The following is a 144,179-nucleotide window of genomic DNA, read 5'->3' on the forward strand; positions in this document are numbered from 1 at the left end:
ATATTAAGAATATCATGTAGATGGTAAAACGCTAACCAAAATTTGTCTAATCATCCCCACCACTAATGCGATGACGTCACTTCAAAATTGTACATAGTAAATGGGTTTTCAATTGTATAAAATAACATAGTCCTACACATGTAGTTTACAACTCTGAATCGACTTTTCACCCGAAACGTCCAGATTTTTGAAAAAAAAATCAAAATTATAAAACAACATTTTGAAATTTAATTTTTAATCTGCTAACCAGAATGCTTTGAAATGTTGCAGATGTTTTAAGGCTATAAAGAGCATCATAAATCTTTAGTCAAAAAATATTTGCTTATCCCCTCCAAAAACTTGATGACGTCAGCTCAAAAGTTTGTGGAATAAATCATATCTAAAATGTACAAAATATGATGAGTCTGTACTTGTGATCTATCACTCCATTCATATTTTTTGGATTTGCATATACAGGGTGACTCAAAAAAATTAATGAATGCGTAAATATATTTTATTGATTTAATCAGGAACTACAAAACCGAATGCTCTGAAATCTTGCAGATGTTTTAAGGTCATAAAGAGCATCATAAATCTTTAGTCAAAAAATATTTGCTTATCCCCTCCAAAAACTTGATGACGTCAGCTCGAAAGTTTGCCGAATAAATCATATCTAAAATGTACAAAATATGATGGGGCTGTACTTGTCATTTATCACTCCATTCATATTTTTTGGATTTGCATATACAGAGTGACTCAAAAAAATTAATGAATGCGTAAATATATTTTATTGATTTAATCAGGAACTACAAAACGGAATGCTCTGACATCTTGCAGATGTTTTAAGGTTATAAAGAGCATAATAAATGTTTAGTCAAAATATATTTGCTTATCCCCTCCAAAAACTTGATGACGTCAGCTCGAAAATTTGCCGAATAAATCATATCTAAAATGTACAAAATATGATCAGTCTGTACTTGTGATCTATCACTCCATTCATATTTTTTGGATTTGCATATACAGGGTGATTCAAGAAAATAAATGAAAGCGTAAATTTACTTTACTCACACACACAATAGGCATGCAGTCGTCAAGTTTCCGACAGCGAGGGAAGTACTGTCTAAACTCTTTAGACCAATTTTTTTCCACACAATTCAGATTTGACATTTGAATTAGAAAATTAGACAGTTGATGCCAATCTTAAATTTCTAGTGATCTTAAGATTGCAACTTAACCACAGAAAAGTTTCTGTCAGTTACTTCTACCGAACGTGAATGCTTATTATATGAAAACATATAGGGACTCAATGGAACTAAGTTGTGTGCTCTACCCCAAAAAGAAAACACTGTGTATAGTCTAAAATAATTTTAATATATGTCACTCAAGGAAGAATACAACTTTAATCTCTGACTCTTTATTCTATTACGGTCTAGATTCAATCAAAAACGACTCTTAAAGTTATACCAGTTGGGCAGAAGTCCATAGTCACTTCAAAAAACTAGATGTTCTGTTAGTTGTCAGTGTTATTCCGCTGTCTAATTTTACAAAAAACTGCTTGACGAAATGGCTGCACAGCTCCTATTTTTTTAAACCGCTGTAGTATAAATCAACTTGGTCATTCCATACGAAAACACAAGTTTGAATAAAAACGTGTGCTGCATGATTTTTGATATTGAAGAAAAAAATTGAGGATGATCTTTTTGGTAATATGAAAAACCGTCGTCAATTATTATTTTTTTGGATGCTTCACTTCCGATCGGCCCTTATTAGTAGAAGTTTGAACTTGTGGGGTTCACGCAAGTACTCGAATAGTAAAAGATTAGGGTCGAATTGTCTGCCAGTACGCGTAGGTAACCATAAAGAGAGGATAAAGTGGGCACTTATAAACTGCAGCCCATGTTGTAAATTTTTATAACACGTAAACTGCAGCGGATAATAAAATCAGGATGAGCCCTAGGTAGGGTGTACTCATTTACCCGCATCAATGACTGGGAATTTTACGAAACTCATTTCTTCTTCGTCTTGGCAAATCTAGGTCTGTGATGGTTCTTCTGCAAAATAGCATCTACTAAATCAGTAAGAATGATATTTTCACTAAGTAATAATAAATATTCTGTTTCGGGGACATTCATACTAAGATTTTTTCATATGGGTTTTCGTATTCGTTACCTAAAAGATCTTTCTCAATTTTTTTCGTCAAAATCAAAAATCATACGGCAGATCTCATTTGGTGTTTTCAGATGGAATGACCTATATGTGAAAATTAATATAATATAATGTACTTGCTTTTGGATAAACAATATATACTTTGACGTATATAAAAACTTTATCACTAATAAATTATTATTATTATTATTATTATTAAAATAATCATTAAAAAACCCAAAATAATCTAACAAGTGTCATGTCGATGCCCAAAATTTTAAGTTGACCCGTTCCGAAGTTACCAGTTCCAGATCTATTAGCTGCGTTTCAAGTCAGACAAATCGACCTTCATCAGGCCGATTCTCCCGAGACTTGTCGTCATTGTTTATCCATGATGTGCGAGAAAAACCAACTACATTCTTGATTACATTATAACAATTGTAGTCACTCTGGTCATATAATTAAAGGTAAGACTTTCAAACACTGTCACTGACTGTGTGTTCCACGACTGCACTAGCTTATGGTAAACTAAAACTACTGTGTTGTTACATGAACACTGTCGTTTGGGTTAAGTCTAAATAGATTTAAAACAATAAATAAATACACAATGTAGAACAATATTAATTTCAAGAGAAAATTTATCCTTCCTGGGGGTGAAATGACCTGATTGTTAAACGACGTATACTTCCGGCTGATTTCCGTACAGGAAATAGTTATTTTTTCAATGATAATTCTAGATCGTTCTCTACATGTTATAATTTCAAGATGCCAAATGAATAATTATTTTACACAACCACTAAGGGGAAACACCCGGTACATTATCAGATTATTCCGTCTCTTGAATTCCTGATGTTGAAAAAACACCCCTCCGAGACGCAAGTGTATGAGGTTACCACCCTCGACTCTACACATGGCCAATCTCGGAATCGTGGGAACCCGAACATGTGCAGCAGGCATACCAACAAATAAATACATTGGATCCCATGTTAGCACATGTGCTCTTCTCGTTGAACACATGCTGAGCTTCTAACGTGATACGTTTTCTCTCTTAAGACCTAACCCCTGGTCCAACTCGAGTGAGATTTGCGAGGGGACCCTAAATTCTTGTTTTGTTTGTCTTTTCAATACACACCCTCCGAGACACCTGCAGAGTGATGGTAAAAGGGAAAAAAAGATGACGGGAGTAAGGGTGGGTTTAGTATACCAACAGGTGTTACACATACGTAATACCGGATTTTGGGAATGGCTTACGTAACGGCGATTTAGTGCTGGAGAGAAGGGGCGCGAACGAGTATTTTGATGTGATTAAGGACACCATGATTTTCTTGACTTAGCGTCAGATGCTTAATTATATTTGTTTGTTGATAAGAGTGTGTGCGTTGAAAATTTATCTCTCAGATGAATGTGTCGCTGAAATTTTTTAATAAAACATCGTAGCTGATAAGTTTTTTGTCGCTGTGTCAATAAATAAGCTGAAGAAATTTTCTGTTTACGACTCCAAACCTGAGCGTGTAGGCTAGTGTTTGTAGTTTACCGGTACGTGCAGATGAAAGGATAATAAGATGTTACATAAAATTGTGTTAGATAATTATCATGTAATGTATAGCAAGTTGGCTATTAAAGTTCATAGAGATTCATAACTACCAGTAATTTGGTAATTGGGTATTTATCTCTAGCACTTGATACGCAAACTTGGTAACTAATATCAACAAGCGAGCGGAAAATGTATACATTTTGCGTCACTGACAAAATTATCAAAAACAAATGAAAACGTCTGATGTCATTTCGTATTAATAGGAATCAGTTGGTTGCTGAATTTTTTATAGGTGAAATTTGCCGATACCCTTTTATGACGGTGACCGGAAGAATAAATTTTATTTATTGACGCAAAATATTACCATGACGACTTCTGGTGAAATCATCTAAAAGCATTAAATGCATCTATTATGAACGTTTAATAACACTGATTTTGATGTAACTAGTTCTGTGCATTGATGTGAAAGTTGCAGAAGTAAAAAAAAACTAATCTAGGAATAGTACACACCGTATTTTTTAACAGATATGAACTTGGTTCGAATTAAATTAGTTATCTCGGAGATTTGCTAAGACCTTTGATTTATAAAACCTTGTTATTTCATCAACAATGACATCTCATATAAAGCTGAGAGGTTGAACTAAAATTCACAAAAACAAATAAATTGCAAAAAGTGTTGATTAATGGTCCAAAGTGAAGGCGATAAACTACTTCTTAATGTTGTTGAGAGTCCATACTGGAGCAAAGTTACTTAGGCACTTGTATTTTTCGTTATTTGTGTCGTATCTTACAACATAATCATTTTCAGTAACGTTCTGTTCCAGCATTCGCAAATCTGTTTTCTTTTTTCTTTCTCTTAATGTGTTTAGTTTCATCGAGTTCTGTTGATTCGTACAGAAAACAAAATATCGATTTACATAGATTATAAAAAAAAGTGAAAAAGTAGTTACCGTTGTCAGATTCATTATGAACAATTTTTAAGTTTTTTGTAATATTATAAAATTGGATAAAAACATGATACATCCAAAATTATTTTGAATAATGAATGTCCAATCGATTTCATCCACCCAATACAAAGTGGTAAAAAAATTTGGAGACCTCTGGCTTCTAGATTTGGACCCAAGGATATTTCAACTATTTTTTCATCACTCTGTAATACGTGTCATAAAGTTAGTATGTCATTTTTGGATTAGTCTATATAAAATTTCACAACAATCATTCTACTAGTTTCAGAAATTATCTGTCTAATACAATTGTCAACAGACGACAGATAATGGAAATAGAAGACTTACGTTTTCATACTCTTGGAGTTTTTAACATTTTTACACATAGTGTGTTTTAGCACCACGTTACGCTATTATTTTAAGGTTTTCACGTCATTATCAATTTTTGACGACAACAAAAAAAATACTATAAAACGACATGATGAGGTTTATGCGTTTCAAAATTTTGATAATGCAGTGAAAATTTTGAAGTTTTTGCGTAGGTTGCAAAAAATATATGTTTCTTTTAGCAAAGACATCATTTAACCTAGTTTCTTATCTTCCTTTAAATTTAAAACATTAATTAAAAAACACCGTTACCACTAAAAATCCAGATGATTTATTGCATTAATCGCTTAATTTCAATTTTGCGTTTAAAATGTAGCCTATGGCTAAAATCAATTTACGTCTCCCTGTTTTTGCTAAATTAATTCCTCAATTTTATACTAAATTTGTTTCATAAGAGGTGAAAACGCCATACAGACTAATTAACGACAGCTAAATATAGTTGATATAGTATTTGAGTGTGGAATTATTTACTGGATTAAGAAATTTATTAAACATTTAAAATTAAAGAACATTTTTTTTTCAAAAAGAAGTTCAAAATTAAATACTCAATTTAAATTAAAACTGTCAAAATTCTGAGGTACTTTTGAATGTGATTTTTATTACTCCTATTATTTTTCATTTATATATTTATAATTTTTGTCAATCAATCAGCACTTTATTTTTAATAACAATACCTAATTTTTTACCAGTCTTGATGGATTTTGTAAATGTTTAAAGTTATGTTTTTTGTGTAGTGTATTAGAAGATTCTGGACATTAAAAAAATATTGATAATAAACACTAGTATCTCTCAAGATGTTAAAACACTGCACTAGTGTAAAAAAAAATGATGATGACGTGATTATTCAAAAAACAATAACGTGATCAAATGTTTATTAAATAATAATTAAACTGATGCGTTTGATGTTTTTTTTTTTAGGAAAATTAATCTTTCTAATTTAAGTGAATTTATTTGAAAACTTGAAAGTTCGCTACAACCATATAACTTATGGGTTCAATTCAACTACAATACTAAAATATTTCGTTAATTTCAGAAGGTTGTCCACTACCTACTCATCAAATTAAAATGACGAAAAATGAGTAAACTGTTTATAATGGTTCTTATGTAACATTTAAAAAGTATTCGGACAATGCATGCTTTGATCACCTTCTTTTTATCTCGATTTAAAATGTACTTACGTGTAAGGGGATCAAGTATGCGTGTCCGTCCACCTGTTATCAAACGACGATTAATTACTATATCAGCCGATCTGTTAAGAAATATGTGTCATGATATGACTTTGTAAAATTTGTTATTATTTACGATTCTAGAACAATTAATTAACCAATGCTTTGAAAGCTGATAGCTCTATTAGACAGTATATTATTGTTACGATGATTGATAATTACAATTGGCGTGGTAAAACTCAACAGTTTATTTCTTAATAAATCGAATTTACACAACTGATTATACAGCGATTATATACAAAATAATTCCAGCGCAATTTAGCTGGACTCTGTCTTCGCTCAACTCGATTCGTCAACAATTCCGAGTTGCCCATCGCGATGATGAGTCATCACATAAACACATACATACTACAAGATCCATAGATGTCGTACCGGGGCGGCGTATGGGTTTCTTGCGTAACATTATTTTTAATAAAGTTCTGAATACATTTTTCAGTCAAATCTTACTCCTATTTATTTTTTCGAAATAAATCAACACTTATCTTTTTTTTACCTGAACTTTCATTCAGAGCATAATTTGTCTTTGTTGTTACCATTCTCCGGTTGAAAAATTTTAATACGGAAAACTGAGTTACTGTGTCACTTTCAGTTGTGTTTAGAATATATTCACTGAAGGTAAAAATTGTTACACACAGTTGAGAGAAACTGAGACATGTTTAAATAGAAAAAGCAAAAGTGAATGAAGCCGTAGATGAAAATAATTTTTATATTCTCATCAAAGTATAGAAGTCCAAACTGCGGCTTTTTGTCACACGGCGTCCTTTATATGACACTATTTTTGACGTTGCAATTCCGTTTTTCAGATAGAGAGTGCAACAAAAAATAAAACGTAATTATATCAATTAATGAAATTTAATTGTTTTCCGTGGAGACTTCTTCCGGTGAAGCAAAATCTCGAACTGTCATCAGTGTGAACACTCAAATTTGATGTAAATTTTCGATTCATCTTGATACATTCATTCTGAAGTGACTTAATGTCGTGGGATACCTACAAAAATAAAAAAGTTGGTGTGACTGAACGCTGACTAAGTTTGTTTTTATTTCTACTGATGCTATTTTAAATTGGATTGCGTTAGCGTTTTAGTATAAATCGTTTGAAAATTGTATACACATAAAATTCTTGTTAATCGTATGCAAAAACAAAAATCATAAAATGGTGACGAGGACGCTTTAAGTCATAAAATCGATCTAGTTCAAATGTCGTTTTCTTCATCAGCTTCCTAAGCATACACCTTTTATCTTACACAAATAAAACGATGTAGTAAGTTACACATCGTATCTTATCGTTGTGTCCATATTTATCTACTTTCTATTCCTCTATTACTACACGGCTAAATTTCACGTAGCGGGCTATATGCAATACACCCCTCTGAGTAATGACCCTGCCGAAACCTTTTCCATGTCGTTAACTTGGGTAAAAATATCATTGGACGAGAGGATGACAAGTTCTTCGCCCATGTGTCTCGATCTCCCGCTGCGAAAAAGAAAAAGGAACGGCAGAAAAACAAGTGCAGCTTATTTTAAAAGGAGGGAGTCACCAGCAGAGAGAAAACTGCATCCTCGTTATTGTCGAATTTGTGTGTACGGCAGAAAAAATGAGCCTTTCCAACCATATCTAAACGACAACGTCTGTTCAGACCGTATCATTGGTTTTTTGCGTTTGATGCTCAGCTGTCTGTGACTGTATGGCTGTTTGTTGGATCCCGAGGGACGCTTCAAATGAGAGCTCTAATTAAAGACAGACAAGTGTAAATATCACACACATTAACCACATGTCCCATTATGACATGTATGAACAACGACTCTGTGTAACTTTTTCTACAATTGGAGGCATGACGTCACTAACTTAACACATGTTGATTAGTTTACTCGAGAGCAGCGTATTCTCCTCAATTATTCATTAAAAAAATTATACCGCATTACGCAGCTTGTAGTTGACAACGCCGCAAAAATGTCGTTATCGCACTTAAATTGTTTGTTTTTTTGGTGCGGGTACTTCCTAAAATCTTTTTGAACGACGGTTCCGGGACCAACCATCGGTGGCAACCTTCAAACTTAAAATAACTAATAATCATTTCCTATAATCACGTTGAACGGCGTCATGTTCAAGTTAGCCTTGGAAGTGCTGACCATAAAACTATCGCAGTATGCCGTGGAACTACTACCTGTAGCTATAAACTACGACCACGTGATTGGAATTATTTTGACTTTTGTTGAAGAATCGAATAAACCGGTCATTCTTTGATATTAATAGCGTTTTATCAATAAGTACAGATAAACTGATAACGACAACGTTGTTTTTAAGGTGTACACATTTTTCCAGATTTATGGAGCTATAAGTAAAATAAGCATGCGTCGCACTTCGTGGAGAAGTCACGTATAATACGATTTAATTGACTTTCGAAGAACTGAGCACGCATAACCTATTCAAATAAACGACTAGCTGTAAAAATGTTTTATTTCTTTTTTAATTTTATGTGGACGAAATCATTCGTGGTCCACTGCACTACGTTTGTCCCAGTTTAACGTCGATTTTTTCGTTTATTTCTATGTAAATAAAAAATAAACACTGAATAGTCCGGCGTTTATTAAGAGATAACGTAATTAAATGAATTGCGTAATTGTTTTTTTCGCCTCATAAAAGCTTTTATATATGAGGTTATGTTTTGTTGAAAGCACGAATTCGTGTTGGTACATTAATGGATTTAGCTGGTTAATTGCTTGATTAGCCTGCACTCCTGCTGTACCAATATTGAGATTTTGTACGTCAAAACTATAAATTAATTTTAGTACAACATTGAAAGCTTCCTCTTTTAAATTAACGAATGAAAACAAAGAATTTACATTCGGATGATGTCTTGCGACGTCACAATGAACCTTACAGCTGTTTACTTTCATGAATCACTTCCGAATCACAACGGAATCCGTTTTAAAATTATGAAATGTCAACACCACCGTCATTTAGCGAAAATTAAACCGGAATTCTAATGTAAAACCCTGGTAAATCAAGGAACTTCTACGTTTGAATTTTCCACAACATTCGACAAAGCGTTTTTTATGGTCGGGTTTGTTTCTATAAATAAAAATGAGCGGTGGGTTTTTCGCGAGACTTTTCTCATACCTGTACTTTTTACAAAAAATCCGAGATAGTCAAAAATTTTTAAATCCGGTATAATTTTTCGTTCATAAGATCGAAATTTTCCACAAAAAAAGTAAGGCTGCATATTCGAAATAAAAAAAAAACATAAAAATTGAGTCAACGCAGTACTCTTGCGCGCTTTGGATATTTCCCTTTTTCAATATTTTGACAAAAAAGGTTGTTTTGGTGTGTTTTAAGAGAATTTAGTTGAAGACATACCTAAGTTAAAAAATAAGTTCGTCATATGAAAGAAGGTATTGATTTTTGCAGTCGTGAATATTCTTGGTATCAGAAATGGGTAATTACATATTTATCACTTTCTGCGACAATGTATGTTTTTTGTTCCAGTTTGCGTTTTAAGCAATTAAAAGTGGGGGAAAATTTAAATAAATTCAAATATGCAATTCAAATTTGTTTTGATAATAATTATTTATAGTCATTCTGTATCGGTGTAAAAATTGGCAAAAGTTAGGTACGTTTTATGATTTATGTGTGATTGGTGATAGGACATTTATCTCAAATGTATCATCACTAAGTAGACAAATACAGATGTGTGATCCCAATTTCCACACGTCAACCCAATTAATACTTATGAAACTTATTTTTTTTATTTTAGTGACCGACTGAATCTATAGATAACAGCTAAATAACAGAAGAGTGTTAATTTTATAATAGTACAGCGTTATTCAGGCTAATTAGAATTTCATTTATCGAAAAAAGTAATTGGAATTATAAAATTTATTTTGTAAAATTTTATTTATTTTATGATAATCTCTATAAGTAAAAAATATGTTTAGATAACATAAGTGGTATTCGAAGGCAAACGAGGGATATTTTCGAAAAGTTCTTCAGTAAAAATACGCATGTAAAAAATCAAACTTAATAGAAATATGTTAGTTTTTTTTTGTGGTATAAATGGGTTTTCATTTGTACTTATATACACTGAGTCATGGGACGTACACGATCATTTTCATTTTTACTCATACATATAAACGGTGAGTGTAATTCGATCTATCTGTTAGCAAAGTGAGGCATAAAATTTATTAACAACCGAGAAACGATTCATTCAGAGCTTGAATAGACCAAGAAACACCTGGAGAATCTACTCAGAAGGGTAGAGAAGAAAAAGTTGAGCACGAATCAATCGATGAAAAAGTTTAAAAAGTTAAGTTCGAATGTGAAATTTTGTTGTTAAACTAAGGTTTTCGATTTTAACCTCGAAAACCCCATTGACACGGTTTAACCCCAAACCTGTAAACTTTGAACTTGTTGTCCGCTATTTTGGATGCCATTTTGAATTTTTGAAACTGGTATCAGATACGAAATCAGCGACCTCGAAAACCCCCAAGGCGGCCATACTTCCAGATTTATTTAATTGTTTTGATTTTTGGCCAACAAGAATCGCCTTTGATCCCAATGTCACATATCTGTGACAAACTCATTAATAATCAAAACTGAGTATTGATGAAAATGTTAAAATTAACAGTGACCCTATCAACGTAAATAAAATTTAAATTGTATCTTAATGAGAATGACTAATCAGTTTAAAAATGCTATCAGAATTTGTTCCATATGGTACACCTTATTTTTTAATGTTGATTGAAAATGATTTTGATAACACTTAATGTTTTGATGAATAAGGCATGCACGTGATCATGCAGCGTGTTTCATCCTGACACGATTAATTTACTTCCAAACTATTACGAGCATGTTCCAAGTCAAGCATAAAACGCTTTTTTTAATTAACACTGTCTGTTTCTGTTTTTATATTTTTTGTTTTTCAGTATATATGTATTTTTTTAACAATATGTTAATTACTTCGTCTTTGGTCAGTACTTAAAAAAATCAAGACTAAATTATTCTTAATGAAAATGGGATAAAATCAACAGTTTGTATATAATTTTTGTCATCTGTTAGTACTCAAATTTTGACGATTTAGGGATTTCTGAGCTCAGTGACACAAACCAACAAACGTTGTGTGTTATACATAGTCGCTACGAACCGCATTCATAAAACATACACGTCAACACGAAAACCAGTCACTGCTTGTACAATGAAAATTTCTTGGGTATTTATATGCAAGTACATATGTATATTATCATTGCAGGCATATTAACTCTACTCATTTTTAATGTATAGTTCTGTTGTATGAATTAATAATTTAGGAAAATATAAATCTATTAATAATTGCCACTTTTTGTTTTATCTTTGTAAAATAAATCACTGCTGTCAAGTGAAAGTAATGTGGAAAAACATAATAATGGCATACTTAGTTTCACATACGACAGAAAAATTTGTTTGACGTGGAATAAAAAGATCAATTCGCCGTCAACGAAATGTAAGATTGATGGTTTGCAGTAGCAGCAATTTTCTTAACAATCTGTTTAAAAAGTAGCAGTCGTGACAAAACAGGATCTTTGCATACATTGTTGTATCTCTTTGATATTCATTTTTCCTTTGTCACTTTAAATATGTACCATTGTAATTAATGGTATCTTATGAACCAACTTTAGTCATGTGGGCAAACACAAGTCGCAGTGGCAAGAATTCCAATACTCGGAATCGTAACCGATAACTTGTTCTTATTCGTTTATATGTATAAATATATCGTTTCCGACACATTAATTAAACAAGTATCTCAAAATTTAAGGTCAGAAGTGTTACGCAGACATGAAGTAACAACAAGAAATGTGACTAGTGTTAATAAATTGTAAACATAATTTTAGTAAAAACGAAAAGATAGGATGGAATTCATTAACTTTATCGGCAGCTGCGTCAGGACTTGTATATCAGTTTAATTACCTTTAGTATTGATTAGTTATAAATAACCGATAAAATTATACTTTCCAATCAAAAATTTTGCTGCCTGCAGTTAACAAGTCGCCAGCTTCAATAATTTTGTACCAGCACTAATAAATCCATAAAATTTGAAATAAATTTAGTAATAAAATTTCTCGTGTTGCTCATCCTTTTCAAAGATGACTCCACACAAAAACGAGGTTCTAATCTAATTTAGCAGAACGTGACGGAAAAGCAAATTAGTCCAACTGTGCCTATGCCGCAGGAAAAAACATGTAAGAAAACAGGGCGAATTTATGCCGCAGTAACTCAATCCCGAGAGGAAGAAATAAAATTTACGACCTTCTTCCATTAGTGCCCTAAAATCCCATCTATTCAACAGGTCAGTCTGGTGCCCAGATGTCCGCGACCGAAGAAAGAAAGCCCCGAGAAACCGAATGCAATTACTTCAATTAAAGTGAAAGTGAACAATATAGGAAGATGAGCTAGCGCTCGGTGAATTGACCATTTAATTTCGAAAGAACTGTACTTAGCAGCGAGTCCGATAAGATTCACTTTCTTCGGTTCAAAACCAAACACTACAAATGATAATGTGGTCGCGCGTAAGAGCGAGAATCGCCTACACCCGCCGTTTTGTTCTCGTTAAGTCGAGTACGGTTTTTCGGGAGGTAGTGGGGCGATTCTCGACTTAAGACACATTGACGAGTGACGTCACTCGAGGATTGGCTTCCTCCCCACTCCTCCGAACGCTGTAGTGGGAGTTCTCTACTACTTTGGCAGGGAGAGAATTGCCACAAAATTCAGTCACCACGAGACCTATCCGAAGAGTGAACACGCGATCGCTGCGTGCGGAATAGCGCGAAATACGTCACTATTTATTGGTTTTATTGTTGCGAGTCTTCCAGTTTTGCAGGATCGCAGTGTTTTTGTATTATAGTGTTCTAGTGCTAAATCAGGAATATGTCTACCGCAATAATGTCACGTTACGATTTCGGGGATAATTTGATGAAGGTGAGGCTCTGCTCTTTACTATAAAAAATAAAAACAAAAAACTTCGTAACTTTCCTGCTTGACCAGTGCTCGACCGTCCTCTCCTACCTGCTCGTTGCAATCGCTTCACTTCTTGTGGCAGGTAGACGGGTCAGGTCGGTTTTAGCTGGCATTCAAGGACTACAGGCAAAACCGGCTATTCGAACGTTTCCACAAATGTTTATTATGATTCCTTCTGGGTACTGTTAAAAAGTTATCGCGTTATGGGCGACTTTTTACGCATGTTTTTAAGAAACCGAACCGTAGAAAGTGCGCATGGGGAAAATCGCGCCGCACAGTGGCGGAACCGGGGGTTGGGCGTTGCAAATTCACACACGTTTGCCGTTAAATATGACTCAAATCAAAAGAATCGGATTTATTCATCCAGTTGGCTGAATTGCAAGAATTATAATTATTCAATAACGTTAAAGTTTCTAATTCAGATTCAGGTTTCGCAAAAAGCGTGGGAAGTAAATTTTCTGGTATTGTTGGCGGCTTTTTTGTTTTTTTGGTGTGCACCCACCGAAGGATATTTGTTTTTTGAATTCAAGTAAATCGGCATCGCCACCACGTGTTGCAAGGATAACACGTCATACATTTCGCAAAACACAAAAAAACTCGAATTTCTTTTTCCTAGTTCTGAGTAACGTGTCTCGACACCACGTGTTGGAAAGATACACGTCATCCGGACGATAGATTTCACAAAATAAAAAAAAGTCAACCAACCTAGTGTTTGTGTGTAAATTAGTTTCAGAAAACCGCGTTATTAAATGGCTCTTAAATTATATCGTGAAATGTTGGGTTAGGTACATTCAAAATGAGTTCTAAATGTTATTCGGTAGCCGAGTTTACAAGGTTGCCCAATATACTTACATAATTTACGATCTTTCACAAAATTAGAAGCATTTGATTTTTTTGGTGTTGACTTTTTCCTCGTTAATTTGGAACAGTTGCAGCAAATCTTCGAAAGAAATTGAGAACAGCACTTTTAGTTGGAACAAAATTTGCTCTACATTTAATTGTCAAATACCACTTCATATTATAACGTTTTATAGCGGAGACATTCATATGATATATTACATTCATTTCTTCACAATTACCATTAGTAATAAATCTTTTAAATATGTAATAGTTTTTCGGTGCTGATTTATTAAATTGACCTTCACTAAACAATAAACTCAATATGACACATCGCTATAAAAGTCATTAGTAGTTATTCGTATGTTTAGGACAGTGCAAATTGAACATTTTTAGACATTCGCTACTCACTATTCCGTGTTTAAATAGTGAAATCTTGCTAAACCTCGCAAAAATGCAGCCAGCCAACACAAAAATAACTTCTTTAATTGTATGACGAATCAAAATTTTTATTATAATCGTGGCTAAATGTGCGCCAAATTGTACAATTAATGAGTCAATTGTTGAAAATAATATCCCAAATCGCGAAAATGCTGTTGGTCACTGTAATTGTTACACATTCTCGAATTAATCACAGTTAATTGTTCGGAGAGATTTATTGCGTGACCCTGCGCTTGGTTACGCCACTGGCGCCCGCCTCTTGTAAAAATCGAAAACGTTCGTTGTTTTGGTGGCGCGAGAAAAGAGAAATGCTTCTTGACTCCCACTGGTCGTAGCTTTCACACACATGCACCGCGTTTGTCACTGCGAGAAAGTAGGCTTGTAGAACGAACTTTTACCGATTGTGTCTTAAGAGATGAAAGTGTGGATGCCTAAAATCAACCCCCTGTTCGCAAGAATGGTGGTCACAACACCGGCCAGCCCGTTTCGGGACGAACACGTGGTTTTAAAATTCGCCTTTGTTAGAAAACTGGTCGTGTTGTCCGCAACGCTGCTTTTTTTTGTAACTTTTAATTTGGTGTTCCCACCAGTGTTCCGCTGAATAAGTTCGGTTCAATATGCGTTTCGTGATAAAAATTAATGTGTATTAAAATATAAATGTGATTCAGGATAAGCAGTGGCGTTGCGGACAATGTGATAAGTTTTTGGCATATTCTTAATGCTGCAAAAAATTACATACCTATCACTTAATGATTTGGCATTTTGCCTACAACTTGCCAAGCTAGACCGCATTCCTGTACCAGTTATTGTTTCTCTTACTCTGTCGACTCGGTCCTGAATGAAAGTTACATTTTTTTTTGTTTTAATAAAGTTTGTAGATTTCCCCCGATAATTGAGAAGTGGAATCCGTTTATTTTATTTGTAACGTGGTTTTAGTTTCTCCAGGTAGACTTGAAGGTGTTTTATTTTTTAAGCTCGTAAAGCGAACACTAAATTTGTAAAGAAATAAATCACAGGCATAACAAACAGTACAGAAAGTGTAAATTTAAATGTAAATTGAGTAAATGAGTAATATAACAAAACATTTGCGTGTTTTAATTGCGCTGTATAGTGTACAAAAATAATAAAATTGACGGTTGTAATTTCAACTCTGGTGGGCGTACAAATTTTTCCACTGTTAAAATATCATGTAAATCAAATATATAACTATCCAAAATTTCCAGCAATGGAACTAAAAATATATTTATTTAATCTTTTAACAATAGGCTAATTTAGATTTTTCACGTACAATGTAAATGTTTAGACCGACTGTATAATCGGTCGATGGATCCATTGCTGCTGATTTTATTTATTATCGGTCGATGTAAATCGTTTCCGAGAGAAAATTTTGCGAAATTTTAAATCAATTTTTTGATGGATTAAAATTTCTTTTAGTCAATATCACAAACCCGGTATGGCTGGTTTAGTATTACAATCATGGTTAGATTACAAATATACACAATTTTGTATCCTACTAATTATAAACAAAAAATAAGTCATTTCATAATAATCCTATTTTCGTTTGTTATTGATTTTTTAGAATTTTGTTGATTTTATTTATCATTTCTGTTAAAAGCAAAGCAGATTTTATTTTGAATACCAACGGCAGATTTTACAATGTAAAACAATTGGAGTTGGCCTTTTAAATTAAAAAAAGAAGCTCCTCTTAAATGTTTCTGTTGTTATTTGTTTTAATTCATTGTTTACTGTTTTAAAAAACGTGAACACCGTAGCACCCCTTATTTAAAATTGACGCTAATAAAGCCTTGCCAGCTTTGTAACATTTAACGAAAATTGAAGCTATAAGATATTATACTAAAGAATTTTGTAGAGATAGTAACAGTTAAACAGTGAGTGAACTACGTTTATTGGCTTCGGCAATGTTTAAAAAATAAACAATTCAAAAGAGCATATATATTATCAACGAGAAACTGTGAATGAAGAATGTTATTTTTGAAGTGATCATTATTATTTCAGTGATTATGCAAAAATAAAACAGTTAACTGTTGTTTATTTTCTATTCCAGTGAAAACAAAAAACAAATTGCGAGAAAACTAAAGTAAAAACAAAATAAACATACATGTACTTGCAAAAAGTATAAACATGTACGTATGCATATCAACAATTTAAATCTTGAGATTTTCTAAATTGTGTTTAACTATGTGTTGGTTGAGAAGTTTCTATAATTCTGATTCAGGAATATCTTTAATAAATTTAAATTTTAAACTTTCGCTTCTCGAGCTTCATAGTAATTCAAAACTACTTTTAAAAGAATGTTATTTGTTAGTTTATGTTAAAGAAATGTAGCTGTAATATGATAACTTGTGAATTTATTTTAGTGTTCAATTTCTTCTAATTTTGTTGCAAAAAATGTTCCATTAGGAGGAGAGTAACATTTTGACCGCAAATGTAAAACTTTAAACGGGTTAATGTATTGAATCGGTTTTTAAATTAAATTTTTTCTACCGTTGCAATTATTTGAAATAGAAAGAAAATACACGTGGAATTCCAATCGAAATGTATTGTTAATTGTTGGTAGTGCGGAGAAGTTTAGTTGCACCTCTTAAGTCGGAAGTGCCAACGCACCAGTTACGGAAAATTCGAGTTAATTAGTGTAATAATTAATTAATCATATATATTTATACACATACCTAAAATATAAAAACAATATATTTTGTGTACAACTAGAAAATGGGTCAATCGTTACCTACATATTTTAATGCTAAAGATATATGAGCATAACTTTTATGTCTTTTCAAAATAATCTAATAATTACTTAGCTGCTTTTTGCTTTTAGGTGACACAGCGAAAATCTTTAGTAATATTCCTTTTCATTGTTGGATTAAACTGAAATTAACGTACAAAATTCAATGTATTTTTGGTGGTTTTAGAGATTCCATATTTGACATAAAATTTGACTTAACAGTTATTATTGTGGCTTGTTGCTCTAACAAAATTATTCAACTAATCCAGATTTTTTATATCGAGAACTAATCGAGGTTTTCTACTTCCGAGGTTCGAGTTAGGAGGTTCGACTGTATATGTAATTTTAGACTATGAAAAGAAATGCGTGGAATTGGCAAATTAAGCCCACTAATGATTTTATTTGTAGCACAAAAATTGACGAAGAAATCTTTCCAAAGGCAGCGTTAAGACCAAATATATTGTTGGGCGCCCGAGCCCAAGGCGTTCGTGAGGTCGGCGCCTATAGCTAGCATAATTACAGAGTACAATATTTTTAATTTAGCTTCAGCGTTTTTTAATTTAAAAGTTAATGCAGGGTGGCACAAAAGTCTTTGGGGATATTTTCTACCACTGCTATTTTTTTTAACCATTTTAACGTTGTTTCAAGTTTACATTGGACCTTTAAGTTCATCGCAGTCTTGTGACTGCATATACAATTTTGTTGACCTATGCCAATCTTGTACCAGATTGTAGGCAGAGTTTCCAGTGCTCATATGTTGTTAATTCGAAGGTTTAGCGTAGGCATGACGTTGAATCGATGGAAATTTTTCATCATTAAATTACATTCATATTAAGTACAAAATGTCAAGATATTAAATTAAATTGAAGAAATACTTCTGGGTGCCACTAAAACGAGAGCTACGTTTTCTAGAAAGCTAAGTTGTTCATACGAAAACACCATTCGGTTTCACTTGGAGAATAGGCGGACGGTTGCTCAAATCGTTTTAGAAATGAAGTTGTCAGCTTCCAATTTACAAAGTTAAATTTTGTAGAGGTCAGAATGAAATTGTAAACTGGAAAATTTGTAACGGGGAAAATTTCGAATGTGTAATTCACGTTTTATATTTTAGATATCGGTTGTACTTGGGTAGTGCGTTTTCGGTGTCCCAGAACTTTTGCCCACATTTCGCACATATTTATTACATTGAGTAAATCGAAAGTTTCAAGTACATAAGATCGAAAAGAGATATCCGTAACACCCTCCCGGGCTCGGTATCCAAATTTTCCACACTCTCCTTGAAAGCGAGTCGGTTGTCTCGTTTAGTTCATATCCGGGTTTCACTTTGCATTTTTTGGTGTATGCCACGTACTAACGCGTCTTGTTGTTTTGTTGCAGACTGCAGTTCCAAACCGGGACACTGCCCCCGGCGCCCACCTGGACCTGGGATCGCCTGGGATGCGATTCACCTTGACCCGGATGGCGTCGACCCCCGCCGCCGGAGCCACGACCGCCTCCAACCTCACCCTCCTGCTGGGCAACCTGACGCAGCACCGCCGTCTCGAGCGCGCCCAGTCGGCCCCGGCGCCAGCCCAGACAGCCGCCAGCGTCGCGTCCGCCGTCAACACCTCCAGGTACAAGACCGAGCTGTGCAGGCCGTACGAGGAGTTCGGCGTGTGCAAGTACGGGGACAAGTGCCAGTTCGCCCACGGGGGCGGCGAGTTGCGAAGTCTCGCGCGCCACCCCAAGTACAAGACGGAGTTGTGCCGCACTTACCACACCGTGGGCTTCTGCCCGTACGGGCCCCGGTGCCACTTCGTGCACAACCAGGACGAGGTGGTGATGCAGAAGCAGGCGCTGGCGCGGCGACCGCGGCCGGCGGCGCTCAGCCCCACGTTGTCACTGGACTCAAGCCCGCCGTGCAGTCTCAGCCAGTCGCCGACGTCCTCCATGGGCTCGTTCTTCAGCAGCGAGCCCGAGCTCAGCTCGCCCTCGACGGACGACCGCCTGCCGGTCTTCAACAGGCTGGCGGAGGCGCCCAGGCTGCACGTCTTCAACATAAACGACATGGTGATGTAGTTGTGCGGCGTGCGCCACTCAGACTTATTAAAGTGTCTTATTTATATTAAGTAGGTCCGCCTCGGCGGCGTGATTTTGATATTGTGTGATTACTAAATATTAAAATTATATTATAGAGGCGTGTTTTATACGAATGTTGATTGTGTACGTGCAACTAGGTTAGCTTCTTCAGTCGTCGGTCTCGATTTCTGTAACATTCCGTGATCGAAGTTATTTATTATTTTATTACTACTTTCTCGTTGTGTTTTTCTTTTGATGTGTGACTTGTGACCGATGAAAGAATACGTTTTTTTGTTATTTAAATCATTATTTAATTTTATGTTTCTCATTCGACATGTTATGTTATTTTATTATTATAATTTATATGTAACTTATTTATACCTTCTTGTCGCAATATTGTATAGTGGACGACTGTGCGTCAGCACACAAAGTTGGCTGCCCCCAACTACAGAGTGTCCACCTCTGTATATTATTATTTATATTTGTATTTCTGTATCATTATCAATAAATTATATTTTGTTCTTTAACTATCTTTTATCACGCTTCACTGCAGCCTCACCCGAGGCGCCCACAGAGATTTCATCTTGGGTTGCTACTTCACCTTGCGCAACTTTCCAACACGTTTTGCACACGTTTGCTAACCGTTCAGTTATTAATTCGCGGAAATATCGACTGTGTTTACTTGTCGTAATTGCCACTATTTTTAGTACAACGACGACCAACTACAAATTGCATTCGGCCATACCTTCTAAAATGTAAATTATGCAAATTAAAAGTTTTCGACTGGTTGTACAATGATAATCTTTACGTAAGTGAATGACGAACGTTTAAGTTTGACTAATACAGGAAGTTATAGGCGATCAAACATGAATTACTGCTTCACACGTGTACAATGAACGTACAACGACACCTGCGGGTGTATACCATAACTACACTATCAAATTTGTAACACGATAGGTGACTGTAGTAATCGTATTAGTTACCTACAGAACACGGCAATGTTTGAAATTAATGAAAACATTGTAGGTTTTGTATGCATAGTAGCGCCTTCACAAGTGAGTAATGACGTTTTATCGCACTGCAAAAAAATTCACACCAATGACGCTAGTAGGAAGCCCAACTTTCAAGAGAAACTTGTTGAACCGTGTTTATAGAAGTAGGCACGTTTTTTCAATATTCCCACACTCATTACAATTACATGGTGCCACTGCTTTAGACTGATCATAAATTAGTGAAGATTTTATATTAATTTTTCTAAATATAATCGATGGTTTTTATTTTCGTCAAACACTTACCATAGAATTTCAGACCGTACATACAAACATCACTGACTGATATCACTATGCATGAAGAATTTATTGTATGCGAAGTATTTTTGTCACTTTGCCAAACCAGTGTTATAAAATTTCGTGTAAGATATTTTTTACCCTTCTGTGATCTTATTACTGCCAAATATATTTTGAAACCTTTATCAAAAAAACAAACAAGGTGTGTTTCGACTCGCAGTTGTTGTTTTTCAGAATCAGTTTTCTTGGTATTTCTCGATTACAAGGTAAGTGCTATATAAAATATAGGAAATCCCATTACGTCGCGTCCTTTGTTTTAATCTAGTGATGGCAAAAAGGACGCAATATGTGTTGTTAACGGCAAAACACAATAATTATTTACTATACTCGTATGCAGGGTTACTCCAGTTTTGATTATTTATTTACTGGATCAATAGATTCAAATATTTTTGCTTTGAGACTGGAGACAAAAGTGACGATTTCACATGATTTCATAAATTCAGTGAGTTTGACAAAGATATCGCAGACATCTCTTCAACGATGGGCACATTTTTATTAGTAGAGTAAATCGTTCGAACCATTACGGAAAAATAAAGGAAGTGGTAACGGCTTCATTACACGTACATTACAGATGACCACAGTTCCATGTATACATACACATACTACCATTTGGAGGATTGTCAAGCGGTGAATAAAACCAAGAAAAAAGTTTTGCCTATATGGCGAAGATATAACTATTTATGACACATATAACGTAGCACTTACTCTGGACAAGGCGCAAGAAACGGCTTGCTAGCAACCAACTCCGCGAAGTTTTCTAAAGCCAACTGGCCTTTCTATGAACCCAACTACTCGACGTGTTTTGTTTATGGAATCCACACGTATACGCATATGGAGTTTACGAATGTCTTAAATTTTTATATTACAATATCCACTAGGTACATTGTAAAGAAATGGATGGCAAGATACTTTCAAAAATGTTTTCGATATACTGTAGTTCGAGGGGTAATTAATTAATCAAATGCAGGATTAGACAATGATTAGGTACGGAATATTTAAGGTGACCAAAATGGATTACTGCCATGGGAAGGAACATGACACGAGGCGCAAATAATGGTTTACAAAATATGTTATGCGGCGGATTCAAATTCGCGCACAGGTAGATTTTTACGATTGCTGAGCGGCCGGTGGAGTTTGCGACCGAAGGATTAAGGATTATTTTGTTTAAAAAGTGTTTCCTGGTCGCAATTAACGACTGGACTTTCTTTAACTACCTTATTCTTATTCTTCGTCCAACGAATGCATGTGAATCGTGTTACTTTTTTTCAATTTCGTTACTTTTCTATAAATGGCTTAAAAATTGTCACATAGACATCAGTTACATCATGCAAGAGTTGTAAAAACGTTAAACTCATTTATGATAAAAAAGTTCTACAAAAATGCAGTTTACTGACAGAAAAATCTACAAAATTTAGTCAAATATAACTTCTAGGCATGAATTTGTGAAATGTGTTTCCTATCAATTCAAATATAAATAAACTTTTAAAAATCGTGCTGTTTACTTATTTTTACCTCAAAATAAGAAGCAATATCTAATTCTGTTTGGTCGTTGCATTCTTTAGCTAAACCAGGTCGATGCGCGTTTATCAGTCCTTAGGAACTGTAAGATGTAGATGTAGATAACTAACATAATCCTAATCCAATAACTACTTTTTTGGGAACGAATTTGGTACGACCCACATTACCATAGCTTTTTTTTGACAAACTTGGTTCACCTAATGGTATTATGAATTCACCGTCCACTTCCAAGAAGTCATAATAATGTAAATGTAAAATTATTTAAAAATTAACAGTGTCAACTGAATGGTATACAAATATTGTCCAAGACTACTTTACATGTTTTGTATGTCTAAAGTATAGTGTAAAATAAGTTTCGATTTTTTTTTGTCCTCCACCCAAAGTGAAGAGAGTAGTTAGAACATCTATTTAAATGCGAATTTTGCATTTCTTAATTTTTTGTCAGTTTCTCACCTTAATAAGTTGAATCTTGGCAAACATAATTAAACTTCGCAATTAAATTATTAATTAATATAGCGCGCTAAATGTCATATAACTTATTGCCTACTTATAATTTCCGTTAGTTGTTCTTCCAAAAAGCCATTGAACATTGAAATGTTCCACCAAACGGTGGAGTACCATTTTACTAGTTGTTATTTAATGACAGGAAGTGATATTCATATGGAATGTAAGATAAACTGAGAAAGTAGACGGTACCGTAATCAGAACCTTATACTGGGTGAGGTTATACTTTTTCCATATTCACGACTTTACGGTTTGTTATTTACGTGTTTAGAGGAAAATTGTCTTCGACGATTTACCCATTCCACTTTACGCAACTTTTTACTGATAAAAATTTGAAATGAAGTACAGTTACTTTTGAGGTAACATTATATTGGGACAGAGGGATGAGTTTACATTCTCTAACCTGTAACCTTTCTACTTAAGTCACTTTTAATTAATACGATTGTCTTAAATCATAATTACGACTTTTGAGATTTTTGTCTATTGCGATCTCATATGGCATATCAAGACCTTGATTTTAGTTTACAGTACAACATAATTTTTGTAGAAAGCTGAAAGGGAAGAAGGCATACACGAGTGTGGAATTCCACCTCGACAGTCGAAAGTTACTATGACAAGTTTGGTGTACATTTTTGAATTTTGTTTAAATGAATTTCATTTGAAGAGGATTTTATCAATTTCAACTTTGTTCAAAAATTGTATGATGTGCCAGTTTGAACCTTTGTTTTAATGTAACACAAGTGTTTAGGAGGCAAGTGTATTCACATTTTACATTTAATAATGTTTATTAATTCTACTTCATGATGTTTGTTCCAGTTTTATTGCAGAATTTACCAAAACCATCTGACCACCTAAGCAGTCTGCACCAGCATCTGGATTACTTCATCCTACGTTAAATACATGGGGAAATCGTGATTTTAGCCGTTTCATAAAAAAAAACATTCCAATAATGAGGCTTTTAGTCATTTTGTTTTACTAGTCAATATTTTTTCTGAAATGCTTTAGAAGCATTTTGGTGTACACGGTTATTACAAGATAAATATCTAAATACAGTCTTGTGTAGTTTAATTATTTAAAAACATACTACATGTATTACAAACCAGGTTATTCATTTCTATCCTTTCCGTATTTAAAAAATTGCGGATTCTGTATAAATAGTATCACAATACTACTTCACGAAAAAATAAACAAACCACTTTAGATGGTACTCAGTGTTCTCTTGTCAAAAATGAGCACTAATTTTAGGTACCTTTGGACCATGATCTTGCTCCGCAGCTACTGATAGTGTTGATGCGAGGCAATCTCGAAATGCAGATTCTGGTGTTGCTGACATATATTAGCGAATTCATTGTGGTTCTATATAGAGAATGACTAGCGACTTTAGTTTTATGTTATGACGGCTTATCGAGAACCTATTTATTCTGTTGCATTTATATAATTTAATTTGTTTTAAACCATACAATTTTAAAATTAAGGTAATATAAGTCTATAAATATATATTTTTTGTTTTATATAATATAGTTCAAAAATGTAGTAATGTAGAATGGGCATTAGGGGTGCCATGCTACTGGAAAGTGAACGAATACGTTTGACTGCAAAAAAAACACTATCTCTTTTTTAATTTTTATATATTTTTCTCTGTTCTGCTATTGGGTCTTTGACATCATATGGTACATGCGGAGGAATGAAGAAATCATCTTGGTATTTCTAGTATTACCCGACCTGTGCAAAATTCGCCAGTGGTCTTAATTAACTTGATAGGTTGTTACAATGTTTTATACGCTGGTAAAATGTGCTGGTTGTTAGTTTAATTTTGTTGAAAAATACACTCTTCAATCTCGGCATTTATTAAAAAGATCGATCTAAACGTAAATCAGAGTTAAGTACTGACGAATTAAACAAATTACAGGTTAAATTTAAAAATTAATTTCGTAATTCTTATAGAGTATAGACCAAAGAGTGACATCTTATGCGAAGTTTAATACTGATAGTGTTTTGGCTATACATAAATATATTTATTTATTAAATCATTTCTAAAATAATCTGTTTCATAACATTTTGATTATACTATATAAAATCAACATCATGTTAACATCACACAGTCTATGTAAAAAGATTTTATAGTAAGGCAATGGTGGAAAACTATAAAAGTGTTAAATTACTTAAAAGTGTACAAAATAAGCGACTAAACAAACGCGAGATGTTCAATCGTTGCCTTTTAGAAATACACACTGTAGAGTTAGCACCTTAGAATACTAAAAATAGAGTTTCACAGTCATGGATATTTAAAAAAATCGCATCAAAAAATAACTAAATTACATTAAAGATTGTGCTATGAACTCATTTGGCAAGTTAAAAAAATATATCAGGAACATACATTTGTATAACAAAGAAACAAAAAAGAATTCTACTAAAGGTTTGGTAACTGCAAGTATTGTAGCTCACCTAATAAAATGTAAGTACATAAATAGTTGTAATCAAATTAAAAGAAAACAATGGCACAAAAACATTGCTTCACTTATACTTTACAAATGGTAAAACAGGTTGTACGTAGACATAACGAAAACTGAAGAATTAAATAACTTAATTGGTCCCTTATTTATACGCATCACAGCCTGTAAAATGCAAGTTTATCTCGATTAACACTGTAAATTTCTCAGTTAAGGCCACGTTGTCGTTATCCCACAGCTGTTATAGCGTTATTCTTAGGCCTTGTATCTGTGGTTCTGAAACAAATTAAAAAAAATTATCATTTTATGGTCGACAATACGTGAGAAGCGGTGAAGTGTTGAGCCTGCATGCAACTTACCTTGTTGGAATGGTATCATAGAGATAAATTATTTTGTTAGTGCATTAGTTACAAGCGACCCTCAACCCTTACAATACCTGTATATGGAAGATGTAGATGTAGACCTTGACCAAGATACGAGAAAGCCCTCACCTCTTCTACTAGCTCGGCGATACGAAATTATAGCTCTCGTCACGTCATCGGGCGCCATCAGTGTCTGCATTACTCGGAAAACGTACCTGTAAATGATTTTTGTCGTTTTTGAGGACACTTAATTTAATTAAGTACAACTCACCTCGGCAACAATGCGACGACACAAGAGAGTAAAGTAACCAACCAATAAGTCGGTCGACTCGTCGATCTTTGTATTATCCAATATGTGCTAGGTAATCCGAAACAATTAACACATAGTGAGTTGTATAGGAACGAGTAGACATAAAATGCACCGATGGAGAAGACGATTGCACCCAGATGGATTATTGTCTAAAAACAAAATTTGCAACTTTCTGTCTTTTAAATGGGGAAACTACACGTACCCATGATCGTATTTCGATTGCTACGTGTAGTAACATGACAAACATGCAGGCAGTTGTTGCAGTGGTCCCAAATTCGAATAGGTCTATGTCTGAGTCCGCGTACGTTCCTTGACAGATGAAAAAGACGCAAAGACTTTGATAAACTGCGTCTGCCATTGTTAGCCAGAAGGAATATGTTTTGTAGACTTTCGATAGGCGACCTTGACGATACAAATAAGGTTTGTCTCGTAACAATTCTTCAGGCGCATCTTGATCATACACACCTACAACGGACAGTCAGAATATTTACGAGTGTGTTATGCAACATTTGAGGATTTAATTACGGGACCAAGGTTTCAAGAAGCACATTTTATTGTTTTTATACTACTTTGTTGCTACGTGTTAGAAAAATATTCTTATTTTAGGAATTATATTTGGAGAATGAGTGAAATTCAAGTAAATTTATTAGCTGTGCCATTGTTAATTTTGTTTTTTGTTATTTGCGCCAGTTATGCTGAGAACAACGTCACTGATAGATAAGGATGCTCGTCGATCTGTAAATTCCAGAGTTATATTCACGGAAACGGTGGTTCTAAGAAATTCACTAGCTCAATGTCGAGATGAGGTAAAATACATTTATAAAGTGATAGTTACGCATACATAAAAAATAAAATTAATATTCTAGCACAGTCAAATTCTTTATCGAATTGAGACATTCTTGATTGGACCAACTGGGGCTTGGGACGTAAAATTTGATTAGTATATAAGAATAGTGTTCTTACGATAAATATGTTGGTTTTACCACCACATTCAATTCAACAATTGTAAATGAAGATTTAAAAAAAAATATCCACTTGTGGTATTACTGAATCAGAATTCAGTAAAATCCGTAATGTAAAAAAATCATTATGTGCTTCTAAATAATTGTATCTTAATAGCTTTTCACACCTCTGAAAATTCTTATTGCGAACTATTTAGTTATTCAACAGTAAATTCTAAACACAAACATTCTTTGGTCAAGAGTTTTCAACATTTAGTAGAATTCATTTAATTTTGGCAGACATTTTCTCATATCTTCCAGTAGAACATCTTTTTATTTTATACAATTTTCGCGTTCATCTCTAAGTAAACTTTCTTTTAATACCAAATTTGGAGCTATATTCAAAGTTTTTTTTTACATTATGTCTAGGATAAACCCCAACAACACTCAATCAACTGAAAGCTTACAGTTCGAAAATGTTAGAAAATCAATTGAAATACATGAAAAAACTGATTTGTGACTTTTTAAATGTGACATTTTTTCCAGATCTCTTGAAAAACACGTGTTTCATTCATATTGTTTTCCTGTTCTTTTACAAAGATCCTTAAACTGGAGATATATATGTTCACAAAAAAATAAAAATAAATAATAATAATTTCTTAATCACTTCTATGAGTCTAAAACTTCAAATAAGAACGCCTCGAATATAAGGGCAATGAAAATATGCAGGTGTTATTAAAAATAATTCACTGTTGCCTCTGAGAATCTAACTTATATAAAAAAAAAATGTATTCATCGTATATAAAACAGTGAATCTTAAAATCTTAAAAACAATTGTGTTTATTAAAGATGTGGGGACCTGAACGTGCTCGTTGTGCTTGTATTCCGAGTTTCTGTTTTACAAAATCTAGAGATTTATTATTACAATTGAATCGAAACAACTTCGCGAAGACTCTGTCTTGGATACTTCTAAAAGTGCTCATTTACAATGGGCATAAAGCATAAGGATATCATAAGCATTAATTCATAAGAATTTATGTTTATTGCTCTATGCTTGTATTCGTTCACAATGAGCATAATGCTTAGGACATCCTTATGCTTTATGCCCATTGTGAATGAGCACTTACGCTCATTGGGAACGAATACAAGCATAGAGCACTAAACATAAATTCTTATGCATTAATGCTTATTATATCCTTATGCTTTATGCCCATTGTGCATGAGTACTTAGACTAAACTTAAAAAAAAGAACGTTTAGAATGCGAACACCGCGTTCAGGTTTTATTAAAAAAAAATGAAGTTATGTAATTTTCAGAAAAATGAGGTGAGTCGCTCTTGATTTGATCAGTAAAATAGATCAGCTCATTTATTAATTAATTCTTGTTATTCTGTATATGAAATTATGAAAACTATATAAATAAACCACAAATATGGAGTCATAATTTTTCCTTATTTTATAAAGGATGTACTCGGCAAAATTTTGAGAGGACGTCATACATTTTTTGGAAGGGAGCAAACGGTTAAATTTTGATCAATAACGATCTATCATGCTTACGATTGCAAGACTCCAGAGTTTTCTGTTGCACAGTTTGAAAGTTAAATTGCAAAATGTTCTACAATTTTGATTGTTTTTTCCAAAAATCTGGATGTTTATATTAAATAAAAACTCAACACGGATTTATAAACCGTAAGTTCAACAGTTTCTTATTTTATAAAATTGAAATATTTATCAACGTAAATTTGGGACATGACGTCACCCTATTATTGGTGGAGATGCTTGGCCAAATTTTTGCTACCATTTTACCATCTACATGATATTCCTGATATAAGTGCAAAATTTGACAACAATCGACCCAGTACTTTCGGAGAGTATTTGTCTAATAAAAATCCGGGACGGCAGACAGACAGAAACGGGAGATCTATTTCTTCGTACTGTAGGGGTCATGAAAGGTCGAGAAAACGTAAAAGTAGAGTCGGTTGACTTTAAAACATATGCAAAAGTCCAGAGCTTTCCGTTATGCAGTTTCAAAGTTAAATTGCAAAATGTTGTTCTCAATTTTTTTTTTTTTCAAAAATCTGGGTGTCTAGGTTAAAACTCAACACGGATTCATAAACCACAAGCTCAAGAATTCCTTACTTTATGAAATTTAAAAAACATTTACCAACATAAATTTGGGACATGACGTTCGTTGTCCTATCATTATTATTGGTGATGTTTAGCCAAATTTTGGTTTTACCATCTGTATGACATGCCTAATACACATCAAATTTGACAATAATCGGTCCAGCAGTTTCTGAAATTATTTATCCAATAAAAATCCGGACAGCCGGCCGACAAACATATTTTTTCGTACTCGAGGGGTTATGAATCGTCGAGAAAACATGAAAATCGGCAGTCTTCCGTGGGACTCAATTACAATACTTTCTAGTACGCTCAGGAAATAAAAAGCAATGTTAATAACTATTTGTGTGTGAAATTTTCAACTGCTTCGTTTTATTTTTTAATTTCAAAAGTTTAATGGTAGACGAAAATATGATCAACTTACCGATTGTAAGTGGTGGCAACGAGGTGAAGAGAAGGTTATACAACATCAGATACATCTGATCAATCATAACAGAACCCGAAAATCCATTATACAGTTGGAACCAAAACACTAAGAACACAAACGCTGCATTCTTATAGAAAAAATACAGCACCATCCGTGACAGTCTATCATAACTCCAATGTCCATGTACCAGCAGCAACCTCTCCAAGAATTTGAACCTCGATAGAGCAAAATCAGCCGCCATTACCGCTTGCATTCCCTCCTGGCCGGAAATTCCTATTCCCACATCGGCAGTTTGTATCATCGAGACGTCGTTCGCTCCATCGCCGATGGCGAGAGTTCGCATTTTCAGTTCCTCCTTCACTACCCTGACTATGTAGGCTTTCTGAAGTGGAGTGGCTCGGCAGCACAAAACTGAACTGCAGTGGCCCGTGAGTCGAAGGAAAGGTTTGGTCAAGTTAGAACGACGGTCTAAAATGAACGTGAGAGTTTTTCCATCTATGACTAGTGCTTTGCTGCGATTCTTTGGACCAGATCGGTTAAGCTGACGTCTGGAATTGCTAGCGGTTGGTAATACTGTTTGTATACTAGATTCGGCATTTTCGATTTCAGACAAGTAGAACTGAATCGTGCTTTCGGCTGTTTCTTTAGATCGGGTCATCAATTTGAGGAGCTCCATGTGTGGAGAAAAGAGTTTTGAAGAGTAGGCGATGTTTATGGCGGTTTCCGGTTTATCTCCGGTTAGAACCCAAACGACAATACCTGCGGACATTAGTGCGGATAGCGTCTCAGGAACTCCTTCTTGCAGTCTATCTTCGATACCGGTGGCTCCTAACAAAGTCAAGTTGCATTCGATTCGCGAGTAGTTTTCCTGAATTCTCCGGTCAAGATTATCCAACGACAAGTTAATATCTTGTTGTTTTTGACTCCAGTCGGAGTATTCCTGAGGGGTTAGAACACGTTTAGCCATCAATAGAATTCGCAAGCCGTCCTTAGAGTAGTTATTGACATGTTGTTGAGTCTTATTGACGATGGCTTTTTGTTCCGAATCGTCCTCCACGGGAGCTAAATGCGGAAAAATCGTAGAATCTGCACCTTTACAATATAACACGATTTCCCCAGTAACTGGATGTTTGACTATCACCGACATCCTCTTCCTATTTGAATCGAAAGGTAAGATATCCAAAATTTCGAAATTCAATTTTCCTTCATCAAAATAGTCGATGCAAACCGACGTAGGGGTTCGTTTCGCCAGTTTGCAAGAATAATTATAAGCAGCATCCACTAAAGCCAATTCGTCGGGGCTTTCGGCCTCAAAAATCGGTTTCAAATCGTGCGGACTAGGCGTCGACGATCTCAGTTTGGCCTTTTGCTCATCAGTCAAATTGGTGTTGCTCCCTTGCTTCTTCCCTAAAAGCGGAATATTGAGCAGTTTCGGTCTCTTCACTTCCGTCTCTAAAGAACTATCATCTAATGGCACGCTTGGAGATCTAGGTTCTAAAAAATTTAGAGGCGGCGAAGGTGTAACCGATCTGGATTCTTCGAGTCTGGTGTATTTGTCAGATGCGTCGGATTGGTCAAAAGAGCTCGGTACAGCTTCAATCAGGCCCGAAGCGTTCATGAGATCGTAATGCGGATGACGGGAACACACTACAGTGTTGCAAAGAGCTAGTAAAAGAAGAAATTCCTGAATTTTTGCGGTGTGTGCTTGTCGCGAAGTATAAATTTGTTCAGTGACAGGGCCGAGTTGATTAAGGTCACTGATTAATCGAGGGTTAACAAGAACACTCAAGGATCCGAGTTTACCGTTTTTGCCTTCGTCTTCCATTTTCGGATGGTTATAGTCGACACCGGCTATGGCACAACGACGAAAAATCATTCGGTTTTCCGTCAGAGTCCCTGTTTTATCTGAGAAAATATACTGGATTTGACCCAATTCTTCTGTGATATTGAGTGCACGACATTCGGTACGTTTGTCCATCATGCAATCGTAAAGATCAACGTTGTGGTGGATATGATAAACTTGGATAATCTTGCACATTTCAAGGGTAACGTACAATGATAAGGGAATCATTATCTACAATTGTACATAATTTAGCCACATTTCGACTTTTTTAAGAAAACTTGATACCTGTAAAATGATGATGTACGTCCAAAAGGCAAGAAACGCCTCTATGCCTTCTGAGTGGTCAGTCCTGAATGGTGATTCCAAATTATTGAAGATGTTTAACCAAAGTTTGCACCCTATGGCACCTATGAGGCACAACAGGATTAAAATAAGAACGCACCAGAGAACGTCTTGATTCATCTGGCGTTCCAAGGAAGACCTTTTGTATCGTGGTCCCCCGTTATTGAGCATAGCTTTAGTTTCATGACCTAGGAAAATTTAGTCACGTTATTAACATTTTCACGAACTTTAATTTAACTTACCCGCATAAACGACAATTCCCTCCACGTAATCAGTGTTTTTGAGAAGGCACTCCCTGAGCAATATATTTTCCGTACCAACTGGCACCCTTTCGCCGGAAGGATGAATGATGGCGCCATGAAATCTGTAAATTTTCGTTGTCGGAGCCTCGACTTCAACTCGGCTGCGAAATTTGCTAGGTTCAAATACGTCTTGCTGCAATAAAAAAGTTAGTAAAAGTGTAGAACGAAGTTGAGGATGTTTACTTTTGTTGCAAATCCTCGAGCTACTTGACGTTGTTTTAAATTAGTTTCTCCATCTAAGTGACCTGTGTCGATGTAACACAAACCGCTGGGGTCGCTTGAACGTAATAATAAAATGTCGGCAGGTACAATTTCGTTATTTGATAAATGAATCAAATCGCCCACTCGTACCTCTTTCCACAGGACCTTTTTGTATCGGGCCGCTTCACTGTAACAATAGAGAAGGATTATTACAACGGCAGGTTCCACAAAACACGTAATTATTCTGAATTACCCGTTATCTTACCTCCGAATAATAATATCTCTGCAGTGAGTATACAATAAAATCATGAATATTGTTCATTTTGACTGTTATTCTATTACACTGCTGATTTAGGGGTAATTTAGTAACCTGGGCTATTGTCAACAGTATAAATGAGGTGATACGCAGACGTAAATGTTTAATATCCACTTTAACGGAACTTATTGCCTTACAAGATATGTATAGGTATACAACAACTATATTTAATGATGAATAATAATCTTTTTATACCCGTCTATTTTATTTGCCAAGGTTGTTCCCGCTGGAATTTTCTTTATCGAAATAATATTTTTCGTTGGTAATAACGGCACAACAAATAATGCCAAGAAAATACAATAAAATAAATTTCCCTAGAAGCTGGGATATAGCAATTACTGGAAAATGAAGTCAGTGTTAGGTCCATGTGTACACTCTAGCATGCTTTGGAATACAGCTATTATAACTGTACACGATCAACTACATAGTTGAAATGATACCATTATGTTATCACCAGGATAAATTCTTTTTTTCACTTTTCTAGTTTCGCTTATTTGGGCCAGCAACGAGATTAAAATGATATGTGTCAAAAGTCAATTAATATTATGCGGGATGATATCTGTGTATCTGTTTTAGATAATTTAATTTATTCTGATAATATTGAATGACAATTCGTTTTCATTAGCGATAAGTTCAAAAATATATTACTGTTTCGATATTAAATTTCTACTTAATTAATCTTTATAATTACAGCGAAGTAGCATATAACGAGGATACAAAAATGGAAGTTATGTATATGTACATATCGTTAATAAAAACATCCATTTATTTGATAAATGTCGCAAGTTATATTGACTTTTTTTGTTTGACCAATAACTTATTTTTAACAGCTGCTGATGATCTTTTGTTTTTTGTCGTATTATTTCTACGGCAATTATTTTACCCTTGTTTTACTGTAAAAGTAACGGCACGTGAGAAACATTCTTACAAGCAGTTTTATTATTACTAATTTTAAGTAGATGTGTAGCTTTCTTATAATTTCATTGGAATATTATTTGATATGCAATTTGATGTGAATTTTTATATTTTTTTTGAGGTTTTTACTTTTAGTTATGCAACCAGTTTAACAAATAGTGTATAGTGATGGACACAAATTGTTAATTTTTTGCAGCTTAATCACAGAAATTAATTTGTTATTAAATATACAGTTTGATTTAGTATTTATGAAATCTTGGTCGTTACGTTGTGTTATATGTATTACAAACCGACGTAAGCTAACTAACAAACTTTTTACATGAAGCTTTCGAAATTTCGAAAGTTTTATTTAATAATATTTTAAGACAGCGTCATAAACTTTCTAACGGTGACTACGTTTAATTTTGATATGTACGATCGAATACTAATTTAACGTAACTGTACTCCTAGAATGTAACGAAAATTAAACTGGCCGTTTGTAAGACAATAATCGATAAAATAAAAGGGTTCAGATGGCTTTTTCTAAACAATTTGTTGGTTCTGAAAAAAGAAAAAAAATGTCACTGCAGTACAAGCAACATTCCATTTCAAGGAGTACTTATTGATCCGTTTTTGGTATGACGTCATCAGCTTTCTGGAGGGGTGAGTCCATCAATTAGTTGTGTTCAACACTGTCCCACCAAAGTTTCACGGGTTGTTACGTGCATCTGACATAAATAAAAAGTTTGACACTATTTTTGTTTTAATAATCCCTTTGCGTAAAGTAAATAAAAATACATAGAACGAAAGTAATCATTTCAACTCATATTCACTTAATAAATTTTGAGTTGTAGTTTTAACTAGAAAACTTAATTTTAAAGCACTCAATTAACACTAAAAATAACATTACTGTGTTCCTAGAATTCCACGAAAAGTAGATAACCGTTTCTGGTTATTTCGTAGCACTTTTGAGACACCGGAAGGTATTACAGATATAAAAGTGTATTTCTAAAGTGCAAACGATATCATATCTTAGGGCTACACTTTATTAAGTGTGCGTTAGCAAACTTTCGACGCTATCAATTTCATAATTCTCTGGAGAGGATAAACAAATACATTTTAGTTAATGTTTTGTAACGTATGAGTCAGTGTTAAAGCATTAACAAAATTTTCGAGAAATTGCTATCTAATCTCTGAGATAAATTACAAATTTTGACAGTCCAAATTTTTAAGGAATACTATGTTAAAGTTAATAAAGTTAAAAATGTGCGAAGTTATTCAATCCAACTTCCCCCCTTTACCCTTGTCGCGAAAGCACCACCCCGACTGTGGGCATACCGCAGACAGAGTTTTGTTAAGAAATAATGTACAATCAAGAATCACGGAGACCTACTGGTCTAGAAATATTTGTTTTAAATTGATTCTTCTTTCTTTATCAAGACAATTTCATTGTGTTCCTACAATTTACGCAGTTCCTCTGATAAACAGAAAGGTCTATCATAAACACATTTGGTAATGATTACTTAGAAGCAACAATATAATAAATTAAAACTAAAGTGGTGTTTAAGAATACACACCTGAGACAAGTTTTACCGCAATTCTTAAAAAGCTGGTGGCATTAATTTTTCTATGAACATAAATAAAAGTAATCGTTTCGCTAGTTTTCTGCCTAATAAACTTTCTCATCAACTGACAACAACAGGGAATCGGTGTTTTCGTTTTTTGTAAACTGTGAAACGCCACAAAAACGTGAAATTTACCCATTACAATAGTTCTAACTGCCGCTCCGGAAGTGTGAATACCCAAAAGTACTATCCTCCTGAATGGTAGCAGCTGCATTGTATTCCTCGAAGTCTTTAAAGTTGCATGTTCTTTACGATCATGTGTCTAGTCACGAGGTGCAGGTCGTTGAGCTGCGAAATACGTTGATGGAATTGTTGTTATTGAGTCCCTCGTGGACCGAAGACCAATTATTATTAGAGTCCGAACCAATTATTGATGCGCACGATATACTTAACGAATTAATTAATACAGTACTATGCGTAATTAAGTCATTAATTCGGACAAAGTGAAACCTTTCGCTATTCTTATTTGTTAAACTGATTCTTTGATTTCCACTTTTAAACGGGAAAGGTGGAGTTTCGTAAGCAAATATGTCACTGTGGACTAAGTATTAAATGATTGATAGTACGCAGTAGCCTGCAATTGATTTTGTGTCAATTTCCTGAAATTTACTATTGCAAGTTAAGTGAACAGGTTTGTCCCAAAAGCTGACTTTGTGAAATGATAAGTGTTTACGAGGTTAGATTTAATTGATATTTGGCATGTTCATAATGTTGTCAATACTGCTCATGATAACGCTATAACGTTTCCATTATTACAGAAAATACATAAAATTCAATAACTATGTGTAGCAGTAAGATTTTTGATGTAGATTATAGTGTTTATAGTCCAGATAAAATATTAGTGCTGAAAATTAAAAACCTTTAATATACAAAAAATTGCACAAACAAAAGTGGGTCAAATCTGGTAATATCTAACAAAAATCGATTTTACATTGTTCTCAAGTTCAAGTTCTGTGAAGTGTCTCAACATTTTGAACAAAACGTGAAAATGCTATTCTGCTCTTCAACGTTATTAATTTACAAAATTTGTTAAAAGTACCCTAAATGAGATTCATTATTTTTGCCTTGAAATCGATAAAACCCGCCATTATTTAATCACAATAACAAACTCCCTCCCCAAAGCTAATCAAATCAAATTCATCGAAGAGCTCGCTCGTAGCGTTAAATCGTCGTCCTTGATCTTGCTTATGAAAAAAATTAACCGTGTTTAGGCCTCTAATTGAACGAATCAACCTTGACCTGACATTTTTTTTAATGTCTCATATGATAGATGATAATATCTACAGCGACGGCTACAATTAAAACTAGACCTGGCCCTGATCGTCTACGAATTACATTTAAACTTATGCTTGGTGAACTTACGGTCACGCAACCCGAATGAGTTATTTACTAAATCATGATTATTGTAATGTACAGATGTTGCGGTGGTGTATTGCGGAAAATGTGAGCCGGTGGGAAAAGTTCGTGGGTCGACAATATAGTACGCTATAGGGACATCCCCTAAAGCCTAGTTACATTAGTAGACACATAGGAGGGAGCTCCTGTGAAAATTGAAATCTACGCATGTGAGGCAAAATATGTTTATTTGCCCTTTTTTTCCCATTGTTGATTGTTTGATGGCACTATAAGATGTGTATTTTATGTGCTAGTAACCTTTCAGAAACCACTCGATATAATTACTACAATACAGCCTGCAAAGTACTTACAATAATTTAAACAGTAAACATATTTTATAAATAAGTTTGAACAGGTAAGTTATTTTTCTTGGACGTTTTTGTTGAAGTCATTAACGTCTGAGCTGTCGTTTGCGTATAGAATGACAAATATTTTTACTTGCATTTTTGAATGCTTTGGAGAACTTTTCCACTATAGACAAATCATATGGTTTCCCACAATATTCACACTTTTATGTGGTCTAACGAAATATCTTGAATAAGAGAGAAAAATAGATAAATAGGACTTACCGAAGGTCGCAGTTTACATGTTCTGTAAAGCTACCCGATATCATATTGTAAAGTAAGGGAATCAACGAGACTCAAAAACATGAATAAATATCCTGCAAACGCACTGGTAACTGGGAATCATTATATTCCTCAACAAACACATATTATGACGATGTTTCTACATATTTTTGGCTTTAGTATATAGGTTTGAAATAGAAAGATAATAACGTCATAAACAAATGAATAACGTCAAAATGTATGATTAAGAAAAAATCTCTGCGAGCGTTTAATAAAGTGTTATTGAACATAGGCTACTTCTCTGCATTGCTTAAAATTTTACACACGGTCTGCGTCTCAATTATGTTTTTATAAGAATAACGGATACAGTAGGTACAAAGAATAACGATAGCTTTATTGCACTTTAAGTCAATTATTGTTGGTAAGCACTTGCGTGTTTATTTTATGGGGGTATTATTTCCCTGAGATAAATGAGATAAATAAAAATTATTTGTCTAAATTGTTTCCTTAAATAGGAAGTGACTAAATGAAAAAAACTTGCGAAATTTCGATAAATAAATATACACTGTTGATTGCGACTGATTAGATATAGGATTTGCGAAATATAATACAATTTGTGTACCCTACAGTCGTCTTACTTTGAAGTACATTATTAATATAGAGAATGTAGAAGTTTTGTATCGGCAGGTGTTTTTTTACGTTAATATTTCACAAAAATGGAATAAATTTAGGTTCTTGGTTTGGTTGCCAAAGTTGACTACATTAAAAATATTCTTAATAGCACGCCTATTTTTAAATAACAAAGAATATGGCAAAACATGTCTAATTAGGTAAAATTTCACGAAATCTCAATACTGAATTGTAACGTTTTCCAAAAAAATTATAAAACTATTTATAATGAATTGATTGAAACACAATACATACAATAACAGACTACAATAAAAAATTGCAAACCTATACCTTTGGAAATGTAATCTGTACAGGTGTATATAGTATAAAATGTGGTGGTATTTTTGTTACACTTTAGGGTTACTATTTTGCATGCTGTTACTATTTTGCATGCTGTTACTTAATTACTTACTTCATAAAATGTATACATTTTAGGCATTACTAAATGAAATTGACTTAGTCGTTCAAACAGTAGGTAAATACCTGTTCTAAAATCAGCAATGATTGACAATAAATACCGAATAATTCTTTTTAAATTCTAAACTTATTATTGTCAGATAACTGACTCAATCAGTGAAAACTAAAAAAAAAGAACGTCAGAGATTGCGAATTTTATCTGTTTCTTTTGCTGAACGGCAAAATAATTCAGTTTATAAGCCTAGTATCAATTGTATTTATTAATGGATCACCTTCAAAGCCAATTTTCTGGTTACATTTTTTCATTGCTATATTTGGTGCCACTAATTATTTAATTGAAATTTCTTCTGTGAACGGAATGACATCCGTCTAAATTTAAATGTTAGTTTCACGTCACTTACAATTAGCAGGATAATAAAAATGTCATTCTTTTGAGACTTTTGCAAATTCCTCACTGATAAGAGTGAAGTTTTTATAACCACTGTTTTTAATGTGAATCTGACACTTAAAATTTAGAGGGATATAGATTTGCCAAGATTTCAAACACAGAGAAGTAAAAAACCAAACCCAAAAAACTAACGTTACAAGGGATCCGTTGGAAGTTTTATTTTAAACGTGCCTTTTTGTTTATTTGACCATTATGGGTATTTTATGTACCCAAAAATACCTGGAAATTAGAGTCGGCTCACATCACAATGATTTTTTCGAATTTGAGGACTACAAAATTTGTCGGAAAAGACATTTCTTTTTAATTTAATAACATAACACTGTGGGAGGACATTAATTGTAACTGTTACAATTATATACATACATACAACACTATTTCGTATTTTTAACTTTTTTACAAGGGTCAAGTAAGAAGTAATTTGACTAAAGTAAAGGTATTATAGTTTAAACGTTGAGGTGTGGGGCAAATATAAACCACTGCTTGTTTTTTTGTACTGGACGGATATTTTTGTTCCAATTTGTGTATTTTCTTATTTATCTTGTGTGTCTTGTATGCTTTTCACAATGTTCATCGTAGAGTTATCTGATTTCAAATCATCAAATAAATAACTTTCGCAAATGCAGTAGGCACCAATGCGTAATTGAACAGATTAACCGTAATTCGAGCTAACTGAGCCTTGGCGGAGGCTTGCCATATTTAAGTGTAATTATAGCTGACAATTTCCCCTGTAAAATAGCAAAGTCAATACATATACTCTCCTTTGCACCTTAGTGTGACTAACAAAATGACAATTTCCAGTTTATTAGGAAAATCATTATCAACAAGCTGTGGAAAATGGATCCAAAGTTAAAAAAAAATAAACACACGAAGATCCTGTTTTACGAAAACCCGGTTCGTTGTGTCCTGTTAAACCCGCAGATAGTAATATAGACAACTCGATGATACTTCATATCTGTTACTTGTCAAAATTAATCTTTTGAAAGTGGTAACACCAAGTCTCCGATATGCTTTTGATATACCAAAACGGATGATGATAGTTATAGAACATTAATTTCTATTTGATAAACACCGCTGTTAACTGTAAATGTAAATAGGGGAAAGTAAATCTACTAATTTTGCTTTTCAAATTAATTTTAACCTGTGCATGCTCAATAATGAAGTCAAACTTTGTAAAATATCATATCATATCTTCATTCACTCAAATTGTAAAACGATTTACAATTAATATGACTACTGATCGATATGTCACGTTTTTTAAGAACTCTCGCACTTCATTCTATTTATTGGATTCCGGAAAGAAATGACTCAATTTATATTCATTCATATGACAGTATTCTCATTAGACTTTATGATGAATTACAAAAGACACATTAAATTTTCCATCTTTACACAAAATCAATTTACTATCAGACCACGTAACAAATTTTCATGTTGGACGTTTATCAAGATACATCGATTCATGAATCACTGAATGTTTATTTAAGTATGTAAATAAAATTTCTTTTAAGAAAGAAAAAGCACAACTTGTTTGTCGTTTGCACACGCACTATCATCGCAGTTTCACGCTGTTTTTACGTCACTAAAATTTATTAGCAGTTTTTTTCGACGTTACAATATTCAAATTTTATGTGAATCACCATACTATGTTTGCTAATAGTGTTTCAGGTTAAATTTTAACCTCTTCAAAGAAATCCACATTGACAACTCTAATAAACGGAAATGATTTTTTACAAAAAAAAAAGTGTTCTTATTTTTCGAGCTATAGTTTGGGGAAGTACTATAATTATATCAAAAGATAGACCTCCGGTTTAAGTCTGTTTGACTGTCTTCCAATTATCGAAGTAGATCTTTGAAAATTTAATGGAATTTTCAAGATTAATATGAAGATGGTAAAACCCTAACTAACTCAAGTGCTCGTATTCATACCGCCAAAAATTTAATGAAGTCATTTGAAGGCTGCCTCGACACAACCTGCTTTTACAGTATCTCACTTTCGACAAAAAAAGTTCTGCAGTTTCTGGAGATTTGTAAGCTGAGAACTGTGGTGAAAACCGTGTTCCAAAATTGCCATAATAATTCAGATATTGATTTTTTAAGACGAAAAATTTTAACAAAACTTGAAACAGAATCTGATTATAAACTGTTAAATCTGCCCTTGCGTTATATACAGAAAGTTGTGGTCACCCCACATTTAAAATTTCGTAACAATAAGTTGAAAATCTCAGGAGCCAAAACTCCTCTTACCAAATATAATTATTGCCCACGCAGCGTTAATTACGTTATTATAAAAACGCATTTAATAATAAATCTTCAATAAAAAATATGATGTAAACTGTATTTCCGCTGCACTGATGCTTTTTGTTGTTTTCTAGAAATGTTTACAAGATGTTTTAAAAAATTATGAACTCATCGATTTATTCTGGTTAGGCCAGAAATTAATCATTCATTTTTTCTGAAATTCTGGGAATATGATGTTAAGATTTATCGTTACACTGGATATACCAAAATTAATATATTAGCTTAATAATTTAACCATCTCAACAGAAGGTTCGGTAGTCTTGAAAAAAGCTGCAAAATCTGGTTGCTTCAGAACAGAGAAAAGTTCGCAAATGTAACATTTTAATTTTTCATGAATGAGTATCACGAAATAAAAAAAAATTCGTAACATGTTTTTAAAGTAAGGCCAGAATTGAAACTGTGGTGGTCAATAGTTTATAAAGTGTACTAATTCCACAAGTTTCGAATTCTCAAAACGTCATCAAATTAAAATACACTAGTAATTTTTTGTTTATCATGTCACGATGAAGCAAATTAAATGGTATGTGGAAAAAACTGGTAGGTTATTTCGATAGAACTTCCTTTGCTCTTGAACTGCAGTCCAACAATTCCCGCTTTTTTGAAAAATTATAGACTTTCATTTTGCGATATTTACCTCGTAAACCTTAAAAAATACATATAACAGCAGTAACAGTGTAAGAAAAACCCGAGATCCATGAGGGAATCGAACTCGCGAACATCGCATTCCAAGTCCTAAGTTAATATAAAAGGTTGTCATAGACTTTCCGGCTTTTTGCGAAAATTTGGATTCCTCAGGGAAAATCTCAAGGAGGATTCGCACACCACAAGCACAGGATCGACGGACACAGACACACAGACAGACAGACAGACAGACGGAAACAGGGGACCTACTGTTTTGTATTCTAGGTGCGGGTCCAGAAAGTACACATTCGTCAGATGGACCCCATAACAATACTTCCTCATATACTCATAAGGTTTTTCTTGGAAGAGATATTCGAACAATTCTTAAATTAGACTATGAATTCATACGAATTCATAAGCTGTTAAAGCCACTACTGGTGGTTGTACGACAATCTGATAACAAAGATAGTGACATCCATAATATTTACACTTATTATAACACCAAAATTGAAAACTTTAACATGTTCTAACATTTTGCTTAATCGCTATAATTTATTGCCAAAAACTAAAACCCCACTGTTCTTAATCTGCATTTGCTTGGTTTTTGATACGAATTAAAAAGTTGTGGCGTTAAAACTTTACTGATTCCAACACAGATACGACTAATGAAATTTACGTGACCTCTAAAACGTAATGCAGCAATATATTTTTGGTGTACTGCAACTTTAGGTGTCTAAATCCTTGAACCACCGTCTACCGTGGTGCTTTCAGGTCCGAAACCATCCAAATACAGATAGGTACACGGTGCTGTAAAGGCCGACTCTCACGTAGAGCCATGCATATCATTTCTTGCTTTCTTTAAATGCCAATAAATCAGTAGCCACAAGTATCGGTTCCTTGACACATGCTTTTAAGCCCTATTAAATGCAGTGCTTATCAACACACAAATTAATTATAATTAAGTTATTTGCAGCAATAAAATTTACAATAATTTCTTCCTATCAGTGATTATTTGGACCCTACTGAGAATTGTGCGTATGATTACAGATGATAACTGTCGAAATGAATGTAATAATGAAATTTTATGTAGCCACAGGTGTCACTTATTGTATGTATGTGTGTACATATTAACAATTATTTGTGCAGCGATATTATTTACGTTTAAGCCCATTAAGCTTTCAGAGAACTTCAGTTTCTATAAAAGATAGTGACAAACTAAACAGTTTTAACACCCTTTTCTGCTTATATAGTTTTTTTTTTTTAAATAATTGTAGTTAATTGTTGTTTTTCGATGACACAAAATAAAATACGCATCTATCTTTCTAGTGGCTTTCTTTCAGAGAAAGTGAAAAATGAGAGCAATAATTTACCAAAGAATGCCCACTGTTGCTGGTTTCCCTAAATCAAAAGATTCATGGCTGCTGTAAAAGTTTTCGTAAAAGTTATTTTTTACCTACAGCATCACCTGAAAAAAGCAATCAGAAACTCGGAAATATAACGCTTAAAATAAAAGTGAATTTGAATTTATAGCTCGATATAACCACAAGGTAAAATGACCTGAGCAAGCTTCGCAAAGTAGGACGTAGTTAATCTCCATTATGGGGTTGAAACACCTGATTTATATATTTTCTTTGGACACGCTCTTATGCAAATTGGGGTGAACGAGTCAGGTCGAGGCCTGGACGCATACAATAGTAGTAAATCGACGAAGTGACGTCATAATTCAGTGTTTTATCGTCACCATCTTGATACGCGGTGACGTAAAAAGGAATGAAATTCGTACGTCTGGTATTATTAGAATCGGCCGAAAATAACGGAGTGGTTATTTCTAAATAAAAAGTACCTACCACCTACTGTTGGTATTCGTAGTATTTGTATACAGAATAAATGAAATTTGCCCCTGCTGCGACTATTTCGAACTAGTCTGTTCGTGAAAGTGCTTTTATCTAGGTTAGGGTTATTAGCAGATATCGTTAACCCTAAAATAAAAACACTTCAAAAAGACAAGCACCTCTGCGATCTTGTCGGGTTACATACGAAGACCTGACGTACTTGGCACGAATAAAAGTAACTCGGACATGCGTTATGGGTTATACAACATCGAGCGAAAGTTTAATCCTTCTATTTTATATTAGAAGAATATATGAGAAGTTTTCTTTTGACATAACTAGAAATTATGTTGTTATATTAGTGTTGCAATTATTTTACTAAATAAATAAAACAACTAATTATTTCGCCATCTACTACATAACAAAATCTATAAACAGCTTTAGTACCGAACTGTGTGTACAGTATTTTTTACTAGTAGTCGTTATACGAATTGATACGATCTTCATTTAACTTTATGGGACTGGAAACGTAATTAATAAAAAGTCGTTAAATGGGGATTTTATGTTTTTAACTAATGAATTATTATTTTTTAATGTGTGGTTAATTAATAGAGATAAACACGAAACGTCATAAAATTGACCTACCTGACATTTCGATGTCTGAAAAACACAGTCAAAATTGGTTACATCGCTTTATAATTTTTTATACAACGTTCTTTTTTTCTCCGAACATACAAAACTTCATTGTTTTTTTATAGCGGTCAGTATATATTAACTTTTTTCTAAATTAAATTAGTACCCAGTAACTATTAATGTTTGTGATTTTTTTTGTCAGGTTGGCAACATACATATATAAAATTTTATAATGGCATACTTGACGTAAAATTGCAATTTTGGCTATTAATTCAGTAGCTGTCATCTTCTCATTGGTTTTTTACGCATATCAAATTGACAATTGTGAAGTGACATACTAATATTGCTGCCAATAATTCAGTATTGCCAATCCAAAAATTTGCGCCAGTCACTACTAATAGTCACCTGATATATCCGTGTAAAATCAGTGAATTTCTAAACATTGTCACAAATTTATTTGTTAAAACAAAAGAAAACTGCCATTTATCTGTACTTAGTTGATCTGTGTCACTTACATATTATTAGATGTTCCTTGATTTATTAAAACTGCTGCACCAAAATTTTTGAAGGTTTACATATACAAAGTACCTAAATTAATTCTGACTGCTGTTGTATACACAAATTTGTTAATTAAACTTAGGTTTTTCCGCATAGCAACACTACTTAATACCGGAGCGTTGAAAACATTTGCGACATTCGAGAAATCTTTATATGTATGTTATTGATAAACTCTGACAAATTTTCGCAACTCGATACAAAATTTTAACTGCAGCTTCATCCAAAAATTTGTAAAATTACAATTTTAGTTGTTCGATAAATATTTCTACACGCACGTAGCAAAATACCACATTTATTAAATAATACACGGGCATTGTGTTCTGTGAATTTACGTGCGGGTAAAAATCTTTTGGACCAGAACGATAATTTCTTTCTTATTTACGTTAAACAACACAGCTAGTTATATCAAGACCTTCAAAATATTCCCATGACTTAATTTATTTTATAAAAGATTGTTGGCTACATTGCACTTTTACTGTATTATCATTTGCATTGAGCCCTTTGATAGACTTGACGATTTTTGGGATTGAAGTCATATTTCTACATTATTTGAAAACTATTATTGCTTTTACAGAATAATAGTATTGTTATTTGTGGAAAAGCTGATAATGCGAAATACCTTTAAAATTTCGAATATTTACTCAAACAATAACCAGGTACAATGAATCATTCTTAAAATTAAAAAAAATATTTTCCGAGATATATGTATAAGTTAGAACAAATATATTTTTTGGGAACATGTTCATTTTTTTGTGTTTAACTGTGGACATCAAGATTTATGATAATAACAAGAGTAGAAAGTAAATGGGACAAAAATGCATCAGCTCAAAATAAAAAATGCTGGTTATGACGACCTTACAAATCGCACGTTGAAAATTTTACTATAGGTGCTATTAAATTTTATGTACAATTATTGTTTAACAACCTTCACAATTGTAACGATGCGGTTAATGTAGCGAAACAAAATTTCATTGGTTCTGTCGTATTATTTGTTCGTTTTAGGAAATTATTAGAATTGTATCCATTAGTTGATAGCAATTATAAACGGGGAAAACGCATGTATCAATTTATTTTATTTAAATGAATACTAAAATCATGATACGCTGTTACTGCTTTAACCAATTGAAATTTTGAATCAAACATTCTTGCTATTTTATTTCATCGCGGAAATCGACAACAAGATCAATAATAATAACTGATTTGTGTCCACGTCCCTGGATACTGCATGGTATAATTATTAGTTGTAGTAGGTATATACTATGATTACCGCCTCCACATATATTAACTAGGCTAAATTGTCAATATCTTTTCTTACAATCTATATTCTTACGTCATACTGTCGTCTTGCTATTTTTGTCAACTCATCGCAATGGATCTGCGCTGAAATTTCTCTTCTTACATTATACATCAAGATCTTACAATGAACACAATTTCAAAATTCTACGTCTTGTACAAAACCAATAAAGTGTACTACAATTTTTTTATGATAACGTTATATAAAATTCGCATGTTCAAACGTCAGACTAAAAAAACTTAAAAATGATGATTAAACCCGGAACTATTCACAACTTGCAATAAAGAACGAGAAAGTAAACTAAGGACAAAGTAATTTAAAGTAAACCTTTCATTCTTGTATTCCTATTTTCAAGTATATTACGGAGGTGTGATCATGGGTGAGTGATTAACATTAACAAATAAAAATGGTAAACAAAAATGCTTGGTAAAGTCAAAACACCACGAACGAAGCCAAGCGAAAACAGCGAACTAAAGCCAACTCCGAAACACAATGTTTTCGAGTATTGAACACCGCACTAAAAAAAGTTTTAGTCCGGTTTTACCAGTTGCTCATATTTGTCGTTCCAAATTCACATATGGAAAGTAAGAGTGCGCCTCAGTAAGGGTCTCTAGATCATTATCGTTATACCTTTTCGCCATATATACAAACAAATGAAAATCAAGGACGACCATCGACAGGTCAAGGATATTTCCAACAACAATTTCATTTCCTAAACACTTCCGCTGTCTACATATACATTACTCCATTAAATCGAACCGCATCGACGTGCCTAGCACTAGAAATTTCTGTAAATAATTAATTGGTAACCTTTGCAATGTACGCGAATAACGGAATGCTTTTCCCGATCGAAGCGCACTTTTGGTGGTTCTGGAAGTAGTCCAAAGAATTTTGAATATTTCACTCGCCTATGATGATGGATTCGATTTCGTTTGAATGTCAGGGCGTATGTACGGAGCGACCTATATAATAAATATATAAAGCGAACTTGAAAAATTAAACCGTTTGCATTCTGCCACAGTGTGATATCCATAAAACAAACACACGTTGATGACACGCAAGCAGTGAACAGTTAACATTTGTGGGTCGTACATGACCGGGTTATGTTAGTATTTAAAGTCTGGCAACTCGCAAAAACAAATAATATTTCTGTATGTACGTGTGAAGTTGTTCCAGATCGAGGTCTTTATTATTTCAACACGCCTTTGTATCTTTAAAATTGCACGAACTCGAACCGATTCGTCCACAATTATTATGAAAGTGGTAATAAGTATAAAAAAAGTTGGAAAATTTCGATAAACATTTCGGGGTGTTTATAACTGTATATACACGATTATTTAATTTTTTTAAAATATGACTGAATAGTCTTTAAGTTCTTACAAAACTCCAACTTCAAAATTTTGGTATGATTCTAAAATTTAAATAATGGACGTTATTGTCACTCAAGGTAGTGATATATTGAAATGATTAATGATCACTAAACCCACGCACAAACAGAATGTATAACTTTGGTTGAACGGTTTAATGTTTCACGAAAAAAAAAATAGGTAAGTGTAATTTGGATATGAAAAATTCACGTATGGTAGACATATCCAAATTAAATTAATATTAGGGTTTTGTTACATGTATACTCTTATATCAAAAACCCCACTTCTCATGTTTTATATCTTAATTTTACTACAGGGTCATTATAAAATATTGTAGTCGAAGAAGGCCATGATTTTGGTGACATTTTGTGCCGCCTTTTTCAGTTTTGTGGAAAGGATTACACTAATATTGGAATTTTTATTTTTAGCGCCACATTAGTTGACATTAGCGGCTGCACTGTTTCAACGCTTCATCAAATTCTGTCAGATGTCAATAATTTTTTCGTTTGTACTGGTACGTTTTCCCTCACTTTGTGCGTTAATTGACTTGTCTTGTTTTCATTTTTGCTGTCTTCCCCTTTGTTAGAACTTTAATAAGTGTCTCAAAAAACAGTTTTTATCAAAATTACAGATCATTGTGGAATAATCTCAGGTAATGAACAGAGAGGAATAACTATGGTCAGTGTTACAAATGATTTTTTTAGTTCTTTGGCGCAATCATCATGCCTATTACCGTAATGGGGTGTTAAATGAGGATGGGGATGGAGTGTACTCTGTGGAGGCGTCTAAAAACGAGTATCTAGTGAAATGTTCTGTTGTCATTGATGAAGAATCTTTGAAGACGCTATATGGCGAATTATGGCCAGATTTAACGACACTGGTAGCATTTCTAAGTGAAAACCGACGGGGAAACCTCAAGTTAGTGAAGACGTTGTTGAAGATTTAAGGATGAGAATGGAACAAAGTCCGAATAAAGCTTTGTCAAAAATCTTTACTGTCCGGAGTACCATACAGCCCATGTCAGAAAATCGTAAAAGAGAAGTTACATATGCATCCATACAAGATTTTGTTGGTTCAGGAGCTGCAACCAGCTGATTTTCCTTGCCGCGTTGGGTAGTGTAGTTGGTTTCAAGCTGATATGGACGATAACGGGATTCTCGATTTGTTCTTTTCTGATGAAGCCTGGTTTCATCTGTTAGGCTATTATGTCAACTGACAGAACTTCAGAATTTGGTGTATAGAAAATACTCACGCTTTTGAAGAAACACCATCACACGCAATGAAGGTTGGTGTGTGGTTAGCAGACGACGATTCATAGGCCTGATACTTTTTCAAGTAAATGAATGTGATCAATAAACAAAATTAGATGTAGAAAGTGTATGTAGGTACTGCAATAAAGTTTTTTATTTTCAGTAACTTTCATTTTTCTTTCGGTGTTAGTTGCATTCTCTTAATTTAAAACTTACTTCAACTTACTGTTTAGTAATAATTGTAATTTTACTATTAGGAAAGTTAAAAATCTTTATTAAACATTCTGTTGTTTCAAGAGATCTCATAATCAGCTACAGAACTCTTAACACTATGCTCCTGAAATTTTATTGGTTTTTTCATCTTTTTTCTCATAGAAATTTTGAAAAATCTTGATATTAGGATGGCCATGTGGGCGTGTTTTGGGTAGAACCTCTTTGACATTCCTGTTATGCAGATCTGGCATGTTTCAGATATCTAGAAACTGCAAAGCTGAAGGTAATGTTTGGACATAGCAGTTTTCACCTATTGTAGGGATGAAGATCAAGGATTTCAGTTGTGTTTTTTCAAGAGAAAAGCACCGGTCACAAACCATGTCTGCACCAATATTTTGACGATTCCTTTCAATTTACAAACAGAACTTTCGCGGGATCACAACTTTGGCAAAATTATTTACTGCAAAAACTCATTAGGTACTCATAGTGTTCGTTAACTGTGATAAGACTTGCTCTGCCATTGTCCATTACGTGATTTTTCACAATTTTTACCTTCAGGGTAAAATAATAAATAATTACCGTGTTCATTGGTTTCGACAAACTTAACCTCACTTTTTGGATTTCATTATTTGAAAAATTATTGCTTCTTTGCAAAACAGACCAGATGATTTATTCTGTTCAACTCCAATCGACTTTCCAAGGTGTAATTCATGACAAAGCCCTTAAACGTTTTTCTGACAATTTACAATTTTTGAAACTGAAATGTTTTGCAGTGGCGTTCACAAATGCCCGATAACACTGCAACCCTTAATGCTCTGGCCTGGCGTCTTTTCGTGTCTATTTAAAATGAATTTAAACCGCGAACCGGGCATTTCATTTTTGACACATCTGACAGATTTGTTTGGACGTTCGTGACATTTCAAAACAGTTCAAATCATTTTGGTGATTAGCGGCACGAGAAAAATTTCATTTGTTTTTCATAGGTGAGTTGACTACAATATTTTATAATGACCCTGTATATAGTGGCATCTAAAAATAATGCACACCAAAATTGTGAAGGTAACCAGTTTAAAGTTCTTGAAAAATAAATGACTCACCATTTGTGTTTTGTTGTTCCCTAACAATGAACGATATTTAAATAACAACTTTTCACATTTGTTACTACTGGAATGTAGAGATTTTTAACAATCGAAGTAAGTTTCATTGGAACGCTTCTACAACAGAAAAGTGCGAAGTTCTTGACAATTTGAACGTGGTATCGGGTTAAGATGCATTCCACGAAAAACAGGAACTTGCAACATTTTTTTTAAATAAAATAAAACAATAAAGTTTTTACGCATTTAGATTGCTTAAGTTCGTAAAACCCGTAGTCAGCCATAACTTATACATGTCACATAAATAAACTGACTTATGTCAGAATGTTTGGCAGCCACTGCATCACATCGTTGAAATTTCGAAAAAATGCTCAAGACTTTACAAACACTTAAAAGGTATTAAAAAGTCATGTAATTTGTTGTAATTTATTTGTTTGTTATTATTTGTTTAGTTTTGTCATTATGGTGTGGTCTGTGTTTACTAGTTAATAAAACTGTGAATTTAATTTTTTTATTAATTTACTATTCACACCGGTCGTAGAAGAGATTATGATACGTGTATGAAACCCCAGAAGCTCAGATCACGTATCATAATATCTTCTAAAAAAAAATATTCACACCGGTCTCATACGTGACAGTTTAAAAATAATTTCTTATGAAAAAACCGCCTAGTTCTATTATTAATATAAAAAATACACCCTCTTTGGATAATTAAAACAGAGCAGATAAAGCAAAATTTCTTCGATACATTTAGAATCTGAGATTTTTGTTGTCCCATATGTGACATACTTTAGTATTGAATTCGTTGTAATATGCAAAACAAAAACCTAAAAATAAATGCACCAAGATTGTTAAAAAAAAACGTAAAGTCGGCATTGTGGTCATCTCCGTTTTAGAAAACTAATATGACCAAGTTTTACACAAACTTATTGTTATAAATGTCCCGAACGTGACAGTGTAATGCTCCTTTCGGTATATTTTCATTTTTCATGAATGAGTGGAGATATTCAACAGATAAGTGCACTTACAAGTTTTCAATACAATATAATGAAATTAAAGTTAAATATTCGCAGGATAGAAAGCTGAAGTGTAATATTCATATTGTCAGTTAGTTCCACTTTCTGTTTTTAAGGGGTTTTAAAAACAACAGGGGAATGAAGTTGTTGTTGTCCTTCATTCTTACAAATCTTCTCTTGGGTAACTTTTCGCCAAGTCTACAAAACCGTCTGTTATGAGTTTGAATCTTGTAGTCATTTGACTATTACTTATGAAGAAATGTACAAAATCCAGACGTTGTTTCGGTTGGTTTTGCCGTTTATGAACATTTTAGGAAAATCTTGCATAAAATAAAACTTTCTCTTCATTAAGTATACACAATTTTTCAAGAAATCTTTCCATCTTTTGATTTTTTTCATACGCTATTTTTAGGTTGAAGCAAATATTACAGCAACAATTTAGGTCGAAATTTATTTAGACAGAACTTGAAACTTCAAACAAATTCAGTCTTAGAAAAAAATGTTGATGAAGATAGGAATCAAACCAACAACATTTTTGTAAATTGTGATTAAAATATCAAGGTGGATTCATAAACCACATGTACATGAGTATGTTATTTTGTAAAATTTATCTAGTATTTACTAAACAAAATATTGTGGGTAAGGATGATTAGACAAATAGATTTAAAATTCAACAACAATCGGTCGCGTAGTTTCAGGATTATCTGCAATCAAAAATCGACACAGACCAATAGGTAAAAACGAGGTCCTACTTTTTCGTACTTTATAGGTCATCAAAAGTCGAGAAAACATGAAGTGTAGTAGTTATTCGTCGGATGGACCCTATTACAACACTTTCTAAATTTACGCTCGCTCGGAAAGTAAAGAACTATTTTTGATATTGTTATACACGAAAACTGACATTTTAAAATTTTCGCTATTTATTAAGTTACAATTTAATGAACAAGAAATGGAACAGAAACAGAATCTGGTTTGACCCTATTTATTTTTAAGTACATATCTCAAAATTGAAATAATTTGGCAAATATTAGTATCAGCATATTATTACATGATGTCACTTCAAAAACAGAAAAAATAGTTATAAATGCAAAAATATGTATATTTAAATTAATCAACATTAGTAAAACATCTGCAAGGTTAAATATCCAAAGAACGAGAAAAAAAAACAACATTCACCATCACCATTTATTAAGTGTACAGGCGAAAACAAATTTGAAGAAAGGAAAAAAATAAATAGCGGTACATTAAAAGTTTAATTCCAGAAGCTCTTAAATACTATTAATATAAATTACTGTATTTTATAGAATCCTCACGATGTTATAGAAAACTCGTAATGAATTTATTTATATAATTGCCAAAAGAAAGAAAAATATAATTTCTTAATTATTGAAATTACAGTTTTAAAATTTACTCAACGATACGTTGTGCTGTCTTGTGTTTGAGATGTCATCAACTTTCTGTAAAAAAAATTGTCGTGTAATCTCTGATATAAATTATAAAATTGATACCACACAAAATTAAAAATAGGAATGAATTGATAAATTATAGTAAAGAAGCATGTTGTATACGTAAACCACAACATAACTTAAAAATATTTAGTTTCTTGGAGGTGATGAATAGATAAATTTTGTTTGATCATTTTTCGATAATTTTAAGTGCCCTTCAAATTCAGAGTGATCAATGCTGGTTTGGAAGATTATCTGTGTAATGATATGAAATAGCCATTTGACGAGCAACGGAAAGTACGGAAACACGCAACCTACATTTTCTTGTTCCAATATCTCTTGGGAAGTAAAAACTAACGTAAGACACTTAACGTTACGTACGTCGCTAGTAACAAGTAAATGAGTTTAAAATTTTAAAACTCAAGTTACGAACGATTAACATGCATGACAGTCGCACTACGCTTTGCTTTTTTCAAGATTGTACCCGTTGGCTTTTAATTATATAACTTTTGTTCTTTATGCAACAGATCAAACAATTTAAATGTAAATTGTATGTATAATCGCCAAGGAATAAAAATGGAAACATTGCTAATTCTCTGGAGATGAAGTGACCTCAAATGTGAGTGGTGCAAAATGTATATAATCAGTTGCCAGACCCACGCTATTGCGGGAACATAATTTTTAATAATAATAGTTCATATGGTTTACCACTCCGTTACATGACATGGTTTACATAATTCACTGTTTAATTAAAGTCCCAAACAACACAAAATCCCCAGACGAGGTTCGGGTAATGCTTCCATTTTCTCCCCGAAAAAAATTCAGAACTAATAATGTAAGCATAGACAACAAATCGGACAAAGCATAATAATGTACGACAGAAAACAGACGAGTAACCAATGATCGATATAACATAAAAGCAAACAGTCGTTTAGTAAACCACAATATGAAACTTTTATAGTAATCCTGGACAGGGTTGAACCAATTTTGTAGACCCAGCCCTCATGCAACTTTAGCAAAGATAAGTAAGCATTCTTGCAATATGGTACACGTAGTAGCACATGTAAATACAAATAATTCAATCCTCACTGAACGACATTGAAAGTACTTTGTTCCCTCAACATAATCGTAAAAAATAACCAATTTACTTTGGTTTAACGGCGAACGTCTGGAGCGTTAACATCTGTGGATTATGTGGAGGTAAGTAAAGTCACGGACAACTTCAACTTTCGCCATAGTTTAATCTCACGACCTCGGCAAAATGACAATTGTGCGTTTGTTGTTCGTCTATTTATTTTATTTGTGGCGACCTTCGCCCATTTTAGAAACCGAGATTTGTCTGCGATGAGGTTCCTCGTCATTCAGACAATCAGACACACCATTAATTTCATGGTGTTGCACTTAATAACAACAGCAGTTTATTAATATCCGACAGACTGAAAAATCCAGTCATAAGATACAAAATAAGGTAAAAAAGAAGATAAAGAAATAGTTCAAATAATTAATGGTGCAAATTATAAAAGCTCCTGTAAGGGGTTATCGTATTCTAGTAACCAAATTTTTGTAGAGAAATTGAATGTTAAGTACATCACTTGACCATCTGTGAGCAGCTATTAATCAGGTTAACAATGAAATCTGCAGTGTGCTTGATGTCATATTTGTGTATTTACATTTACATTGTTAAGGCTATTAAGTTTATGTCTTGGTATCTCGATGTCATAGTACCCAGAAAGCAATAAAAACACAATCAAAGACAGCCACGGATTTTTGAAAGGTTGTCTTTGACAGTTGCATTTTCAACTCAAACTTTCTGATCTGACAAGACCCAAATTTTGTCAAAAACAAGTCTTCACAAATCCATGGCTGTCTTTGATTGTGTTTTTTAACGCTCTCTCGGTATAATTTATTTGTGATATATGTTAATTATAGGACTCGACATTTTTTTGTTGATGTACATGTACTGTTAAGTGTTTTTATTTTAGACTACGATATTGCAAATTTTTGTTAATTATTACTAGTCGCTACTTCTATACAGGGTTATTCACGAGAAGCTCCACGCCTAAAAAATTCAAAACCATCTTTCATATTTCATACAATTTTTTTAAGCAAAATATAATTTGCTGTTTTGTGTTAAGAACATTAGTGTCAGACACTTCACGTTAAAATCGACATTTTGTCAAAATGGATGCAAACGACGAAAAGACTAATGTTATTTTGATATATGGTGAGTGCTTCACGATTGACTGACGTTTATTTCCAAATTATCAAAACGAAACAGTTAACTATGTTTAACTTAAAACAGAAATGATGCTAAATATCAACGACTGCTATGAATTGTACTGTTGGTTGCGTTTTGGATTTTTTAGAAGTGGAGCATCTCGTGAATAGCTTGTATAGCATAATAATTGATTTAATCTCTACAAAACTCCAGAAAAAGTGAGTTCAAAAAAAAACTTACATATCTTCTCCATTAAACAATATTATATATAAACTATGTACCACTTGCTAAAAAATTCAGATGAAAACATGATAAAAAAATTCTTTGACCACTTTTTGAATCGGTGATATCTGAATTGCAGTCCAAATTTTGTTTAAATACTAGGTAGTAGGTATTGCGGTCCGTTCCCGGTTCAGGGTTCAGGATGTTGTAGCATTGTTCTTAAAGCAACTGAATAAATTCGGAAAAGAATAGAAACATAATTTAGTGTAGACCGAAATTTTTACATAAACACGAAAAGCGATACACTGAAAAAGAGGTAGTTCGTAGACAGATGTTCATAATTTTACCTTATAAGATCCTGTATATAACACATATGAAATATAATACACTCTGTTGCCTCAAACAATTATGGTAAAATATACTGAACAATTTCAGAAATTATATCTTTCGGAACTAAGTACATCAATAAAAATAACAACCACCATCATTACACTTTATCAATATGTATGGTATGTATGTATGTGATCAATGGTTCATTTTCCAATTAACATACATAACAGGATCAAAAAGCTAATAAACTAGGTAATTTACTGACATGTTATTTACCAAATTTGTATTAAGTTTCTGGTTCAGAATTTTGAGTATTAAGTAACTTTGTCCATCACCTAGCGGACCAGCTTAACCCCTAATTGAGAATTTTACCGTAGTTCGGTCAGGGGTTAGAAATGTGCCGCAGTTCGGAGAGGCTGTTTAAGGTCCGTTTAAATTTACTAGTAGATTTAGTCACTGCTATGTGATAGGCGAGTTATTGAATATTTCAAACATGAGTAATATAGGGATATTTCATAGCATCCAGTAGAAGGAAGAATTATCCTTAAAAATCTTTCTTTTTCATTTTATAATTATCCTTTACAAATAACTGGAAATTGTTGAATTGAAACAATGAACATTTATATACATACCTACAAATTAATCAATTTAAAGATTTATTCTTTTGTAAATAAATGTAAGCCTACAAGAATCTCTTCATTCTAGGTCAAATATTAGCCTAATTATCCTCTGTAATTCTCAGCTATAAACTAATTATAATGTACTCGAATAGGGCCCATTAACGAACAGTTAATTTCATGTTTTCCGAAACTTTTCTGCTTCAAGAGTATGAAAAACTAACTTTTCCGTTTCTGTCTGTCGGTCGTCTCTTTATGATTTTATCAGACAATTGTCCGAAATTTCTGGACTGACTGCTGCAAAAGTTTAAACGTATTTTAAAAAGATCGTGTAAACCGTAAAACAAAAATTATTTAAAACTTTTATAAAAATATCTATAAGGTGTCCCAAAAAATTAGTGAATAAACCAATTTTCCATTTATTGAATCAAAAACGGTTCACCTAGTTTGTCTGAAATTCTGAATACACAGTACAGTTGTTATTAGTGTGGCACAGTACAGGTCAAACCTGTCTCCACTAAAAAGTTGGTTGACTTAACCACAAAATGTATTAAAAAAAATTTACCTGAAGCGCACAGCACAGCATATTACTTTACTCGAAATTTAAGAATAACCAATTCCTATTTTTATTTTAAGATACAGGGCTTATCGAAATGGACGGAAGACTTTCATGGTCAGCGTTAATACTGTGTTTTCGACCAAATAATATGCTAATATATCAAATAATATGCAACTCCACAAATGCCAAATAAGTTGTTCACACTTGAACGTCTAGTTTACATTTTAATTTTAATACTGCATAAAAAGACGAATTTAGTTTAACACCTACTTTATCGACACGAAAACTCCAACACAATCGCCCGCTTACAAACATTCCTAAAAATGTGGTGCCACTTAGAAAATCCGTTCTACTAAAATACATACATTTGTTTCGTTTAAAATAAACTCATCCTTTTGACATTACATTTCCACGCAAGGAAGTATTGTAATGGGGTCTATCCGACGAAACATAGAGTACGAAAACATAGATCTTCCGTTTCCGTCTGCCTGTCGTGTAGATGGCAAAACGCCAACCAATATTTGTCTTATCACCCCCACCAACAATTTGATGACATCCCCTGATTTTTTCTTAGTAAACGCCATTTAAATGTTATGAAATAAAATAAAAAGCTTGTGTACTTGTGGTTTATGCATCCGCTTTGATTTTTTACCCTAGACATCAAAATCTTCAGAAAAATCCAAATTGCATAACCTCTTATAAATGAATACGACGATTCCGTGCCGAACTCAAAGTTGAAATGCGAAAATTGTCGCGTGTTCGATTCTAAAGAGACTTCCTATTTTTTTTTAAATAAATAAATCGCTAGACAGACTCTTTCTACAACAAATTTATAATTACTATGTCGAAAACACGTGATAAATCGTAAAACACAGGTAGTAGGAAACTTCTATCAATTTCCCCATTATTGATAAATTCTACAAAATAAAAGGTCGCAATTTCTGTTTATCTACTACTAAATCTAAAAAATGTGCAGATGAAAATGTGTTTTTTTATATTTTATTCGATAATTTTCAGTGATCTATAATCGAGATGAGTGTGCATCCGTTTCTCCATTTTTTTTTTGAATCATTCTTTCATTTGATGTCCATAAACATCAATACCATGGTTTGTCGACAATTGGAGATATGGCTTTCAATTTTCTTTTTGTAAAAGAATATTTTGCAATAATTCCTTTTAAATTTAGTTATCATTTTCAAAGGGACTTATGGATAGAATTTCGTTCCTTTTATTTGCTTTGATCTTTTGGGAGTAATTTTGCTGGCTTTTTTGCTCGTTTTATTCCCTGTAAAAATAAACAACTGGTTTTGGCAAAGCTAAAACTGTTTCTAATGCACAGTCATGCGACAAATTATGTACTTACATACATTTTAATAAAGAATTTATTATAAAGATCGTACCTTGTTCGAAATAAAATTGAATTTCTCAAATTTTAAAAGCTCATATACACATATGTCTGTCAATTTAATTTTTTAATTTACCAAAACTTCTCTATCAAATGGTAAAGAAAAGTCATTAAAAAAAACACCGGAAACCATTCTTATGTGGTAATTTGACGACAGATTTTAAAATACAGCTGCTATAAAAATTGAATGCAAATGCTTTATCAACCTCTCAATTTGCATATGGTTATATAAACTTTTCTGCCATCTTCTACCCAAAAACCAGTGAAAGTAAATTTCCTTTTCCGTTCCAAGTACATTTAAAATATAAACGAACACGAAGTAATCATTTTCATTACCATTGCTATACAATAACCCACGGAACATAAGAACTTCCCCATAAAAAACATTTTCAACCTTTTATTGTGCTGTTTAATTTATTCGTGGTCGCGAGTACTCAGATTAAAAACTATACGACAGTGTGTTAACATCATATGTAAATAATCTTATCGTAACAATGCACTATTTAAAACGCATAGCTCATGTGAAGTTCATGATTAAAATATTTACTGAATTTAACTTTTTGTGATCGATTCTTTCAAGTGTAATATGCTGGGGATACTGCAATTCCCCACACCCTGTTCAAAAAATATCACAAGCGGAAAACACGTGTAGGCGAAATTTTCCAATTCACTCCCTTGTCCTACTGACATCGAGGTGTTTTCCACAAAGTGTAAAACTAACCGCCGGAATTAAAGTAGGTTAGATATCAACATCGCGTTCTCGCGGTTTTTCATATCGCAAAACAGAGCCGATTAGCGACTTATCTCGATCAGCTGTAGAGAAAGTCTTATTTCGTCACACTAGTTTCGAGTCTGCGATACTATCAAATCCTGAACTTGTTTCGAGTTTAAAGTTCAACATGAAATCTTGCAGCCACAAAAGAATGCACCCATCAACCAATTGACGAATCAATCTAAAGAGAAATAAATCGAGACGTTGCTCAAGTTTAGTTCAACGACCCACTAAAGCCTCTAAGTTAACATTTTCATGGCAGATTTTGAAACTGGTGTGTTTTGTTTTCTGGAGCGTCCAACGTCACCGTAGCGTAGGACTTCAAAAAATTCGAGCTGAAAAAGTGACCTTAAAATGCGTTCTTTGTTGTTAAATCACGAATTATTCGTGTATTCACGTACCATTACAAATGAAACCGTATGACGTTATTACGACGTTCTTCCGGGTGGTTCAGGAAACCCCGTAATTTGTATTGTTTAATAATCGCAGCGTTTTTGTTTAGATGTTTATGCTTTGGGCTTGATTCATGCTAAACCTATATTTAGGTAATTAAACAAAAACCACAATGCCGGAGATTCTAGATACCATGTTCCTTGAGGGCATATTAGGCCGTATGTGGCCCATTCGAATTATATTTTTGTTGAAGAGTTTTTAATAGTTAAAGACCTTTGTGTCACTGATATTTTTTTCAGGAACATCAGCATACAAAAAAGTTATTGAGAAAATAACTTCTTTCATTTAACAACGATGTCAAACGAGTGAGTAGTCATTTAAATTCCTCTTATTGCGAAAAATTATGCTTCCCCTCAGTTTTAAATTCTAAGTAAATAACTAACGGAAGTATAGTCATCGTTTTATTGTGCGGATATTTAGAAACATTTTTGTTTATTAATTTCTTCAAAAAATTAATGACGTCATTGCAAAATATTGTTAAATATTCGTAAATCTCACTTTGCAGTTAATATGTATATGTATGGCCTACGATTTAAAAATTTTTGGCTAACTTTACCTAGATTGACTACTTAAAAAAATTAATTAAAAAGATTACGCAATCAATTTCTATAAATATTTATAAAGAAAGTTGACGCACTGGGAAAAGTAAAATCCCAGTTGAAAAATATCTCCTGAGTCAAAGAATTGTTTGTGTTTAAGGGGAATTTTTAGTGCAGGTCTTTAAGGCAACAAACCAATCAGTTTTAATAATTAATCCCCACTTAAAACACATATCTCAGATGCAGAGGGTGTATTTTGAGGGCGGTAATCCGAATTAGATAGAGTCCGTGAGAGTGTATTTTTTGAATACTTATACATACATGATATTTCAAAAAATTGAATTTACATATGACGCATTTTCAACGTATTAGGTGTTGCATTTTGCAATAATACTGTGCTGTTTATACGACTAAGGTAAACTTTATGTTAAGAGTTCTATGACAAAAGAAAAAGTTAAGCAGTTTTGGCTTAAGCAAATGGAAGATGATTCATAAGGTAATATTTCACCCAATATCTTTATTAGTGCCGAAGTTGGATAAAGTTGTGGAGTTGCCAAGAAGAAATCAACGTTTGAGAAAATAAAAATGACGAAAACAGATGCAAAAATGCATAGCGTTTGTACATTCGAACGAAAAAAAAAAAAAAAAAAACGTTCGGAAGAAAAATGTTAAATATTATCTTATTCCATGACACGTCTTTGGATTATTTAATTTATTGTAAGAGAACTAAAGTTAACGGGAAGCAAACTGTTGGAAGAATACACAGTTTGTTATTTACTGTTAACTTTGTCCCAGTCCTACAATACATTAGGAATAAGATATAAGACAATGAACTCGTCAAATTTGACACTAAAATTTCAGGTTCAGTCTTTAGTACAAGGACAATGTCAAAATTTAAATTTAAGTGTTGTGACTTTAGTTGATTGATAAATAATGAAAGTGCCAAACGTGTCGTGGTTAAAGCCAAAAATGACACAGTCGATGTCCAGAGAACTACAATTCGATTACAGTTCCGTAGTTTTGGTCATTTAAATACCACCCGTCTCCTTCAACTGAACAACAAAATATGGTTAACGGTTTTTAAAACGTGGTTATTTCGCATCGAATTTTGTTCGTAAATTATACAGGTCCTTCAAGAACGTCTTTGGAGGTTATTCATACCGATTTGTATGCTCCAATAAAACCACAAATATGAAATTGGAAACCACACTGAGCGATATTCATTAATGACTTCACATATTTTATCGTTATATTGGTAGAATTGTGCAAGTGTTTTGCCCATCAAATTCTACCACGACTATATCGATCTTTACACACTGTTTTTCTTTTTAGGGTTTAGTGGTCAGAGATAATAAACACAGCTCAATTCGCTCGCTACAGGAGTCTTTGAAAACCTGCATTTGTAATAAGGTATTTATATTGGTTGTTAAAATGTGATAAAAAATAAAAAATGTTTCAACTGCTGTTCTTAGAAAAAAATAAACATGACAAATAACGCAGAAAAGCAGGCCCCAGATGAGTTAACAAAGTCTTTGCCAACTGTGAAATTAAATCACACCAGGGAGTTGATTGAAATTGGAATTTAAGACTTTACTAATAATGTTTGAAATAATGTGCTGCTCCTTACTGAGTATTCACTGAAAAACAAACTTGTTGAGCAGTCTAATGTATCTGACGTCGAAAATAACAACACGTTCCGTCTATTACACTTGCGTAAGGATGGAAAATTGGTAAAAGTAATTGCCCTGAAATCTTATGAATACAGTAACATAATGATTACATGATGTTTACAAATCAAAAGCAATATATTTAAAAAAAATCTTCGCATGTCGCTGACTCAAAATCATCAGTCTTATTAGATATGATTGGATAATCGGGACATATTTTGATTTTTATATTTTTTGAAGCTTAACTGAAATATAATTCTATTTTAAGTAAAACGTTTTATTCGCAGTTGAATGTCTGGGTTCAGATTAATTACAAGTATCGCGAAACAATACCAAAATAGCGGAAATGGCTAACCAAATTTTTACTTCTTACGAAATAAAATCACATTTTCTTATGCAGAAGATACAGTGGAACTAATTAGTTTTAATAACTAGTACAACACCGCAATTTTCTCGAAAATAGAAACATTCTTTCGACAACAATTAAGTCTGGGAGCATCTTAAATGGAATTTTAAAATGTATTACATTATTTTTTTTATAACTAATACAACTGCACTCACTAACAGACCTTTTTAATTACAGTACTCTTCTTCAAATATAAAATCCAACTTTGGTCAAATTATGAAAGTTTCGTTTGTTTTAGTTTTCTTTATAATTAAATTAATCCGGATTCTATATGGTATTACCGTAATCTCATACAAATCGTAAGTTGAGAATGAAAGGTTGATCAAATGGCAACAATGTTAAAGGTCATTGTTGACGAGTAGTGTCAATTAATAATTATCGGCGAAGATTAATGCATTCCTAATTATAGTTTACAAAATAATATCCACGTTTGAACCTACCATGAAATAATAATAATCCTTTTATCATACTTATACATCTAAAACCAGTCAGAATTGCTAACGGATTTTCCTACACGTATTGTGTATTTAGAAAAGACTACACTAAATAAAATATAAAGATAAGAGTGTTAAACAATACTTTCAAATTGTAATAATTTTTATGTAATACATGATTTAAGTTAGATTAGAAGAGATTCTCTAATAACATTATATAGCACAGAATCTCGTATTCGTCCTCAACCTAAGCCCTTTACCTAAATTATAACAGAAAATGGTAGATTTTGATCTTACCTTTGGTAGATCCTGCAAGTCGAGTTGTTAATTCGTTTGTCGCTAGCGTGCCTTCGGCGATCCTCGAACAAATCCTTCACAGCCGTCACTCCGAGCACGAACATTACTGGTATCATCGCAATCTCTTTTCCGAACGCGTTGATTGCGGGAAACCAATTGAGCAACACGATAAAAATGAAATACAAATTAGCTACTCTATGAAACTGTTCTAATAAATTCCGCGGCAAAAACGATAATAAAGTATATTTTGTAGTCCTTATTTTATTATTGGGGCGCTTTCCGTTGGGGTGCTCCTTGCGGGGCGTTTTGGGAGGTACCAGATGATTGGGGACCACTGTCCTGTACCTGTAATAAAATACGAAACTAACAACTTTTTCTCATGCATATGTGAAGTACTTGTTGCTCGAAAAGGCAGTTGAAACCGTTAGGTGACGCTACTGTCGACGAGTTTCAGAATAGTTGAACACTAAAATGCTTGAAAATAACCACCAAATGACAGATTTTGGTTAAATTTGTGCCCACAGATTGCAACAAAATCTCCCACCATGAAGTTTCAATTTTGATTAGATATAGAAAAAGTAGCAACACTTTTAATTCATGTAACCAGCTTGTACCAGTAAAAGAAAGTCTATGATTTACCAAATGAATAAATAGTCTTTATTCGAATGTAAAAATAAACGGTTCAATTCGTTTATTAGTTTAATTATTATTCACACTTTGATGCCACTACAGTGAAAAAAAAAACAAATATGGAGCGAATAAAGTTAACTATCCAGCCTCGCTACTAGTATGCCTGTTATGCGTTGAAAATAATTGTCCACAGTAGACATGAATGAACAATTGGTCGAATACGAATCTATTATTAATGACGAATATTACTCAGAAACTGTAGTAATATATTAATCGCAGTACGTAATCGGAGAATCCGTTCTTTTATCACGTGTCTCGACTATGAACATGTGAGCAGATCATAACAGCTGCCGAAATTATCAATTTCGTCGCAATTACAAAGTTATTGTTGCGACATCGGATGACCTTAAGCTGAAAATCTAAAATATTTCAACAACACTGTCCAACCAGTGGTCTGACCACTGAAAAACATTGGGGTCTCGAAAACGTCATAATCATTAAGTGATTCATTCTGTATATTTCCAATGTAGATATATTAATGTATTCTTTCTATTTTAAACCTTCACAACCTATCGATTCATATTAGTAATCTAAGAAATATCACTATCTACAATGCCTTATATCAAAATTTAAGCTAATATGAATTTTCAAGTAAACTGTAGTAGCAGTGAATCTTTAAAATGAAGTATGAACAGAATTTCTTTGGAAGCATAACACCGTTAGAAATTTAAATTCTACGTTCACGACGAATTACGATAACAACGTTAACGTCAGCAACGAATGTCGACTTCTACAATTCCTTACTTTGGCTACCGAAGGTAACATTTATTGAACCATTATGTAAAAGTTACGAATGAAATAAACACAAAATAATAAAAACTGACAACTACTTTTTTTTCCAACGTCGACTCTTTATCCTACTACAACATGCTATCCGCGTTTGTTATGTCTGACGTGTATTCGTCTAGTTGAAAATCACGGAACTTAACATAAGATTGGTGACACGTTGTTCAAGATCCGGAGTATGTCCCCATATCAACTGCAGCGCCAACTAATCTATTCAATTTGAAAACACCATCGTAGTAAGTTGTCGAACGTTTTGTTTAACCAAAACCCGTTTTTTCTTAATTTCCGACCTACCTTTCTTCTGGTTCTGATTTGTGCGATCGCCTGAGCAGGATACTCAGCATCCGTCTCCATAATGGTGGTGGCGCCGTCCTCCTCAGTGTATAAATACTTTCAGATCTAGAGGCTTGCCTGCTGTGGCCTTTCGCCGAAACTTTCGATGCACTACCACTGACATTGTCCGAATCCTTGTGTCCTGGAGGCAAGATAAAGTCGGTTTTGGAGCCCACTCTACTGTGGCCAGGACGAGCAGGATCGGAGGTGATTTGTCCTTGAGAAAAGGCACGCTGGTGACCTCGACCTCCTTTCAGAGCTGATGGCCGTCCCACGATGCCTGCGGAGTTGCTGCCGCCCAGCGAGGTGTTGCCCCCATGACTGATGCTGCGTAGATGACCACGAGTCTCTGGAGATCTAACTTCAGGAAATGTGTATGTGGAACATTGTGACGACTGCGGGACCGCCTGGGGAACATTCGCCGTGCTCTCTTGGTTGGAAAAATTTGACATCGTTTACACTCTGGAGAAAATAAATAAGCTTTAGGTCTCAGATTTATTGGTTTTATAAGTGGAAACGATCAAATGGAGCAAAATGGATTTATTTCTTTTACAAAAACAAACATAGGATGCCAGGTCTAATTTTTCGCTGAAAAATATACAGTAATAATATGTATTGCATGCAGAAATATTTATTGGAAGATCTCATTTCGTGCCAGCAGAAGTTGAAATCGTGAAGTTATTGAAATTTTACTTTGTGGATATTGAGATATTTTATTTTGTATTTCCAGATGGTTGCAGCACGCTTTTTAAAAAAAGGAACCATGGGCCATTGACAGGGAGGTTCATCCTTTATGACTGGCAATAAAATTTCTACATTATAACAAATTAAAACTGCCAAGATTTATTCTGTAAACAATAAATTGGACAATAAATCGCTTGCACAAAAAACAAACTAGCTCTTAAAAAAAATCTTTAAACAAGGATGTCTTGAGTGTTGAAATGTACGGATGGTGAAGTGAGTGCAGGAAAAGTTTGTATAAAAGGTAATGCGAAAAGATATTTCGAACGATTCTGAAAAGGAGTAGTTCTACCTTCAAAGACTATTCGTCCTTTAAAAATGGTTTCTAGAGAAGTTTACTCCAAAATTACCATAATTATGTTATTTTAAAGGATGGTGCGCGTTATAACTTTCAGTAAATACGTAGGCAAATAATCACAAGTGAAATTTCAACATTTTTGCAACTACAAGTAATAAATACAATGGAATTCGACAATATATTATCGACGACCCCACTGAATTCTATGAAGACACTGTCGTTTACCCACACATTGTACATTGAACCCAGCAGAGCTGATATGAGCAGAAGCGAATCACATATTCGACGTAACAACAATAATCTCAAACTTGGTAAGGACAGAGTAGTTCCCCTACGAGTAAAATTAAGAAAAATCCATCAATACAATGCAAAATTATTTTAATTATTGCAGTTAACACTTTATAAACAAGACATATTTTCCTGAATTCTAACCTGTAGTTACGGTATAATGCACCAACCAAAATAGTGGTTTTACGATGTTGACTCCTCCACCACCTTGTCATTCAATAGTCCAGTTTATTCGGTGCAAATTTATGACAACATCCAAAACATAGATAGCGACTCGCTGTTGTGTTTGGCTGGCACGTTGGTTATAAACAGGACCTGCTTATCTATTTAACGGAGTCAGTTTAAGGTGCTTCCTTGACTTTCTTGTTCGCAAACGAGGGGCTTGGTAAAATCAAACTCATAAAACCACAATTTTTGCTGAAAAACTATACAAGAAATTGTAGCCCATTTTTCGTTGACCCATCTGTACGAATTATGTAGGAGAGAAATTACAAAAAGACAAAGATTTTAGAAGGACAAAGGAGTGCGTAGATTACATGTAAATTTATTTTAAGTATATGCATATTCTTTACGAATATAATGTAGTAAGAATCTTTTTAAGCTCCAATTGCGGTCTGGAACCGATAATGTGGCTTTCACAATGAAAACATAGAAGCAAAAGGAGCAGATAGAAATAACACCTCAAAAAAAAAAACAGCGAACAACTTTTGTTATTTTTCTTATTTGCAAGCCTCTGCGGATAAAGCGCTATTCATTTTTGATTGTAATTACGTCTTCTGCAATCTTCATAACAGAAAAATAGAAACAAATAGTTGTTGCGAACAAATTCCTTAGTATGGCGCAGTGCCGAAACTAGCTATAGGCCGAGTAGGCCCTTGCCTAGGGGCGCCAACGACAAGGGGCGCCAAATTCGTCCAAAAATTATGTTGTATAGTTTTGGAAATTTCATTGTACCCTATAAAATTTTATTGGCAATAACGAGACGGACAGTAGTACCTACAATAGCAAGAGATATTTACAACTTAAGTTGTCGCGTGCCGGTAATCCCAGATGTTAGAAACCAGAATAATCCAGGTCCGGGCTGGGACCATCGTTACTTATGAACGGAAATGACCATTATTTTATGAGTACAACTACCTGCCAAATATTCTCAGACAAATTCGAGTGAACTGGTGGGAGCCATAAATATTTCTTACCATTGTACTACTGTCCGTCTCGTTATCGTCAATAAAATTTTATAGGGTAGAATGAAATTTCCAAAACTATACCAAGAATTATGTCATATTAATCTTTTTTTATTTTGAACGGAAACATGTAACCGGTGCGACAGGTTTTTTAATGTTGATTTTATATTGAACTTATATAATATTTATAGATTTATACATATTATATACCTATATGTATAATCTCGATTTTTTTTCTTTTTTTTATATTTTATCATAGTATCTGTTTTGCATACTTAATAAAAAATATAAATAAAACTGTTCTGTAAAATTGCATTTTTATGTGTAGGGGAGGGGCGCCTAACGCAAGGTTCGCCTATACCTAAATATTCTTTGGTTTCGACACTGGTATGGCGTACAACAACGTGTTTTGGGACTACATATCAATATGAGACGAATTTAAAGAATGATGATAACGCAAAAACATCATTTCCGACTCTTCTACTAACCTTTTATGGTTGCATAGTTTAGTTACGTTGAGAACGTTTGACGTCATGAACTATTTAAATTGTTTATGTTCAAAGAAACCACAAATAATGTAGACCAAGAAACAAACAAAAAAAACATGACTGTACACTGAGCACAATTAGTTACAAATATGTGTTTATAGTTTTCTTTTGTGGTGTACACTCGTAGGATATGATGAAATGAACAATTTATAATAATCCAGAGTAGAGAACGGCGTGTTAAAATGTGACGATAAAATTACTGCGATTGCTAAACTTTAAGCTATCAAGAAAAACACGTTTCCACAATTTGATTGAATAAATTATAAATAACTCTGACGATGCCTACAAAAATATTTAACTTCTACTTTTTGAATTCAAAAAATTAGACTAAATATTTAACAAAAATCGGCAAGAATTAACTGAGTCTCGAGCTAACATTAAATAAAATATTCCTGCTTTCTGTATTTTCTTTTACACTTAAACTGGGTAAGTTTTTGTTTTATATAGTTTAAAACAGGGTGTTATAAGTTTTTCTCTGGTTGTCTACTACCACATTAAAAAATGCACTTTTTTTACTTTTTACTAAGTAAAAGTCATATTATAAAACTTTTTCTTTAGCCCAGTCTTGTTTTCAGTGACTCACAACAAATTCTCAAGCGTTTAGGATTTTTTTTTTTAAATTTAGAAATAGGATATACTTTTTCGTATTTCTACTTCATACAGAAATTTTTCATTGCTAAATAATATATTTTATTGTCATCTTTATTGGTTCGAAATGTTCATTTAACTCTATTTGGATTATAAGTAATAAACATTATATGTTAAATTTACAAATTTCCATTATTTAGATCTAATGAAAAATTACTAACAATATTGGCACATGAAATTTTACATTAAATAAATGTACGTACTCTTTATGGACAAAAATTATCAAAAAACGGTTGTCACTTGCCCGGATTTTGATTAAAATATACGTATTTACATGTACAACCGAATCTACATAATTAACTAAGGTACATATTTTATTAATCATACGCACGCCAAGTCCACTCTACGTAGATACACATAATGCGTATAAAATTGGTTAATTAATGGCATACACCTTGTCTGACAAATTCGTTTTCTTCTAAAAACAACTCATAGTCAAATGTTGTTCAATAATTTTAGTTTAGTAAGAAAATTTAATGCTGAAAAACTTCGCTCAATGTCAACGGATGTAACTAATGCATGTTTTAAATCAACTGTAACCAGATACAATTTTTTCTTAATTACTTCTTTCATGATATTTCAGAATATTTTCTTGAAATGTATCGATTCAATTGTTGTACACTGACAATTCACTTTTAATACCTAAAATTATTTTGGTTATAAATTCACAATTGTGGTGTGTTCATTTAAATTCATCGATATTTTTAAAACCTAAACTCAATGTTCTGTAGACTCAAAATTTTCAGTGTAAAAACAACGTGTTCCACTTTGTAGCTATTGATTCTAGTTTTGAGAAAATATAATTTCCAGAATTAATATGATAACAAGAAGATAACCACCAGCAAAATTCGCCCAAAAGGGAAAGATATGCAAAAAAATGCAAAATAAACTCAAATATGGAATATTAATGAAATGCGTGAAAAAACTGAATATGCAAGACTTGCAAAAATGAACGTCAATAACTTTTAATTATCTCAATGCGTGTAAATCTTACAGGATTTGGTTGTCACATTAATAATAAACTGAATATGTTCCAAACTAATCAATCATACGCAACAAATATTATCGGGAAAAAAAAACAAATTTCCAAATCATGACTTTTATAGCTGTCACCTTTTGAACATAATACTGAAATACCTGTAATACGACGTCAATGCGACAGCCAAAAACCAGAAACTTGTTGATTTATATAATAAATAAAATAAAAAAGAGACAAAACTTCCACAAGAAATCAACACTTTTTTTTCTATAGTAAGGATCGCCAAAAAATTATAAAATAAAATTTGTATGTCGCTATGTAGTAAGAGGTTCAGTTCACACTGCAGAGAAACTCTATTCTTTCCAATCATATTTTGGCAATTTTGTTTAAACCGTTTATCCTGAAATTAAGTTCTCCTATTTTACCAGTACATTGTTTGAACAAAGATAACCCAAAAATGTTGATAAACATATCCCTTTTTGATTAATCGTTATTATAACAGAAATCCTGTTAATTGTTAAAACGCTAAATTTTGCTTAATATACAACAGTAGTAAATATATATGCAAAAAATAAGATTTGTCTAAAATAACCAACTTTAAACAACAGCTACCCTTAAGTGAAAAATCGTAATTTGTTTTTAATATTAACGTAATATTATTATTATTATTATATTTTTGATAGAGAGTGTGTATTGTATGTATTAAAATACGTTAAAATTACAATAGTGCTTTGGAAGTGTACCTACTGATTGGACAAATATAATTAAAGATAGTATAAAGGGCATACATTTTGTTATTTGGTTACTACATATTATTAATTATTATAGATACAATTAATTAATATTTTTGTATTTTTCAGAATTCTTCTTATTTTTGAACGTCCGTCTAATTATTACAAGCTATAACTATGAGAACAAAAAATTTGGTGTCAATTTACAAATTATGTGGCTATGTTTCAGCACAAAGTTACAGCGCTCTCTGCGTGTAATGTTCGATTTTAATTTCATTGCTGACACAATTCTGTTTTAGGAGAAAGGAATTCTTATCTATGTGAGTTAACGTAACGTAATTTCAAACATACCAATTGAGAAGAAACTCGTAATGTAAGAAATAATTTTAACTGCTTCAAATTAATCAAGAATTAATAATACTAATTAAATTAAAATTTTAACTTTATATTCGTATTCATATTTTTTTAAGGTGTTTTCAATGCGTTCTCTTTCATTTTTCTCTTTTTTGTTAATATACGTAGGTAGTGGTTTGAATATTTGTTTTCGCAAGGTTATACAGTCGAAATCAATTTAAATATAGATGCCATAGCATTCAAATTTTAAGGGCAATGGAGCTCTATGGTTTCTGAACACTGTATTAGCTGAGACAATGTTAAAATTCCGATAATCTAAACTAAATGGGACTTACTTATAAAATTTAAACACATTACAAACTCCTGAGTGCTCAAAAAAAAACAGTGTTAATAACTACATTTACCCAATAGACTATGGTAAACAAAAAAATGTACACGTACATATGAGCTCTACAATATTTAATAGTGTATACATTACTAATAAGAAAATTCCTTCTTCAAAACCAGTGTTGCGCGAACAATGAAACTGAGGCAATACATAACGCACGTAATAGTAGAAGTTGTAGAACGAAATGCCGGAAAACAACAAACGGCATACCACGATGGTACTTATTAACTACAAATTTCAAATTTCGTACCCTAGCAGAACTTGTCATATAGATTGTTCAAAAATGAAAAATTTTTTGTTGTCATTTATTGCAAATAAAATGATGTGTCCTCATTTTAAAGTTAGGTGCTGTTAATTTTTGCAAAATCGTTCTATTTTTATATCCCAAAACTAAGACGACTGAGGCAACTGAATTTGGTATCATTATGGTACTTTTGTTCCCGTTGTAAAGTCCCAATACTTTATCTTTGGTGTACCTTTTGGTAAAATTCCATAAAATACAACCTAAAGATTTTTTTTTCTTTTTTGTCCTTTGACAGAGCTAACTCTACAACAATCTGCGTTGGTGTGGATTAGTTTGTACATGTGTGGAAAGAGAACATTGTTACATCTACTTCATTTCCTATTAAACTAGCATTAAAACCTTGAATTTTTCCAAATTCTTTCAAAGGCGCTATCAAGATTCTTTCAAATTTATTTTTCAGTTTTATTCAGTTCGTATTGTCGACAAAAAATTACGTTTTTATGGGTACACGCTACGAGACAAAATTATAGAATATTCGCGTTTTTGTGATCTGTTGAGGATTCTATTTGACAGATACATTTTCTCTGTAGATATTTTAAGAATATAATGTAGATGGCAAAACGCTAACCAAAATGTGTTTGCTTATCCCCCCCAGTAATTTGATGACGTCACAGTATTAAATTTTATAAAATAACATTTTTATACTTTTTTCTTTGTCGTGGTTCATACCTGTAAGAACTGTCCACTAATTTCATGGTTTCTCAGTTAATTTTTTTTTCCTTAATCATTACGCCAGTTGAACAACCTACGCTTTAAACCATTGCCAAACATTCAAGATGACATAACTAAAATTTATGTAAATGCATGTTGCAACGACAGTAAATCCTATTATTTCTCAATTCTGACCAGTCAGTTTCATTATTAGTAAAAAAATGATTACCGGGACTGTTTTTAAAAACGTATAAATTTGAAATCTTGAAAAATTTTCGTTTCAGTGGATATCATTCTACCGACCTGCCCAGTCTGTCCACTATTAAATAACTCACGCAAGCTATAAGTAGTTGGTAATTTTAAACTTTCAAATTTACCCAAGATCACGAAATTTATTAAAATCGCTGGCAATATCTACTTCCTTATCGTAGTCTGCCAACTGGTACAATTTAGCACTGGACGTAAATTGTTGGATTGAAAAATTTTAATAACGATAGTCTGACCCGATTATCAACAAACTAAAAAGAATTGGATACTCATAAAGGATGTTTACTTTCTCGAGTGCTGATTAGGGTGTGCTTCGTATCGTGAGTCAGTCATTATTGTAATAAAATGACCAAAATTAGACATAAACATAGCAACGAGTAGGAACCGTTCTATTTATTTGGAGAAGTGATCTTGAATGAAACCGGATACCACACTTACTGCAGCAGTATTCGCCTATTTTTTGTGAAAATAATAAATTCAGTAGGTGTGACACCTTCAAGGTCCATCCAGTTATACTGATTTCAACAGCAATTCGATACTTTTGGCGGATTATCGAAACAATGAAGTCATAAATTACCAATATATGACTGTGAAAATTTAATAGAGTTTTTAATTGGTGTAGTTACTCTGCTAATCTTGATAGTGGAATGTACATAACAGCTGGCTTAAAACCTGGGATTTTACAACAAAAAAAAATCAGTGCTGAAGATCCACTGGGATTCTGCAACAATTTAAAATTCCCTCCGCCACGAGAGCATCCTCAAAAGGGCATGAGGAAGATAAACATCAAGAAAACATAAACTTTTACCTTATCTTTCATAACTTGACTGAAATCCAAATCTAGGGGCACTTCTTGTAAATTTCACTTGAAATTAATTACAATAAAACAGACATCCACGCGTGCGATAAATAATAACTTTATCACAAACACACTCCAACTTCTAAACTCGCACACGTCGAACTATTTTCCAAGAACCAACCAATCGCTGAAAACCCCCCACGCTTCTCCCACCAAACATTTTACCGTTACGTCACTGAACCAAATTGTCAAAACGCAGGGCGGCAACCATTGAACACAAAATAACTGGAAAAGTTTTATTTAATTTGACGATCATTTGAACAAAATTACGTTTACTTTATTTTTTAACGCTGATTATAGCTTCCAAAATTATTAAACAAGTTATTTTTGGCGAATTAAAACAAAATCGGGAAACAGTGGCGGCGCTACGAAACTTACGAGAGCGATAGGGGAGCCTCGGAGCGAACTATGGTCTGTTTTGTAAGATGCAATGTGGCTTTTTTTTGCAAAACTGGTGTCATATTTTTTATTAATTTTAAATAGCAAACAACTAGAACTAAAAATAAAAAAAAAGTGTTACGATACTTGAGACATGAAGCAAAATATACAACATTTATTTACATGTTGTATTGGCCCTTTTCCTGTAAGATCGTAAAACTTCCATCGTGACTTTCCGTGCGCACGCATCTTCAAAACCACGTTGGAAATAGTATCCGGCACTCCGGCAGCAGAGCAAAGGCCTGTGACCACAGTATAGACAACAGTCAGTATGGACAACTCGTGTCGGCACCTTTGATCTTTTTGACCCGAATTTTAAGCCGTCATCGGTGGTCGTTGTCCAAAATATTTCTAGATGTCGCCACCTAATTTAAAAAGGATCACAAACGCTTAATTTTAAAATTGATTCGTGTACACCATTTACTACACTTTGTGCAAATGAATTTTTGGAAAAGACTTAAAAATAGTGTAATAACAATAACATTTTATAACTAGTTGATCTTAGAAACCACACAGTCTATTATAATAAATAATTAATTAAGCGCCCTATAACAGGGATGCCATGTTGAAATTTAGATGTGGCCCGCTTCTCTGATTACGATTTTACGTTTCATTAATTTCTTTTTCATGATGGCTGTAAATGGTTGTAAAATTCAACGTTATTAGAAAATGCTAATATATGTACATTTAATTTTTTTACAAAAAAAAAAAACCAGTAAACAATGGTCCTATGAAAAGTGAACAACGCTTTTTAAAATGTCTGTGTGAAAATTACACTTAACTGCAATAATTACACCGGAAGATCAGCCTTAATTCATCAAAACCAATGCAACTAAACTGCCAAATTTCAAATATTTCACAATTCGCATTAACGTCACTAGATAACAAAAGTACCGCAGTTCAATGTCCCAATGTGTAAGAAAGAGAAGTACCTTGCGTTGCGCGCCCTCATACGGTCACAAGACAAAGGACCACCCATGAAAACGGGTCAGTAAAAACAGCGAGTTGTCTCTACTGATTGATATCTATACTGTGCTGTGACAACAAACCGCTTTGACAGAATGCAACCGGCTACACATGCGTAATCTGTCGCTCATTGGTTAATTTTAACTTGGCGCTCCAAAAATCTGACTTCGCCTGCGCGATGTTGTCTCACTCTGTATCATTGGAATTTATATAATGTCTACTCACTTTGCTTACAGGAAAAGGGTCAATTAGATTTAACTAGAAATAATATGTATAAATTACCTAAATGAAGAGATTAATAAAGAAAAAAATAGTTTTCCCTTTGCTAGAATTAAATACCGTTTTTGTTTTCGTTTAACTTTTCCTTTAGTTTCACTTTGTTAATTGCTTTTTTTGTTAGAAGTTAAAATATTATTTTGCCGTTTGTACAGTTATATCAAAATTTACAGAGAAAATTTTCAGTCTTTTTCGTTAGTAAACAGAGTGCTTAACTAAACTAAATGGTCGTTTGAAGTTTTAAGAATTCGTTAAATGTACTTTTCGATGACTGCTAGATGAGTTTAATGACTTAATTATAGGTACATTATTTACGACTAGCAAGAAGGTCTTTACCATTAGCATATTTTTGAAATTGTCAGATGATTTACATCACTTTCACACTATCAACGGTTTGATGGTAAAAACTGGGGCTATTGTGGTGGTAATTTCGTCTTTTTCCCCACAGAAAATATACCACGATAATGTGAAAAGAGTAGTAACGGAAAAACCTTCTTTGTTGCAAAATACTTATATTTAATTAAGTCATAAAGCTCATCCAGGATTTTTCCGTCAAAAAATAACTGAAAATGATTGATCGTAAAAATAGGAACAATATACCGGATTCATTTTCACTTAATTCTAAATGGACTATACTCACAGTAAATGCTGGATAAACAACAATTTACATCAGTTTTATATGCATTGTGTAAGGTATTAGTTAGCAAAGCGGATATGAATTTTAAAAATCTCTAGATTTTTATTAATTGCTTATTAAGTTAAATCAAATATTAGGATAAGTGCAAAAAAAAATCAAAATCAATTACAATACATATAGTTACGTAGTTGGTATACCTATGTATAGAACCGGTATTTTTTTTTTTTTAGATTCATGTCACAAAAAATACTTTGACATTTAAGTAGTAGGCAATAATTTCCTACAAATTTCTATTTTCAATAGATTATAATAAAGACACAGATATAGCCAATAATATGTATTGTAAGAAAGCTTGCTGCACATCAGTCAGCAGTCTCCATTTACTCTAGAGTTTAGAGTTAAATAGAACTATTAGTTAATCGTATAATTTTTGGGAGCTTTTTCAGGGACAGCAGAATAAAATTTTGTTCTAGAAACATGTGTGCTAACACTTTATAAGTGTTATATCTGTTTTATGTAATAACTCGAAAAACCAGTTGGATGCTGAGCTATGAGGCGCAACAGAACTGCAAGAATCTCTTTTTGTAACGTACTGAGCATGAGGCTCAACAGAGAAAAATGCCTTAGGTACCACTAAACTGTTCATTTCTCCACAACAATTATTGTCCCAGCATCCCGCCCCCTTGAAGCGTAGCCTTCAAAGGTAGAAATGATACTTATAAATTACACAATACATGCCGAATTAATTTAAACAAATATATAATAAATACAATGCAATATAAAGTCTGAAAGATGTCATGATTTCGTAAAAGTGTGTGAAATTAATTATTCCTCACATTATCACTACCAAAGTCAGTGGTGACGCAATAAAAAAATGGCCAGGTGTGAGTACCTACCTCCATATCCGTAATTGGGGCACGCCACTACAGTGTAGCTGCTTTATCCACATGTAAAAACAAGACAACTATAAAAATTATTCGTGAAAATATGATTTATTTTAACAAAACTGAGACTTGCTTTTACGTCGCTGAAATTAACTTTAGATTTGGACTTGGTTTTTTATTTGTTGACTTAAATTAAGGTCAATTTGAGTTGGATCAGGTAGGTTCAAAGGCATCAGCATCGACAAAAAACCTTCGAAAAAAGGAATTCAAATTCAATTCTGAAGTTAATTTCAACACGGTAAAAATTTGAAGAACGTAAGTTGTTTGCTAGAACATTTTAAAAAAAGTTACATCATTTGGAAAAAGGATAATAAAAAATTTAATTCGATGCTTGATCAAAATCCATTAAATATAATACAATGGAGACAGCAAAAATACCTGAGCGTAACGTAGAAAAAATGTCATTTAACACTGAACAAACCGCATTAAATTATGGACCCGTTACATCTTACAACGCTGAAAGGTCGTGCTTGAGTTATAAAGACATTTCATCAAATAAAAGAAGAAGTCTCGGGTTCACTCGTATTGAAAAATATGTCGTCGCTTTTTATTATCTTTTAATTAAAGCATTGTCTTTTTTCTTCTTCCGTTTTAAATTTTTTTTCCACGTTTTTTTATGCCTAAATACATATATGCCATTCATAGATTATACAGAAATTTTGTTATTTGAAAAAGGAAACACTCTGATGTAAATTAAAAATATAAGAAATTTCGTTCAGGTAATTATTACAAACAAAAAATCCTTTTGCGAGTTGAAATATTTATTGTCACCGTGAAATCGAATGGAAGACTTTCAGTGTCAGAGTTAATAACAGAAAGATGTTTTCCGGATTTAGTCCCTGCTGGTTTTGGAAAGGTCATCTTTAGGAATTTAGGGAAAGCAAAACAAAAAGGAAGTGAATGATATTAAAGAACGGAGATAAATTTCATCTAGAAGAAGAAAAAAAGAAGAGAAAAAAGAAAGAAAAATGCTCTTGTTTAATTCCCCCTTTAGGGGAACTGGCTGCTAGAGAGTTTTCAGGTCTTATTATTATAGACATACTTCACAATGTTTACAAAAAATCGAACCTAACTTGATGACTTTTTTAATTGAACACCCGATATATTTAATTACTTTTGAACATATCAAATTCTTAAGATATTATAAGGAATACGTTGTTTAGTTGCTGATAGGCTTGTTAGAGTTTTTTCAACACACCAACTACATTTTATTGTGTTTCTTAAGATATTATAATACTTTATATATGTTTGAAATATAATAAGAGTTTCAATTAGTTAACATCTCTTGCCCCTTGAATCAAGACTTGGATACTGAAGAGCGCTGTCTTTGTTCTGAGGGCTTTACTGAAGCCGAATCAGATCATCAGATATACTTCCTTATTTACTTCTAGTCGGGGCATAGATAACATTCAAAAAGATAAGTACTTGACTGGTGACTCGTCGACCCAATAATCTGTATTTTTGATAACTAACTGATTTTTTCTGGCAGAGGGGGTACCAATATACGGGTTTCATACATGCGGCTGAAAAACTTGCTTAACATGCAATAGATTTTTCATCAGTTTTAATATTTCGACATGTGCGAGGACGGTGTGATAGTTGAAAACTACCCGGGTTGGAGGACTGTAGGTACTACTATCTCAAAATCTGTAAACCATCTTCTAGCGTCATCTTTCAAACGATGCCTGTTAAAATTTCAATCAAATTTGTTAAGTAGTTTTGTTACAACACTTGTTGTAACTTGACAATTTCGTATTTTTTGCAAAAATGGAAAAAGAACTATATAGGTATGTAATTCGATTTCTTTTTTTTTAACGGAAAAACGTGTGAAGAAATCAAAATCAGGTTGTAGACAGTTTATAAGGACCAAGCACCTTCGTCAGCAAATGGTCAACAAAATCCACGATATCGTCTTAGTAGACCGTCGGGTGAAGAATCAGAGAGATTGCTGAGATTGCAAACATCTCCCTGGATCATCTGCACAACATTTTTCACGAAAAATTGGGCATGAGGAAGCTATCGGCCAGATTGGATCGCGGTACAACTTCGGAGCACTGTTTGAACAACAATTCGATGGAGTTTCTAAAGCGTTACTACACTGTTGATGACTAAAAAAAATTGAAAACAATGGACTCTTCCCGGCTAACGTACTCCAAAGAAGGGAAAACGGTCCCTTCGGCTGGAAAAGTTATGGGTACTATTTTTTTGGGATTCGCATGCCATCATTTTCACAGAATATTTGGAAAATGGCACGGAACAGTACTACTGACATATTGAATCCATTTGATGCTGAATTAAGGATGAAAGGGCCCCATTTGTCGAAAAAAAAGTCCTGTTTCTCCATGATAACGCACCGGCTCACACGTATGCCACATTATGAATTACCTTGTATTCGCCAGATTTGACACACTGTGACTTTCATCTGTTTCCAAATCTGAAAAAAATGGATTTGATTTCAAACGGCGACGTAATCAATGAAGCAGAGGCTTATTTTGCCGAGTTTGATAAGTCGTATGTATAAAGTTAAAATGACACTATACCGAGAAAGAAAAAAATAATGCATTCTCCTTCTTAACACAAGTATCTACCAAACAGTCCTCCTATTTCATCTATAAGAGGCGATTTTTTAACTACTGCAACATCATTGCATTTCATCTCTTGTTATTTCCGGTCCGCTTTCAGTTTGTTCGTTTATTTCTATTTGATGATAATAATTCTTACTGAACAGTTCGCCTATATATTCTCTCCATTCTATTACTATTACAAGTTCTCTCATTTACGAAAATTTAACGGTAGCTTCTTTAATTAAACTTCAAGCACTGTTCCATAAAAAGTGTAAATAAACTTATTTTTAGATTAGTGTGCATTGTGTTAAAGAATACAATAGAGAGTATAATATGGTATGACAAACAAACAAGTAGCTGAATACAATTCAACAACTGTTGAAAAAACCCATCTATTTTATTTACGCAACAAGTACTACTGCGATTTCAAAGCATGTTTTCTTGTCTAGTCTAAAATTTGAAGTTAAAAATATTTCGAGTATTATAATTTCGACATTTCAGACATTTTTGTAAAGTTGTCAGCTAAATCTTATTTATTTTCTTTAATAAGATATCGAGGAGGTTTTAGGTATATGTCTAGGGAATTGTAAATATACCGTTTTTAGGTATCACTGAATGCCATAATGATATAATTTAGGATATTTTATGATATATCTATAATATTTTCTATTAAATAATATTCAGGTATTTTGAGCTTTTTAGTGTTATTTAACAATACTGCAAAATATTGTTCGTCACATAGAAGGCAAAGCCTCAAACGAAACATCTATTTTGTAAAGTGGACACACCAAACAGTAATAAAAACTGGGAAGAATTAACAGCAGTCCGCAGTCCCAAAACGGAAATCATGGTGTGGATTGTAGAAGAAATTTAAACAATTCTACTCGCAAATGGACAACAGATTTTTAAGAACAGAAATAATAAATGATAATAAGAAAAAAAAGTCGATGCAATTTTTTTCCAACATGTTTTCTTGGTAGACTGAATGGTAATTTGGACCATAATACGGAAATAATATATTACGTGAAGTACCCTCGTTTTCAAAAAATTTCGGGCAATTGACATTGACATGAAAGTCATATTTCCATTGATCTATGAGAACCTGATTTGCTCATCTTGCTCGAATTTTTTTGGAAACGACTGTAGCTAAAGCTCTTGTACAAAAAATAATCAAAAACGAGATTATTTCTTAAGCTAAATATGCTGTATTTCTTTCAAATAAATTGTTCCCATTTTTTTAATCTATTTATGGATTTTTTTATTGTTTTGGGCATTTGATTTATAGATTGTATGAATGTGACTATTGTATGTATGAATATGACTATTTGAGACAACTAGTTTTTTATTAAGCCATTAACACTTTAATTTTAATATTATTGTGAATATGTATTCTTTTTACATATTCCAGGGTAGCCATAAGTGAAACATATTTATGCTTGTTCTTTGGTTTTAAAGCGATTTTATCAGTTAGTAATAATAATCATTATGATGAGATATTTTCTGTGTCGCCATTTATTATAAGTGCGATATAGAAACGTCACTTTCGTATACATATAAAGAATAGTGGTGCGTTGGATTACTGTCTTTCCTTATTGTATAATATAACTGCAGCAATTATTTTTAAATAAAAAGAAACTTAGATTTAAGAAAAATGTGGTGTAATTTAGCTTTACCCTACCAATGAAAATAAAGTAATTAAAAAAAAATGTTTTTTTTAGTACTGAGTACGATAGCAAAACTGTTTTGAAATTTTACCACAGTGGACATATGCCATTTAAAACTGTCATATATTTGTTCAATGTTTTGTGATATATAATGTAAGTCTTCAATTATATGCGGTCGACTAAAAAAAATTTTCCCGATCAGTCGCTGCGTTCTCAAATTTTGACGCCGCCACTGTTCGAGACTAGCAACCTGATTCTAACGGTAATATCTGGTGACTTTGGTTGCGTCATGATGCCGGCTGTCATTGCCCATTGACGTGACGTATCACTTCGTGCAGTCAGTCATTAATCTCGCCGTGTTATCAGTAAATTTGTGAAAATGGATGAAGAATATGACGCGATTGTTTTGGGCACCGGCCTAAAAGAGTGCATCCTCAGCGGGATGCTCTCTGTATCCGGCAAGAAGGTCCTCCATGTAGACAGGAACAAGTACTACGGCGGCGAGTCGGCATCCATCTGCCCCTTGGAGGAGCTCTTCTCGAAATTCGGAGCTCCCGCCCCCGATGACTCGTACGGCCGCGGCAGGGACTGGAACGTCGACCTTATTCCTAAGTTCCTTATGGCCAATGGCCAGCTGGTCAAGCTGCTCATCCACACGGGCGTTACTCGCTATTTGGAGTTCAAGTCAGTGGAGGGCAGCTATGTCTACAAGGGGGGCAAAATTTCGAAGGTAATGCCGCAGAATGCGCGATTCTTCTCTAATTTTGAATTCCACAGGTACCAGTTGACCAGAAAGAGGCGTTGGCTTCAGACCTAATGGGCATGTTTGAAAAGAGAAGGTTTAGGAACTTCCTCATTTATGTGCAAGATTTTCAACAAGAAGACCCAAAGACATGGAAGGATTTTGATCCCACCACAGCAGATATGCAAGCTCTCTATGATAAATTTGGATTAGATAAGAATACTCAGGACTTTACTGGTCATGCATTGGCTTTATATAGGGACGATGACTATTTGAAAAGACCTGCCCTCGAGACAATTAAGCGAATTAAGCTCTATTCAGATTCTCTTGCCCGATATGGAAAGTCACCCTACTTGTATCCAATGTACGGTTTAGGAGAACTGCCACAAGGTAAGTAAAAAGTTGCAATTGCAACTGCACACTTCAGTGATCACCACGGGTTTTTTTTCTTGTGGTTGGCGGTAATTAACGGTTGTTTGGGTCTGTGTTCACTGAAGAAATTGCAAAGATGTCTGTTGTGTGTCATAATGTTAAGTCATAGATTTCTAAATTGTTTGTTTGATTTTGTCCTAAGAGAACTTATCATGATCATTAACCATACTAAAATGGTGGGGATAACTGTCTTCATTAATTTTCTGGGGAGTTTAATTACAAATACATATTTATTGTTAATTAATTTATATATGTATGAATTTATTAAAAGTATTAATTTTTTATATATATGCTCAAAGTAGGGTAATCAGTAAGTTGTTTCAACCAAGACTACCTGCTCTTTTTTTGTTGCAATTATTTTCATCTTATAGCATTTTCTAATTAACAATTTAACATTTTTTAAAAAAATTTTTGGCTGGTTTTGAACTGTTTACCTTCACATGTTGTGCACCATATTTTTAAATTATACTAAAGAGTATAATGAGGTGCCAAAAATATTTTTGATGATTATTGAATTAGTTGTTTTCTCTGGTTTTCACTGCTTCTAGAATATGAAATTCCAGTTTACTCTCAACAATTTGCTTGTCTTGTCAATTTTATTAGACAAATAATCTCGTAAAGTACTGAATCAATTAGTCTGAATCTTTAAGATTATTACGTAAACGCTAAAACGCTAACCGCTAAATATGAAATTTCAGTTTACTCTCTACAATTGCTTGTGTTGTCAATTTTAGTAGATAAATAATCTCGTAAAGTACTGAATCAATTAGTCTGAATCTTAGATGTTCTTTAAGATTATTACGTAAACGCTAAAACGCTTCGTTGGTTTATCCTCGCCAAAAAAATAGATGGCTTAAGCTCATCTTAATGCGTCTTCTTTACCTGTGATGCAATAATTCGTTATTATTTTTAACTTCACGTTCTCCTAAAAAAATAAGTATGGATCATCAAATTTTATACGCTACTCCAGACATTACGTAACAGTTTTGGTAATAAAGAACTAATTTTGACTCAGAGGTACAGACTATTAACTAATAAAGTGTACTTATTCATTTCCAGTTGATTACGTTATCTGAAAAAATATATATAAGTAAATACTATTAAGAAATACACCATTGCAACGATTAATATTGGTTATCCTTTGGTAATATTCTCTCATTTTTTACAATTGCATACATAGCGTTTCAAAAATAAATAGATAAACTTAATTGTTTTATCGATCATAATTATTTATTATCAGGAACACCTTTTCTATGGTATGCTTAGGGTTACATTGTATGTGTTGAAATAATTTATCCATGGTCAATAAAAAGTTGATTAGGTCATCTGAAAAATTGTTGAATCACGTCTTTGCATTTTCTGCAGTATTTACTTTGCTTTAGAGTTGAAGGATGTTTTATTAATAATAAATAATCCAACAATTTTTTAAATATTGTGCATTTAGCAAGAATAAATTATTTTTCGATTATTAACAGTGTATATCGTTAAGTAAAAATGTTGCGAGGGGTAAATAAATAGTTAAATTCAAAGATATAAGATGTAGGGTTTCGTAAACAATAGAACCTGCACTATTAGGTGCATAGTTATATTGATTTCACAGTAATAGTAAAGAGAAACCTCACAAGTCACGTATTCACCATTAATATAAACGTATCTGTTCAATACAATTATTAATGTCATTGTATAATGGGCCAAGCTACATATATCGTCGCAGTGCTAATAATACGACTTTACTGTCTTACAGTTGAAATTTGTATGTGGTACTTCCAGAATATTATCATTAAAATAATATTTAGTTCAGTAGAGTTTTTTTTCTTACTTTGTGTATTGATCTCCATATTTTTTACCAAAATTTTTTATTGGTAATATTTGTTTTTAGTAATTATTATGTTTGTTCATATCTTAATGGTACATATTGGTTGTCCTTAGTTAATGGTTTTTCATTTTCGGTGTTCTGGATGTGTGTCCAACTTCATTTTTTGCCTAAAATAGCACATATTTGGTTTCGATTTTTTTTGTATTTGCAGTACTGCGAAAAATGCTCAAATTCTATGGCATCAGTCAAATTGTATTAAAAACGAAAAAAATGAGTCATTTTCAAAAAAGAGCATTTCATATATTTAAACAAATTTAATTTATATCGACGCTGTTAGGTGAATATATATTTTTCTTTGATAATAATTTGGTATGAATTAATTTTAATGGGTCGTAACATTTTGAAAGTAAATAAATAAATAATAGGAAAATTGAAAATTTTATTAACAATTAAAAGTGTCAAAATGGATGCATTTTCATTGAAACCTGATATGACAGAGTGATGGTTTTACGAAAAAAAAATCAGTTTCATTTTAATTGGTCAGTTCATGTAAAAGAAGACTGCTGAGGTTGATTTGTGGGAGACTTGGTCGATCAAGTAGGTGTATTTTAAAAGGTAGTCAAAGTAATTGTTGAATGATAGATGTGATGTTTAATACGGTGTATTTTAGTTTTCTACTCCTATTTAAATTTGTAGTTTCAACAGGTGGAAAGTATTATTAGACAATATAGTGTCTATATGCTTTTGTTTAGTTTTAATTTCTACTAATTTGGGTGCGGTCGGAGCAATTTTCATTATTAAATTGCTCCTTATTTTGCCAAGAAACACTATAGATATTGATTAATGTCGTAGGACACAAAAGTGTGGGTTTCTCATTTGTGTCTTTGTTAGAGACACCAGCATAGAGATTACTCTGAGTTACAAATCATTTTAGCGCATTGTGAAGATAGTAAAGTAATAATAAAAACTAGCCTACTCGTCATCTCACAAAGTTAATGACGTCATTTCCAACGTTTGTTAATATCTTCTTGAGATATGGGAAGTCATATGTTTGTGAAGTAATTATCCTTATTTTTTGAAACCAACAAAAATGACCCTTTAAATTTTGATAAAAACATAAGTCGTGTTTTAACGATAGGACTTTACATGCATGCTTGAGAAACGAGAAAGTTTCACCCAAATATTTTTCCACATTTTTGCGTTTACAACACCTAATTTAACCTACAAGCCGACATTATTAAATTTTAAATTCAAGATATTAGTTTGGGTGCTAGTAATTATCATGTTTTGAAATAGTGAAATATGCTGAAAGAGAAAATAGCTGTATTAGGTGTTATGGACACAACTTACCACATTTTTATCAATTTTTCTCAGAAGTTAATTAACATTTCGTTAAAATTGTTTACTTTACGAAGAGTTAGTCACTGTTTTATATGTAGTACACCATTAAAAAAATCGTTCTTGGCTGGTAAACAATGTGAGTAATAAAGTGGTAACTAATAAAATGTTGAAATGTTTTATTAAAGTTTTTTCCAAAACGATTCTGTACATTCTACCTTCTAAGACAACATTAAAAGCGCACATTAAATGAAACTTCGATATTGACATAAAACACTGTTCCTGAAATGATTTTTTTTAGGCTAATAGACAATGCAATATTAACTTCACTGAAAATATTCCTCTAGGTTTTGCTCGGCTGTCAGCCATTTACGGAGGCACGTATATGCTGGACAAGCCAATTGATGAGATCGTTATTGGCGAGGGTGGCAAGGTAGTAGGAGTGCGTTCTGGCAACGAAATAGCAAAATGTAAGCAAGTTTACTGCGATCCAACCTACGTTCCTGATAGAGTACGCAAGAAGGGTCGCGTGGTGCGTTGCATCTGCTTGATGGATCACCCAATCGCTAACACCAAGGATGCTCTCTCTACTCAAATCATCATTCCCCAGAAACAAGTCGGGAGAAACTCCGATATCTACGTTTCTGTCGTTAGCTATACCCACCAAGTAGCAGCCAAGGGCTGGTTCATAGCTATGGTATCTACAACAGTTGAAACAGAGAATCCCGAAAACGAGATTAAGCCCGGTCTAGAGTTGCTGGGACCGGTTCGCCAGAAGTTTACATCGGTTTCTGATTACTACGAGCCGACGGATGAAGGTTTACAGTCGCAAATCTTTATCTCGCAATCGTACGATGCTACGACTCACTTCGAAACCACTTGCTTGGATGTGCTGGATATCTTCAAGCGCGGGACGGGAGAAGAGTTCGACTTCTCTAAGATCAAGCACGAATTGGGGGATGAAGAACAATAATGAATTCGGTTATATTTGGTAAAGCAGAGTTATGTAGGTATTCTATGTGCAAGGTTCTTTTTATAATGATTGTTTCATTTTACACCGCTGCATTGATACTCTACTTCTATACAAAATAATTCTGTAGCTTGGTCCAAGCACAATTAATTTGTATATACAGTAACATTTATACCTTAGTGAATAAAAAATATCGCTTAATTTTAAGGATCCTGATGTGCAAAAGCATTAGCTTGAAGAAAAAATGAGAATTGTTAGTAATATTAAAGAATTTTTTATTTGCAATGGGAATTATTGTATCTTACGAATAAATCATTATGTGAAAATGTATTTATAGCTTTATGTTCTATTAGATATGCATGTCTGACATAAAATATCTTTGGTGATATGGCACACTGATGTATTATGTGATGGATCAAATATACCAAAAATACGAGAATTTTGTGTATTAACTCACTGAGCTTTCGCATTCCATATTATCATAGGTTTAATGTTCACAAAATGTTAATAGATCGTGTTTTGTGAAAACATCACAGTATTCTTATTATTATTCCTCATCACATTCAGCATTATCCAATCCCAGTGTGATATTAGGAATACTGTGGACAACTCTTGTTGTAAAATATTAACAAAAACAAATAAAAATCTTCAAAAGGGACAAAGAATTTTTCCTACCTTCCAAGCAAAGCTCTGTTGTGTTTTTAACAAGGTATCAAGTATCGTACTAATGCATTTTTACGTCTATTAAAGATAAATGAGTCAACAAGTCTTCTCTATAGTCAACAGACTAAAACTAAAAATATTTGCTCATAATTACATACTAGTGGGTTGCAGTACACATTTGGAAGTCAACTAAATGTTGCAGGGTATCAATGCTTATTTTTTCACAAAACGGCATTTCTTTTGGGGGGAGTTGTTCGAAATGAAATAAGCGTCTGACGTAACTTTAAAGCCGATCATCTTCATGTTTTTTATAACAAATTATAACTAAATAAATAACAATTTCTAGTAATATTTAGATTCAGTCAAGTATAGAGTATAATATGTAACAACTGATAACATTGAAAACATATACTTTCTGGCAGACATGATTATCTAACGAGAAAAATAGTTCACATTTCCAAAACGTTTAACTATATGTTTAATAAATCCTAAATAAAAGTCACCGTATATTTGTTTATTTTTCAGTGTTTGGGTACCTTTCACGGTTTTAATTTTTAGTTTTACTAATTTTAATTACTAAAATTGTTTGGTAATTAAATGAAACATGTCAAAATTAAAACAAAACATTTTTATTTTTTAACTTCAATACAATATAAATTATTATCTCTACATCCAACAAAAAGTCTCTGATCGTGCACAACTATCGAAGAAAAAATATTCCCAGGAATAAGTGTATCAGCCACCACGGCACCTTCAAAGTCCACTAAAAAAATACGTCCAGAATTACCAGCAACTGCTATTCGATCGCTGAATACACAAGGTGTCGTCAAGACGTCATTCAGTTCTACAATCTTTTTGATTTTTGGATGACCATTATCAATTTCTAAAATATATAAACTATGATTGTGACTTCCAAAAATGATCATATCGTTATATCGTATTAAGGAAGAATATAAATATCCGTTAGACTTAAATTCATCGATTTTGTCACCATTACTTGACAAAAATAAAATACAACCGTTTACATTCGGCCATGCGATTGTATCGTCAATGATACATGGTGAACCAAATATCGGATTGGCGGTCTTCAACCTCCACAAAATGTCTCCATTGGTTTCTGACAGGCACAGACATGACCCACAAATGGTGGCAATATATATTTTCTTCTTTTCTACAACTGGTGTGGCGGTTACGCTCTCTTCCACAGAAGTTTTCCAAACGCAAGAACCATTCTATGAAAAAATATGATGATTATGAGAAAAGTTTGCACAGCAACAACTTTAAGGGTTTTTTTTGCACGATCGATGACTTAATAAACAAAAAAATAAAATAAAAATTGATCGAAAAATGAAAAATTAAACAGACTTAAAGCTGTAGTGTTGCTACGGAATTATGCAACATACTGTAAAGCATATTTACAACTTTGGGTAAGTTTTAGTAGCATATTCTGGAATCTTTTATACTGATACAAATACGTTATCCTCACGAAACCGAAAATTTCAACAAATTGTCAGCATGTTTCAACAGTTATGCTGTCATCTTCTCGAATTAAACTCAATTTATGGCAGTGTAACTGGTGAAATACATTCACAGTAACTTGAAATTTTCGGTGTCGAGGGAATTTTAATGTGCTACTAGAGTTGTTTATTCTGTCTAACGAAACACGAAATTGACGTCCCCTGGCAGTCTTTGAGCAGAATATTGGATGATAAGTCTACCATAAATATAAATGTGGATATCTTCAAACATACAAAACTGGTGATATTTATAAAATAAAAATGCTGGATATCGACCGAAGACGTCGCATGATTGATATCATGACATGAAACGATTTTCGAGTGAAGCAATTTTTGATTAATGTTATACGACCACAACAGAACAAATTTCAGTACTACCATTGTTTAAGTATATTATAGTTGGACAACCTAATACAAATTTTACTTCGCCTAAATAGTGAGCTTTAGGACAAGGAATCCAGGGGGCGTGGGACAAATTTTTCGTCAACGCGCATTTTCACTACAGTGAGCCAACGTATTAGGTTTATTTTACTCTAAATCAGATGGCGCCATCAAACATTAGCAAAGACAAACACCCTTTACTCTGCTCTTATACGAGGAGTTATCCATAAATCCATAATTAACATTGTTCCGTAAACAGTAATGTGTATAAACATATATGTACAAAATATGAAAATATACTTGACATAAAAAATATGAAGCAACGCGTTGTAACGTGATAAGAAAGAATTGAATTTAAATGAATTTGACGCATATTTTTATTTGACTATATCTGAAGACTGACAGAAACTTTACAAGGGTTTTTAAACTGGTATAATTGTTTAGTTTTACAAGATTAAAGTAAAACAAGATTTTAAGTAAAATTTAGATTCGTGGTGTTACAAAAATATTAACACAAAATGAAAATATATGTTCAAAGTAAATAACAGAATGACATAAACTTTCGGCGTTAACATTACAAATAATTACAAGAGAGAAAAAAACGCATGAAGAACTTAAGAGGCATGTTTGTAATATCGAGTTGTTAAAGGCTGCTTTGAAGACTGTTTGTTTCTATGAAAAACAATTGCTGTTATCGGACATTTTGGTAGATTTTGTTCCAAAAATACGAGATAACTAATTGTTTCTTGAACTAGTTTCTAGAATAAGGTCAAAATCACACTAATATTACATCTGATTTGTTAACCACATGAATATAATTTACATTGAAATAAGTTACAGACATTGTTTGAAATGTTTATTATAGTTCGAAAACAAGATAAAATAAATAAATAAATAAAATGTGCAGTTTATAAACTTCAGAATTTTAGTATAAAAATAATTATGTTTGAAGCTTTATTTTGTCTGTTCCATTTTATTGGGTGTATTGGGCCCCTCTCGGGATATAACACCGACATCAGTGCACCGACCCAACGTTCTTCAACCGATGGGATGATTTATTACTTCCGTTATGCTGGCCCTACACACAGCGATTTGGTTTTCAGATTTTCGACTAGTATTTTGTTCACGCGAGCATCAAAAATATTACGCCGAAAGCACTTCTTCAAGTGTTATTTTTTTTAAGATATCATATTTGTCAGCGTTTCCAAAATTTTATTCTTTGCACAGGTCAACTAATTTTTCGTAAACCGCATTTTAAAATTTTTGTTATTGTATTTTTTACTTTTTAATTTTCTAAGGCATGAAAAAATCCCATATAGGTTCCTATGAATTTATTAACGAAATCAACTGATAACTTGCGCGCCATTTTGTGTTAATTAAATTAATTAACTTAAACAATGGTACTACGTTACGGCATAGAATTCGATTAGTTTTATGTAGTGAGAAAAAGAGTGTCATTGGAACTTCCAGAAAAAAAATTGATGATTTGACCGATGATATTATAAAAGATACACTACTCTGTGATTTGAATAGCCAACACAAAAACAAGAATTACGAACTTTTACAATTATTAATGACGAGAGTGAGAATAATATGTCACTCTTTGATCTGAACGTTAAGCTTTCAGTGATTGTTCTTGAAGTATCAAAATGGAATGCGTTTCGATCAAGCCAACTGTAAAAACAGAGTTGGAAGTTCTTTCGGCATTGACATTTATTTAAAAAAGGAGCCTACATTAGACACGTGTTTATGAAGTCGTCTGCTACATTGTTTGCAAATTTAAAAAGGACACGGAAGTTATTTACTGTTGGTACTGATTTACCTAATTTATGGATAAATTTTACACTTACTGCAGAAAAGCCAGATCTTAGTACAAGATCCGCTTGAGAAATCTTAGTTCCATCGGTTCTCTTATGTTCAATAAATTCGGAATAGTGATAACTAATGAAAATTCAGTTGAAACTGCTCAACAAAGAAATTACCAATTGTTTTTAATTATTATTCTCTTAATTATTCCATAAATTTGAATATTAACTAACTAGCCATAAGTTCCTTGATTTGTAATATTTCCGTTTTCGTTCTAATGGTTTTGTTGGGTTAACAAAGATGCAATTTAAAATTTTACAGCCTTAGAACGGTAACAATAACTTACTGCATTTAATGAGTAAACGATTCCGATTGTAAAACTGTAGCTACATTATTTATCAGACACAAATCAACTATTTAACTTACTTTCGTGTTAATACAATGAACATGTTTGTCATAAGATCCAAACACTATACTTGTAAATTCTTGACAGAGGGCTGGTTTGCATTTAATCCGGTCACACGTTGGGTAAAACCATTTAATACTGTTGTTTTTAAAATCAAGACAGTATAAGCATCCATCAAAGCAACCTACATATAAATAATTACAACATGAAGACACACAAGGAGATGCCTCAATAACATCTGGAAGGACAAACTTAGCTATTTCTTCACCTTTGACAGCATCTAATACGACGAAGATATGTGAAAAACTCCCAACAGCAAGTAAAATTTGTTCCCTAAAAAATAAATTTCAAAATATTTTCAAAAAAAACATAGTACGTACTTAAGTTGAAAGACTAGGGGCGAAGAATCCACACACGCTTGTAAATTGTATGTCCACGCAATTTTCAATTCTACATCAGTTTTTGTTTTTTTGGCAGCATTACTGTGGTCATTTTTAAAGGTTGAACGTTTTCTTTTATTTATTTGTACACAGTGGATGTTTTGAAAACATGTAGCAATGTCTTTCTCAAACAACGCTGTAACAAAATCTGGGCAATCTGCTCCTACTTCCTCTCTAAATTCATTCAAAAACTGAACTGCGAGAATCGAGTTGCCACCCAAGTCAAAAAAAGTTGCTTCTTGTAACTCTCTTAAATGAATTTTGCTTATGCCAAAATATTTACAAAACAGCGATTCCAGGATGTCGGTAGCTGTTTTTTTAACAGTCTGGCTTCTGTTTAAATAAATAGACTCCAACGCGTTTTTGTTTATTTTACCATGTGAGGTGACTGGGCATTTTCGAACGATATCTATGTAATCTGGGAAGTGTTGTTTTGGTAAAGTATGCAACAATTTAATTCGCACTTTATCTAAAATCTTATTCTTTGTTTGTTCATCAAAGGTCTCAATTATTAGGAATAGTAATAATTTGGACTGACTTTTCAACCAAACACATGTGTTTGATAAAGTCGTTTCTTTTTCTACCATTTGCTCAATATAAGACAAGTGTAATTTATGACCAAAGCGCTTAATAACGTCGTTTTTGCGCCCTTTGTAGAAAATGCCTAAATTATTAATCTCTGCAATGTCGCCAGTTGCGCGAAAGCGAGGATTTATTTCATCATTTACAAAACAAATTCTGTTTGTACTTCCAATGTAAATTTCGCCTTCTCCATCATTAATCGGATTTCCAGATTCATCTCTTATTTCTACCAATGTATCATCCAGTGCAACACCCAGAGGAACGTTTTCAATTTCTGCTGTTCCAACTTCAAAAATTGTGGCCCAACATGATATTTCCGTAATGCCGTACAAATTAAAAATTCTTAAACTATCAGATCTTTTGTAACTTAATAGAGATTGTGGGAAGCATTCACCCCCAAAAGCAAGAATATTTAATTTTTTGTTTAACAAAATGTCTATAATTTGTTGTTCAGACCATCTTGAAAACAATGATGGGACAATTTGTAAGACGTTTATTCCATTGTGGGGATGAAAGAGAGTATCATAGAGATACGTAGGATTAATCTGTGATTTTGAGATTGTGATTAAGAGACAAGCCCCATTGTTTAAAGCAAGTAACAATTCTACCATTGAAGGGTCAAATGTTAGTGTTGTACCAAAGTAAATTACATCCGTTTTTTGAATTTTAAAAATTTTGCTTAAGCTTGTTATGTTGCTTTCAATACTCTCTTTTCCAACTTTTACATATTTGCTTTCACCTGTAGTTCCTGATGTTTTAATTATGTAATACAAATCTTTGTAAGTTGTAGTCTGCTTACAGCAGTGCTTTTCCAAAGTGAGTTTATCTTCATTTAGGGTGAGTGTGGCAACACATTTTTCATTGTTTCTAAATGAAATGACCCATGTTATACATAACTGTTCTATTGTATGTAGTGTTTCTTTATCATCCAAAGGTAGGAAAATGAAACAGTGTTGTAATTCCTGTAAACTAATTTTAAATGATAATAAATGTACCGTTAGGGTAAAAATTACCTTAAAATAATGGAAGGAATGTATATATTGTGGGTCATTCGTAAACCGATGCACTGGTTATCACTTGTGATATGATTTGAAATAAAATTGGTTATAAGATTTTTTATTTCATAAACTTCGTTGTAACTTAGTTTCTTTTTAATAAGACCACGATCACTTAATATGATGGCACTGTCGTTTAAAGAAACAGAATCGTGTGGAAATTCCATCATTATTCTTTCTTTTATTTTTCAAACACAATTTTGATTTTGAGGTTAACAACTGATATTAAACGAAGTTAGCTGCATGTGGTTAGATTAATTTATTAAATACCACTAGTGAGTAAGGATAATCTGTTATCATTTTATGACTCTTTATTTAATGCATTTATTCAAAAACGAATTCAGAAAATCCAATTAAATCGAACTTTTAAAATAAACTTCGCAGATGCGCAATTTGTACACTGTCAATTGTCACGGCGCTAACTTCGTATTTGTTATGACGTTTACATGAGTCAGCTGACGTTTGTTTATTAAATTTTATTGTCAAATTTTGTCAATCTTTCGTAATTTCGTAGATTTGTTTTATCTTACCATCGTAAATATTGTGTAGTTTAATTGATCTAATTTCCCGTCAGAGGTGAGTGGGGGTCATTGCTTTTCTTTGTCTGAGTGAAAGGTCAACGAAATTTTTCGTCATAGGATCATCATGGGACGAATATTCCTCGAGCATATGGGAGGCAGTCGCCTTTTCTCATGCGCAAGATGTGATACGAATTTAACAAACCGATCTGAATTAATTAGCACGAGGTTTACGGGAGCAACAGGACGTGCTTTCTTATTTAGTCGAGTGGTGAATTTAACATATAGCGAAGTACAAGATAGGGTCATGTTGACGGGACGTCACATGGTGATTTGAACATTACTGGAAAAAACATAATAGGGAAGGTTTTTTTTGTAGGTGAGAGATGTCTCATGCAAAGCTTGTGACGCGAAGTTGGGCTGGATGTATGAATTTGCCACAGAGGAGAATCAAAGATATAAGGAAGGAAGGGTAATTTTGGAGAGAGCTTTGGTAACAGAAAGTGACGGAATGGAAGAAAGAGGTCTCAATGATCGTCAACATTAAGATTTGTGCCTAGTATATTATTGCCTGTGTTATTTATATTGTTTTAGTTTATAGATTCTAGTTTAGTTTTGTTTATAAAAGCTCAGTTTGCATTTTTGCGTTGACAGGTGTGTGAATTGTATTGTTGTAATGAGACTGCTTTGGTGGTTTAAACATTTTCTGCTGTTTGGAAAATCATTAAGATAATTAAGATTGCTTACTGTGTTATGGTGTATAAGGTGGTGCAATTTGACGGTTTTATGTGTTGTAATACAAGTGTTAAGCAGTTTTAAGTAGCTGCTTAGGTAATTATCTCTGCCCACATACAACTATCAATTTTCATAAGCGTAAGTGATACAAGCCCTCAAGTGTTCATCTGTTGAAATATAATGTGTGTAAAACATAGATCTGTAGATTTTTAATAAGTCATCAGTGGCTAATGCCGTTTTATTTGCCACTTTTTATATGATAACGATTAGAATTAAATTTGTAATTTTACAATAAAAAAAACTAATGTTTTGGTGCATTTCGTATGATACTGCAGTAAAAATAGAGACCACGAAACGTGATCATCTCTATTTTTGGGAATTTAAGTTTATTACCACATTGTAGTTTCTTTCATTTCGTTTAATAAAAAACTATTAGCAAAAATAATGTAACATTTATTTGGATGGCCTTGGTTTTTATGCATAAAGGCAAGAATAAACAGAACTATACAAAACAGATGACTGTCAAATAACGACACGCCCACATTTGAAACAATTGAAGCAAGTCATCAATAAAACCTTGATTGGGGTTTATCGATGGCTTCCTTAGATGGTCCCGCATTTTCCGACTCTCATTATCAGGGTGGATCTCGTCAACGTGTTGCCGTTTGGAAAAACTGTGTTACAAGGTCGCATTTTCCTACACAAAGGGGAAAAAATCAGCGAATGAAATTCATTGTCAAGTGTTGTTGCGCGGTGGAGGGGATAAAGTGGGGGAACAGCTGACAAACTAAACATTACGGACATCTTGCAATTTGCAGCGGGTGTCTAGTTTGCTTCAATGTTTTTAATATGACAGAAACGTAATAAGTGGGTGTAATCTGGCTATTTGTCATCACTCGGGGGTTGTTTTTCTTTTGTTTGTTACACAGTGTACTGTCATTTTTCCGTATTTTTTCTAAGTAGTGCGTGACGTCATGTGATTGCGTTTTCATGGAGTACTAGATTAAGGTAAATATACAATTTTCTCAAATTTTAGGCGCTTTGGGCAGGTTTTGGGACCGCCAGTCGTTACAAACGACCAATACAATCGCAATTTCAGTAACAGAAATGTTTCGGTGGCGCGGTTTAATTGAAAAAATCTTTTTCCGAATTGGTGTTCGGTAATTCGTGGTTCGTCCTTGGGCGATTTTGCCTTTAACCCTCGAGCGGGCGCGCGTTCTGACATTCCAAGAGCGGGCGCGTCGTGTATTTTGTACACAATGAATAGATGTGTCGTTTAAATGTTAAATTAATGTTTTTTATTAAGTAGAAATGTTGACATTTCCTTTATCATTTTATTATTTCAATAATTAAACAACATATGACGCTTTAGATATAAAAATTTATTTACAAAATTTAACAAGAATGTAAGACAAAAATCAATCACTTTCGATTTATCTTTTCCTATAAAGTTGTCATTAGATGACATCAAACTAGTTCCAGGATCATTAGGAAAATCTTCTGTATTGCTACAGTCCGCGAGAAGTTCAATTTCAGATTCAGAGTCGTGACCACTGAACGCAACTACTTCTTCATCCGTTTCTGAAATATCTTCATTTTCTAATTCAGTTGGCTCCGTTTCTGAGTCTTCATCATGCAGAATTCTATACAGCTCATCATCTGTTAGGTAACGTCTTCTAGCCCTACAAAATTTATATAAGATCACAAAATTTATTGGCATTCAAAAACTTACATATTTTTAGTTCTTTTTCAATCGGTGTCTTATACAAAAATTAATAAAACGTCCCTTGAAAATCTGAAAACAATAAAAATATGATTTTATAACTAATTAATTTCATGCAACAGGTTACTAATTGAATGAATATAAACAAATGTTGCGCTAAAAATGACAAAATATTAAATACTTACATCAGAAAGCGCGGCGTGTACTCTATACACAACACGGGAGAGATTCTTGTTTTTGCTAACTGTTTAGTTCTCACACTCACAAACAAAAGTTTTACTTGACCACTCGAAAGACAAAACTCGACTAGAGGAATACCTGAATCTACCCGACCGGATGTTGTATTATGCTAATTTTAGAACCAATAATCTGGTCACCGTGTACAAAATACACGTGCGCGCCCGCTCGAGGGTTAAAATAATGCCTATCCCAAGTCGCTTCAATTAAATATTGCGCTTCAAGATGATGTGGGTGCAGTGTAATTCAGGTTTTCGATGAAAATTCCCGAAATCACCTGCAATCGGACATCTGCTTGACGATTTTATTGGGAAAGTGTATAAGTAGGACGAGGTGTTTCGCAATCGCCGTTTTAAAATATTTCGTGAGTGTATTCTCTTCTTGGTTGTTTTTCGAATGACATTGAAAGTGATCAATTATAATTTCAACTATTAAATAACACGTCCGCCATTAGAATATACATATTTTTTGTACGTTTCGTATATGGAGCACGACTTGTCGACACTGATGTGACGAACTAACGCGTTAAATGGAAAGCGTCTTTTTCGCAGTTTTCTGTTTTCTTGTTACCAACGAGAAGCGCAGTGATCAATGTAGGTACAAATAATATAGAGGTCTTTAAAAGAGCACATTTTCTGTGATTCATGCCGTCTATAATTAGCGCATATGTTTTTTTATTAACAAAATTAATTGTGCGATCTGCTAAAGGGTGCCCCACACCTTCGCATTGCACATATTGACGTAATCACGCATTTGTTCATGGATGAGTGCTGATAGCAGCCGGAAGTATTTTTTTTGTGATACTTTCATTTAAGACTTAAACTTGTCATCGGTATTTGTCTTAAACATGGCTGCAATTAGGAGATTTTTCGTTTATGTACGTAATGGAGCGAGTAGGGGAGGCGGAGCTTCGCGTATTCCCCTACAACCTAGAAAAACTTGCCCACGTGATCTGCAGTACCTATAAAACATGTTTGTAATTTAAAGTATCTATAAATTTGTTAATGGCTCGCGATTTGTATAAATACCCTTCGGGTACCTGTTTAGCGTGACCTGGCGATTTCTGGAGCAAGCCGCTATACAGATTCGTGCAGAGTAATGAAGGCCAAGGTCTCACTTGCTCTTTCGTTTGTTTCTTGTATGCTCATAGCCTCCTACTACCAAATTTCTGTTTGATTCCTGCACCTGTTGTTCTAGGTTTATTGCTCGCCTATCATGCGCGCACAATTTGTTTCAAATGACCTTGCTTCTACATTTTTTTGTTTACCATAACATGCAAATATGTTCTCAAGTGCTGTGTACCATAATTTTTATGGCTAAAAAAAGCAACCAACTTATTGATAAGAATTCGTTATTTCCTTTTTTATCTAGATTGTGTTTTGTCTTGGTCAGAGAGATAACATATAGAACTGAAGGTGAAACCATCGGCTTCGCTTGTTGCACAATGTTTTCTCATCGTGGTTTTGGTTGGCGGGGGTGGTGAATAATTGTGTAATCTTATCGAAAAAAGGAACTGTTCCGATTCGATAGCTCGCTGGATAGTTTGCTGAGCTGCGTATACAAACGAAGAAAAGGAAATTGTAAATAAACATATACGATTCACACATGTTTTCAGCAGCAAGCGAATTTTAGAAACCAGATTTACTAATATTGCAAATATGCTAATTTCTTGTATTCAAGGATTTTGTTTTTAGCTGTCTCTGTTGAATAAATATTAAGTATATGGGTTTATTTGTGAGGATGTTTTACACCCCGAATTATCGAATTTTAAAGACGAACACTCGCAGGTTTTGTGAATTTGCAAGGTTATATATATTTCATGGTCATACTAACTAGTATGTATATGAGTATGACTGATTTTTTTTTAAATCAGATTAGATAAAAGTGCGTACTCACCCAATACTTTATCTTATGGGTTTTACTGTGTGGAATTTAAATTAATGTTACAGTTTTATTAGTAAATATTTTAAAGCGGTAATTCCGCTGAAAGATTATGTCCAACGTATTTATATCACACTGTGAAATACAGAAGTTGAATATTAATGTTACGAAAAGTTTTAGAATAAGGAAGTATGTGCTAGAACCGGTTAACGGACGATGCTAGTGCTAATTGTAACAGGCGTATTGATTTATTTACATTTTGTTCTTGTAAAACAGTGACGTAGTAATAATAATAAATTTCTAATGTGTAAAATTGGAATTAATTGTGCTACAATGTCAATGTATGAGAAAACGAATCCTTTTTATTTTGAATGGGGCGCCTATGGATTTTTGTTCATGATGTAATAGCTAAATCTTGATCACATTTTAATTTTGCCGGTTGAATGCAGTAATGTATGAAATCGATAAATAGTTTTTTAATAGTGAGCATTCGTTGGTATGTTAAAAGAGGCATTGGTATCCATACATTAGTCTTGTATATACCATAAGATCAATACGTGTCATTGTGGTTTTCATAATAAAAAATATACCCCAAAGGGCACCACTATGGTTTATAACAGTTTAATTAATTAAAAAATGTTCATCTCATTAGAATAATTTTATATACATTGTCATAAAAACTGTGTACGTGGGTAAAACAACTGCACCTTAATAAGTATAATAACCATTAACGATTAGCTGGACCGTAAAGTGCAATAATTGATAACCATTTTTTTACTTCCCGAGCATAATCTAACGGAAATATGGTAATAGGGTCATAATCTTATAAACAACGAAACTGCTTACACACAATGAAATTAGGTATTGGGAGAAGTGAAGATTACCAGAACTATTCTCTGTTATATTTTTAATATGTAATAACGAAAAGTTGTCAGTTAATTATACGAACTATGTTTAAATAAGGAAAACACTGCGGAGTTATTTGCATGAACTTTCTTGTTTTCGTAAGGATAATTAGAGTGGTATTTGTTATGCTTTCGAGGTGAGGAAAGTTCTGTGCAAATAACTTCACAGATTTTTTCATAAAGTTTAACGAGTACTGTCATAGTTCCTAGTGCGGACCTCCATTCATATTTTGAGAAGTCCAGGTCACAATTCTGACATTAAAACAGCATACGAGTATTAGCGAAACACAAACAAACTTTATCTCAAGGTGTAATTTACAATTACGTTTATTTGTTACCTTTTGAGATGACATCAATTTTTGATATGTACAATATATTATTAAACTAACTTTACCATGTTTGGACGGTTTAATGGAAATTGTACGCCATTTTTGGGGTAATATTAACATATCTTGTGTTAGTCATTGCAAAAAATAGGGCATACTATTAAAGCTAAATATTCCATCCTAGGATATATTTTTAAAGTAGAAATTTTCTTCATAGTTTCTTATTTTGAATTTTGTAGAAGGAATGACCTGACATCAAAAATAAATGATTAATTGAGAAGCGATACCAGGCAGCACTCCAAGAATGTTAAATTGTAAGTTCGGTTAACTTTTACTGTAGGTGTATCGAGTGTTTCTGTGAAAGTTGACAAAATCGTAATGCAATCGTTGTGTGTATATATTTTACTGATAAAGCAACTTCCTTTATTTTTGTAGGATTGTGTACAATCCAACAAGTGTTTTATTCATAATCAAAACATTTACGTGAATTCTAATGCTTGCCATCAAGTTGGAAGATGATCTTTATTAAAAAAAATATTTCGATGCAAGCACACTTTTTTGTTTATTAATAAAATTATACACTTAAAACTTAAACTAGCGCCAAGTCGGGTTAAAGATAAACTAGTTATAAACCCTATCTCGAAGTTCATGGTTGCCACACTGTGAACAGGGACAGGACTACCTTATTTTGTAACGAATTTGAGTAAGGTGTTTGTAAGGGCCGTGCATTGTGTGTTTGTATGTGGACATTTAGCAATTTTCTTGAGTAGATCCCCGAGATTTATGTAAATTTTAAAGTGGCGTAGGTTATCTAACACAGATTAACGAGGCCTTTCCTAGGGAGCGTGGTTGGTGTAAATGACGGCGATAAGGTATAAAATTGTATTAATAATAATTTTATTAACATACAACAGTACCTGTCAAGAATATAGTAATCTTATAAACAAAAAGCTGATTTATTTCGCTGTAGATTCAAGTAGCTAGATTTTTCCGTTGACTGTGTAAATTTGTAGTTCATTACTACATTAATTTATAAAAACATGGTATTAAGTTTCCGTCAATGATTAATGTCAAAAAGTTATTTTAAGCGTGGAGAGCATTCTCTAATAGGTATTTTATGGACTTCGTGTATATGTATTATGTGTACATAAAATCATGGTGATTTACAGCATGTTTTATGTTTGACTCTTTCGAGCTAATTAGGGGCAGTTTAACTTATCTCGTGCTCATTGTGACAAGTTTTTACGTCATAAGTTTAAATTATACCTGATTGATTATTGCCTTAGGAGCAATAGCCTCCATTGTTCACTGTGTAATTAAATATGTTTGTACAGTTGTTTTATTATCAGAGTAGACCAACCGTTTTCCTTATCTACCTTCTAAACGCGTTTCGGATATTTTCTTTGTTCGTCATCTCCAACATTTTTATTTATTTTTCCGTGAACCGATCGCTTTGTATCACCGTCCTTTCTTTTCCAGGATTCTTCCCGATTATTTTTCCGATGAAAACACGCTGAAGACGCCACCATGAACTACATAACAATGAATAACGCTTTCATCAAAACGCACACCAATTTTCTTCCCGAGGCTCAACCTCGGGCTTTGCATTTACCTTATAATTCAGTTACCGAAAACAATAATCAAATAGCCACTAATGGCGACAAAACCATCGAGGAGGTGTGGTCCAAGTATAATTTCGATGCGAATAGTGTAACTACGACGGCGACGGTACAAAATTTTAACAAGACCTGGGCGACTCAGGAGGAGAGCAACGAGGCGGAGAAAGTGGAGGAGGAGGTGAAGGTGGAGGATGATGAGGAAGAGGAGGAGGCGCCCAAAGAAAAGGAGGAGGAAACGTCACCGTCACACCATGCGAGAAGACCGATGAATGCTTTTCTTATTTTCTGTAAAAAACATAGGCCGATAGTTCGAGAGAGATTTCCGAATCTGGAAAACCGGGGAGTTACCAGGATCCTAGGCGAGTGGTGGGCGCTGCTTGACGAGGATGACAAAGCTCCGTACACCGGCCTAGCTAAAGAGGTAGGTTTCTGTTGATGAATTTTTTTATAGCTCCGTAAGCTAGTGTTTTCAAATGCGCAGCGCACCACTGCATATCAGTAAAAGCACTGATAAAAGTAAAGTGCATTTGTTTCTAGAAGTTTCAATTATTTGCTATATATATCGAATATTCTGCACTTTTGACTCCTTTATGTTTCGTATAAGATGATTATAAAAGATCGTAGGTACATGAAGTTAGTTTTGGAAAATTTGTCACTCAATTTTTAGTGTGATGACAATTTATTAGAATTTGATTATGTTATGACAGATATTTGTGACAGGTGACGAGCAGTCATGAATTATAACAACGAGGCGGCAAAATTCCCGAAATTTCAAAGTTAACTTGAGGATGATTTTTTAGATTTAACACAGGAAAGCAGTTCAGGTTAGAAAAGTTTAAGATAAGGACAGAGTAACATTTTTTATTTACTATGAAAAATAAATTACAATATTAATGCCTTTGAAAAATTGATTGTAGCATATGTAAAACAAACTTATTTGACCTCTTGGAATGAATTTACATCTATTGTAAATCAAAATAACTGCTTCAGACTTGAAAGAGGTAAGAATTGTGGCAATTGCAGAGTAATTTATGGTGCATTGTGATGCATATTTGGCATCTTGTTTCCAGTGTTATTATACTGTTTACAAAAAAATTGACTGTTTCTAAAATGTTAACAGATTTTAATACAGCTGACGAAAAATAAATATTTATTAGTTAAACAAATAATTTTCGAAACTGGAAAACATTAAAAGGAGTGAGATTATCTTGTAATTGGTGTGACCCTTAAAAATATGTTGTAATTTGTGTGCATTCTTATGATGCAAAATCGGATTTTCTAGGCTGTTAAAATATGGTGATGGTTTGGATTTTACATCATAATAATAAATGCTGCAAATAATAGGAATAATTACGATCATTGAAAGCGCCAAGTCTAAATTTGTCATACTGATATCATACGCAAACATAGAAATGATTCGCAGGTTTGGAGGATCAGATTATTTGATTCGTGATTTAAGGAAGTTTTGAATGTTCTGCGATCATCAGCTCTAATCATCATTTGAGTTGTTTGATAATAATCTTTGAGGATCACTAAAGGAACACGTTTTTACAAGTGTCAATTGCCTAGCGGATGTAGAATCTTGATAATGGTATATTCCTCCATCTGTCATAATGTCATTTTCAAAATGGTGCTGTGGTGCACTCATTGTAGTTTATAAAATGGCCGACTCCAGCTTTCTTGAACTGGGTAATTCGACCTTCTTTAAAACTTTGAATTTAATGAAATTTGTGGATTAAAGATTTTGAACAACAATGTCAAAGTCGCACCCATTTATTTGGTGGGAGAACAATAAGAATAATATATGCTAATTTTGTTGAAAGTCACTTTCACAGTCAAATATTTAAAAATGTTATGTGCTCGGAATATTCTGTAATGCATACACGCGTTTAAATTATTATCTTTAATTTATTGAGATGTGTTCCAATTGGATCAGTATTTCCAATTGGATTTCTGTGATGCACATTTACATTGAACATTTTTTCCAAGTGGAATCTCAACAAGATGGCGAAATTTACTAATTTATGATAATAGAACTACTTAGTTGCCGCAATTTGTATGTTTTTTTTTGTTTTTCAATTGACCAGTTTTGGAGTTTTTGAAAGTATTCGCCTGTTTTATCTGTCTCCATTGAATATTGCAAGTGAAAATAGAGTTAGTAGACTTGGAATGCATTTTTTACATAAATAAAATAGGGCTTTCATTAAATATTGTTCACTGCAGACGTTGTCACAAGTTGTATAAAATTGCACTTGGCACACCTTTGGACGTTTTGTACATTATTTACGATTTACTCCGAAACTGAGTATGGTAGCTCTGTTAAAATTTGAAGGGAAAACGGGAACTTATAGAGTAAATTTCGTTTTCGAGGCTTTTTGGGTGGACAAAAATCACTTCTTGTTGCTGGGCGTTGCCGTTGTTTCGGATTTCTTGAAAAAATATTACCGGAACGCATGTGTTTAATTTTTGACATTGACGGATGACTTATCTGTCGGCTAACAGCATGATGTGGTTTGTGCAGTAGTACCACCTATATGATTAATTTACAGCCAATTCTAATTCGTTTTGTTTTCGATCGCACGGAAAACCTAACGCATAACGAAGAAATTTATTATTATATATGTCGAAGTTTGTATAATTGAATAAAGACCAGCGAACAGTAAGATAAATGTATATTGATAATGACAAGTGTTAGATAAATAAGAATAATAAGAATAGAATATTATGTGACCGTGCGGTCGAGATAGATGACTGTTAGTTACGAATTGAGAATTGTGAATTGAATGTGTATGTATGAGTTAAGAATTAAGAATGAATGCTACCCTGTGTTCCAAGGTGGGGGTGGCTCTGGCTCCCACCCTTACGGGTGGGGAGGGGTGAAACAGGTCCCCGCCAGAGGCTCTAACATAACCCCCCGCCTTGAAACAATTACATTGTTTTAAGACCAAAAATAAACTATATGGAATATTAGAATGATAAATACAAATGAAATTACATGAATGGGATGGATATTGTTACAGAAAGCAATGAACATGAAGAAATGCATTAAACTTTAAAAAAAGATATCTAAAACAAATTACATGTGTACAATATCAGTGAATATACACCTAAAAGTAAATTTGCAACAATTATAATGTACCAAATCAATGAATAATACGATGAGTGAATAATATGGCGAATGAATATAACAATAAGACAAATATGAATTAATGTACATAGTACATTAAACCAACAAGGAGATGCATATAACAAATTGACAAGATGTATGCAATATGGTTAAATAGAATTATAATGGATGCGATTGCGAAATTATCTTTTTCACTTCACCGACACTACACACACTACCACTTCCTTTGCAAAATGATGTTGGAGGGCCGCGTCCTAACCGCCACTGTAGACGCGGAAATTTCTCCTCCTTCACGAGGACCCATCTTGCCATTCCTGGAACGTTGGAAGATGGCCTTTGCCACCCTAACCTGCCTTTCAGTGTGGTCAAATATTCGAGGTACCACGACTTCCAGAAGTGTTGCTGGTAAGTGTGGATGAGGTGCGAAGGGATGGCCTGTTGAGGGGAACGACGGCGTGGTCTTTTCCTGAGGGACCAGTTGATGGCTGGCCGAAAGAGGCATTGGCCAGGTATAAATGCGACCAAATTATTGCGGTCGCTGGACAGAGGCTTCGAAAGGCGCGAATTCAGGACGGCTTTAACCCTGACAGTGAGCGCATACACGCCCTCGCCCTCAAGATGGTTTTTATCAGTAATTTCGTTATACTTCCGGCTATTCATATTTAAACTTTTTGAACTAAGATTTAAACGGTCAGCAACCACGCAGAGTTTAGTGGCAGAAATGTAAAGATTTAAAACATAATTGTGTTGCAGGTAAATGGAATTATTTAACGAATTTTCGTTAAGTACCTTCAGGTGCACAAGGTATAGGTACTTCCTTTGAGAGACAATAAAACCCTCGTTACGTTTATGATCACGTCCCTCTGCTAACAATAACAGTTGGAGAGCCAGTTCTCGGGAATTTCCTAATTTAGGTAAATTTTTGAAATAAAGGCCTGTGAAACGCCCCAACTTCCTGTCGACTGATAATAGCCACTTTGGGTGCATTTGTGCAAAATTCTCTAACCGCGGCTGATTTTCCGAAAAGGGGTGTTTGACCATGAAATAGCCATCGGGTGAATGGCCTGTGGTAGTATACTGAAAAGGGGTTGCACAGAGATCGCTTTTAAACCCTTTGCTTAATGACCTGCTTCCGGTTTTGACGGTTTCAGCCTCCAAGAACCGAGAAATAATTTGGGCTGAACTAATTTTGTGAGGATGGGAAGTATTATTTTTTAAATATGCAAAACTGCCACTAAGAATCAACCCCAGCGCGGTATTTTGAAGCACCGGTGGGTTTTTACTGAAATGATTTTTTATTTTGGGTTTAGTATTTTCGGAATGTTTTTTGTTGTCGAGTATTGCTACGTTTAACGTATTGTCTTTAATATTTGAGTCTACGGATTTACATAAATATTGAGATCTACATTCAAATTGGTTACAGACTAACATTGGGCCATAGTTTTTCGAATTAACTGCAGTACTTTTTACTTTGTCTAGTGCGGTAGATGACTCTGCATTAGACGTTTTATCTAAATTAACTTGAGATACGCCTTCGGAGTTGTAACAATCATTAAAAAGATTATTTTTCTCTTCATTGGGTGTTGAATTTGGAAATTTTGAAGGATTTGATATTACACTAGGAGTTTTTGAAATAACGGAATCAAGAGGAGATTTTTTACCAATAGTGAACCGCAATTTACGTAGAGCATTGAAATGGGTTTTGTGAATTTTGATGGGTTCTCCATTTCTTAATTTGTGTACCTTTAAAGGCTTTAAATTTTGACAAGTTTTTTCCAGATCCGTGGTTGGTACGTTATTGTTTATCTTACATGAATTCGAGAAAGTACACAATGGAATAGTTTTCTCAATGAGAGCCTTATATAATTCGGATATTTTTTGAATATAATTTAGCACTTCTCTGATATTATAAATTATAGGTTTGATCGTTTCCGTGTTACTCGTGTCATTCGGGACTACTATTGTTTCAGATTTATGCTGAACTACAAGCATTTGTAATTCTGAATAAATTCGCTGTACGTCTTCATATCGACGCTTTAAGTGGCGTCTTTTTTGATGATTTGCAACATTTGATATAAAATTAGAATGTGAATCTATTTCGCTGAGAAGAATTGAAAATTTAACAAAAGTATTGTCTTGGATTACCACCATCTTGAGTACGAGAATAATGTATTACACCAACCAAACAGAATTAAAGCTTACCTGGAATCCTGGATTCCTGGATAGAATTATCTTGGCTGACGCTGAATGATACTTGAGGATTTTGCACAGCACTCGCGGTCGTCACCGATAGTTGAACACTGCGCGGATGATTTCTGGGTGATGTTTTGATAACTACTTTGCTGAATTCCAGCCGATGAATGATATGTTGAGAATTACACTTATCACTACCACTGTTATTCTGTCGCTAATCCGGCTCGAAGGACCATGTCTAAGTTTGTATAAAGGAATAAAGACCAGCGAACAGTAAGATAAATATATTGCTAGTGACAAGTGTTAGGATAAATAAGAATGATAAGAATAGAATACTATATGACCGTGCGGTCGAGATAGTTGAATGTTAGTTACGAATTGAGAATTGTGAATTGAATGTGTATGTATGAGTTAAGAATTAAGAATGAATGCTACCCTGTGTTCCAAGGTGGGGGTGGCTCTGGCTCCCACCCTTACGGGTGGGGAGGGGTGAAATAGGTCCCCGCCAGAGGCTCTAACAATATACTTAAACAATTCTGTGTAGTTGCAAACTTATTCAAGGCAAGTTTGTTCATCGTAAATTCCTTATTGCAAGTCTTCAACCGCAAAGTGTACCGCATTTGTGGTACTGGATAGTAGAGGGTACCGAATTGGATATGGCATAACAAAAACATATTTAAGTGGGCTTTCAAATTCATTTCTACTTGTTCGGTATATATTGTGGTTGAAGACTCCTAGTTGGAGTTTTATGGTGGATACACCTAGGGATTTAAACCTTAACCGATATAACCGTAACCCTAACCCAAAACCCAGTTTTTTCTGTTTCGAAAAGCAAAATGTTGAGAGAAAACTAATTAATGTATTAAAGCGTAACCCTTTTTAAAATTAGTGTTTTGTACAGGTTTTTTCAAGTTTTAACATGCAGCGGCATAATTACTTGCATACCTGTTACACAGGTTAGCGTTGTACACTTATTTTCGACGTTAAAATTTATGTTATTATTCTTGTAGCTATTATAATTTATTTGAACAACAAATTTTAGCAAGAGCAAATGAAGTGACCACTCGAAAGGAACATTTTACCATAGAGAATTGCATTTAATTAATTTAGAATGAAGTGGCATTTGTTACTTTATAAAATATAACTTAATTAACTGAAATGGAACCTTTTACACTTCAGTTTTTATTATGAAACGCAAATCTTACCTTCAACGTCAACTGAAGTCGTAACCGTAATCGAAACCCTTGCACAGCATAGCAGATTTTCTCTAAGTATAACAGGCAGATTTTGTCAATTGGCTATACATTTATTTTTTACCGATACTCGAAAATCAGATAATAAAACGTTTGTATTGTAATTATAGAACAATATAACAAACTTTTCTACAATGTTGGTGTGAAAAAAATGTAGATATTTTAACCTTGAAGAATCAAAGGTTATTGAACAATACCTACATTTGACGGAGAATTGCCAAACATTTTCCGCTTTTTCGATTCGATAAAGCAAGTTCTCTTGTTTCAGTTTACTGAAAATTTATAACGTAAATAGAGACCAGTTCGTATTGATTACACTGAAATCTTTTTTGGTGAAATAACGACATTACGTTGGCTTCCATGTACTATCAAGGGAAATACAAAAGATGAAACAATGCGAAGTATTATTGGAGCTGTGTTCAAAGATTTAAATTTCTAGTATGAAGTTAATATTCCGTGTTCAGTTAAATTTGGCATCAAACAAGATCACAACAAAAATTAATTTGTTCGAACGATGCAGTAGGCGAAGCTTCTGTCTGCGTTAAGTATGACTGATACAACGTCACAATTATGGAGTCACCAACTGTATTCCGGTTGAGAAAGGCCAGTGATTGAATGTGGCAACTCTGATAATACCGAACCAATAATGTACGATTTCCACTTTAAAGCATAACCCGATATTAGTAAATAATTAAATCTATGCCTAAAATATACCTTTCAGATCAATTTTTTTAATAACAAGACAAGAAGGGCAATATGTTTGCAAAATTCGGAACGTGTTGCGAAGAAAGCGTATTGTTTCATTTATTTGGTTGGCATCCGTGCTTGGTTATTTTTTTTAGATTATCGGAAGTAACAGTTGCCAGGCGGTGGCGGCCGAAAATAAAGTTATAATGCATTATTCCTTTCATGTTATTTCAAACTTTGTGCGTAATAATGTTTCAAAATTAAGAATGAGTTCTAGTTTTTTTTTATTTATTTAATGTTACTATTTTCCATCTATAATAAGGTGTTGTACCTGTTGGAAAAAATGATCTATTATTTAGTTAATGATTTACTATTATTGTTAGTAGTGTACTATTAGAGAGTAAGGAGAGGAAGCATAGTGAAATATTTTCCACACAACCACTAATTATTATTTATTTATAACAGACAAGTGTTTGAAAAACGCTTGTATTGGCATTTAAACTCTTGGATTCAACTATGTATATTAAACCGTAATAGTTATAGGACTCTATAGTAGAATAATCTCTATAGTTGATCCGGAAAAGTTTAATTGTTTACTAAAAAGAAGTAATTTATTTTCCAGTGGCTATACTATAGTTATAATATTCTCTATATTTAGATGGAATTTGAAGCCCAGACAGATATGTATATGTAGCTCATTTACGTAGTTTTGAATCAAATATGTTGTCTATATAGAGTTTTTTTTATAGATGAAGTCTGGCTACCATACCAGAAGTAAAAAAGTACCTGACAGTTGATACTAATTTTCCATTTTAATGTGGCAACACTTTAATAAAATTCCTGCCCCATATTTCTTATTGTATTTATTAAGTGCATATTGTAATAGCTTTCTACAAAAACGAGTTATAAAGTCACATTCAATCAAGTGCTTACGATGTAAAAAAATATGATTCCTTTTGAATAACTTATGTTGGAGTTGTAATTGTGACAAGGTCATACTGCAGATTATTTCTTATTAAGTTAAATTATTTGCATGTTTTAACATTTTTTTTGTAAAATATTCAGAAATTTCTCATTTTATATACCTAGAATTAAGTATTACAATTTTCACTCCGTTAGTGTTTGTTTAGAAATGATAGTTAATGTGGGTTGCTTACACGTACCCCATTTTCATATCACATTAAGGCCTTAATGAAATTGCTGGAGAAAAATTTTGGTAGGCTGAGTAACATTCAAACTCTGGTTTTATTCACTCTCACAAGGAACTTTTTTAAAACGATTCAGCATAATTGTTTACCTGTTTTTGTTAATTTATTAATTAATTCATTTTAGCAACTAGTAAAATGTTTCAATTATTCATTTGAACTTTTTAAATTGCAGTACAAAGATGCCTTTTTGTCTGCCAATCCTGACTTCAAATGGTACAAACTTCCAGCACCTCCACTCAGAACTCTGAATGTGAGGCCCACGAGCACCCATAAAGTCCAATCACCAGTATCTAGTCCCACCCATAGTTTAACAGAATCTGAATTTACCCCAGGTAAATTAGCTGACGAATCCCAGTTGGGCAGTCTGACGTCATTGATGAATAACAATTTCACATCGACGAAAATCGCCAAATCAAATGAAAATAACAATAATATCGACAAAAACGGCTCGGATCAAGCCTACGATTTTTCGCCGAAAAGTCCAGTCAATTTAATAAAAACTTCGCTACCTCCTAAACCTTTCAAGAAGAGGACGTTCGAAAGATGTCCAGACAATAACAAGAACGTGGTTCGAAACATATTACAGAACGACATATCTGAGCAGCAACATGATGGCTCAAACATGACAAACCAAGATCTGATGGACAAAGTCGTTGAAAAGATCTTTACTAAACCGGAAGACTTCGATCGTAAAGAGGTAAGCAGAAAAGCGGAAACGCTTGTGTGTTATTTAAAATATTGATGATGTGTTATTTTAGGTCCGAAAATCCGGTAGACAATGTAAAGGCAAACGTTACGAGAAGTTTATGGTAGAGGGACGTCTGCTGGGTAACAAGCGCGATGCCAAGCTCACTTCTCAACGGAGTTCCATTGAAAATGAGCTCAATATCAAGTTAGACAACAAACCTGAACCAGAAACACCAAATTTAGATCACACCATCAAGCGTTTAGCCGAAAGGACCAATATGAAAAGCATCTTAGAAAATCAGAAGAACGAAGAGAGGGTACGAACGCACTCCGAAAGTCACGAAACGAATTTCAATTTAAACCAGAGGATTAGCAACCTGCCAAGTTTAAGCTATGACGTGTTTCATCAGAGGAAGAAAGACAGCAAGAAGAGAAAAAATAGGATAAGAACCGACAGCGAATCGAAAAGTAAGGTTGCCAAACTTGTGAAAAACGAAGAACAGCCGGTAGGTTCCAAGAAAAGGAAAAATAAACAAAGTATCACACATCTGAAGGAAGAGAACGTGGGATGTGATCTTTTAGCGTTGGCAACGTTGGCGGAAATTGCGGCGAACACCGAGAAGATCAACTCGGAATGATCAGGCCCTTTCCACGCTTAAAAGGCTTAAGAAATTATTTTTCGCAATAACTATGGTATATTCCATGTACATCGGGTATTTTAGATGCATGTGCCTCATTAACGTAAATTCAAAATGTAAACAGACTCTCACAAATTCTATTTGGCAAGCATTTCATATAGCCTTATTTCCAAGTATTAGAATTGTGATAACCTGTGTATTTTTTGAAGACTTTTTTTTGTAAATTACTCGTTATGTTTGTTGTTATGTGTTAGCTACTTCTAATCATTTAGTATACCAAATCGTTATCATGTTACAATTTTATTAATTATATGTTAATCTTAACTTTTAAAAAACGCAATAATTTTAATGAGATTTTTTGTTACGTTGTACGATCTGATTATATAATGATCTTGTGTTTTGGTTAGAGATTATTATATTATTGCACTAATATTCATTCTAGTTGATAAGAAGTAAAAGTACTTCCTTAGTCATTTTGTACAATTATGAACTAGTCTCATTTTACTGATATGTGCTTCAAAAACCATCGCTTGGCCGATGACAGTATTGTTTAATTTTGTTGCCCGTGGCAGTCTCTCAATTATTTCAGTTCATAATTGTCCAACTAAAGCGACCAAATATAATATTTTAATAATGTAAGCCTTATAGTTGTAGTTTTAAGATGAAGAACTTTATCCATATTATCATTTAATAAGATTTTATAAAGAAATACTTGACTATGTGATTGACCAATTGTTGATCGAGTTTCGTTTGTATCAGAGTTTATTGGAATTGTAAGGTATAGACGTGATGATTGGAATGTGATACTTTATTTTTCTATCATGAAATGGACAGGGATATAAAGATTTATTTATATGATTGTATAGATTGTGCCTTTTTATTTATTTATAAAGTATATTAAAAATTTATGCCTTTAGAAAGGTAAATCAAATATGTATCAATTTTAATAAAATTTATTACGTAACATTATAATGTAGCGAGTTATTTTTTGTCAACCTGCTTCCATAAAAAAGTCAGGCAATTCAGGACTGTCAATAATTTACTAGATTAGGGGAAATGCAAAAACAAAAATATACTTTTACACATTATTCTATTACACAAAATAGCTTATTTGTAAAATTCATGCTCGCTCTCATCCTTCTTTATGTTATTTTTATAACCTTTTTCAAAGTCTTTCGGTAATACTATATAGCGATTTTCTCGGACTGCATGCATGCCAGCCTCTTGACAAATTGCGTTAATATCAGCTCCTGAAATGCGATCAGGTCTCGCAACAAAATCTTCCAAATCCACCTACAAACAGTAGTTTCCAATAAACTTTGTTATTTATTAGAAAATAAGCCTTACCTCTTCAGAGAGATTCATCTTTGACGTAATTGTGCTGAAAATTAATCTTTTTTGTCTGCGATCCGGTAATGGAAACTCAATCTTTCTGTCCAACCTACCAGGTCTTAGAAGGGCAGGATCCAATGTATCAGCGCGATTAGTAGCCATTATCACCTATAAAGATTGGTTTAGGTAACTAACCTTCATAATTAATTTTGATTCAATCTTACATAAATATCATGCCCTCATTACAAAAAAAGTGATTGTTACTTTAATTTACTAACGCAAAATTAAAACTGTTTAAATTTGCCGCTCCCCTCATAGCTGACATCTATTAGTCATACTTTGACACAGTGCCAATTGGACAATTTGATTATAATTCTTATTTCAACAAGACGGAATGTCAAACTTACAACGCAAAATATGTCATTTAATAAATTTATTATAGGGACTGGTCATGATAAATTTAGCTAACTTTCGTCATGCTTGTGGTGAGTAAGCAGTAAGGTCACTATACATTCTGAAGGTGTAGCAAATTTAGTAATATAATAAACATAAACTATTGATGTTAAGTTCTGAAAATTAAAGCGGACGTGTTGCTTCCTCCAAAAGGTCCTATTTAAATCTAATTTTGATGATATTTACCTTAACATTAGTTGTTTGATCAAAACCATCCATCTGATTCAGCAACTCCAACAAAATACGTTGTACCTCCCGATCAGCTCCAGTCTGCGCATCAAATCTTTTTGTGGCAATTGCATCAATTTCATCAATGAAAATGATGGCTGGCGAGTTTTCTTTCGCTAACCTAAAGACGTCACGCACCATTCTAGGACCCTCCCCTAGATATTTCTGGACAAATTCAGAGCCCACAACTCTTATAAAAGCGGCTGTAGTGTGGTGTGCTACAGCTTTAGCCAACATAGTTTTGCCACAACCAGGTGGACCATACATCAAAACTCCCCGTGGAGGATCAATACCAATTTGTTTATATAACTCAAAATGTGTTAAAGGAAGTTCCACTGCTTCCCTAATTTCTTGCTTCTGCATATCCATACCACCAATGTCACTGTACTGAACGTCAGGTTTTTCATCAGCCTGCAACATGCTGATGGAGGAGTCTGCCTCAGGTGGAAGAACATCAACGAGAGCATTGCTATGTTTATGTAGAGCTACACTTGCTGAGGGTTTAAGGAGTTCGCGGTCAATTGTAGAGAGAATGCGGACATAGTAGTTTGAGCCAGTTGTAGACCTAAAGAGATACAAGATTTGATGGCGATTTAAAAAAAAATCATTGTTTAAATATTACTCACCCTACAATTCCCGTATTTTGATCCACAGCTTCAAGAAATTGACCAATAACCAAAGGGACCGATTGGATGCGCTTCACTTCTTCCTGGGCATGCAAATATTCCTTCTTTAAGTTACGTTGTTCATCTTTGATATATTCTTCCTGGACTTCAAGGAATTCAAGCATTTGCTGTAGTTTCTTGTATTTAGTGTATAAATCCTCCATATCGCAGTCCTGGAGATTTGGTTTAACCTCCGCGGGGCTACCCTCGTCCTGGGAAGGATACATTTGGAAAAATTTAACAATTATTTTTTAGGTTTAGATAAAAACAGTTGAATGGCTGGTGACGTTTTGGAAAATTATTTAATAAAAATCACAGCACACTTGCAGGTAATTACCTTTTCGGGAACAACCACGTCCATCACTTCCATTGTTTGCAGCTTTTTAATAACTTTTAAGAAATGAGGTTATGTTGGGATGAGTTGGAAAATCGACAATACTTTGTGTGGAAACAATGAAAGATGGCGCTAAATTTGACGTAAATATTCATGTAAATATTACAGAAATTTATAAGTTAATTAGTTCAAAGGTTTATACATAAGGGGGCACCACACAAGACGCGGGAACAAGGCCGACTGAATTCATGCGTTATAAGGCCTGCTCACTCGGGCTTTTTAAAAGTTCTTGTCAGAAGTTTAGAAAGTGGCGTGCTCTTGTGAGTTTTTTTATAAATATTGTGACGTGATTGTGACAATCATTTGTCGTTAGCAGTTAAAACAACGAAGTAAATTAACCAATAGGTTATGTCAATTTGTCAGCTTTTATTTACAAAGAAGATAATAAGTTATAATACTATTATGAACACTAACGATAGATAGAAACACAAATTATTAAAACACGAAAACAATACACAGAAAACTTGTAAGTATATTAAACTTTTAATACCTTTCTACTCGAGGGTTTGTTATCCAACATTTTTCTCTTTAAAGAGTCTGTTTTTTCCAGACAAATATTGGATAACACTGGTCTAGCTACTATAACAATTAGCATCACACAAAATTCACTCTGGTGCTGTTGGCAAGACAATAATGGGTTTTGTAATAAATGTGGTTCCAATATTTTGATGAGTTGACCGCATGTTCTGTTGAAAGTTAAATGTGGTAACACCTCTTGTGTTATTTCAGCAATTCTTTTGACGAGTCCTACAAAAGGTTCGTTGGGGTACAGTAAACCTCCACGATCTTGGAGTGTGATTAATTTCATTAGAGGTCCAGGTAATGTAGTTGAGAGCAGTGGTGCTACACAGTCGTCACATTGTTTTTTTTGTTGCAGCTTTAAAATAATGTATCCCGACAGGAAAGCCACAGAGGCAGAGAATAGATTTGGCTCTGGTATTTCATTCTTTTTTAAATTGTGTATTTTAGTTCGTAGTGTCGCTGGTAAAAGTATTTCTTCAAAGTCTTCATCAATATTTTGTGGTCTCACACGAGAAAGTTGGTTACGGCTTATATTACTTATAGTTTTTGCTGTGTTGGCAGAAGTCGATGATTTTAAAATACCAGAGCGCAAAATTTGCCGTAAACCATACTCGGCAGCACGAGCATCGGTAGTATCATTTGAACCACCTTTCAAGCGTATATGAGAAAAAGTTGCTTCAACAGCATCGGAACTGAAACAACGAGGTAAAACATAATAAAATCCTGCATCTTTGAGGAGAAACTTGATACACAAAAAAGTACTTTGAGCTGTAAATTTTAGTGCGTGAGCAGTTTCGTTGCTCAAACCTTGGTACCCTGTGCATGCAGAGATCGACTGGATATCATCAACATAATTTTGGAAGTCTTTATTTAGCCACTGCAGGCGTTCATCACAAATATCAATATATGGTGCAATACTGCTGTTTAATGCATGTATGTAGTGCCTTCTGCTTGAGACATTGTGGACTTGGAAAAAGAGGAACATGTTTTCCATGTATAAAATAGTTCCATCGCTATTATCAAAATCTTCATATTTATCTTCTTTTAAGAGCTTCAGTGCTGCGGTAACGGTTGGTGAAAATACCTGTGTGGCCCGCAAAACATTCATCTTCTCGAAATTAGATGGGTATAGATGTTTTTTAGTTAGATATCTAACAGGCTTTACAGGCATCCCCTTTTGCAAGTCATATAAAGCTTTCAAAAATGATGACGAAATAACACCAGCTGACGAGTTCATGTCATGGTCTAAGAAGAGGTTTCTAGCATTTTTGATTGCATGGCAAAAGTCGAATGATAAGAAGAGGGGCATCGGTAGAAATGGGTTGTTAATGCAGTTTTGCAATATTCCTCCACTTAAATTTTTAAATAGACCAACATTGCCGGGATGATTATCTGTAACAATCCTCAACACCATGAAGCCACAATCTGTTAATAGTTTCATCACTTGCATGGTTAAAGAGTGAAATTCTTTGGCTTGCATAGATGAGTGGAAAAAATACCCACATGGTATGGTATATGTTGCTGATATTCCTTGTACAACATAGCACAACATTTTGTTCGCTATTTTAGGTTTTTTTCCAATAGAAGAGTCAGAACTGCAAGTATTAAGGCCATAAATATGATCTTCAACTCTGTGATAATACATTTTCTCTTTAATTGACATATCGTCAATAATTAGTGAACACAATCGTTGTGCAGGATGCTCTAAATGTGCAATTTCTACAGACAAACGTTCTTTGATAAGGTCATTTTGTCCATTGAAGTGACCAAGATGCCTCTCTATGGTTGCCCGAGATGGTAATTTGACCAAATGTGTTTGGCAATAATCGTATCCTTTAGGTGAACAGTATCTCCACACGGTACATGATCGAACAGACATTTCAGACCATCTTGGCGATTTCTTCTTATAATTATGAATTAGGTCTAGTAGAAAAATGGCCTTTTCATCAGAACTGTCAGCATCGCTGTTAATTTGCTCCAGTACGTCTATGGTTTTTGAATGTTTCTTCAGTTGATGCTCAATGTTTTTAAGTTTTGCAGAGCAGCGAGCATGAGAACGTTTTTCTTTTTTTAATTCTAACGCTAAGGCTTTACATTTCTCATGCAAAGCTGTCATCTCACTGGAGGAATTATTCATTTCGTTTGTGGGAGACAAATTGGGATCGTTGAAGTGAATTGAATCGGGAATGGAAGCGCAAGAAGGACCAGGTACAACAGGATCAGTATCCTTCAACAAAAATTAGATTTAAAACGAATTAAAATTATTAAAATGTTTTTTATTATTGTCTAAACTACTGTAAATTTAAAAAATAATTACAATATTTAAAAATAAAATTTTTTCACTAGCAGCCTGGACGCATGCAAATGTCGACTCATTTAGTGGTAGCAAATTCAACTTTTGCTACCACGGGTTCAAAAAGAAAAATTGAGGTTATGTACGCAATGTTTGATGTGATTATTTCTTAAAAAATGAACAAATGTGTGCTACAAACATTACTTGAGTATACGCATGGTAGTTGGTAGACGGTAGAAGATAAAATGATTAACTCAGCGACAAGTATAAACGGTTTTCTTTGTGTTGAAGATTTAGATCAAGTTTGATTAGAAATCAAAACAAAATCACGTTGCGTCAAAAAATTGAACGTTTATTTTTCAGTTTATTGTCTTATGGTTTCTACTAGTGAAAAAAATAGTATATTAACCACGATTGCAAATCCACTTCTAGACCTCGCAGTTAGAGCCCTCGACGCTGCGCGTCTCGGGTTCTAATTTGCGCTCGGTCTAGAATGCTTGGCTCTGCAACCTTGGCTAATAATATACTATTTTTACCGCACTATACTTACAAATATGGTAGGAATGGATCCCTTGATTAAACGATATCCTGTAGCAACTTTCTTGAAACATTTTTCTTTGAAATGTTTCTTGCAAATTACAGTGAAATCTGTTATTTCGAATGCATCTGCAAGTGGATCAGAAAAGTGTGTACCGTAAATTTGATTAAAAAATACTTACTGTAATGTTTTTTGAAGAACTCTAACCACTCTTTTCTAGTGTTGGGATCTTGAGGTATTTCACACAAAGGTAAGTCTTTATTTTTGCACAAGGCACAGCGTCTACCCATTGTTACAAATAACAAATAAATAACATAAATTGTTTATAACCCAATAAAAACGAAAACTAAGAAATGAAACACGAAAAGTAAAAAACTGAACACGAAAAAATTGTTAAATCAAACACGAAATATGAATAATGGAGCAAGAAAATAATAAACTGAGAAAATTACGCTGACAAGGATATTTACGTTTCGCGCCAAGGATTGACAGTAACTGATTAGAATTGGCAGACAGATGTCGCCACTTTCTAAACGTCACGGCCTACTTTTTGAGAACCGAATTTTCTGCAAAGTGAGCAGGCCTTATAACGCATGAATTCAGTCGGCCTTGCGCGGGAAATTCATTTTATTTTTTTAATTGGGTGAATCCTAGATTTCTTAGAAATTCTGTCTTGGAAGATTTTGGATTTTGTTGGAATTTTGCATGTATAAAATGTAATAAAAAATAAAAAAATCATTTCTTGTTGCATTAAAGTTTAGGGAGTTTATATCGGGACAGCAACATAATGTGTATCTAATCGAGTCATCCTTGAAAAGTATGTAACATGTCGGTGATTAAACCACACTAATAAATGCCAAAAAATGACAAATGTTAAAGTAAAAATGATACTTTAATGACCAGTAGGCGGAAATTTATCTTATGGATGCAATTCCCCAGTTGAAGCAAGGTGTGTTTTACGGCGAGTAGCGGGCACGCTTTGATCTGGTCCACAAGGTCGTAGCCAGTGCGTCGCTAGGAGTGTTTACAGCTTGTTAAAAAGCTACTTCTATATTACTATATTACTTAAAAAAATAATACTTGATGCCCCTTTTAATTTTTCAAACACAGGACCACAGATTTGTGATCTTGAAATGTTATATTATGTTGATATAGTCCAAAATAAAAATATATTTGTAATCAAAGTATCGCCGCGACAGCACTGGATCTAGCGTATGAAACACAATTCCGCCCGTTGTTAATGACATTTTTAGCAAAACTTCTGTGATTGAGTTCCAAAGATGACTCGATTATAAATTATGTTGCTTACCCGATATATTAAATATGGTGCTAGTGATACAGCAAATAATCTAAAAGAACAGTTGTTACTTTTTACTTTGTTTCGAGCAAATGATTTTCTATTTATTTTTTTGCATCTTTCCGTATTAGTTAAATGTTTTTGGTAAATTCTGTAGAACGTTTGCAGCTATTTGGGGTTTTAAAAACGATATATCTGTGCACGCCACTGGGGTTGGTACTTTTACGGGGGCGAATGGATCGGTGCCAGCTCTATTTCTGGAGAGGAAACCCTTGATGGTGTTCTATAGCCGGAAAAATAATGCTCTGGTTAATATTAAAAATATTAATATTATTTCTTGCAATCAGTTATAAAACTAAACAAAAAGAAAGAGACCCGGTCAAGGTCGTTCTGTAGCCTCCTCTAGTAATACGGAGTGCCCATCTGGGGTACATGCTGGACGGGGACGGTGTTGCCAAATTAGTTAAATAAATTGATTTATCTGATTTCTTAGAAGAGTTTATACGCACCGATATCATTTTCTGTTGAAAAGTTGTCACACAATGTTGATTGTAAATGTTGACAATCTGTTATCAGTTTGTCAGAATTTTGTGGATTATAAAAAGAAAAACAATTTCATCGTTATGGCTTTGTATCTTTTTTACTTTCTGAGTGTCAGCTAGGAATAATTTCCGAAACAACGTTAGGAATATCGTGCAGATAGTAAAATGCTAACCAAAATTTGTCTATTCATCCCCACCAACAATGAAATGATGTTATCTCCAAAATTTACAATAGTGAATGTTATTTAAATTTTATAGAATAGGATACTCCTGCATTTCTGGTTTATGAATCCGTGTTAACTTCTACCTTAGGTGCCCAGATTTTTGGAAAAAATATCAAAATTGTAAAACAACATTTTGCAGTTTGACACAGAAACTGGTAAATTAAATGCTCTGAAATCTTGCAAGCGTTGTAAGATCGTCGTAAGCATTGCAAATCGTTAATCAAAATTTATCCTCTCTCAAAAAATTGATTGAAACATATGCAGAATACGTTTAACAAACCACACACACCTTTATTTTAATTTACAATATAGGGGTTATCATAAAAAATTAAAATTCGTAAAGTGAAATATTACAATTTATCTAAGAAAATGGGCTTGTTTGATTGTACTTCAGAGACGAGAGAAATTCTGTCTACTAACTTTAGATTGAGTTCATCACGCATTTATTGAGGCGTTTAGCGACATCTAATTGGTGTAACTCGGTCACGTGATACATTAATGCCGCATAAAAAATTTAATCGGAATGAAATATTTAATTGAGTTTTAGTAAACCGGCTCTAAAAGTATCTAAAATTTCAGTAGATTGGGGTAGTCTATGAAAATATGTTTTATTATTTTTTTCAGCCTTACGCGCCAAAGTTCAAAGTTGTCGAAATAACTCGAATAAGGTTGTGTGCGTGGTTCATGAATGATGGGTTGCCTAGAGTAAAAGGGTGAAAAAATGCGATGGTAGCAAAAAGTTAATTTTAAATTCGTTGTTCCAACATTAAATCACTCGTTAAAAGAGTAAATATAGATATTTTATTTGTATTTTGATTTTACGAAGTAGTTTAAATTAGTTATTTGTTAATGGTAAATTTTAACATATTTTAAAATTCAAAAGACAATAAATTTTAAACAGGTACTTAAACACTTTGTTTTAATCAACTAGGTATTGCAGTATTCATTATTTTATGTTAAATTTAATTAGTTTACCTTGTCAGAGTCATGTATGTATATAGGGGACAGTGGGGATTGTGCTAGATTTCTACAAGGTGTTAACTGTAAATTGATGTTTTACAGGCTTTAAGGATAATATTTTGTTAGTTAAATATCTAAAATAGTTTGTAAAAAGCAGATTAATTTTTTTGTGACGAAAGTTTCCCACTAGTGGGTTCTTTCGGTGTGGGTATGGGCTACATTCTTCTGTCCATAAAAATTTAATTTAAGAAAAATGTGAACTATTTCAAGTATTATTAAACTATGTAAAGACTTTTTTTTTATTTTAATTGCTCGATTTGCCGAGGTTGACGGTTCATCGGGGTTAAAATAACAGTTGATTTTATCGAATTCATCATCATTATCAGCAGATATCTTGTCTAACTCAACATGAGGTATATTATCTGTTACCGGTGTTTCTCCTTGTGGATCTACATCTTTATTACCTAGTATTTTTATCGGCAATATTTGATTAGTAACACTGCTAGATGCAAAATTAGACTCACTAAAAACAAATTGATTTGGGGTTGTGTTTTGGGGACCGTTTTTAATGAAAACGTATTTTCGTTTTCTATGTTCGATAAAGGACAGAGATATGTAAAAGACTAGATACAGATATTTAATGTTCTCGTGGACATACGTTTAGGCCCAAGATGTCAGTGTACGTTTATATCTCCCTCTTTTTCTCTAGCACGTACAATGGTAACCCGATATCTGAAGGTCTCGCTCTGTACGGCGCAACCAATCAGTTGGCGCAACGTTTGTCGTTGATGCCGTTCTTGTGTTTGTGCCGGTCCCTGTCAGACCAATCAGACTGTGGGTGGTTATCATTATTTATAATTGCCGCCATCAGAACGGGCCAATAACAAGACAACCACCTTTTAGAGAGTGATGGATGTAGCCTACACTTGGCAATCCATAGTACTGGTGCTGATATAGAAAAGGATAGGCGACACAAAGTATTGCTACTCTTAGATCATAGATGTTGGCCCTAGATCGGGAAAGCTATAACCGCATCTGTCTTTTACATATCTCTGATAAAGGACCAATATTTCTAATAGTGATGGGTTCCTCAGAGATGGCGCATCGTCTAGTCGTTGAATGCTATGGCTAATAAGTATATTTTAAATTTTAAAAGATTCCAAATATTTTGTGCGTACATAATACATTTTCTGAAAAAATCATTCACAACAGGTAACTCCAAGGCTCGATATAAACTTGTATTTTCCGGCTTTCTTAGCGAAAGGTCGTTGTGTTTTTTCATACATCCTAATATTCAGCAAATCTGCCGTCTGCAAAGATAAAAGCGATTTTCCTAATTGTTGCATACGTGAGGCCGTAATTAAGATCTGATGATTGCTTTATATATCGTTTCAACTCATTTTCAAGATTAATTTACAAACGTAACACGTTTTCTAGTGAATTAAACAATTTTGTAAAATTTTTGATAGAATGGGGTAGATTTGGTACCGACGAAATTTTCCCGCAAGAGAGTGCTAAATATATCCTGCTATTAGTACTTTTGTAGTTAAAAAACATTCAAAAATATGAATACTTTCAGGTTACAATCTATTCAAGCACATAGAATTAGAGGGGGTAGAGCAATAATCCCAAAAGTGTGTAGTGACTTGACCCCAAGAGAAGCTATATCTTCTGTTCTTTTAAGGTTTCTGGTTCCAAAGGGTGTGCAAACAAACTGGAAATGCTATAACTTTGTCCCTCTCAGTCTATGACTCTGAAGATCTAGCTTTGCTTGGGGCCAAATCCTCTTATTACTGTGTCTTGTTGCCGTTAATATTCTACCTCCTCTAATTCTATGTGCAAGCATAAATCAGTAAGCCTACTTGGTCTTGGGATATAAATTATCCAAATAAATACTCTATGGGTTTTCGTGTAGTAGAAGCGGAAGTTTCGGTGGCAGGCTCCAGAACAACATCGATAGCGATGATCGCGATCTTTCCAGAATAAACGCATGGCTGTTTAAATAGGGACTGCGCTAGTCTAGTCCAGTCAATGTGACAATTAGAGTCTAGTTAAGTCCATTCCAGTCGATTAATGAGTACGAATAAATTGGTGAGTTTTATCCACGTCGTTTTTATCTACCGATCAACGTAACACTGGTGTTGGAAGTAGATTTGAGATTAATTATTGGTTTTACGACGATTTCCGGGCAGATTGGACAAGAATTCGGAAGAGTTTATGCCTGTCGAGACTACAGGTCAAACTTTAATGATGAATGAACAATTATCGCGAATGATGGCGATGCTCCAGACAATGGACGAAAAGGTGAATGTAAATATGGAAAAAATGGGCTCAAGAACGGAATGAACGAAAAGATGGACGCAAGATAAAAGGACACTGATGAAAAAAATGAACGCAAGAATAGAAGAAATTAACGAAAAAATGGATGCAAGAGATGAGAAAATGAATGCAACAATAGAAGAAATGAAAGAAACAATGGATGCGAGAGATGAGAAAATTAATGCAACAATAGAAAAGATGAACGAAAAAATCGATGCAAGAAAGGAAAAGATGAACGAAAAAATAGATAAGCAGATCAGTCTCACTACAAAATTCCAAATGGATGTGGAAGAAAACAAAAATGAAATAACAGAAGTAACAGAATAAATGAAGGACATGAAATTTGAAGTCACGCAAAATTTTGTCGGACAAAATGTGGTCTTGATGGCCTGGAAAGTAAAAGAGGAAATCGAGCATCAGCTTAAGAATGTGTTCGAAAAATCAATGCAGAAATGTGTGCAAGATCGAATGAAAACTATAGAAGATCGAGTGGAGAACAAAAGAAATCGAATGAAAACTATGTAAGATAGAATGGAGAACAAAATGAAGAAATTTGAAAAGTTGTAATGTGATGTCGGCCACAGAACAATTCAACCATCCACCTATGGTAGGCAGACGCCTTGGTTATCTTACAAAAAGCAGTTCGAAGCAGCAGCGACGGCCAATATCATTGGAAGAACTGCAGTTGACAGAGCTTGCCCCCTCCCAATCAGTGGAGAAGTTCACGAAGAAAATCAAAGAGATGGCTTACCGAAGAAGCTGTCAAACGTTGCGCCGCAAGAATAGGGTGCTGAGAATGAAGACACGTTACGATGTTAAGGACAATTCAGTAGGGTTCCAGGCAGGAGATTTGGTATGGCTTTGTAACCCCCGAACATTGACGTCGTTGACGTTTCTGATCGGGGCGATCAGAACTAAGGGGGGGGGGGAGGGTGGTGTGGTTATAAAATAAACCCATACGTCGTCCCAGTATAACGCCTATGAGTTTTCGTCTAAGATGTACGGCGATAAACGGTGACGGCGGCGTTTGCATAAAGAAGCCTAGAAGCGGAAGTCTCGATGGCGGGCGCCAGAACAACCTCGAAAGCGGCGATCGCTATCTTTATAAAAGAATTGAAGGACTGTTTAAATAGGGACCATTGTTGGGAGCACGCTTGTCTAGTCCAGTCAATGAGAGAATTAGAGTCTAGTAAAATTTATCCATTCTGTACATAATAGTCGTGTAAACTAGTATTACTGAGGAACAAATTGTTGAGTTTTACCCACGCCGATTTTAATTATCGAAATTGCCTTGATTTACCAATTGCAGTGAAGTGGAATATTAAAATAACGCACTGATGTTCCACTAGCAAAAATAGCCTAAAACTACTTCTAGGAACTACTTAACACTCTTTTACGAAGTACTGGCGCTTAATTTAGAAATTGTGGAGATTATTGGCGATTGACCAATGTGTCCTATCGAAGAATCCTCACTTTTCCCTTTGTTATTCGGTAACTCTGGTATCTTTTGTTCACGAAAAGTTTAAGAAGACTAAAAGTAATTTAGTTTAATGGCATCTCAGCCTTAATCTTAAACTTTATAATGTAACATGAAGATTGTTGTAGTATAACAATTATTAAACTGAATTTTTGTATTTGAGTATTAAGAGTGTAAAGTGAGTAAATTTAGGCAAAACGACGTCCCTAAAATTCGACGGTTCAGTTGTGCTCTGCCAACCTCACAGTTGTTAGGATGGCTCTTGTTGTCATGATAAGTTACGTTTTATCAGTTTTTTTTCATCGATTGGTCGGTTTTGCCATTGCTTTTCCTTAAAATTTCACATTTTCAAAGTGATGATTCAGAATTTTCATAAAAGTTTTTCCTATGAATGGCATGATGTTGTGTTCTATTGGAAGTGATGCACGTATCACGTATCTTTGGAATTGCATTTTGTTATTTGATTTTTGCAGTTACATAAAAAGTAATAATAATTGCTTGGTATCTTCTTGACAGCACTTGGTTCAGATTTATCGATTCGGTGTCGGCAAGCGTGGACATGTATCTGAATTAAAAGAAACTATCTTTGAGTCTGTTCGCATCTCGCGCGCGCTGCTGTTCCTTCACATCCCAGCAATAAATCCGCGTTACAGGAACTTATGTCACCTGAGACCAGCTTTTACCTGCGAAACAGATTCGCCAGGAGCCAGACATAAATAACAAAAACTAGCAGCAGATGTAATTGATTCTTATCGGCGCGCAATTATATCCGGAGCGCCAGCTTTGACCGTGCAAAACCGGCCTTTGAAATTGCTGAATGTAGTCCTCACTTCCGATTGTGCAAGTGCCGGAAATAAGGTCGCAAGTCCAGGTGAGGCTCCATCCGCTCGTTCTGCGTCCTCTTCGCTCTTTCGAGACCGACACAGAGCGTCGACGTGGACGTCGCTAAATGCGAACTGCGACTTCTGGAATAGGATTATCGGTGAACCTGTGGGATCAGCGCCGTTCCAGCATAATCACAGAAATGTCTCAATTTTCTCTAATTTCACTTGCATTAGCGCTCCGCCTCTCGATAAATATTATTATCGAGCAAATATTTCGTCCGGATTCAAAATCAAATTTTTATTATTTACTTAGTGCAGTGAATGCGCGCGCGATGTGAACTTTATCGAGAGTAAATTTATTTTAGCTCGCACTCACTAGACTATGCCTTTTACTGATTTCATATTGCATTTGCTCTTGTCAAATGCACGGCGCTTTTTAACTCTGCGTGGCATGGTAACAACGTTTGAAGCACTCTATTTCGTGCGTTTTTGAAGTATAGATTCGGCACTAACAGAGCAGAAAACGAAATTTAATAGTTATTTGTTTCATTAGTACAAAAAGTGCCTTTTTCGGGATGAGTAAGAGGATTGCCAGACGACGCGAAGCAGAGTCCAGGGATTTTACGAGGTCCGAAAACGCATTTTTTGTATGAATAAAACATACTGCTTTTTTTCCAAACCGCTTTTAACTACCAGACTCCATGATTCTGCATTATTTGGGATAAAACAAAAATAATATTAAATAAAATATTTTATCAATTGTAACTGCGAACATATGATATGATGTTATACAGATGTCCGGAATGTCACGAATGCTTCAAAGGGTCCATTACCGAGGGATGTTGGAGAGAAATATTGTAAAAAAAATCCTTCTCGCATTTTGGCAGAGATATGTAAGCTTTTTTTTGTTACAATAGCTAATAAAGAAACGTTTAGTTCATATCTCTGTTCCCTATGGTTACCTTTAATTATTGTTTTCCTTGTAATGTACACAGTTATGAAAGTCTTATTAAAAAAAAGATACGTTTTCGTTTGGTAACGAGTTTTACCTAATGTAATTAAAGTTAATACGCATTGCTATGATTATTATAGTTTAAAAAAAGTTTTCGTGCCTTAGGTACGTTCATTGTTGCTAAATTTACTTTTAAATATGATTTTCTTTTAATCTACATCGAAAATATTTGTTTGTTTATTATTTCTTTTGTATTTACCGACATCTCTCGATATTGTAACCTAAAGGGTGTTTGAGACGTTTACAACAGCGTGTATGATATGATAAGACTTGATTTCCACGGTTTTTAAAGGAAAAAATTGGTCCCTCATTCTTTAAGTACATTTTTTAATTTTATTTTTATTTTATTGAATTACGTTCCCCTACAGGCCGGAGGCCCATTTACAGGGGAACGGGGGACATACAGAGCAGGGCGGGAATCTAACCCACGACCCAAGGTGTATTTTCTGAAAAACTATAAAATTTTTTATGATCACCCTATAAGTTAAAATAAAGATATCTGTTCAGGGTTAATGTAAATGTAGAGAAGCATGCAATGCTTATGTTCGGGAAGTACAAATCAAGACGGATTCATAAACCACAAGTGTAGAATTATGTTACTTTTTAAAATTTAAGCAATATTTACTATGTAAAGTTTTGAGGTGACGTCATCACATTATTGGTAGTAATGATTAGACACATTTTGTTTAGAGCTTTACCACATACAGGAGATTTCTAAAATACATTTAAAATTTGACAACAATCGGTTCAGTAGTTTTGGAGATTATCTGTCTAATATTTATTAGACTAGATTATTTGTTATTTACTCTAGGAGTTACGAATCATGAAAGCAGTCATTGGCAAGATGAACCCTATTACAATACTTCCTTAGCTTACACTCGGGAGCTAAAAATTAAAAAGAAAACATAAATTGTAACGATTTTATTGACAATTCAAAACTTAATCTTATTTACTTAAAGTGAAATTTTGTTGACGTCATTTCGGAATATTATAAAATATCTTACTCCTATACTTTGGTTTATGAATCCGTCTTGATTTTTACTTTCCGAAGCTAAGGAAATGTTCTAGTAGGGTCCACGCGACGAATAGCTACTTTCATGTTTACACGAGCTTTTTCATAATCAATAGTGTACGAAAAAGTAGGTCTGACGTTTTTGGCTGTCGTCTGTGTCGACTGATATTAGGTAATCACATAACTTTGGTGCCAGAGGATAGATATTACAACACACAGAACTACTATATATATGTAATATAAAAAAATCATGTGCGTATACAGCCATAAATATTTATAACCGGCTATCCACAGAACTAATCAAAATTAGTAATCATAATGAGCCATTCATTAGATAAAATTTTGTTAGAATGAATGACAAAATACGATAAAAGCATTTATCAGACAAAACAAAATATTCATTAAAGGAAAATAATACCGACCAAAATCTTTTTCGTTCAATGTTCTGAATAAGAAGCATAGCTTGTATTAATTGTAGTGTAATCTTGAGATGTTGCTAAAGTAGAAAAATCTCACTTCTTTGATCTTTTCATCTCCTTGTTCGTTGGGATTTTTTTGGCATCTTTGTTTTTTGTACGTGTTTATAGCGTTTCTTTTTTTCTTCCCGAGCGTGAGCTAACGATCTATTGTAATGTATGTTATAAATATCGTGTATACATAATATTTGGCAAAATTAAAAAACCACCAACACTGCATTCTAACTTGAAAATACAATTAACAACACCGTAGTATTAAATATGAAGTTTGACATGAGGGGAAAACAAAGATAGGTTATATTTAATTCATACTCAATAGCAAATTTTGCAAGGGTTTTGACCATTCAAAACGTTTTAAAGAGAGATAGTAAACTCAAATTCTAGAAACCTCAATTTTGCTACGTTTCCCGGTAATTAAAAATTAGCGTGTGTAAAACTCAACAATTTATTTCTCGGTAATACAAAACTACATGACTAACTATACAGCGATTATGTACAGAATAGCTCCGATTCGACTGGAATGGATTTGACTAGACTCTACTTTTGTAATTGTCTGGACTCCATTCGTTGAATGAATGGCCTCTATTTAAACCCATACTTCCGTTTTGGATATTCCGCGATCGAAGTTTTTTTGGAGTACCCATCGTGACTTCTGCTTCCAGGCATTTCTTTAGCGAACGCCGTCCGGCCGCTATTACCTCGATGAGTCATCCATCATTGCAGTACATTCCGGAAAGCCCTCGAGAAAACCCATAGGCGTCATGTTTTTTTTATATTTAACTATTTTTTATAGCGAACTAATTAATGTCGACATTATTGATTTGGTCCTCAAGAAAGAAACCAATTTATTACTTCTTTAGTTCAAGTTTTTTGATTGATTTTTCAGATATGGTTTAAGCTTATATTTTCTAGTATCGATTGGAATACATATTTCACAATTTAAACTGCTGATCGTATTTTTAGGAAGAGAGCTGGCTTTTTGTACCTTGTGCCACCCCGTAAATTTTTTATAATGATTCTCGTGCACTTCTTTTTACTTGGAGGATAACCGTTCCAAAGCTGCATTTTTCGCTAACGCAATACATAAAATGGAGAGGCAAGAAAAAGGGATTGCATAGGATCCACCGCGATTGCTGTCAGTATCCATTGTTCACTTCTATGAATAATTTTCTTTACTGATATTTTATTGTAATTTGGCTTTGTACAGTTGTTTTATAGTAATCTAAATAATCCCGAAAAGCTTTCCTTTTTTACTACATATTTTGAAAATGTAATGAGTGTTTAAATATAAGAAATTATCTGGAGAAAATAAAAATTGTTGGCAATTTGACATGCACTCGGGATATTACTATTGACAATATCCAAAAATTTTAAATAGCTGACGATACAAATGTTATTCAATGAACAATGTAAATCGATGACGAGGAATTTTATTCTTCATGATTCAATAAAATTTTTTTTCTGCTGAATCCTGAATCAATAGAAAATCTTTTCTTAGAATTTATCATCTAAAACGGTTGATTGATTAACGTTGATTTTAAGAAAATTTTTAATCTATAAACCCCATTAACATGTAAATATGATATGTACTTCGTTTTTATTGGTACATAAAATGTGTAAGTGGTATAATCTCTTTCACGTCCTAGTAAATATTACAAAGTTAAGGCATAATCGTTTTAGATATTACAGAAAAGGGTTTTACCAACGCAGCACCTACGCTAGATGTTACTAAAAATAATTTTGTCAGATGTTTATAAGTTCAGAAAAGACGTAAGGGAATTTTCCTGTGATTTCAGGATAATAAGTCTGCCGTCATTAATTTAGTTAAACATTTCAATGAATCTTGGGTGATCATCGTGTACTTTATTTAATAAAATTTTATATTTTTCCTTCATTTTGTACAGCAATATATTTTCGAATTCATAATGTTTTATAATAGTATTGCATTTTACACGTGTTGTGGCGAATCGTATTGATCAAGGTAGTTAATGTATGTGCATCATTTAATTTTAATAGCAGTACTTCGTTTTCATCCAAGCGATATTTTTCTAAACTGAGTTCCTTCTAAATTGATTCAGCTTGATTCCATAAATTATTAGTGAACTCTCACTTCGTAACGATAGCAATGATTTTAGCATTGTGCGAACTTCCTTTTTCATACCAGAAAAGGTAGAAATAATTAATGATTCAACTGCTCGTGTTCCAAAATCTGTATTGTTTAGATACATAGAGAACCAACTAGGATTATATAATTGGAAATGGGTACAAGATGTCATAAAGATTACTGATATTTATTTAAAGCAGTTAGTCTTTATAATTTCTTAAAAATAAGTTTCATTTTGTTTATTTTAAGTTTTTTATTGTATTGTACAGATTATTTCTCACTTTCAGTGTTACGAGATTAACTAACTAATTACTGTAAACGTAACGTGGTTTAGTTATATTTTTATGAATCATTAGCTATAGATCTTTTGTACTACAAAAGACTCCTTCGACCCTTTAAATGGATTAATACTCCTAATTAAATTATTTCTTGTATTCGATAACGATCAGAATTATATAAAAGATCTGTAGGGGTGGTTAAATTAGTAGGAAGCTTACATAATTCTAAAGGTGTGTACGGAGTTTCAGTATGAATATTTATGTTACAGGTAAGGCACCAATAAGGTATTCTAATTTGCAGTTTGAACGGTGCACGTATTTCTTAAATAAATTCATGTGAATTACCTAACGCACTCGTGCTTGTCCTATGGTACAATGTCGGATGTATTTCGTAATTTTTTTTCTGTCACTTTATTATACGTGAATTCTAATTTAACATTCTAAAATAAACAGTATACTTTCTTGATGTGCTAAAGGTGAAAGCTTTCAGCTCACAATTTTTCCTGTTGTTACTACATAAGTTCCCTAATATCGTAACCACATTCTTATTGTTAAAAATTATTTTTAATTTTAACATTACTTCGTAGTGTGATTATTTTAAGTGCGGTAGAGTTCACTGATTTCTTAAAAAGTTGTACGGCTAGACTTTGTATTGCCAAAAATTGTATTTGTTCATTCCCGAGAAAACGTGATCACCATTTTAGAGTGTAATAACTAATAACTTAATCCGAATTTTGAGTAACAATCGCGTTTTATAAAGTGAATCCTTAAGTGTAATTATGTGGTTGTTTTTTAACCTTTATTTCCTATTTCACCTTCTCTTAGTATCATTTAGTGTGAACGTAGCGATCGCTTTTATTAAAATAAAGTCATTCAAAGCACATTTCATTAGTTAACATCTAATTACTTGACTTTAATTATCTGTGCAAGATCTTAAATCGGTTATTGACTTTACCGAGGCCTGCCTGTTCCCGACGAAGTTTGTGAAAGTTGCTCCGATAAATTCTGATTATTGTCAGAATTTGTTTCTTCGTGACGCTTCCTACACGTTATTTGATTTAGTGAAGCTCGTGAAAAATTCGGGCACTAAAGCCCCGTCATGAGTGTGTAGGAAATTGTTTTCGCTGTAAAGGTAATTGTGTAAGAAGTAAACATGCTGCAACATAAATACGGTGTGAAGAGTGACAAGCAAAAACCGAATGAGATTTTGGAGTTTAGTCTTTTTACCGGGTGACTGCACTGGAGTCCTGATTGCGTTCTATAATAGCGCCCCCTTGTGGAGTTTCCTCACCCATACTGTCCACTTCAGTTTACTTTTATTTCAGAGCAGCCATTGTGTTCGAGAGTCGGTCTTTTGTTTCTTTTCTGTAACACTGGCTTTTGAACTGTCTTCATTCACTACAAAATTAGGTTCGCTTCGCGATTTGATTTACTAACAACTGTGTGCTTTTCGAACTTATTTGACGTACACACTTCGGGGAGATTTTAAGTAGTTTATCTCGGTTAGTTAAAGTAAGAGTAATTATATAGCTTACAAAGTTTTTGAAAAACGGTCAAATATTATATGTTTACAGCAGATTATAATGTATTTTGTTAATTTCGTTTATTGCAGCTTGTAGCTTTTTTAAGATTTATTTTACGTTTAAGTATTTCAGATATATATTAAAAAGAAATTTAAAATTATTTAGACAGAACTTCTTTCACCCCTTAACTATAATCCGACAAAACCAGTTTTTTTGAAAAATTATAATATGTATGTAGGTATATAAATTGTATTTATTTTATGATATCAACTCTTATTTCAGAAGTGAAAAAGCTTATTCCGACAGAACTTTCTTCGTCCCTAAAGTACAGTCCAACAAATTCCGCTTCTTTGAAAAATTTTAACATTTCATTTTGCTAACTTTCCTTTTGATGACTTCTGTATAGAAAAACTAAAACACTAAAAATGAAACGTCGAGGAAATATGAAAGTAGCCGTTTACCGGATGGACTATATCGCAATACTTGCTTAGCTTACGTCGAGAATGTAAAAAACTACCGTTAAAGAAACAGATGAAGGTATTTTTTTCACTTCAGATTTATGATAGTTTAAAAATTCTTTAGGTTTAAAGTAAGTATAAAAAAGTTTAGTATAGAAAATATGTCAAGTAAGTATGTTTGATTAGATTTCTGAATATTGTTAATAATATTTATCGAGGTAGTTATTAATTCCGAAAATTTCATGTCTGACATGAACCTTCGTTCGATTGCTTGTAGAAATATGTTGAAAATGAGTGAGATTCTTTTTAGTTAAAAGTTAATTTGTTTCTACGAGTTTATCAATAAAATCTCATGGAAGTGACTGTAACGAAGACTGTAACTTTGCTTGGGAGGGTTTGCTGCTTCTCGGATAAACCTCAAACTTAAACTATCATTTGAAAGCATGTCCTTCCAGGTTATAAAATAGATCGTAGATTTAAATGTATTTATTTAATAATCAGTTAGTACAACTAAAACTGTTATAAATTTGGATCCTTTTCGTTAACAGGTCTCGTTTTATACACATGTTTCCATACTTCATAGAAACATACACTCGACATGAACCGATAAGATACCACCAACGGCATTGTCACATGCGTGATGATATTCCATGCCAGCACTCCATAGAAATCCATTTGGTTGGGATGCGACACCGACCGATTATTTTTCAGTCTGTTGACCATCCACAAAGCTATGTTGGCAACAAGTAAAAACGTAATCAGCTGTCTGCCGGGTTTGAGGCGCATCTGTGTCGCTGTGCTGCAGCGTCTTCTCCAAGCGTCCAGCACCAAAACGGTCTGGCAAGAGCTCTGGATGAGAGCCGAAAGCGGTGTGATTATCCTGAAAAAATCAATTGTCGGGCGGGAGCGATTATTTCACGAGGGTGTATTACCTCATTATACCTCCTTTGCCTTTGTTAAGTCCCATGAGCACTGCGCCGATTATTTGGAATAAAAAGTACATAAATACACCGCATTGTGTAACGAGGAGTAATAAATGTTCCAGCTCTAAAGCTCTCTTCATTTGGTGAAATCCGATATCGCGCAAAGCTGCTATGCAGAAAACGGCTGCCACTGTGCCCATTCCGAACAAGACGGCTTCCCATGCATTCACCTGTAAGTCAATTTTCGTTTTTAAAATGTAGGCGGTGATCATAAAGTTACGCTTGTGGCATTACCACTTAATAAGATTTTTGAAAACAAACTTAAACTGATCTTTGGAAACTCTTGATAAATGGTATTGATTTACTGTAAAAACATTTATAAGATGACGCTTCACAGTTTATTGTTTCTGAGATCTTTAATTAGTAGCGTAAAATACACTCAGAGGGAACCTTTTTGTAATCGGTTATGGTACACTACCTTTGCCGTTAATCAATAGTACACAGGATGTTTCATTTTAATTGGCTAGCTAAAATTACTTTAACTGCTATGGAAGAACTTTCGCTTTTTTTTTCGAACTCTTTCTGGAAATTATTGCACTGTCAAAATAAAGTTTAACAAAATTGGTCGAATGATATTTGATAGCACTTTTCTAACTCTTAAGTACAATCAAATAAATCCAGTTAAAAAAACACCTGCCACAGTGTAAGAAAAAAAAAGGTCTATGGTTATTTAGACAGAACTTCCCTCGCTCCTTAATACATCGAACAAATTCCGTTTTTTAGAAAAAGTTAAAATTTGATTTTGCAAAATTTTATATTTTTTATGATATAAGTAAAAAAATCCGACAGTTACTCGGTCACGACGTATTTGAAGAAATTGCGAGATATCGGCTACATAAAATACATGGAAAATATTGCATACAATTTTTTTTTCAAAGCAATTACGACAAAAATCAAGGCGGGTTCATAAAGCACAAGTAGAAGAGTACATTATTTTATAAAATTTAGATAATTTTCAGTACTCAAAATGATAGGGGACATCATCAATCATTGGTGGGAATGATTAGACAAATTTTGGGTAGCGTTTTAGCATCACCCCACAAACACCGAAAAACAAAAAATCTAAACTGTTTAGTTTATCTGAGATATGTCTAGATAATGTCAACGTGGTTGGCGAAACGCGTCAACAATTGTTTTTCGTTGTTTGTGTGATCGAAAATCCAAGTTTTTTTTAATAACAACTGCATTTACTACAGTTTGTAATAATGAACTTTCCGATACATATTACTTTTTAGACATTCAGCTTATTACTCTCTTCTTCTACTCGAATCTATTACGTAACAAACTTCGTTATTCAAGAACTCTTTCGACAATACTCCGCATGGTTGCGGAGTGTTCAAGTGGGTGGAGATAAAAATATCAAACACCAGAAATTACCTATTTAAAATTTTCTTTATTAAATATGTAGGTTGGCAGTTTGTTTTCATGTTTCTACTATAAAGTTAAATCTCTACGGATTCTCTTTGCCTTCTATTCTTTTCTATAATATTTAAAATACCTTACGCTTGCTTATAACAAAGCTTGACTGCGAAATACTCGCGACAAAAAAACATAAAAATTCATCACAAACTCGCGACAGTTTTTACAATTCGGTTTCCACTGCGAGGAAAGATAATTAAAGTTATGAGTAAAATACGCAACTCTGCTATGTAGATCTTTACGTTGATAACACAAAAGACTCAAAGACGCTTACTGAAAATACAATCATTTTTTTTTGTTGCGTCCTTAATAGTAGCTGTGACACTCGGGTTAGAAGATCACTTCTGCAAAGTACTTTCTAAGCGAAGCACACGTTTTAAATTTAATTTTAAGTTCTTTAAACCGAAAATTTGGGAAATATAGAGACGCTTGATGTATAATGCAAATCCTATATGTTTTCGGTATTACAGATTATAAAAACGTTTCCAGTGAAATTGTACCCTATGGATTTTCAATTTAGACCTTTATTTTATTGTATGTATTGAACTACTGATATACTAACATAAATTTGCACCTGTATAATAAATAAACATACAAATACAACAGATTTTTTGCTACAGTTTTTTTTCAGTTTTTGATTTCTTTTCACATTTTCGTTTGTTCCTTTTTCTGATTTACTTCAATGATATATAGGCAAATGTTCCAAGTCATCGCCAAATTTTATTTGCAGACGATACAATAATTTTAAACGTTGCAAAATGTGACAATCCATCTTGCAGATGCAGAAAAAGTTAGTTAAGAATCTGCTAAAAGCTGGTTTTTAACTAATAAGTTTATTGTGAATGACAATAAGACACAATATTTACAATTCAGCTCAAATAATGAAGTTGTTACAAATTCGGTGAAACTATTAGGACTTAATGTGGACAACAAGCTAATGTCACAAGATCATGTAGAAAACTTGGCTCCAAAACTGAATAAAGTTGTATATCAGTAATCACCTTTTACTATTCTAATCTTGAATGCTAATTGGTATATGTTTTAATTTTATGGGGACCATCTAACCACAATGAAAGATTATTTAGAATTTAAAAAAGTCCAATTGGAGTCATTAACAACAGTAAACCTTATGACAGTTGTAAACCCATTTTTCAAAAATTTGGTATTTTTTCTCACCAGGCTTCTATACCTTCTGATTTCGAAATGTGTGCAATAAAAAAGGGGAATAGCTCACAATAAGATTGATTGCACTGTGTAAAGTTCACGGTCTTAAGTGGTAGCAGTATATATCAAACTCAAGATCGTGGCCGTGTTAGGACCGAAAGAATACTGCAAGCTGAAGAATAAATTTTGGAACGCGTCGAAGAAGAGCCCGACATCAGCACTCGCCGACTTGCAGCTGAAATTGGAGTGTCCCTGTCTGTAGTTAAAAGAACAAGATCTACGTCCTTACCACGTTTAAAAACTGCAAGCTTTGGAACCTGCTGATTTTCAACGTAGCGTCGTGTAATTTACTGCGAATGGTTGTTACAGCAATGTTGTGAATGCCCTAACTTTTTAAATTGCATTTTGTTTACGGATGAAGCAGGATTCACTTGCAATGCTGTTTTCAACAGCCACAACACTCACATTTGGTCCGATGAAGATCCACACGCTCGTCAAGAAGTACGATTTCAGTGACGGTTTTCTATAAAAGTGCGGGCCGGTATAGTAAATAATCGCTTAGTTGGACCTTATGTAGTACCAAATAGACTAAACGCGGCAGTACCACGAGTTAGTTTATGAAAATCAACAGTGTCCAGAAACTATTAAAAAGCTTCAACACATGAATGAAAAATATGTAAGAATGAACGAATGATAAATCAGCAAAACGTCGGTTTAACTTTTAATTGAAACTGAAAGTGTTTACATCATTTTTATTTGAACTTTTTTCCACCTACTGGGGTTTTTGCCTCATTTGACTTTTAATTTGTTTTTTTTATTTCCACGTTACTCCGATACGTGATGTTGTGGTTACAATTATTGCATATATTTTGAAATCACCCTGCAAGTTTAAAACATTATTACACGTGAAAGAAAACTTTAGATTCTTTTTTGAGAAACTTAGGGAAACTCGGCTATACAGCGTGTCACTATAGCGACAGCCATCTATCTATCTTTTCATCCCATATATCGAATACAAATGTCACATCAGTGTATCAAAAATGGCGTACTAACGGACTACAGTCATCACCGGAAAAATATTAAAAAAATTCTCAGGCACTTTTTGATTTACTGGTCTTTAAAGATGACATTCAAAAAATAAATTAATTGAAAATCTATTCATTTGATGTTCGTTAAAATTGCTTTAAATCATACATATTATCACAAAAAAACAAGCTTACTCACTGAGAATATCTGATCTTTAAAAATAAAGAATCTACAAGGTCTTTAAAATCCTTGAAATTAGCTGTGAACCAACAGTGGCAACTTTGCAAGGTAATGATCCACTTTCCTTTGTCGGGGTGTCTTACCATGGTAATGATATTGAACAAACAATGGAAACAAAATAACGAAATGATTATTGTGATATGTTTTCTATTCTGGGAGTTTGCAATGGAAATTTTACTGCTGCGGCAAGAGAATACGCTTTGGGTTACCCTTTCAGACGCCACCCAAACAAAAATGTATCTGTGAGGCTTAATCAACTTTTGAGAGAAACTGGGAACATTGCACAAATGATTGATAACCACGACAAAGGCCGTCCCCGAACAACAAGAACATCAAGAGTAGAAGAACAAGTCATAGACATTACGAAGTACAAGAGCACAAGATGTTGGAATTCTCTTTACATTAGTGCCAAAAATTTTAAAGAGAGAAAATTTCCTTCCATACCGTTTTATAAAAGTCCAAGCTTTAACACCAAGAGATTTTCAATCCCGGACGGAAGTTTGTCAGTGGCTGCTCAGGAAATTTGAAAGAGACAATGACTTTATAAAAAACATATTATTGATTGATGAGTCTACTTTCACGCGGGAAGGAATTTTCAACCTGCGTAATAATCACTACTGGGCTTTAGAAAATCCACAAGTTGTATGAGTAAGAGGACATCAATATAAATTTGCTTTTAATTTTTGGGCTACAATAATTAATAATCAACTTCCTGGAGCACATATATCACCCAATCGTATAACTGGTGAAAGTTTTCTTCATTTTTTAAATAACAAATATTAATCATTAAGAAAAGATATTCCACTAGCAAGTAACATGTGGTTTCAACTGAATGGAGCCCCTACATATTTTGCTGTAGATGTCAGACGGTGGCTAAATACAAATTTTAAAAATCGTTGGATCAGGCGAGGGCGACCACAGTATTGGCCGGTTCTTTCGTCAGATTTAAACCCTTTAGATTTTTTCTTCTGGGGTACTATGAAGGTTAGAGTGTATGAGTATGACATTCTACCAGTAAATGAAGAAGATCTGCGAAATAGAATCATTGCGGCTGTAGCAACTTTTACAGAGGAAATGTTGGAAAATGTGTAAAAGAGTAATCGAAGAAGATATACAGCTTCTATCAACAACCAGGGTCGTAATTTTGAACATTTGTTGTAATTATTAAGGTACTTACGTAATTAATATAATTGTTTTCTATTAGTTACTCCACTTCCACTATTTATGTTCCTATTTTTTTACACAATTGAGTATTTTGCCTCTGTTAACATTATAATATCTTATTATTATTTGTGTAATACAAGTATTAAATATACATTTATTTTATTCGTGGAGTTTGTATCCCTAATAAATCTCCCTAGATTTCTAAGAAATTATTAAAAAAACAGCCTGAGTCTGATGGAAATAAGTTCGGGCTACCAGTTAACTATGTAAAGACAAGGTGGCAAAAAAGTTCTGTCTAAAATTCCATATCTCCACCTAATAGGTTGGGTTGTGAATTTTTAAATACGACCATTTTATTACATAGAACCAAATATTAAAAAAAATACAACTTTGGTATGTAACCTTTAAACGGAACACCTTGTGTATTTGGAAATGATGGCAAACAATTATAAAAGCGTAATCTTTCGTCACTAGACCACTGAGGCGTTCTGTACCTATATTCACACTTCTGCTTCGTTTTGGAAAAGTACTCGTAAAACAAATTAGCGTTTTTAGCAAGTGTGGTATAAGTAACTGTTTTAAATACGTAACGTCACAAAGGTATTAATTAATGGTCATTCATAGGTGTCAATACGTACCTGTAAAATGGCAATATCCTGGTATTCTTTATATCCGACTAACTCAAAAAACATAATTAAGCTGATAACGGTTACAGCTAAAACAAGAATTCCTGTAAACAAACCTTTATGCGCTTGAGCACAGTCTACTGAAAACTGAGATTGTCTTGAGCTGTAGATAACGTTGCAACCACTTTGTTTTTCTTCAGCCTCAGGAGAATTGTTACCACGGGTATCTATAAAAAAAATATAATTTGCAATATAATACAAAGCGTCAGCGAAATATAATAAAATTGTTGTAATTGGTTATTTAAGAAACTGACCTGTATTTTCATAATACTGTGCATTCTTCCACATTAATCCTAAAATAACTGCACATAGTAAACTATATTCAACCGTGCAAGGCGCCAGATACGGTTCTGATTTAATTAAGATTGGTTCCATTATGTTCGACTGAAGACAATTCACTTTATGTTCATACATTTGTTTTGTTATAGTGAAAGTGGTAGAATTTAAGAACTTGAAATCCATTTCCGACAAGGATACGTTATCTCTCGCTGCGTTGTCCTGGCGCTTTTTTGCGGATTTATAAATGTCGTGTTGAGTTTCCTCGATCAAGACGAAAAGCCATTCGCATACGTTTGTTGCAATCATATGCATCAGGCCAAATCTGGCAATAATCTTACTTCTCTGCATATCTAAAAACTGACGACGTTGTTAGTTCGGGATTCAGACGATTTAACGTAAATCTGGACAAGTGTTTACATGTACACGGGATTTTGAAGTATAGCAAATGTTAGGATGAGAAATGCGAGCATGTTGCGTATAAATCTACATACGTATTTAGATATTGGAATACCCTTAAAAATGTTGAACTGTGTCGATAAATCTTAAGCGAATAATCCATTCGTCTCTCAAAACTTACATTGCTGTAAGAAAATATAAACAACATTTGCATAAGAGCAAATATTATTCTCAGAAGTGGTTTTACAGCCTTAAGCACATTATCGCAATCCTTTTGAGAAGAAAGTTCAAAATACTGGCCGAACTGCAAGCCTGAGTAAATAACTGAACCGATTCCAAATCCTGAAAACAAGAAAGTTTTGTTTTTATTTTCTTGTCCTTTATTTAGGGGATGCATTTTCATATTTACCTGTGACTCCCATTCTGAAATAAAAACTTCCATACCGAACGTGCTGATTTTTTTTTATGCCATAGGATGGATCTGAGTCTGCTGTTCGCCCTAAAATATGAAGAACAAAATTAAAATTTAAAAAACATTAACACGTATTTTCCATCATACACTAACCCATCAACTAACTAAAAGTGGATTAGAGTAGGGGAGAAGCGACGTCGAAATCATGTATTGAACCGGAAATTTAGTAGACTATTAGTATTAATCGAAAGCGGAGAATATGAATCGTGACTTTATTTCATGCTGCATCTTTTATGAAATAAAAATTGCTTTGTAACTGTAAATCATTCAAGGCACGTTTATTACTTAAGCCACTGGCAACAACAACTGCAATAAAAAAATTGGTTGAAGTTTATTCCGACAAAACTTCCAGTATAAATCCTACAAATCCCGCTTCTTTGAAAAATTATAAAATTAGATTTTGCGATATTTGTTTTGAGATAACCTCTACAAAGGAAAAACCAGCGTCATAAATTACACCCTCGCAGCCCCTACACCGTGGAGGCGCAAATTCCAAGGGGACGCCCAGGGGCAATCTACATTCTTAGGGACCTATTTGGGGCCTATTTTTTTCCTGTTATAATTGGGAGCTGGATAGCAAATTTAATTTAAATATTTTCAATACTTTAATCTTATGTAGGAAAAAGAAGAAAGGCTGAGGTGTAAAAAAACTTGGGACTTTTCGATATTTTACCAACTATTCATGTTGAAACTTAAGTTTCCTTTTTTAGCTTCCACTGAGATATTATTTGCGTTCGGACATATTATTTAATCTAATACCTAATGAATAAATTGTAGTGTTATTTTTTTTTAATAAGGATAGTTCCACACAAAATTAATTATAGAGGTGATTTTTTTAAATTTTTAACAAATTATAAGATTCGCTGAGAAATAGGTAGAAGGTACCGCACACTTTTGAAATTACTGAACGAACAGGAAAGCAAAATAAAAACGAGAAAATGATACTGAAAACAAAACGTAACCGTTCGGCTGCCGGAGCTTCGTTATGTAGGTGGCTGACTGGCTGCAAGTCATAAATTACTGGAACGGTAGGAAGGGGCCAGTTTTGCATTTTGCAGAATTTCGAGATTACATGTGTCAACAAACGCTCAGGCGAAGACGAAATTGTATTTTTTTAATAAGCTAATTAAAAACAAATACATTTTATTTTTCTTTATAGTTAGGCTAGAAGAGGCCCCTTGACTTCGGGGGCCTGATGCTCCAGCATCACAAGCATCCCTATAAATTCACCTCTGGCCGGACACTGTACAAATATGCACGATGTAAAATATATTTACAACAGATGACTAACGGGAAAAATGGCCTCTCAGCAACATGCGTAACAAACTTGAAGTGTGAAACTGTGTCATGTAGAAATTTGTTTGATTTGAATGAGTTTATCGTCTCAAAACAGAGGACTAAAATTATTAATCAGCCTCATTCGAACAAAATGTTCTTGTTTTATCATTGTTATTATTATAAAGACGTGGATATTTCCACATTTTCGATAAAATGGGGCGACTAGTTCTTAATTTGATCATTGAAAAATTGGAGAGTGATTAATTTTATTAAATTTATTTTATCTAATGAAAAAAAGGTTTGCCGCCCGCTAGTTTCATCCCGTTGATCCTGGGTCTGTGAAGCAGAGATGTTACCACTGAGCAACGTCGACTGTAACAAGGTTACGTATTATGTTGCTAAAGAACAAGGCGGATTAAACAATAAACAAATATAGTAATAATAAACAAAATCAAGACAAGATTTGTAAACCACAAGTAGGTACGGGAGCATATTATTTCATACGAAATCGGTGTTGTTAATTATGCAGTATAATGAGTGGACGTCATCAAATTGTTGGTAGGGTAAGTAGCCAAATGTTGATTAATGTTTTACCATCTATATGATATGCCTAATATACATACAAAAGCTTACCAACAATCAGTCCAGTAGTTTCGGAGATTATCTGTCTAACAAAAATCCGGACAAATAGACGGAAACGAGAGACCTATTTTTTCGTACTCTAGCGACTATGAAAAGTGGAGAAAACATAAGAGCAGGGAGTCGGCCTTAGCTTACGCTCGGGAAGTAATAAATTGGTTATTTTTTTCTTGTAGCTTATAATTTGCGAGTAAAAGCCAAGTATGTTTAATCCAAAACGCGCTAATTCGTAATGATTTATTTGTAAAATTTTTTTTACTCGGTGTCAAGAAAATTTAACTGCTTTGTAATAGAAAATAATGAGTTTTAATTTTACAGTACAAAAACAATTTTTTAAATGTGGAATTGGTTATTCTTATCTATGCATACCGAAGATTTTAATTTATTATAAATTAAGAAAATTAATACTGCAATGTTTTGTATAGTGGTCTCTAGTATCTAATTTAAGAAGGCATTGTTGTGGACCCTTATACCATGAAATGTAGATATACTTTTGTAGATCATTGCTATGTTGAAGTAGTCTACAAATTATGGCTAACAGCACAAGACAAATATTGGGAAAAATGGAAAGTGTACGTGTGCTATTTTCACTTGTGGAACCAATCAAATTTTGGAACTCCATCTACATTTGCGAGTGCGAGCATGCACCCCGACAGAAGTGTAATCAGAGTTTCTAGAATGTTTGTCAAATAGACAGTAGTACTGACGTCAGTACGAGTACCATTGCTCCGTCGTTCGTTTACTAATATTTTGTGATGTATGCTTAATTGCTAATCGTGTTTTAATATACACTTTTGATTCCGTTTGTTTTCCTGGTTGCGTCAACAGGTTATGGGTTCACGAATAACAGAATCGCGTGTCTTTAATATATGTGTCTGTGTGCGTGCACAAGGATAATTTTAATTACGATACGTGGAATCTCTAAATGCAGATGGTGCTGACCAAGGGCGACTTGTGGTAATATGAGAACAGCGTCACCGTCAAGTCAAATGAGGCAACAGCCAACAGCGACGAACGCGGCAGCCATTGGCGAGGTCGGACATCATCGACAAGTTCAATGGAACCGTCCGAAGCATATGGTTACGTCTGGAGGAAATTTACCACCAGAAGGGATCTGCGAGAAGGGCGAGCCTCATCTTATGCAAGATCACCGATGGCACCGACATGTGTAAGCATCTGCGTGATTTTTGCTACGTCGTGGACAATTTGAGTGATATGGATTTGTAAATCAAGCTCGATTTTTTAACAGTATTGCTGCTATATAGTTTACTTGCGAATTTCGACGTGTTTCGTTGTGTTATCGAATTGCGAGACGAATTTATCGACGGCGGAAGCGCTCCGAATTATAATAATTGAGGAAAACGACGCGCGCAGAAGCTGGTGATGGTCGCCGACAAAACCTAAGCTACTTCAAGTTTCAAGTGTGGTCAGCCATTGCATAAGGCATCTGAGTGTCGAAGTACACAAAAGGCTGAGACCGAGAGGCATGCAAAAAGGTAGCAAAGTATGAGGCGATCAACCCAAGCCTCAATTGGTGTTTGAATAGCGGTGCCTCGAGTTGAGTCAGTTGATGAAGTCCAACCGCTCGAAGAGAGGAACGTTAAACCTCGCGAACGACAATGAGCGTAGGTACGGTACGGTTCGTGGCGTACGTGTCCCGTGAAACAGGAAAGGTTTCAGTGATGATACACTCCATGTTCCCTATTTGAAATCTAATTTAATGTCCTTGAGAAGAATAATGAATCGTGGGCTCGAAGCCCATTTTCGGCGTAACGACGTTATGCTCGTGAACTCCAATGGAAAAGTGCAGTGGTGTGTGGACAGGGTTAGCGACTTGCATTATGTGAGTGTAAAGCACTTTATTATTTTTTTCACTAGCAGCCTGGACGCATGCAAATGTCGACTCATTTAGTGGTAGCAAATTCAACTTTTGCTACCACGGGTTCAAAAAGAAAAATTGAGGTTATGTACGCAATGTTTGATGTGATTATTTCTTAAAAAATGAACAAATGTGTGCTACAAACATTACTTGAGTATACGCATGGTAGTTGGTAGACGGTGGAAGATAAAATGATTAACTCAGCGACAAGTATAAACGGTTTTCTTTGTGTTGAAGATTTAGATCAAATTTGATTAGAAATCAAAACAAAATCATGTTGCGTCAAAAAATTGAACGTTTATTTTTCAGTTTAGTGTCTTATGGTTTCTACTAGTGAAAAAAATAGTATATTAACCACGGTTGCAAAGCCACTTCTAGACCTCGCACTTAGAGCCCTCGACGCTGCGCGTCTCGGGTTCTAATTTGCGCTCGGTCTAGAATGCTTGGCTCTGCAACCTTGGCTAATAATATACTATAATATCTGGTTGACCGAGCTTCACTCGGCTCGTTTGGTAGTATTAGATCAGATTAGGACAGATAAATATGCGTATAGTATGCATTTTGAAGTACACGCGCTAGTTAAAAATACACATTAAAAAAGAAATTCCATAAGCAGTCTTTGTTTTAAATAGTGATGAGTGACATGTAGAGATTAAAGAATGGAAAACTGGAATTATTGCTTGACATTTTTATTAAAATCTCATTTGTTACCCAAGTTCTCTCTCTGTCGTTCTCTTTTTTTCCTAGTTCTCTCTCTCGACTCTAGAAAAAGGTCACAACCACTTTCTTACTGCCAGAATGGTTTCGCCTCTGGTGTGATTAACATACTGAGTTACCGTGCTCTTTTGCGTTATTCCTAATTTCTCAATCTCAACCCTGCTCCCGAAGATGCCACTTACAAAAGTGTGCGAAAAGTTGAGCCCAAAAACTGAAATAATACGGTCCCATCCCGGAAAACAATCACATATTGACCCTGACCGTCGAACCTCTGAAATGAATGCTTGACAACATAACCTTAACTCAACGCACTTTCGTGTGCCTTTTATCCGCTCACTGTTTAGTTTTCCGTAAATTTTGTTACCTCAGAGGGTGAATTTTAACGTCCTCTATACAGTGGAGTATGTTTCGGTACGTACAATTGAAGATAAAAAGGTACGTCAAACGTACTGTCAGACTGTCACCCAAACTTCTCTTATAAAACAATCTCGTGTTCGTGTAGTGTCATCCGATGTTACCTAGCAACGAATATAATTCACTGCCTGAAAATTGCTGAAAATGTATGAAGCTGTAATTTTCAGAAGTTAAAACTATGATGAATCGATTTCTTGACCCAAAAAACCCCCAACCTGTAAATTTCATCGAAATCGTTAGAGCCGTTTTCGAGAAACCCATTATATATATAGATATATATTTATATATATATATATACAAACTTTGCTCGTTTAATAGTATAAGATTAATATAGTGCTTTATGTGAGTGGACACAAGCACGACGTGTGTTCAGTATCCAGTGGCGACAAGTCTTGCTTGAGCTGTCGTGAGGGATACCATCGACGCCGTAGTGAAAAACCGCGTGAGTGGGTCCAGCGGAAGAATCGTATCGAAGTGGTCCGGTGCGATACTTGCATCCAGGGGAAGTTATCGAGGATTTCGTTTCCAAAGCGTTGCAGTCAGAAACTTTTCAATATACGGTTTTGATTTCGTTTGTATTCCACTGATTGCATCAACATCAAATTTGTGGGTGCTGAATTTAGAAACTCCTCAGCACTCTAACTTATTATCCAAGTTATGTCGCAGGTTTTGACGTAGTTGGGTTTTTCGACCTCATGAAATCGGGTCTGGTACGATTTATGGCTGTAAAGGACAGTGCGAGACAATATGATCTTGTCCGTTACAACTAACAGATTGACATTGACATTGATAGTGGATTGAGATTGGAAATATAATGTCTGTACTGAGCACATCAACTAAACATTCGCACTGGTTGTGTAGACTATTTTGAGTAGATAGAATTTTGATCCGCGTTATTGTTGAAATTTCTTTTTGTAATCTGCAAACTACATCCTCTCCAAGACAAACTCCATTGAAATATATCACTATATAGTGGGTATTTTGGATTGCGAAAAGATCAACTGCAACAATTGCACTTCCACACAAGAAAATTATCATCGCAGTGCTACAGCTGTAACACCACTAGATGTTTATTACTTTTCAAGGGACAGGAATTTAACTAATGGGTCAAACTAAGAAAATGATATTAGCTTTTGGCTTCTTAATGTGGCTTTAATAATATGTACAACAAGCATAAAACCAACAAAATAGGTCAGAATGCTATCATAGTCAAGTAAAACACTTCTGGTATATAAAGTTAGCAACCTTGAAG

General features: G+C 33.7%; 8 protein-coding genes and 2 long non-coding RNA genes across 19 annotated transcripts in view; 6 read left to right on the top strand and 4 right to left on the bottom strand.

The window, feature by feature from the left end:
• Positions 1 to 12,941: 12,941 nt before the first annotated feature.
• On the top strand, positions 12,942 to 19,809 carry LOC135130341 (protein TIS11). The gene is made up of 2 exons (XM_064057708.1): positions 12,942 to 13,164; positions 18,602 to 19,809. Exons 1-2 carry the CDS (start codon positions 13,114 to 13,116, stop codon positions 19,280 to 19,282), a joined length of 732 nt encoding a protein of 243 aa, XP_063913778.1. The 5' UTR covers positions 12,942 to 13,113; the 3' UTR covers positions 19,283 to 19,809.
• A 763-nt stretch (positions 19,810 to 20,572) lies between these two features.
• Positions 20,573 to 22,119, top strand: LOC135130352 (uncharacterized). Its single transcript, XR_010280743.1, has 2 exons — positions 20,573 to 20,834; positions 20,894 to 22,119. It is a non-coding gene; the product is annotated as an uncharacterized LOC135130352 (long non-coding RNA).
• A 2,142-nt stretch (positions 22,120 to 24,261) lies between these two features.
• On the bottom strand, positions 24,262 to 71,983 carry LOC135130290 (phospholipid-transporting ATPase VD). 2 transcript variants are annotated; one of them, XM_064057663.1, is made up of 11 exons: positions 71,816 to 71,983; positions 63,588 to 64,088; positions 61,818 to 62,162; positions 31,933 to 32,137; positions 31,690 to 31,882; positions 31,391 to 31,635; positions 29,260 to 31,336; positions 25,975 to 26,237; positions 25,734 to 25,921; positions 25,592 to 25,677; positions 24,262 to 25,376 (listed from the first exon to the last, which is right to left on the bottom strand). In XM_064057663.1, the coding sequence occupies exons 2-11, from the start codon at positions 64,076 to 64,078 to the stop codon at positions 25,342 to 25,344; spliced, it is 4,128 nt and encodes a 1,375-aa protein (XP_063913733.1). In that variant the 5' UTR covers positions 64,079 to 64,088; positions 71,816 to 71,983; the 3' UTR covers positions 24,262 to 25,341. The 2 variants fall into 2 exon arrangements, with proteins under 2 accessions (XP_063913733.1, XP_063913725.1); XM_064057655.1 differs by having other exon boundaries at positions 25,537 to 25,677.
• A 7,667-nt stretch (positions 71,984 to 79,650) lies between these two features.
• Positions 79,651 to 85,833, top strand: LOC135130358 (rab GDP dissociation inhibitor alpha). The gene is made up of 3 exons (XM_064057724.1): positions 79,651 to 80,085; positions 80,133 to 80,487; positions 84,031 to 85,833. The coding sequence occupies exons 1-3, from the start codon at positions 79,735 to 79,737 to the stop codon at positions 84,654 to 84,656; spliced, it is 1,332 nt and encodes a 443-aa protein (XP_063913794.1). The 5' UTR covers positions 79,651 to 79,734; the 3' UTR covers positions 84,657 to 85,833.
• A 96-nt stretch (positions 85,834 to 85,929) lies between these two features.
• On the bottom strand, positions 85,930 to 91,896 carry LOC135130406 (beta-alanine-activating enzyme-like). Its single transcript, XM_064057788.1, has 4 exons — positions 91,462 to 91,896; positions 89,807 to 91,417; positions 89,447 to 89,759; positions 85,930 to 86,548 (listed from the first exon to the last, which is right to left on the bottom strand). Exons 1-4 carry the CDS (start codon positions 91,671 to 91,673, stop codon positions 85,946 to 85,948), a joined length of 2,739 nt encoding a protein of 912 aa, XP_063913858.1. The 5' UTR covers positions 91,674 to 91,896; the 3' UTR covers positions 85,930 to 85,945.
• Positions 91,897 to 91,932: 36 nt separating this feature from the next.
• On the top strand, positions 91,933 to 93,065 carry Ype (Yippee). Its single transcript, XM_064057797.1, has 3 exons — positions 91,933 to 92,079; positions 92,142 to 92,349; positions 92,401 to 93,065. The coding sequence occupies exons 2-3, from the start codon at positions 92,149 to 92,151 to the stop codon at positions 92,566 to 92,568; spliced, it is 369 nt and encodes a 122-aa protein (XP_063913867.1). The 5' UTR covers positions 91,933 to 92,079; positions 92,142 to 92,148; the 3' UTR covers positions 92,569 to 93,065.
• A 468-nt stretch (positions 93,066 to 93,533) lies between these two features.
• On the top strand, positions 93,534 to 110,212 carry LOC135130363 (uncharacterized). Of its 2 annotated transcripts, none has more exons than XM_064057735.1 (4): positions 93,534 to 93,764; positions 99,308 to 99,868; positions 108,088 to 108,612; positions 108,674 to 110,212. In XM_064057735.1, the coding sequence occupies exons 2-4, from the start codon at positions 99,356 to 99,358 to the stop codon at positions 109,238 to 109,240; spliced, it is 1,605 nt and encodes a 534-aa protein (XP_063913805.1). In that variant the 5' UTR covers positions 93,534 to 93,764; positions 99,308 to 99,355; the 3' UTR covers positions 109,241 to 110,212. The 2 variants fall into 2 exon arrangements, with proteins under 2 accessions (XP_063913805.1, XP_063913810.1); XM_064057740.1 differs by lacking the exon at positions 93,534 to 93,764 and adding an exon at positions 94,975 to 95,080.
• A 101-nt stretch (positions 110,213 to 110,313) lies between these two features.
• Positions 110,314 to 112,366, bottom strand: LOC135130377 (26S proteasome regulatory subunit 6B). Its single transcript, XM_064057749.1, has 5 exons — positions 112,256 to 112,366; positions 111,880 to 112,130; positions 111,212 to 111,818; positions 110,588 to 110,740; positions 110,314 to 110,533 (listed from the first exon to the last, which is right to left on the bottom strand). The coding sequence occupies exons 1-5, from the start codon at positions 112,286 to 112,288 to the stop codon at positions 110,348 to 110,350; spliced, it is 1,230 nt and encodes a 409-aa protein (XP_063913819.1). The 5' UTR covers positions 112,289 to 112,366; the 3' UTR covers positions 110,314 to 110,347.
• A 182-nt stretch (positions 112,367 to 112,548) lies between these two features.
• Positions 112,549 to 115,168, top strand: LOC135130384 (uncharacterized). Of its 7 annotated transcripts, none has more exons than XR_010280752.1 (7): positions 112,549 to 112,572; positions 112,629 to 112,778; positions 112,863 to 113,131; positions 113,190 to 113,539; positions 113,616 to 113,828; positions 113,884 to 114,340; positions 114,404 to 115,168. It is a non-coding gene; the product is annotated as an uncharacterized LOC135130384 (long non-coding RNA). The 7 variants fall into 7 exon arrangements; XR_010280753.1 differs by lacking the exon at positions 112,549 to 112,572 and having other exon boundaries at positions 112,583 to 112,778; positions 114,404 to 114,814; positions 114,867 to 115,168; XR_010280754.1 differs by lacking the exon at positions 112,549 to 112,572 and having other exon boundaries at positions 112,583 to 112,778; positions 114,404 to 114,814; positions 114,875 to 115,168.
• Positions 115,169 to 130,642: 15,474 nt separating this feature from the next.
• LOC135130423 (proton channel OtopLc-like) overlaps positions 130,643 to 144,179 on the bottom strand; it is a 20,424-nt gene continuing 6,887 nt past the window's right edge. For both annotated transcript variants that reach the window (XM_064057813.1, XM_064057809.1), the window contains 6 exons: positions 137,938 to 138,027; positions 137,710 to 137,870; positions 137,108 to 137,489; positions 136,806 to 137,020; positions 131,104 to 131,324; positions 130,643 to 131,051 (listed from right to left, as the gene is read on the bottom strand). In XM_064057813.1, coding sequence (XP_063913883.1) covers positions 130,691 to 131,051; positions 131,104 to 131,324; positions 136,806 to 137,020; positions 137,108 to 137,489; positions 137,710 to 137,870; positions 137,938 to 138,027 — 1,430 coding nt within the window. In that variant the 3' untranslated portion in view covers positions 130,643 to 130,690. The remainder of the gene's footprint in view (positions 131,052 to 131,103; positions 131,325 to 136,805; positions 137,021 to 137,107; positions 137,490 to 137,709; positions 137,871 to 137,937; positions 138,028 to 144,179) is intronic.

This window comes from Zophobas morio, unplaced genomic scaffold, assembly GCF_036711695.1.
Source record: "Zophobas morio isolate AGI-343-1 ecotype UQ-CSIRO unplaced genomic scaffold, CSIRO_AGI_Zmor_V1 ptg000002l, whole genome shotgun sequence".
Taxonomy (NCBI): domain Eukaryota; kingdom Metazoa; phylum Arthropoda; class Insecta; order Coleoptera; family Tenebrionidae; genus Zophobas; species Zophobas morio.

Bases quoted from the DNA above. Each gene is read 5' to 3' on its own strand.
- LOC135130341 (XM_064057708.1), top strand. From the start codon at position 13,114: ATGTCTACCGCAATAATGTCACGTTACGATTTCGGGGATAATTTGATG. The intron at 13,165-18,601 runs GTGAGGCTCTGC...GTTTTGTTGCAG, and splicing joins TCGGGGATAATTTGATGAAG to ACTGCAGTTCCAAACCGGGA.
- LOC135130406 (XM_064057788.1), bottom strand. From the start codon at position 91,673: ATGATGGAATTTCCACACGATTCTGTTTCTTTAAACGACAGTGCCATC. The intron at 91,418-91,461 runs GTAATTTTTACC...ATTTAAAATTAG, and splicing joins ATTCCTTCCATTATTTTAAG to TTTACAGGAATTACAACACT. The intron at 86,549-89,446 runs GTAAGTTAAATA...ATTTTTTCATAG, and splicing joins TTCATTGTATTAACACGAAA to AATGGTTCTTGCGTTTGGAA.
- LOC135130377 (XM_064057749.1), bottom strand. From the start codon at position 112,288: ATGGAAGTGATGGACGTGGTTGTTCCCGAAAAG. The intron at 112,131-112,255 runs GTAATTACCTGC...TATCCTTCCCAG, and splicing joins ACGTGGTTGTTCCCGAAAAG to GACGAGGGTAGCCCCGCGGA. The intron at 111,819-111,879 runs GTGAGTAATATT...GTATCTCTTTAG, and splicing joins CAAAATACGGGAATTGTAGG to GTCTACAACTGGCTCAAACT.
- LOC135130358 (XM_064057724.1), top strand. From the start codon at position 79,735: ATGGATGAAGAATATGACGCGATTGTTTTGGGCACCGGCCTAAAAGAG. The intron at 80,086-80,132 runs GTAATGCCGCAG...TGAATTCCACAG, and splicing joins AGGGGGGCAAAATTTCGAAG to GTACCAGTTGACCAGAAAGA. The intron at 80,488-84,030 runs GTAAGTAAAAAG...ATATTCCTCTAG, and splicing joins TTTAGGAGAACTGCCACAAG to GTTTTGCTCGGCTGTCAGCC.
- LOC135130290 (XM_064057655.1), bottom strand. From the start codon at position 64,078: ATGTCAAATTTTTCCAACCAAGAGAGCACGGCGAATGTTCCCCAGGCG. The intron at 26,238-29,259 runs GTAAGTTGATCA...TGTCCGTTGTAG, and splicing joins GTTGCCACCACTTACAATCG to GTGTGTATGATCAAGATGCG. The intron at 25,678-25,733 runs GTGAGTTGTACT...AATCATTTACAG, and splicing joins GTCGTCGCATTGTTGCCGAG to GTACGTTTTCCGAGTAATGC.
- Ype (XM_064057797.1), top strand. From the start codon at position 92,149: ATGGGACGAATATTCCTCGAGCATATGGGAGGCAGTCGCCTTTTCTCA. The intron at 92,350-92,400 runs GTGATTTGAACA...TTTTTTTTGTAG, and splicing joins TGTTGACGGGACGTCACATG to GTGAGAGATGTCTCATGCAA.
- LOC135130363 (XM_064057735.1), top strand. From the start codon at position 99,356: ATGAACTACATAACAATGAATAACGCTTTCATCAAAACGCACACCAAT. The intron at 99,869-108,087 runs GTAGGTTTCTGT...TTTAAATTGCAG, and splicing joins ACACCGGCCTAGCTAAAGAG to TACAAAGATGCCTTTTTGTC. The intron at 108,613-108,673 runs GTAAGCAGAAAA...GTGTTATTTTAG, and splicing joins AAGACTTCGATCGTAAAGAG to GTCCGAAAATCCGGTAGACA.